Here is a 144,179-nt window from a genome sequence, read left to right as displayed (position 1 = left end):
AACACTCTCAAGACTGACCTCAGAAGTGTGGTATTCAGCATCACTCCCAACAGCCACCTGCCAAGACTCCAGGTTTCACTCTTGGTGGAGGTAGCAATCAAAGGCAAAAAATGGGGAAAATGTCAGTGTGAGGGAAATAATATTTCCAGGTACTGAAGGCCATTTTATGGCTGCTTCCTGAGCCAAACACAAACTCTGCACGAGCAATGTGAGCAGAGCCACAGCCAAAGAATTATGGAAACCTGGTGCAAGTGTAACAAAAGCAGAAAAACAGCTTCCAAACCCATAGGAGTCAGGGGGGATTTCATTCACATTATATCTTTTAGAAGATAAAAAGCTATTTCAAATCATGTTTTAATATGTTTATCAAAGGAAAGATACAAATCCAACAATAACATCCCAAATTTCTCACAGATGGAAAATGGGAATCAAAGGGTTTTGCATAGAAATCTGTTGAAGTCAGGTTTTGTTTAGACAGTAATTCCTGCAAAAAATCAAACAACTTTCCCCTCCAGTTTTAACTTGGATTGCGCTCTAGACATTGGAAGCCATCTGTGCTCACAAATCCAATGCAGATATAAAGTGATCCTGACTGACTTGAACCATAAATACATGGTTATTTCAGTATCCGTCAAAGAAAAAGATGTTGAGGTCAAATCATCCCAGGACTATTTCACCATGAAATGGCTACACCCCATGTAAGAAATTTGTAAGAGCGTGGCTGACAAAGTATATATGAACTTAAAATCTAAGGTTGAGTGAAAGACATATTTTATCTCAAAACCTATCTGTTACTGCTCAGTAGGGTGTGCAGAGGAGCAAGAGGGGTGAGTTTTACCCTCACTGGCTCAGGGAGTGGTAGTGATCAGTTAAGTAAGAGGGATGATGCCTCGGCATCTCTCAGATAGGGAAACAGCAGCTGTGTTTACTAGGAGAGATAGTCTGTCTGTCTTCTCAGAAAGAAACGAGTCTGGGGGAGAAGGTGAATCACCCTGACCCCACTAACGGGCCCAAGATCAATGCCAGCAGGCAGGGAACGAGGCGCTGGCAAACAGGGCTTGCAGCAGTGCCTGCGTGCCGAAAGGCAGACCCTGGGGAGCCCCCTGGTCCTGGCTCACTTGCAGGAGGCCTCTTCCCATCTAAACCCCACACAGAGATAAGTTTATCATATATCGTTTCATATTTTTCAATTGCACACCAATGTTTTATAAGCATTTGTATTTTAGCCATTCTGGGTGCTGTGAATATCTTATTTATGTTTAATCGGCTTGAGTTGAGAGCGATTTCAAGGCAATAAAATAGAAGAAAAGGCTGAGGCTCTGAAGTAGGGTCCTATCTTGCCAGCACACACCACAGAGTATCCAGAGGGAAGCAATGCAGAGCCCCACAGAAGCTAGAAACCAGAAGGCAGCACTGAGACAGAAGTGTCCTCTCACATCTGGTGACAGCCCCAGCAGGTTCTCTGGCCTTCACTAGGATGTTAGGGAGTCATTGAAACCCATAAGCTCCCCGAGGCATTGCTCACAATGATACTGTTTGTAAAAATCTGTATTTTCTACAAAGGGAAAACCAGAATTTGACTTCTTAATTAATACTCTAAAGAACAGTATATGAGTAGGAAACAAGCAGCTGGCACAAGGAACAGAAGCTGCAAGATGTGCAGGGGATTGAACAGAGCAGGATAAAATTAGTCAGGGGCAAAGCCCCTGCCTAGAAGAGCCTGAAGAGCCTCTCTGGATGGAGGTGAACACTGCAGTGCCTCCTTCTCCAAACTGCTGCCAGGACAGAAAGAAAATAACTGGATGAGGATATTGCAGTCTGATCTAATGCAACCAGAGAAACTTCCAGTTAAGCTGATCTCAGCACCATTGTCCTGAAAATGATCCAATGGGAACTCTTCATGAGGTATAAAAAGTAAAACAAGTGATCAAATGCAGAGGCAGATCCCAGCTCCCTTTTCTTCATTGATTCAGTCTACTAATGAAAAATAAACAGACAAAAATATTCTGAAAAATATTTCATGTACAAGGAGGCTTTAGTTTTGGCCTTCAGTTAGCTTCTTTTTTTCCTGGAGGAGCACCACAGGTACCACAGCCTAGACCTAGCACACTTAAGATGCCTTTTTCAGTCCCACATAGGTACCCATCAGAATACACCTCACTGTTTAAAGTATACATCTCAAGATGACAAGTCATCAACATTAAGCTTTCCAGCCTATTAACATGTAGTGTTTTGCCTCAGGAGATGTACCACAAGGGGAAACAAGCAGCTGGGGATTCACAAAGCTAAGCACAGCCTCACTTTGTACCACAACCTTCTGTCGCCTAAGAACAAGAGGGCGAGCTCTTTTCCGGGGACACCTCTCCACCCTGTCACACTCCCATTGCCCAACCACTGGCCTGTGCTGCGCTGAAGTGAAAACTAGCATTTTCCATGTTTCTTTTTATCCTGAATCTGGATGGGAAATGTGAATATTGAACACTTTCAGAGAATAAGCAATGCCACTAAGGGGATATTGTCCTTTGCAACAGTTAATCTGGCCAGGGTCTTGCCATGTGTGAAACAAGGAATCGGCCTTCCTGATGGCAACTTCTCTGGCTGTCCCAGGGAGATCAGATATAATGCTGAGCTGATTTGAGCCAGAAATAAGCTAAGATTGTTTAAAAAGTTCAAATATTTTAATTTAGGGAGGAAAAAAATCAAACCAAACTTTTTTTAATCTATATTTTTCCATTGAAAACAATTTCCAAAGAAACTTGCTGAATAAGAATACTGATTCTCTGGGATTCTGTGAGGGGGAAAAAAGAAACCAAGAGGGAGAGAGAGAAAAGGCACATTAGATGTGGGGCTGGAGGGGGAAGTCATGAGAGAAAAGCGTTGCAGAGAGCTGCCAGATTTGCTGAAACCTCTGCTGGCTTGCCAGATGAATCAGACCACAGAATATTGAATTAGGAAGATTTATGACTGGGGATTTGAGGAAGTTACCTGTGATACAAAATATGTTATGTGAATGAGATCTCTTCTGTTCTATTGACAGAAGCGTATAATGAGCCGGGAGCCGGGTCCCCTCTGCAATACCTTTCTGGAGACGCTCTGTTTGACTGACAGCTGAGCTGGAGCGAGTCAGCCACAGGGAAAACAAGGGCAGCACGCTCTCAGGAGCTACAGAGCAGTCTTCTGTGTGAAACTTTCTGAAACTTAGGAAGCTGAAAAGGAAAAAAAAAAAAAAAAAAAAGTCAAACAAATATAAACTTTCCTTCTCCCCTTCCATCATTAAACTGACATACGCGCACACACACACACATTCCGAGGAGCCTCAGAGTCTGTCAAGCACCTGGGAGGGCTGGAGCAAAGGTCACAGAGTCCACATTTATTTACCCAGCATCTGCTGCAAGAAATACAAAAAGGCTCCATTGGCATCTGGCAGCACGAAGCGCTAGCAGGCTACCATTTGCATAGAGGCTTCCAAAATACACTGGGGCACTAGATACTACCCCCCGTATCACACCAGCCAGCATGGTTGGGTGCTCTAAAATCCTAACCAAAAATGCCTCCTATGTGGGGCAATCCGCAGGCGACACAAAGGTGTCACAACTGCCTCTACAGCCCCTTTTCCAAACCCCTTCCCCACTCAGGGGCACGTGCCACGTCCAGAGCAGAGCACGGGGCTCCTCTGCCCCACACCGAGTAGCCCCACAGCAGGGAAAAGCACAAGGAGCCCATGGGGCTGCCACTTTTGTGCCGCATCCTGCACTTGGCAGCAAGCAGAGCAGCTTGGTCGGCAATATACTGTGGGTTTCATCACTCAAAGCCATTTACAGCAGTGTAATTATTATCTCCACCTTATACACGGGGTTTTCATTGCTAGCCACAGAGATCAGACATGGACAAAAATGTCCATCCTGCTTACACCGGCACTTGTGCCATCTTTAAATTACACAGTTGCGGAAGAGTGAGTTAGCTCCCTGAGTTCACACCTGCACGTGCAGGATGCAGAGGGCTACCTACCTGCTTTGCAATGCAAGGAGAAGCCAGCCCAGGGGCATCTGCAGATTTGTAACCCCACAGTTACATTCAAAGGGTTCATGGGATCTGACAAGACATCAGACAGCCTGCTGATACCTTTCATCTTAACTTCAACAATCTCTCCTTGCAAAATATTTATAATCATAAAACTGTTCACTCAGACACTCAAGCGTTATGGATACCACCTAGAAAGCACCTGAATATTTTATAGAAGAACAAAATTAATCCAATTTCTTCCTTGAAAAGATATCTCTGTTACAGAGCCTTTGCAAAAAAATGCTTAGCAAATATCTGTGAAATTGTCTTTTATAATATGACATATATAATGACACCATGTTTCTCTTTGGGCAAATGCATGATGTTACGATGAGCAAATACTAACAATGCACAGATGTGAACGCTGCTGCCAACATCAATGCTGTCCCCTACAAAAAAAACCCGCATGAAGTACTGTATCTTCATAAATCTCACAGATTTTATGCATTGATGCCATTGGAAAAACAACAACATATTGAATGGTGCATTTTGAGACAGGATGAGTTTAGTAAGTCTACCTAACTTAGCTTAACTTCACCGTATGCTGATCTGGAGCCCTGTATCTATCACCCGAATGGTACGGCGTGCATTACTGCCGGCGTAACAAGGCAGGCAAAAAGGAGCAAATGTGTTTTAACTGCAAAGTGAGAAATGTCTTCCTGATTTATTAATTATTATATTGCAGCCAACATATTTTGCTACAAGAAATGTCACACAATCCTCTCTTTTTTTAAAAATATGGTTTTGATTGTGTCTGTTGTTCCAGGAAAGTGTAAATACATTGTACCCTACTATTTTCTGTTTTTAAAAGGTGACCTATACTTTCCATTTCAAATGCGGTTTCTTTAATGAAAATATTGTAATGTCAGTCCATGCAAAGCAAATGCATATTAATATGCGTTTACATCTGTCTCATATTAATATTCATGCCTGAATCCACATCCTTACACAAAGCCAATTTTCTGACCATCTGTGTGATGGCTGGTGGATGCAATGAATAAATTTTATTTGTGAGGGGAGTGATAAATCATGTATCTTCAGTTTTTCACCCACAATCTCTCCTCTTAGGTGCTAAAATGTTTTCATTGTGGTTAAGAATTTTTAAGTAAACCAAAATGATTAACCCCTTAGCAGATCATGTATCTTTATTTGTCAGGTGAAAGTCCACAAAAAACATACAAGGTACGGTTATATGACTGTGAAAGCAGTACTGCAATTTTAGGAGTTTTAATTCTTTTCTTCTTGAATTATTCCTGTCTCAGAATCATACTCAGCGCGATAGTATAGGCCAAATTTCTCACACTGACGCTGAGGGGTACCTTAGTCTGCAAACATCCTGACTGTTTGCAGCGGGCTTGTCTTTGGAGTTAAATACTATTCAGAGTAAAATGATTGTAACCTGAACTTCAGTAAAAACTGTTTCACATGGCTTTATTAGTGATAAGGCTGGGTAGGTAACTGGCTGGGTACCAGCTACAAAAAAAAAAAATGATTGCTAAAGCACAAACCCTACATCAGCTTCTGAGCTTCCAGAGTGCAAACTGACTCCGACTTTCTCTGCAACACGTCTGCTCCGAAATTCCAGGACAGACTTTGACCTCAGTCACACCAATGTCCACTGGAGTAACTTTGTTGGTACTGAGAACAGCTTTTTATCACAGCCTTATTCTCAGCCAGCTCATAAAGGCAAAGTAACACAGTCCAAAAACACGACTACACAAAGCCAAGTGCAGTAACTTTCGGTTGTAGAACATAGACAAAAAAGATAAAATCCTCAGGTAAGCTTGGGACATAGGCAGCTGTAAGCCTGGAAGGTGATTAAAAAGACTGGCTTTCCAGAGCTCTCTAGCCCTGGCCACAATTTTTCAAAAAGTCTTTTTGAACTATACCATTACTCAGACCTCTAACACAGCCATTTGCTCCCACTCAGAAGCACAAGGCCCTCCACCCTGCCTAAGCACAGCTGCAATTTGAAGAGACAGTACAAGAGGTTCCCTGGCTTCCTCTCCTTTTAACACAAACAGACCACACCTAATGCACAGCAGCAGCAGCAGCAACGCCAGGTTTGTCCCTGAACGCACCACAGCCCTGGGTACATCCACTGGCTGGGGTAAAAAGTGCCATCACCAGTCACCTTAGGCATGGTTAAAGCATTCTCATGAATAGCAAGAGACTTGTGTTTGAGTCTTTTTCTAGTCTGCAATATTCAAACCATGGCTGCTACCACCCCAAGGGAATTCCCTATCCTTCAGGCTGCTAACTAGTCCTCACCTATTTCTTTTGAGTCAGCTCTTCTGAAGGACACTTGTGCACACACAATTTTCAAATTAAAACATGTTTTTGCCAATACTAGACTAAATCATTTCCTCTTATGTCTGCAGTGAAGTCACTTTAATATCAATTAACTAGAGTTACAGTGACACTGGCCTGGGATAACAAAATCTCTCCTTGTAGTTGGACTTCATACATTTTTGTAGATATAGATTATGGAACCAACAAAGAGGAGAGAGATTATTCTTTCCTCCTTCTAATGTAGGTCAAATCATGTCAGCAGCAAATAACCTACTTCTACCTTGACAAGCCAGCCGTAGGTAGTTTGAACATTATTGTGCACTGAACTGGAATCTGAAAAAGGAATTGTGAACGAGCTTCACACTTCATCAGCATAATTGGCACGAAATTACTTGTAGTTGAAATAAAAACATACAATTGCTAAAGAAGACGCTCAAATAGCACTATAGAAAATAAGCAAGGTAGTCAGTCAATCATCATTTCCAAGAAACCAGGTTTGTGAGGAAACCCTGGCTGAAAATATATTTACATCTAATATTATTTTGTCCTAGTAAATTATGTTCTGTTTACAGCCCTTCATAATGGGAAAACAGGGCATTTCGAGAGACTGTCAAATCCAGAGATTTGAATCTTTATTCCTTAATTTCTCTTCACAAGGCAAAGACAAGACAAAGCAGGACCTGGCACCTTTCATCATGATCTTGCCACTCAGGGCCAGCAGTGGTCCTGAAAGATATTGCTGTTCTCATGAGTGTCAAGGGACCTATGAGAAATGAGCCAAGTTTCATCAAAGTTCCCAGTGGAAAGCATCTGTATTACAGATACTGCTAGGAAAACTAATTGGTTTCCATGACTAATGAAATTCATATGGAAATATTGATCAAAACACTCCCTTTAGGTTTATGTTTAAAGCATGTAAATAAATATATTTACTATAAAAATATCTAATAATTTATATTGATTCCTAATAGGTTTTAAAGCATAAAAATCAAATGGAGACATGTATTTCTTACTCACCTGGAAAACCAAAACCATTTCAAACCTATTTTTCACTTCACTTATTAGCTTCTTTAATTGCTCATATCTGATGAGATACATGGAAAATCTTATTCACAAAAACAGCAAAGGTAATAAAACTCCTGATGTTCACAGGGGCTACTCACATGCCAGAAGATATGAATGTTTATTGCTTTGTTAAATGCTTTGTTAGGCTGCGGCCTGAATTATTATTGTCACTTTTAAGATTGTAACTGGCCAGTGTAAAGGCTGTATGTGTACAGAGGGTAGGGAACGAGCCATTAGAGGGAGTGAAAAATAAACATGGCTTGCCTAGTTTTCTGTAGCTTCCTGTTTCACATCCTCCACCCACTTCAACTGATGGAATGATCAGCAAGAAATTTTAGAAAGGCAGAAATCAATTCTGTAATCAGAGGGCTCCCGAAATCAAGCCTAAAGGGGAATTTTCAAACTCCCTGCAAAGCCACTGTAATCGTGCTGAAAGCAGATAAAAGCTGCTGAACTACCGTGGGACAAGCTCCTGGTACCTACACGCTCCCAGAGGTCCCAGGACCGCATTCAAATCCAAATGCCCTCTCTTTAGTTATCCTGTCATTCTTTGCTCACAGACCCCAAAGAAAACAAGCAGCAGTAGCCTTGTATGTTCTAAACTTCAAAAGATCATTTGTGTCCAAACATGAATAAAAGAATTATTCGGATAACATTTCCAAGAATGCCAACACAGGAAGGGTTTTTTCCCCTCATGCTCTGGGCAAAAGGCATATATACACTATTATCCCCTCCAAGGCCCTCTCAACAATTCCAGCACCTCTCAGCAAGACTAATTCCAAGAGAAACAGAGAAGAAGCTGGTGTTAGATCAGAAATTCAAGCCCAAGTCAGACAACTGGATTCCTTCTTTCCTGCTCCTAATGCAAAGACGGCACAGAGCAGGCGGTAAAGCCATGCTCGCACTCCAACCACTACATTTGTGTCTCATTTGGTGTCAAAGCACAGAGCAGTGCTCGTAGAAGCCACGTGCTGAATCTTCCACTGTATGGAAAGCCAGCTGAAGAGAGCTCTGCTGGCTGCTAAGCTCCTGGCTGAGCCCCCTTGGTCAGTGAGGTCAAGCACAGCCTCAGACCCTGCAACCCCACGGTCAGTGTGCGCCGGTACCGGCACGGAGAGTCCAGGTTGCAGTCACAGAAGTGAAAAAGGAGTGTGCATCAGTAAAATAGTCCCTTTCAGGGCAATTGCACTTCTTTATAGTCATTCTCCTCCCCAGTATCCTTGTGAGTTGTTATAGTCTCCCTGGAGAATGAATTTTAATTTTAAAAGAGCCTCCAGTGGATAATGTGAGAAGAAAACTCTCCCCCCAGGAGCTGCTGCACTTGCAGCAGTAATATTCACCCTCAAGGCTGATAATGTTGACAAGTTGAGCTAGGTGCTCCGTTTCAGCATGAGCTGCCCATCACCCCAACGTCACTGTCTCCTGTCCAGTGTGATCAGTATCTATGAAGCTGCCCTAGGGACTGCAAAGACAGTTGAGGAGTTTAAAAGGCAGTTAGCTGAGATAAACTGCTAATTTAATTGACTCATTCCAAGTAAACTATGTCTGTTGTGGGAAGGAGATTTTAAAGAGCAATTGGGAATTTCTGGGTTCCCACCAAGCTGGTGCTGCATGAGTACACTGAAAGACCCATCAAGGGAAAGACAGGTTGAAGGGAAAACCCTCCATTTGCTTTCATAGGCTCTGAATTCAGTCTTTGCTACTGCTTTACGTGTACAAATCTGCAATCATCCCCCTGTAAGTCTCCAGTAAAGGATGCAATACTACAAAATAAGGTTTAACTGGAAGTTTTCTGGCAAAGCAGCTGGAAAACACTGCTTCATCTACATAAAGACTTTTCATGGCATTTATCTGAGTCTCAGCAAAACTTCTTCCAGCAATTCTTTTTTAGCAGTAGGATATAATTTCTGGTCAAACTGAGAAAAAGTTTGTTGTCTTTGCACTTGTAATGGGGACACCGGGAATTGCGCAAAAAACTCCATCTTCTAGACCTGACCTGCCTGGCTCAGAAGCACTTAAAAGAGACTCAGAGATTAATTTTTCATGCCCCAGGGGTGGCCTCAGGGATTGAGAGTCTCTGCTTGCCTCACCAAAGATGTTTCAATCTCTATTTAAAAAGCTGAATATTCAGTAGTGTGAAATACTCCTTGAACTGGCACAGGAGTGACCACGCAATCCCATAGATGGGTGAAGGTGGGCTTCTCCCAGCCAGGCACAGTGCCCTAAAAACCTTTCACAGGCTCATACCCGTATCTCATTTCTTCCAGAAGAAAAAAAACTTTGAAAAGTTTTTGTTGCATCCTGCACAGAACAGCAAGCTTCTTCCATCTGCAGAGTTCTTGCAGGCCAAGGGAGACAATGAAGGAGCTCACAGACACAGGCTTCCCCTCTCAATCCCTGCTCCACCAGGACAACCCTCCTCTTGGTGTGCTTGCATCTTCTTTCCACCATGCTATTTTCATTTCTGTGCTTTTCCTTCTTGCCATTTGATGTTTCCATCAGCTCCAATCTGTAGAGGGGGAAGAGGAGGATGAGAATCACCGCTTCCCCTGGGCTACCACTGGCCAGTCCTGCTGGAGAAAGGAGTCCTCTCGTGTCCTGCACCTCTGCCACAGCTCGCTCCATCCCCAAGAGACCAGAGAGGAGTAGCATCCTCATCTGCCCTGCCCGAACTACTACCCTCAGCCTTGGTTCATGCTTTTCTCTCGGGTGCTGCCTCTCTCCTGTTTGTCACATAGGTGCAAGGAATCTGGAGGGTTTTCAGAAAGAGTGGTATCAAAACGTTACTGCAACTTAGAAATGGTTGGTGCTAAAATAAGACTATTTTCAGGAGAAATAGCAGCATGTAGGGGTGCTAAAATAAGACTATTTCCAGGAGAAATAGCAGCATGTAGGGTTGACCTTGTTATTACTGCTAAGGGAGGCAAATGTTCAGTCAGCATTGCTTCTCCAGATCAGGTAGACCGCAAACTTGTGGGCTTTTGGAAATAGGCAAAATTTAACCAACAAAAAATGTCATTTTTGATTGAGAAGAGGGTGAAAATGAATAATGCTTCTCTGTCCATGCTCAAGTTTTTAAAATACATCTCCTCCTCTATTAGAAATTCTGATTTCTCAAAATTCTCATCTTGCCTCTGACGGTTTTTCTTTCTTCCAACGTGTTACCAGTTTTCTCTTCTACATCTTCACCACAGGGAGTCTGCATGTGAAGACTCTGTGCCACCAGTCCAGTTTCTTTGACTATACTTAGTGCTATGTCCATTCTGAGACCAGTCAGAAGTTCTCAGATGGAAAGTTTCACCATCAGAAAATGTAGAAAAACAGTCCATGTAAATGCACGGACCTCAAAAGTCTTTCAAACTTGGATTCTTACCTGTATGGAGTCACCAAGCCTTTTCATACAAGTGTACCCAGCTATGGTCACACCAAGATTTCCAATTTTTTAAATAAAATATTTCTATTCTTTCTCAACAAAACTCTCCAGAACTTCAGATTCCCTCTTTGTTCTTCCCAAACCAAATTAGTTATTTCTCCAGATCCTGGAATTTCTCAAAGATGTCAAATACCCTCAACAAATCAGATCAACTAACTAAACCCTTCCCTGCTTTATCATCAGTCACGATTCTACAGCACTAAAATCACACTTGTGTCCAGTGAATTACATTTCCAAAAGCTGCATTAAATTAATGAAAACAGTTTGGAGAATCATAAGCTTTTAAAACCATTTAAACTCAGTTGGATACAGCTTGGGATGAGGATTCTCAGTTGTGCAGCTCACTACAGCTCTGCTCACTGACTGGACCAATGCCAACCTAGGAACCAGTGCAAAATCTAGCTCGTAGGTACTGCACCTCCAGATGATAATCCAGATAAAGCCAAATCAGCAAAATAAAGCTTAATTTTTAATTCACAAACAGAAAACACAAACAGTTCTCTGCACTTGGAGAAGGCCCTCAATGTTCTGAGCAACAGCCTTGAAACACATTATTTATTTTAGACATCTTTTATATCACTTCACTAGTTGCAAAATTATATTAATAAGAATCAGTTCTAGAACCAGAACACTTCATTTTTATTAGTCAGTATAAATGATCTCCTTAGTACCCTGTTTCTGACAGATCTTGGGTTTTCAGCTAACACTCACAAAAACCTGTCTCACTAGAATTCATCAATAACATCCTGAATAATCACAGGAACTCATTTATCATTAAAAAGTCATATCTCAAAATAGGCTCTATATCATCTGGCATGTTGAAATAACTGTATTATATTTAACCCCTCAATAACTCAGCTACCTAAATCATTTACAAATTATATCTTCCCTTCTAGGCTTTCATTAGACTGTCAAACACTTGTGTCACTACGTGAGCTACAAGTTCCTTGGAACAAGCAGTTTTCCTCGCAACGTTATTGCCAGCTAATGCCAGAAGCGGGATGAGTGATTTGTTTGCTTTGTGAGGCTGGCTTTCATTGTTCTGAATTCAACACTAACATCTTGCTAATCCTGCGTTTAAATCTACGGACACTAATGCGCCCCTTTTTGGATCTCCTCCCTGAAGTATCAAAGGCTTAGAAAGCCTAACAATAATTTCTCCATCTGTAGGGCTCACAAAAAACCTGAGGATTTAAATCTTCGCAGTGGATAGGTTGTAAATTATGTATTTCTCTGGACATTACTATGAGTAATTCTTTACTTGGAGTGCTATGATCCAAAGTCCAAAAAAGATTAAAGGATGAATTTCCTTCTTGATTCACTATTGCACATTTTATTCCTTTTTCTTATGTTTCTACTCTGTTTATGTACTAAAAATGTTTTATTTGTGGATCCTTACATAATTGTCCATGACCACGGCACAAGACACATTCAAATGCCTTGACGCTTCAAATATGCATCTCATTTTGTACTGTTCAGGATTACACAGACATTAACTGCACCATATTCTTTTATTCTGACAGTATGACATCAAAACAGTTAAGAGCCTACAAGTTCAAATTTTGCAGCATAATACTCACTTTCCTGTCACAAAATATACAGATGCAGGACTCGGTGATTGCTCTAGAAGGCTCTGTTTGGGACTGACTTTTGCCCAGAGCTTTTTCACTTTTCTTTCTTCCATATTCACAAAGTTAAAAGGGTTGTGGGGAGCAGGATGAAATACTGGAGATCTACACCAAAATTTTCAAAGAATCATAATATTTCTCATTGGTAGATTTTTCACCACACTGCCAATTATGATCAGAATAAAAGTTATTTTTGCTCGGGTAAGAATTTGCAGTGCAGTTGAAATGGCACAAGATTCTGCTAATGCACTCATGCAAATGTATAGTCATAGAATACAATAAAACCTCTAATTAGTTCAGATACGACATCGCTCTCTATTCCAGTTTACTAGTAAAGTTAAGGGATGGTGTGTGCTTGTTTTGAATACATTAAACACTTTGTTCTGATTAGATTCTATGCACATTTCACAGAGGAAAATACATCTGTTCCATCAGTGATATAAAATGGGTATTTCCTCAGGGGTGTGTAAAGTGTGTATAAATCTCTGCATCTGCCTGAGATTTGCATAGATGCTGGTACATAGGTCACTTGTGCACTTTGTTTTCTTTGTGATCTGGGAGTAATGCTGGTTAGCTCTCAATGCTGCAATGAGATCATAGGCATTTCTTGCTTACATGTGTAGAGCTTTATTCTGTTGTGCGTAGGGCTCTATGTTGCATTCCTGGTTTCGTCCAGTGTTTTTACATATCTGGAATGAAAAGCTTACTTTGAATGGTATTACTGGACAGTGTCTGTGCACCTAGATGAGTTTCATCTTTCATGTTAAATTAATAATTCACATATTTTGTCTGTCAAGGAATCGTAACAAGTCTGTATGCTGAAAATTCATCACAGCTCACAGAAATGCACCCTTTTGTACAGCCTATTGTCTTGTGTTAACTCACTTTTTTCTCAAGGAATTCCCCCTTCAGCAATCCCCACTGTAAGCCATTAGTTGAGCACATCTGCCCACTCTAATGACCACTCTAGTGTACACATACCTGACTGCCATCTAATTTAGACATCATCCATAGGACACTAATACTAATGTCTCCTGGGCCAGCTAAGTCCTAGATTATTGACTAGCTACAGTTATCACTTCATTTGGTCTTTGGAGGTGAACCAAGTGCACCTGAGGTCATAAATAGGTCAAATGATTATACAGCTTGCAGAGGAACCAAGTATTTTTGTTACCCTAATAAGAACCAAAAATATACTTTCTAATTTGTTTTGACAGTGAATCCAATTGCTTTGCCTTTATGCAATGTCCCCTTTGTGTAGCTACGAAAATGCAGCCAATTAGGCATAACATTCTTTTTCCATATGAGCAGCAAGTTAAATAAATTGATGCCATTTAAAATTAACACACAAAAAAAAAAAAAAAAAGAAGGAAAATTGGCAGCATCAAATATCTGATAATCAATCTTTTATTTTATAAAGAAAAGAAAAAGGAAGAAATCAGGGCTGTTATTTCTAATTAAAATAGTAAATAGAGATGTGATAAACAATGAGGGTTATGATTGCTGCCTATAAATACTTTGGGGGGAGGTAAACACACGGAGAAGAAAGAGCTATTTAAGCTAAAGGAAAATGCTGAAATGAGAACAAATGGGTATAAATTGTTCCTGAATATGTAAGACTGGATTTAGAAGAACATTTTGAGCTCTTGGAAGAGCGGATCCCTGAACAGCCCTCTAATATTAAAATGGGGTGGTGGGGGGGGGGGGGGGGGGAATAACAAACAAACATAATTGGGGTAAATTGGAGCTTGATAAAGAAATTCTATATCCTGTTTTCATCTGCAAACAAATGACTGCACGCAGTAATAGGGGATTTCCCTTTCAGTCCCAAATTTGTGGAAATTGTGTTTGCACACTAAGTCAAATGCAGATCTGCTGCAGAAAGCACAGCTCAAGAGATATTTGTGCCACTGCATATTTTTACACTGAAAGCAAAACAATCATCTAGAAAAACAAGAAATCACCTTCTTCCCAAGTCTAATAGACAAATTGGACTTAATACCATTGCTGCACTTGACCCATTGTAGAGCAGATTTAAATGTTCACGTTTATAATGGAAGCTGTCCAGTACAGCACCCTCTGGGGTAAATATTCAGTTGTAGCAAGTAAATGTGAGAGAATGGATTTTCTTCTTCTGTGGACACTTACATATATATTTGTCTTTACAACACAATCTCCATTCCAGAGCAAAAAATGAGGTAGTAAGGACCACATTAGGATTCAGCCTGGATTTCAACAGCTGTAGATTTATGAGAGAAGATAAAATATGTGCGTAAGAAGCAATTTATTTTTGTAGAAAAAAAGGGAGTGGTTGAACACATGAACAAATGCATGTGCGTTCTCATGTAAATCATCAAATCTACACAACAGCTGAGTGGGCTTGATCCTATACATCTCAAACCCCAATTGCCTTCAATGTGAGATTGGCATTTCCAAGCAATGTTTACAAATGGATCCAGGCCAAGATGCCTGCATTAAAATATGTAAGTGCATACAGTATTATAAGATAACATTTTGATAACAAAGCATAAAGATAAAAGAAAAAGAGTTTACCAACTCCTCTATCTCTTAATTTTTGTTTGTTTCAGGGTGAGAAGCAAATACATGGTTTTCTTCAACCAAGTTCTTACAAAAACTTGTGTTATAGCAAAAAGGTCAATGCTACAAAGTGATGTGTTTCCCTTTACAAGTGTGTTACTTTCATCCGATGTTATCAACTATTGTGCTGAACATTGTGTAAAATCCTGGCAAAGTATAGTCATTTACACACATTTCTTTGTTAGCTGTTTTTCATTGCATGAAGAGTCATCAGCGATCTGCCCCTCGCCTGCCTTTGAGGCTGGGTGAAAGTTGGTGGCTGCTGAAGTATCTGCACGAGGGGGGATGAAGAAGGCAGCTGCCTGTTCCTCTGGTCCTCGGGAGAGGCAGATAAGAGGTGTTGAGACATGCAGGAGCCACTCCAAATATGCAAACCTCCCTTGTTCTCATCACACACAGCAAGTATTACAATAAACAGGGAATGATTAGGCTTAAAAAAAAAAAAAAAAAAAAAAAAAAAAAAAGAGAGAGGAAAAAAGAAGGAAAAGAAGAGAAGTAATATTGTTACAAATAGCAGCATCATCCCCAGAGTACCACTCCAGAGAACTGCTGTTCTGGGAATGGCTTTGCTATTATTACTAAAAACTGAGCAGTCTCACTAGATGTGGCTAACAGTTTTTAAACTGTCAACGTGTTTCATATGCAGTATCTCTGTTTCCCAATTCCACTTCCTCATTAACAAAGCTAGAAACAAAAAATTAAATGACTGCAGTAATTAGTTCTCCCTCAGAATTTTTTTTTTTTTCCTTTTAATTACACTGGCTCCCCTTCCCCTGCATGTATACATCCAAAAATTTCACCGGCTTGGGGGGGTGGAGATTTATGCAAGTCCTGGATGAAGGATCAGGACCAATGTCGGAGCAAGCACCGACTCACTCTTTCTCCTACACAACAGGAGCACTGGAGACTCAAGCGTGTTCCTTGAACACAGCAACACTGACTGACTGGAGCTAACACAGTGGTTCAGCATCCCTAGCCATTTGTACTGGGTTTGGCTGGGATAATTTTCTTCATAGTAGCTGATATGGAGCTACGTTTTGGACTTGTGATGAAAACGCTGTTGATAACACCGGGGTGTTTTAGCTATTGCTAAACAGTGCTTACACAGAGTCAAGGGCTTTTTCTCACATACCCCACCAGCGAGGAGGCTGGGGGTGCACAAGGAGTTGGGAGGGGACACAGTCAGGACAGCTGACCCCAACTGACCAAAGGGATATTCCGTACCGTATGACATTGTGCTCCTACAATAAAACTGGGGGGGGTGGAGGTTGGTGGGGGCTGCTGCCACTTGGGGCACCATTTGGTTGGTTGGTGGTGAGAAACTGTTTTCTTCGGCATCGCTTGTCTCTCTTGGGGGGTTCTTTGCCTCTCTCTCTTTGTTGTTTTTTGTTGGGTTTTTTTGTTGTTTTGTTTTTTGCTTTGTTTGTTTTTTTGTTGTTTTTTTTTTTTTTTTTTTATTATTACACTGTCTTTTTCTCAATCCACAGGTTCTCTCACTTTTACCCTTCTAATTCTCCCCCACATCCCACTGGGTGGGGGAGTGAGCAAGCACCTGCGTGGTGCTTTGCTGTCTACTGGGGTTAAACCATACCACCATTCCCAGGGCTTTGCTCCTTGCCAGTACCCTGCTTCCTCCCCCCAGCCACACTCTGCTGCTGCTGAGGACAACGGCCATGGCGATGGAAACCCATGCAGGGGATACATTGGCACCTCCATCAGCTCCTGCCTTCCCGTCCAGCTGCACCAGCAGGTGTGCATGGGACAGCCACACACTTGCTGGCATATGTTTTGCACGCAGACTCCAGATTTGTTAAGGCTTTTGTTAACACCAAGATGAAATAAGGATAATGCCCCTTCATCAGTATTTTCTCCAATCTTACCTTCCTTTCTTGCTCCTCAATCACAAAGATGCTTGCTCTTCAGACACTGCTTTGTCACTCGGCATTTTACAGGGGAAGAAAGAGAGAGGGAGGAAATTATTATTTTACAATTACCGTTACAATACAGTAAGCACGTGCAAGGTGAAAGGCTGAGCAGCGACAGCAGTACAGCTGCAGCTGCCGCCTGCACCTCACATCCCCTGTTCAGCCTGCACTCATGCAGCCTGTTGGTTTGACTTCCAAAAAAATCCCATTTAAATAACTAGGTACAAAACCAAAAAGCTCATTTGCCAGAAGAAAAGCTCATTTTCACTGTACATGCGAGATATCATTTGATTCCACCAACTTGACAGGTTTGTTGGATTGCATGGACACCCATGCGACAAACCGGCCATCTCTCTCTCACTAACACACACACACAATGTGCGCCTGCAAATCCTCATCTCCCCTTTCTGGAATAAATGTACAGCATTAAAATATAGGCATCTCCCAGAATTTTTAGAAAGGCCTCAAGTCCAAAAACTGAACTAATGAGATGGTTCCTGGGTAGAAGTGTCTTGGGTGCTATTTCATGGTTAGTCTGATTCTTGAAAGGGACAACAGGAATCCCAGTGTGCACTAACTGGATAAATTATCTTAAGAAGAATGATGTCTGTACACTCAAAACTGGATTTCACACAAACTACTTTCACCGAGGCTGGCCAGCCACTGGACAGTTTGATGGCTGTTTAATTGATTGAGCCACTTTTCATCTGGTAACTAAATAAGGAATAGTTCCACATGACATTATTAATTCTCTGAACATCCTATTAATTTCTCTACTTTGCTGTCCTGCAAGTGCTCAGCCCTCCTCTCAATAAATAAATGTGTGGAGAGCAGACAAATTACCATTGTTTGTGCAGACTGCCAGAGGATCCGGGGACCATAGCAGAAGTGCTCTCTGCCATCTTCATCTGCATGTGAGGGCATTTCTTCCCACCTCAGTCTGCACAAGGGTGTACCCAAAAGCAGCCCCCCTTCAAGAGCAGATGCAAGACAAGGCTTTTGCTCTGTCCCCAGTCGCCGCTGGGAGAGGACAGACAGCCCTGTTTCAGACCGTGCCTCCGGTTCTGCCGTCTTCCCCTGCCCCTGCTCCTGCCTGCCAGGGCCTCTCGCCTCGGGAAAAGGGAGAGGGAAGGAGAGGGGTCACAAAGGACATCTTCAGGGAACAAGAAGACAGCCCTGTGAGCATGCCCCAGCCTGAGCTGAGCCCTCCTTCCCGTCCCGTGCCAGGGCAGTCACCCGTCATTCACTTCCACTTACAGTCACTGTACATGTCTTCTGCTGCCCTGCCTCCAGGTATGGTTAGCCAACTTCTCCGTCTCTGGGCAAAAGATGTGACAGAAAGCATTATATTTCAATAGAGAAGACTCTTGATTGAGTTTATTGTGAAACTTTTACAAGTTTTTGGAGGAAAAGTCATGCAGACGAAAGAACTGACCTCTTATAACATGGAATATCCTCAATTTACCATTGGCTTTGGAAACATCTTTCTAGGGAAATTACAGATCTGAGCTTAAAAAATGCATATCTTTCAAGAAAAACATGTTTTATTTTATTTTCTGTTTACACTCCAGTTTTATTTAAACAGTCTTACAATAATACTGTTTCTTTGAAATGCTAGGTACATCTCAGCTCAGCAGTGCAAAATAATTTAAAGAAACATTATTATGCATATATTGATAAAAACTTTTAATAGTATCTAGTTTAATCAACAGCAAAACCTAAATCTAAGTTCCAAATATTATTAGATGCATAATTCTGCACCTGTCATGCTCTAAGCTTCAGCTTGGTATGCAGAATCAGGATTGCACTATCAGGATTTTCTGAGACTTGAAAAAGAAACATTTTTGTCTTCAACTTTTGATATCATAAGGCAGGCAAGTGATTTTAAAAATGCACTAGATTTTCATCTTCCTTGGACTAGTGAAAACCTAGAGTAACCTGAAGTGAGTTTCATCATCCAGGACTTTCAGAGCAGCTGGGAGCAGAACGTGCCTAGTTCTGTATATTACCTTGTCTCATCACTGAAGATTTTTTATAATTTCTGTACTTGTCTGCTTTGCAAACATATATTTTTCTCTTTGTTTACAAAAGAAATTTGAGTAACACAATTGTTGTTTGCCCATTGAGATTCAAGCATTATCACTGATGGTATCTGCACTCCACCAGAAGTAACATGTTCATTCAAGGACAAAGAAGCAGAAAAATATTTTTGTTTTTCCCCACAAACTAATAAATATACTTAAAAATAAGAGAAGATGTCTGGGAACTAAAAACCTGGCTTCCTCTCCTGATGTGAGAACTACAAAGTTCTCCAACTGGGATTAATGAGAGGTCTGGGCTGGAAACCGCAGTGATGACAACAGGTTAGTGAACAATAAGATTATGAAGTAGGAAAGTAACTCTTCTGGTGTATTTCTCAAGCTGCACACACCACACCTAGTAAACTAAATGAGAGTGCTTCAGGAGATGTTGCCTTTCTAATCACAAGAACACCAGGTATCTTCACAGTATCTCACACTCCATATTTGTTCATCATCATTACACCTTCACCATGAAATTTAACTTTCCTCTGTCCCACCAAGCAGTCTCCTGAATTTATCTATATTTTTCACTTCACATCACTTGCCCTTCTCAATAACCCAGTCCCCAAAGCCCAACTAGCAGCCTGTGGTTCCAGTCCAGTCCATAGGTGTTTTCCATCCAACCTGCTGTATCTCTCCTAGACAAGGAGGATCAGGAAGCACTGTCCAAACAGCAAGAATGCTCCCCCTGCAACTGCCAAAGAATGATGGAGAGACCTAGGGTGTACAAGCATTTGTCTTTTCTGTCTCCATGTTTCCTACTGGGTCACATAATGTTTTGGGAGGCAAAAGATTTCTGTGGTGTCTAGACTATCCTAAAGCATGGTGATATCCAAAGAGACAGATTTGTGTACAGAAACAGATCCATAACCTCCTAATTCCCTTCATGGTTTTTGATAACAACACCTCGCCATATACTTTAGTTGTTTGTAGAAAATAAATGAATATAAATGATGTTCCTGCACAACAAAGTTCCCTTTTTGGCTGCATTTAAGTTAGTTATTGCAGTTGCATTCTACTTTGGACAACCGAGTCACTAACTTAAAATTCTTTTGTTTGCTTGCCTATGGACTGTAACGAAAAAAGGTAGCTCAAAGAGAGACCAAATTCTGGTTTTAGTAACAGAATTCTGAAATAAGTCAAGATTAGAATGTGACCTGTGGTTCATTTTTTATTTTATTTAAATAGCACCCTATTGTAATTCCATTCAACCATACTGATGTAGAATAGTCACCTTTCCTTCCCTTTGTTTTGTCTTTCCTCTTCCAAACCCTCATCCATGATAACTCCACCTTCTAGCTGATGTCTTAATAAAACACAACTCTGTCATTCCAAACATATTTCCCATTCCAAGTAGATGCTTTTAGTTTCAGTGATTTTACTAACAAGAGTCTGTCATCTGCATAAAACTGGCTGTAAAATATTTTTCTTCCTTGTTTTCCTTTTAGTCACAGTTAGCATTTGGAAAAGTTGGACAATCCTAAAAAATTTTGATAGCCAAATACCCCTCCTATGTCACTGCTTGAATACTGATCTCTTTAAGCTCTCATATACAGCCTCTCTACCTATTCTGCACTTAAGCAAAGTCAGCTATGATTCCCAACAATCACACCACAACAAACCCCATTATCTTAATCAAAACCCTGCTCTTCTGTAACTTTTAGAAGTCTCTGAAGCCCTTCAAAAAGCCAGATCAACATTTCATTTGCTTCATTTTGCAGTAAAAATGCTAGACTCACATCTTGAATTGTTCATGCCCCTTCCCCTTTAATTTTTTCTCTTCCTGTTTAATTTCTGCTTCCATTGTTTGCTCTCTAAGTCAAATCATATAACGAGACTCAGATTATGTGAGCAGTCACATCAGCTTTATTTTATGAGGGAAAATGGTTGTTTGTATAATAGTACCCAGCTGCTTGGCCTCATCACCTCTCTTTTACACACGACCCTTATCAGGACTCATCATGTGCACCAGAGCCACCATCTAAACCCTGTACCAACTGTAACAGCTAATAACAGAAATCACTGCAGTCACCTGTTTTGTGTTCGGTCCCAGGTGACATGAAATGGGTGAATTGTACATTGCTCCTATTAACGGAAGGAGGGATCTGTTAACTAGCTCTTGTTCTGATCTACAATGTTGAAATCTCCCAGGTCTAGGTCTGGATTGGTAGCACTACAGGTTTTGCCAAAAAGTTGTACTGTGTTTAGCTTCATTCTTTTAACTCTTGGTCACTGACACCTTTCCAATTATTAGACTCTTCTGCAACACTATGCCACTCAGTAAGCTGTCTCCTCCCAGTTTTTTCCTTACCAAGACAATTTTCAGCCTATCATCATTATACATCTATCTCTCTGAGTAAACCTACTTCTGTCAACCCAGCTGTGAATTTTGAAAGCAGTACTCACAGAAAAAATTATATAGCAGCAACCTTTTTAAACTTAAATATTTCTCAATATGTACAATAGCTAACAATACATCAGTCCCATCTGCACTGTGCAGATGCCTAGACCACTCAACACTTACTTTCCAGCCAAACTGCAGGGTTTTATATTTCTGGCTTATTCATTTTCTCTCTCACCTTTGTAATGCTTCACTTCTGCTCTCCTATAGATGATCCTTTTTTTATATCTCTTGTAGATATAACCTTTGTGCAGTTGCTAAGTTTGTTTTTCAAAATCACCCTAATCTGCAATTGATACCTGATCTTTTTCATAGCAAAACTTACTCAAAAATGTTTTCAATTCCCCAGCTTCAGAATTACAATAAAAACCCCTGTAATGTCTGTTTTCTTCCATGCTGTTACCTGAAAGAGTTCACGTTTAAAATTACATTAAATTCACTCATCCTTAATGTCATGCAAGTTTCTTTAAATTTTTCCTGGGTTCTTGTCTGCAGAAAAAATCTACAGAGTGGCACAATTTATTAATCTCTGCTTCCTGATTCAGCAATAGCAGTAAGGGTCCAGATTCTTACTTCCTACATCAAAATAAATGAATAGACTTACTCTCAGTTACACCACTTTAACACAAATCACAAAGTCTGACCTGAGTATGTAGCATCTCAGGAGATTCTATAACACAAAAAATCAAAAGATGAGCTGGCTTTCCTCCAAGAGGGAAGCTAAGCGCCAAAAGAACAGGCAATATTACCAGCATTAACATGTTTATAGCTTTTTATAGTCTCAGCTGTGCCCAGGATCTGTTTGGTATAGCTAAAGAAAAGCTGCTTCACAGAAATCAGTTTTGACCCTTTGACTCTGGACCTGCTTCTACCCCACTCTCAGTTCCAATTCTGTTAAAAGACACTTAGGGCTACTCAGATTTTATATTTGCTGTCCTAAGACTTGAGGAAACATCTGCTAGCCAAGGGCAACCCCAGCATAGCAGAGCCTCCTCATTCACGGACCCCGCATAATCATCTCTCTGGGAGAGGAGGGAGGTTGGCCTGAAATCGGGTATGGTGAGACTATGCCTCTAAAACAAACACCATCTCAGGTGAGGGCCACATTCTGTGCTGCTGGGGCAAAGCAAGGTACCCAGACTCTGGTGAAGGAACCCATGCCAAGCTCTCCTCTGGCAGTACAGGTAGTCCATCAGGTGGATCACAGAGGAAAGCTGAAATCACTCACCAATATTGGGAACTACAGAACACATTCACCCCTCAAAGACTTTCACAGACCATGAGGGTGTCCATAGTTTTCACCATTCAACTGAGTTCCACATACCAGAGATAACGAACTGTGGTCTGGCCTGCCTGAGCCATGCAGTAAGAGCCATTGGACTAATACCTTTTCATTGCATTTGCCTGAAGATGAAAATCAACAGATGTGTTTTACTCAAGCAGACATTGGAAGCAAAGAACCCTAGGTAAAATTAATTAGAAGCTAGACTGATCCAATTCCTAAGCAGAAGAGGCTGCAGGTCTCTAGAGCACAGCCACTGATGGCTATCACATTAAGCCACACCACACTTTCTTAAAATTATGTGAGTTAAGCCATTTATTAATTTGTTTTAATTAGTTCTCTATCATCATGCAAAAAAAAAATACTATTATACTTATATCCTCTTTTATTCAAAACCTGTGTTCACAAAAGCAAGCAGAGACTTTTGAAGACTCTGTAATGGTTTGAAAAATGAAATGTTAAAATTATCTGAAGTTTGAACTGGGATAAACTCTGAATTTGAAATTCCTAATTATGTCATTAAATAAGTTAAGACCATTCAAGAAGACCTATTATCACCTACTGCGCACACAGCATAAAACTGGCTTCCAGCTGAAAAGCAAAACCATCAAATTCAGATAGAAAAGAACTGCCCTGCGAGAGGGGCACAGCCTTCCTCTACAGTGTGGGCAAAGGCAGAGAAAGGTTCCCCACAGTAGTCCATAAATATGCTTTTAATCACAGACATCATGTTGGCAATAAGGCTTGAGAAGATAAACCAGTCTGTCTGCCATCCAGTCCTTCCTTTTTCCTGGGCATCCCAGCAGGAGTCCTAATTAGACAACTCTGGTTAGCCTGTGCAGGAAATGACATAAGATGATCTAATGTTTCATGGCTATGTGACAATAACTTTCAGTCATCCAGAATCTGGATTTGAACAGATCTGCAAACAAAGTGCTCTATACTCCTTGATTCTCTAAAGCACCTACTCCTCCAGCTGATTTTAACACAGTGTGGGCTTTCACCACCTATATTCAGTTTAACTCCTATTATATTCAGTGGAAGTAAACAGGCTCTTCAAGAGGGGGATTTCTGAGGAATAACATTTGATTTACACCAGTTTACAGAAAGAAGCATTTAGGCTTTGAATGCTATATTCCAGGACTAAGTTTTAACTATTCAGCAAAAGCTCTAACAAAAGGTAGACTACCTTTGGTGACTTGGTACCCTGCATTGTTACTCAGTGAAGTCAGTGGGGAAATTCTGCATCCATTAAAGGCAATAAATTTTCCCTGCAGTGCAGACAGCCTTTCACTCGGTGAGCTTTGAAACAGTCCATGGTTAGAAAGTTATCCAGCCCAAAATCTGAAAACTAGGGTTCAGACCCGGCACAGAAGCCGTGTACCAATTATTACTGCACACAATTCAATAAAATTGCAGGAGAACACACCTTTGTAAATATTTTTCCAGAGAATAATAGAAAATTCTTACAAGCGATTACAAGCCTTTTCATGCTTAAATGGTATAAATCTGAAGTAACTCCACTGGAATTCATGAAGCTCCAGGCTTGTAAAAATCTGTATCAGTGATCAGAGACTCCAATTTATTCATTTTTTGGCACATCTACCAAGTTTTCTTTATGTATCTGACTAGACTTCTAGGTGTAATTTAACCAAGAGAATAAGCATTATTTGAATTTGTAGACTAAATGATTGCATGTCCTGGGAAATACTTCTAGCAGGTGCACTTTCATCTAAAGCAGATTTAGCTGGGGCATCATTGCTAAGATTGTTGGCACCTGGATCTTTATTGTATAACAATCTAATAAGAGTTATGGCAAAAGAACGAATCGGAGCAGACAACATGTATTAGACTCTGGGTATGTGTAAACCCAACATATCCAGCTGCATTCTAGGCATTAAAGAGTTATATATACCCACTGGAAGTGTACCACAGTTCTGGCAGAAGTTCAAGAATCTCTGAACTTATATAACTCCCAGAAGACTTGTTTAATAACCAAAGTGGGGGGAAAAAAAAGGTTAGCATATCAGTAATTTTTTGTTCTTATATAACAAGGCCTTTTTTAAGCAATAAAACTGAACTTTCACTATCTAAGCCATCAATTACCTTTCAAAGATGAAACTTGCAGAAAACCCATACTGAAACAATCCCACGAAGAAATTGGTCTAAAAGGCAAACCAGGAAGTTAATGAGTTAAAGAAAAATACATAGAAATATATAGATAATATACAGATATACTATCAAATGTATTCAAGAAGGGACAGAACCCCAGGAGTAATCAGAGACTGTAAAACTGATATCAAACAGAAAACAACTAAATACAAGAGAGTGCAATAATTAATTTGTGCATCCAATAAGTTAACAATTACTTTATTGGTATAAACTGTCCATTCATAGTACATCAAGTGAAATGAACACATTCTGTGTTGAAAACTCATGCCACTTTCAATATCCTCTTTGTTTCACAAAAGTTAGTAGACCTGATGAGGCACAGGTTCTGATATGACTTACTCTGTTTTGATTTTTCATTTTTCCACAGACTCAAGTGGTTTTGAGAGCAGAATCAGCCCTTGTTGTTAAAGAGGTAAATCTGCATAGTGGGCACTTCACACTTGAGATAGAGAGAGATTAATTTTACAAGAGACAGATTAATTTCACAAAATACATCCACAACTATACAAAGCCAAACACTGTTTTGTAGTAGATTTCACCAATCTCTTACTCAAACATTCTGGGAGTCTCGGGGGCCTGGCAATGATCACCTGTAGGCACCCATGTGGATTCAGCTCCTTTAAGCTCAAAGTGTTCATTGCTCCTTTCTTCTGGACACCTTTTAACTTTCTTCACGGTTCTTTCTTTGAAGCTCACTTCAGCAGTTGCTTTTCCTCTTTCAGCTGTTACATTATCTTTCTAAGGACCTTTTTTCCCGAGATTTACTGTTCTGTTCCCTGTGTCACATAACAGCATGTGCCAGCACCTGTGCTTGACTTTGCAAGAGAAAAATGATCAAGAAAAAGTTATTGTGCTCACTATAACCCGTGTCAGCCACCACCTGTTTGTCCCACCTTCCTTGAAGGCCCTCTTGTAATAAATGAGACCATTACCAGTATCAAGGCCTGGCATGGGACGTGTCTGTTCCATTTAAGGCTTACTGGGTGTTGGCCAGTAATGGAGCCAACACTTCTTTTGGCCAAGATAGAGGCCTTGTCTTTGACTAAGACAAGAGTCACCTATCTAGTCTTGGTCCATGCAACAGGCTGTCACTTCAGTGCTCTGCTTGCCTCGACTAGTAATGAGCCATTTTTACATCACCAGACACATTATTATCATTATTAGCACTATCAGCACTGTTAGTTGGCCCACAATGAGATCCTACAATGATGCATTTAAGATTCCAGCAGCTGTGGGTGACCACTCAAAGAAAACCCCACCAGTGATATTCTTCCTTTTTCCAGTTGATTGCAGTATCTGTCACTGTGATGTACAATTATCAAGGCCATTCTGCCTGCTTCCATAGCATTTGTAATAGTTATTGAAAATTTGCTTGTTCTAATATTTCTTTTACATGAGACAATTTAATATCAGTTGCATTTGGGGTTATATTTTGATATCAGGTACAGTATTTAATGAGTAATCAACTAGAAAGCACAGGTGGTTTACACAAAAAAAGACAGCATCCAATAACAGCTACACTGGAGTCAGTAAACACAGTTTGATTGGAAATGTCATTAATTAAATCATATTCACACATTGTTCTGAAACACACACATCCTTTTCATACATAAGCTAATGCTGTTTTCTTATACTTCTGCAGAGTGATCTTAAAATGACACACCAGGCAATCACTTAACTGAGGACTTGATCCCAGATAAAAGTGAATAGGTTCCATCAAGTCTGTACTTGCCACTGTTTATCCATAGCTGAATCCAACCCAACCCTTCTGATCTCAGTGGGGAAGACAGTCTCAGTGCATCTGCTGCAAGTGCTGTATGTAACCAAGAACAAGAAAGCTTTTTTTTTTTTTTTTTAACTTTCTAATACTTTCAGTAGCACTTGATCTTTCTATTAGTGTTTTTTTCAGACAGGCAACACATCTCCTGCCAACCACTGTTCCAGTACTATAGTTTGGCTATTGTTCAGTTAGGAGGACTTAGAGATCTTGTACAACACTGCAGCCTCCAACTAATTGGCAAGGGCTCCAGCATTCATGCTGCTCACTTGTCTGAGTTTCCCAGTTCCTGTTCCTCTCAATGCCATGGCCAGCAAGTAGTAGCAGCCAGACTTCATATATGAAGCAGTTGTGAAGCCAAGTCAACTATCCTGTGTCTAGGGTAGACAAAAAAGATGCGTCATGTAAACTGAGTGTTGAACATTGAACATGTTTAAGGTTTTTTTGGATTTAAATTTCATCATGTCTTTTTTTGTTTTCATTATGTCTTTATATATATATATATATTTTATATTTTAAATATGTGCTGGGCTCAGACTCCTTTGCCAGAGTGTCTCTCCAACTGGAAACTATTACCCTTCCCTCTAAACTTCTCACAGGTGCGTAAGTCTAGTCAGGTGCATCCTATACTCAGTGCTAGGTATCTACCAGCAACCAAAGGAAACCCTGAAACCACAAAATTTAAAATACTTATACTCAAACAAGGCCAGAGATGCTGTGAGGTTTATCACTTTCTCAGTCCCAGTCAGGCTCCATTTTCATCTTTCTGCAAAATAAAAGCCAAATCCTCAGCTTCATTAATATTTTTTCACTGTATATATACTTCAAAAAATTAACATTTTTTTCTAGTCTTTCTTCCCCTTTCTCACTTTTAGCTGGTGGAGCTGGCCTGCTTGGTATTTCTAAGAGGTCTCATCCTCTGAAATCTCAGCACATGTTTTTTTCCTTTAGCTCTCTGTTACTCAGTCTCCAATATTTCATTCTACCAGGTGCAACAAGCATGCTACTTTATCCATCTTTTGAACATTTGCTTCTAATGTATGTCTGGCTACCTGGTGGTGTGTAGCTGACACTGTCTTTAACATGCCTTGAATCCATCTGTCTGTTGGACCATATGGTTGTAATTTATTTGGCAGCCATGCTCCTAATCACAAATGGAGCATCCTCAAGTCTCTTCTATTCCAGGAGATGCAGCAGTTCCTCATTTCAGCATTAGGATTATTTGGAGATTCATTTCTCAGGCTTTCCCTTGCTGCTTTACAACTTCTCTCAGAGCCATCTTCAGCATTCAGCAGCCCTCTCTGGGGACATCCAGCAATGCGATGCCTTTGTGCAAGCTCTAATGCCAGATGCAATAATTTATAATTTTCCTGTTTCATACAGGCCCAAGTCATAGCCAGTTTCTGTCAGAGAAACATCTGTCTTATTGGCGCCCGAGCAGCTGGCTCTCTTGCTGCAAGTTGGAAATACTTCTGTCAATTGGTGAAACTATCATAAGTTTGGGATAAGAAGGGTCCATTTCACAACCTGCTCCATGGTCTAGAAATCCTCTAGTGAGTTTATTACTTTTGTATGTGGGCTGCTGGTCATATAAGTTATACTCCTCCTATCAACCATCTCTACATCTTCTCTTATCTTAGACCATCATGACTCTGTAATCTTGCCAAGGTTTTGTTTATTCATAAATTTCCCTGAGGATGAGCTCGTGCTATCAACTCAATTTGTGCATGTTCAGGCACTGTCTAGCTTTTATACAAGTCTATAGACTTGCGACATCCTACCACTTTCCATCTCAAATTTTCCCCTTCTTCCACTAAAAAAGAGAGGGTTAGATCTGGTGCTTGAAATACTATCTTGTCTAAGCGTTACGTCCTTCCTACTTGAGATGATGGATCAGGCCATCTATTAAAGACTCTATGGCCTTTCATGCTGAAGCTAAAGGAGGTGTACTCTCTACTGTCTGCATGCCCTTTTCCTCCAGATCAAGAGCTGTTTCCTCACTACACAATCTGAAACAGGATCCTGGTACTAGCTGATCCACCAGTGTGCCTTTTAATGCTGCTGTCTGTCAGCCTGAGCATAAAGTGACAGCAACTGTCACTGGATCATTTTGCTAGTACTTACACATCACATACCCCGTGTGAGGTGTTCCCCCATCACAGCAATCTGACCCACCTACAAATCAACCAACATGCCCTCTATTTTTTTAGCTCTGTCACTTTAACAGTGCTATCCAAAAAGAGTGGTTTCTGAGGTCTTGGTTCAGGTAGGAAGCCCTCATGGTCTTCCATTGCTTTTTCTTCATCTATTACACAATCGAAGACAGAGACAGAGGCAGATCCTCACCTCTTACTGTGACCCCTTTGTTCAGCTGAGGCAGTGACCACTTGCTTAGCCTAGGGTTTGATGCATGACCCTTATCAGCCTTTCCTGACAACAGATGCATCACCAGGTATGCCACAAGCGTGCCTCCTGACATGCCATAGGTGACCAGATGGGAGGGATATACATTTGAAGCATGAATTGCTAACTTCCAGTTATTTCCAATCTCTTGTATAGTGCTACATGTGGAGATAACTGCTACTATTTAAAACAAAGTTATCTTAGCACTTGCACCTTCCTTGCATTCAGAGAAGGAAATTGTGATCCTTCAAACTTCTAGTCCTAGAAGGTTATCTCTCTCAGTTCACTTAAGCTTCAAGCCCACCCAGAAATGCCAGATCTGTTGCTAAAGTGATAAATGTGGGTAGTGGGCAGTCAACAGCTGAGATAAAAAAGTCTAACCCTAACAGACAAGCTTTACCGGAACATACACAACTATGCAGAGCCAAGCAGTGAAATGTAGCCTCTGTTAATAAAATCTCACCAGTCTGTTGGCCAGATGTCCTGTGAGTCTTGAGAATCTGGAGATGGTCTACAGCAGAGATCACGCAGATCCAACTCCTTTAAGTTCAAAGCATTCACAAGTTCAAAGCATTCACAAGTTCTCTGTTCTGGTCACCTTTTACAATTTTTTTACAGTTCTTTGTTTAAATTTGGTAATGCCTCTGCTTACCTCAGCAGACACTTTTCCTCCCTCAGCTGTTGCATTCCTTTCTTTATCTTTCCAAGGAAGCTTTTTTTGGCTTATCTCCTGTTTTGCTTAGGGAGTCTTAGATAACACAATGGCAACAGCTACTCTTCTTCATTAGGAAAGGAGGAGGAAGGTTCAACCATAAATTAATAATGTTAGCTGTTGCTTATGCCAGCTACAGGTTACTTGGCCTACAGACTACTGACTTAAATTACACACTAATTTAAATTTAGCTTTTAATTGTTTAAATCTAGTCACACTAACTCATCGCTACTAATTCTTTACTTCATCTGTACTTCAGTAGGTATCAATAGCTTTTAAAATCCAAGCAAATTGTGGCTATGAATTCTGTTTATCTGTTTTTCTGTTGAAGAATTTAAAGGATTCCTGCTCTACAGATACAAGATTTTCCTTTACATAAGCATCATTCATGTTCTGTCATATTATGTCATCTATATACTTTATTTCTAGCTTGCATTTTAATCTAGTTCCTCTAATACAAGTTTTATTGACTTTTCTAGGATCATCCCCAAATTTGATACTATTCTCTTCCTTTGTGTGGTGGTTTTAATCAGTGGCAGTTTCAATTTGAGTCATGTGTTAGTGCTGGAAGCTTTAACCAATATCCTCATTGCTGGGTATCTTTGCAGTTCCTGGTTGCTCTCTCACACAGTCCTGGAGGTTCTTTACCTCTTCCTTCAAAAAATTGTTCCTTGACACTATTCCATCTTTATTTGACACAAGTAAGATCAATGTAGTAAACTTCCTGACATCGTTTGAAGGAAGGACCTATTCCTAAAAAAATTATTCAGGTTTTTGGCAGCCTGTTCAGCTGTCATAAACATTTGTTTAATTCTTTGAAAGCTGGTAAAAGCCATCACTTCCTTTATAGGTTTGCTGTTCCTAATAAACTTAAAGGTTTCTTGTTGTTTGTGCTAATGCCTATGTAGAGTGATTCACCATATCCCATTTAATTTGGGAAAAAATTTAGTCTTTAGTTAGTATGTACTCCAGACAACACAAGGAAACAATTCAAATATGTAAACACATGTTCAAAAACATGGAGAACAAGAACATGACTAAGAACAGACAGCATAGATTTACCACAGGCAAATTCTGCCTAGCATGTTAGCTCTGTATGATGAAATGATTGGTACAGTGGGCAAGGAGAAAGCAAGCAGTAGGAAAATTTATATGTTGACTTTAGCGAGGCCTTTTTCATGGTCTTCTATGGCCAGGTTGGTGAGATAAGTGGATAAATGTGTAAGTGGATGATGGACAGAAAATTGTCTGGACTGCCAGACTCTAAGGGTTGTGACCAGTGGCACAAAGCCCAACTGGCAGCTGGTTACTCGTGGCATCCCTTGATTGATACTGGGGCCAATACTGTTTGATGTATTTATTAAAGACCTAGAAGACACTCTCAGTAAATTCACAGATGAGATAAAACTCAGTGGAGCAGTTGATATTCTGTAGGTAGAGCTGCTATGCAGAGAGACTTCAACAGGTTTGAGAAAAGGGCTGGCAGGAATCTTACGAAGTTCAAAGAAGCCAACTGAAAAACTTGCCAATCCTATGCAACAGTACAAGCTGAGGGAAAAAAAAAAAAAAGGGGGGGGGGGGGGGAGGGAAATCAGCTTTGCCATAAAGGACCTAAGTGTTTTGGTGGGCAGTACATTGAACACCATCAGTAGCATGGCCTTGCAGCAAAGGTGGTCAATACGTGCTAGTCTGTTCTAGCAGGAGTATAGCCAGCATGTTGAAACAAGTGGTTCTTCCTCTGTTTGGCACTAATGACATCACATCTGAAGGACTGTGTCCAGTAGGGGTTCTCAGTGCAAGAAAAACATGGATATACTGAAGCAAGGCCAGTAAGGAGCCATCAAAATGTTCGAGGCTGGAGCATAAGATGTATGAGGAGAGGACGAGAAACCTGGCTTTATTCTGCCTGGAGAAAAGAAGGCTCAGTGGAGCATCCTACTGCTATCTTCAGCTAGCTAACTGGAGGATACAGAGGAGATGGAGCCACTCTCTCCTCAGACGTGAATGGAGATGCAACCAAAAGCAACAGACACAAGGTGGAACATGCAAAATTTCCATTAAAGATTAGGAACACCTCCTCTACTACAAGGGTGGTCAAATTCCGGACCAGGTTGCTCCAAGGGGTTATGGATCCTCCATCTTTGGAGTTGATCAAAACCTGACTGGACATGGCTCTGAGTAAACTGATCTAACTGGGTCTCCTTCAAGCCTTCATGCCAACCTCTATCTGTAAATATTATACAACCACCCTGATAAGTCCCAGGCTGTTTCCACTTTGTCTGAGATTTTCCTTTGCAATCTAAAGCTCCCAAATTACTCACATTCCTGTAACATGAAATATTTTGCAATGGCAACTGTGCTAGAAAGGAACTGGAAGGTCTGAGATGGTGCACCCCATTAATACAATTCAACAGCTTCTGAGAAGAAGGTGACTTCTCTGAGTCAGAAGATGGGTGCTTCTCAGCAGCTCTTTGTTATATATAGCACCTACATATATGGTACCTAAACTAAAGATGACTCAGGTATGTCTTCTCCAAAGCAATCATATTTCTTAGCTGATATTTATGTTTAGCCTGCATCCTCTCCCATTACATGTGATCAGTAGCAGGAGAGTAGTGGGACAGTGACATAGTTTTAGGAGTTCTTCCCACTGTTCATATCTCATTCAGATCTCTTGTTTTTTGAAACTTTCCTCTCAGGCACCCCATAATGATTCCTGTGTGACTCTGAATTTCCACTTTGGTAACTGAGAATAACACTGACTCTTGTCTTACATCCATTCTCCCTCTGTATTTATGTTCACTTTTAAGAGAAGACAGACACCATGTAGTTCCTATTATTTACACAAGTTGGGCTGGTCTTTTTGCCCCAGAATAAGCTATATTAGTACAATTCTTGTTAATTCAGCTATGCTTTTGAATGGAAAAAAGGAGATTTGACATTTATACTCACACTCATAGGCTGTCTAAAACAACAACAACAAAAAATAGCTCTTCACTTCCTCAATGGTTCCCTTAAAGTTTGCATTACAATTAGCAAATCAATTGTCTCCTGGCATGAAGAAGGAACAGAACTTACCCAAATAAAGTAAACAAGTAGTTTTCTCTGCAGTGGAGCTAATGACCCCTGTAGAGGGGGATTTATATCTCAAGGGGGAAACCTTCCATGGGGATTCTTTTATGTCTTTTAAACACAGTAGCCTTTGCTTTGGTGAGGTCCCTAAAAGGGCTTCTTTCTTCTACAAGGATTTCTACTTTTTTAGAGAAGGTACAAGAACATAGTGACTGTAAGACTTCTATCTCTGTATTAAATTTAGTAGAAATCAGTCACTAGATTGAAAAACTAATTGGGCAGACAAGCATTAAGGCACTAAGGCACAGGTATTCATATGCCTTCACAAACATAATATACACATATCTGTATGCATGTTACCATATAAGTCTCATTTCTTTAAGCAAGCAAAATAAAAATACCTTCACAGAAACACAAAAAAAAAGAATAATACTCATCCTCAGTGCTTTTATTAGAGAAGATTATTTTCAACAAAACAATAATTTAGGAGCAATTACTAATATTTCATATGAGCAAACTACCCATCACCTACTAACAGAGACAGCACACAACTATGCTATAAAACACCAGGAAACAACAAGAAGAAAAGCAAGGTAAATCACCACCTTTTATTTATGCTCTTCGTACTTTTCCAATTATGAAAATCCATTTAAAGATGACGATCCCAGTAGGATTGCAAAGAGTCTGCGTCAGCATTTTCAGCTCTTCTAGCCCTCCCCAACAAACACACGCAGTTGCTGCTCTCAACTACTCAACATTCACTGCAATCACCCCCACTTCCAGCTCCCCACCTAGCTGGAGAGGACTCCAGGCAGTAGTATTCTCCTCTGCCCCCATGACCTAGGACAATATGGGATAGGCCACGGCACCACCTGTGCCTGCTATCAGACTCATACTTCAAGCTGCACCCGTGAGGCAAGCATTAAAAATAGTTGGCAACACTGACAGCTCTAAGTCAAAAATTCATGGGAGGCTCTTTAAGCTTGCTCGGCTGTGTTCTCACTCAGTAATTTCCAATCTTTTCTGTGCCTGTGCAAATAAGCAGCCCATCATGCCCACCACCACTGCATCTTCCCCACCGCCTGCTCGCTGCCCTGACCCTTTTGCTGCTGGTGCCTTGGGACCGTCCACCTCAGTCAGCGGAGACCACAGGTGGTGACATCCATATGAACCAGACCCACTGCTGGCACAGGGCTGAAAGGTCAGCTTCTGTGTGTAAAATTTAAAAAGCTGAAGGTCTTGAAGCACGTTTCAGCAGTAAAACTTAAACTGATGTAAAAACTGATACAGGATAATACACTGCAAATGTGTATTGTAAACGCTGTCATAACCACTTAAATCTAGCTTGCATCTTCTTTGTTTGTAACGATATCTGTCAAACCGAACCAAAATTTAGTCAATATAAAAGGATATTCGCAGATAGATTTACACAGATTATCTAACAGTGTGACTTAAAAATGGCTTGGTTAAACTCATGCAGGTTTTGAGGCTAGAACAGGCATAAATTGCTAGTATGATCTTTCCAACTGGCAGAGTAGGAAAATTATATATTCTAAAGAATACTAATCATCTAAAAGAATTCTAAAATTATTCTAAGTGAAAATTATCATCTCTTTGGGAGATGAAAGTTATAGAGGCAAGCTTCATTAAAATGCATAATTAGGTACAGGAAATACAAAAGACTGATCATAAAGCAGCACAAACTAAAGCCCTGAACTACTGAAGGTATTCCTGAAGGATTATCCCAGAGTCTTAAAAAGGTGATTTGGATTTGATCAAGAGATTTTAAACTAGTGAAGAAAATTAGTAAAATTTAGGCTGCAGTTATGCCAGTGGGAGCTTGGTAACTTAAATGTTGTAAGAACTTTGTTCTACATTTATAATATATAGTGAAATTTGCACACTGGCATTCAGGATTAAATCAGTATATATGCAACTTTAACTTATATTTATCTGCTTCTCTGTAACTTCATAGCATGAAGGGTGTTCTTCCTCCAACCTTCCCCCAATCCATCAGCTCCTTCCTACTCAAGTCAACACCAAAAGTTCAATTCCATTATTTTTCCTTCAAGAAGTCTAGGGCAAGAGAGGTAATGAAAAGAAGCTGCACTGTTGTATATGTATCTCGGCACATACGCATGTTGCCATGTTATCCTCTTTCTTCTCATGCCTTCCTTGTTATCTAGCTTTCTAGCATATGATACATCTGTGTCATCACAAATGTAGATCTTAGGAGAAGGACTTGTTTCCTAAGGTGACTACCATATTCTAAATGCTTCTAAAAATATGAAGGATAACATTGTACGGCCATACCTGGCTACTTTACCTTAAAACTTTATCACCTATAGGCAACAGTGTAAGCCTGGAAAGTTAGCAGGGAGCTTAGTGAGTAAAAGGAATGATAATTAAAACAGCAATTTCCATCGGTTTCTCAGAAATTAATTAGATTGACACACAATATAACACTTTGTCAGGCAATTAAAGTAAGTACAGTCATTAGTTAAGCTGTTTACAAAGCTGTAACTCCATTCTGTGTTCAGCTAAAAGCATCTTTGACCATCAGGCTAAGACTAAGCTTGCTGAAGTTAGTTCAGACAACAGCAGTTCCAGAGAGAGACTGCAATTAAAGGAGCAGATATCATTTCCCAGGCTAAATGAAATACTAGAAAGGTACTTGGGACAGGCTAGGATACAAACTTTTATTATTCATAACAGATTAGTATTTATTTCCATCTGCAGTTTTTTCCTACTAGACTAACAGAGGTGCAGTTAAACAGAGCATGGTCTATAGACAGTTTAGCCAATCCTGTAGAGTTTTTCACTGGTAATATCACCGCCTATTACATTTTGTGGGTTGTAGAATGACTTTCATAAAATATCTATTTGACTAGTTTGAATTTATTCATTTCATCTCCCAAATTAACTTCTGCAGGATATTTCAGTAAGGAAAGGCTTTTTTTTAAGCAGCTAAACTCAAAGTCCTTGTTGTTGTCTGCATCACAGAAGTTAAAGTCACTGCATACCTCTTAGAGTCCCCAGTACTGCAATATGAGTGCAATATAGGTCAGATCCTACCTCAAGTTATCCACAAGGTAATCTTCCCTCACGCCTATGGTGTAGATGCCAGGAGCCGGGACGGTCTGCACATATATGAAGCAAGCTTGCTGAAATAAGAAGGTGAGAATTGATGATGAAGCCTTCTATTTAAACTCTTTTACAGGACCTTCCTGCAAGATCTCCACACCCCTACACCCCCATCAACTGAAAAGGAACAGATCCAAGCTTATCCTTTTTTCTTTGAAACACAGATCTCAAAAAGACATTCAGAGTTCAGCATGTGATATCATCCTCTCTGTACCACCTCAGTAACACAGCAGCTTTTCACTTTCCCTGGGCTACATATACATATCCTACTCAAAAATAGGCCTTGTTAAGTGCCATTTTGCCATCAGCTTCTCACAGTCCCACTCACCCACACGCACCTCAGCTGGGGCCAAGGTCACATCCAGGTAGGACCACAGCAGCATCACACAGTCAGTTGGTGGTCCTGGCACTTGCGGTATTCTCATAAAACGATGCACTGTCTCTGCCACAGCCTGTAAACCCTCGCAAAGCACATGCAAATCTGTGCCAAGCTCTGAAAGTACACGTTTGGATGTTACAGACTGCCTTTTCACAGTGTGCTACACTGGTTAGAGAGATGCTGTATTTGATTTGATTTTTTTTTTTTCCTTATCCTCAGCCAAGAGATGCTTACTCTCTCCTTTGTTTAATATTCTGTCTTAATGAGACTATTTTTATTTTACACTGAAAGTGAGCAATTTTATCCTGCTGCAGAGTTGTCCTTTTCTTTTACATACATATATTAGGTCTAATTTGCAAGTATATATAAAAATTCCTTGGGGATGAAATCAGTCTTATCTTAAACTACACAGTACACTCCACATATAATATTTTTCTAAGAATTGGTGTGTACTTCCCTACCCATCATTTATTAATAGGCTTACCATCTGTATTCATCTTTAAATTCCACCAATTAATAGACTCAAGCCTGGAAACATTGTGGGTACAGCTTTCATAATGTGCAAAATCTGATAAGCAATTCATTTTATACTGAGGAATTTAACCCAATACCAAAGAGATTGTTAGAACAGATTTGTTGCAAAGACTTAAAATAAATTGATTTAGTTGGATGAGGCAACTTTCACAGGCATTCATTTAAACGCTAAACTTCACTAGCTGCACAGAGTTAACAAATGTGCTACAAAGCTCTTCAACTCCCACACAAGCTGACTCACACAAGATAACAAACCTATTAGTTCTTGAAAGAATTCTATTTTTCTTTATTGTTCCAATGACTTCTCCAGTTTTGAGGGGCAAAATTTCAGAAGTGTACGCTACAGAGAAAGTGATGTTTGGAGATGGATGGGTGACCAGTTTATAAATCAAGGAAAAGAGTCCTGGTGACCAGTGGCTTATGTCACCATTCCGGCTGCAAAATTCATCTGAAACTCAGTAATTTATCCAACTGCATCCTTTATTTTTCCCACTAGGTAGCAGCCCATTCCAAAGCAAGCACAACCATTGCCACTCAGTTCCTTTTTTTCACGCCATCCCTGCATCCCTCTCATCTCATCTTTTTTTTTGTTGCTGTCATTTCAAAACTTGTGCAGCATGTCCTCAGTTAATTTACCCACACTACTCATTTGTGGGTCTAAATGTCATTTTCTGTGACTCATGTGTTTTCTTCTAATACTTTTTATCTCAGTTGCTCCACAGTGAAATACTTTTTTTTTTTTTTTTTTTTCCTGCTGGATCAATACAGACCTGTCAAACACAAATCTGAAGTTCATGAGTTGTAAATGTCAAATATAGAGCAGATATATCTTTGGTTTAATTTTGATTTGTTTCTATTTGTATTGGTATTCTCAGTGAGAGCCCATACAGTTATTTCTAGGAACATTATTTCTTTGCTTTGCATAATACATCTGAATGTATCACTACTAAAAACAGTGACTTGCAAAGCAGGTAACACAAATGCAGACTTGTGTTCTCCTTTTTTGTCTAACTTGGGTCCAAATACAAGTAAGTAACAAAATCAAAATAATCCCTGGGTCTTCTGGTCTTTTAGGCTGTGTCCAAGCTGGGGCACCTTGGAACACTTCCAGCCTCCTCGGGCTGGAATATGCACTCCAGAAATTTGAACCTGAGCAAGAGCAGGCACACACAGCAGCTCCTTCACCCTGACACACCTTGTTTCCCCTGGAGTGAAAGCCAGCATATATGAGTCAGATCTACCCATGGCCTGAACCTTCAGGGGACTATGACTGCAGGGGTGCTGCTGTACCACATGCACCAATTAGTTTATACTTAGCATTAGAAAAATAAACGAAATTGTTATCTGTATGAGATGGATTAAGTCTTGTACAGGTAGATCCATGAGAAAGTCAGGAATGCCAAATAGTAGTCCAGAACAAAAATGCTTATAAGAGAAAGCCTGCTGTTTTTGTGAAAGAAATTACAAAAAAACTGCTCAAGTAGAGGTTTGTGGGAAACCATCAGAGAGGATGTGAAAGGGGAATCAACAAAGAGCTGGGCAGAGGAACCCAGGTGGCACCTGATGAGAAGCAGATGCAGGAATTCCCTAATGAGTCAGTCAGGTACAGAAAGAGCTGATGGTATGTCTGAAATGTGAAAAGAGGAAAGGGATAGCAGAAAGAAAAGATTGAGTTTGGATTAAGATTAAATTTGATCTGAGAATGTAGTGTGAATTGCTCAAGTCTGGATGTGGTTATGGGGAAATTGCAGAAAGGGAGGGAGGGTATTAAGCAGGTTTTTGGATCCATCCGGTCATCAACAATGGGAATTCTTGGACCAGTCTTGAAGAGGCTGAAGAGAAACAAACAAAACTCTGTGCTGATCTGTACATTGATATGTAGAAATAAGATTAACTGCAACTACCACTTGATCTATTGATTAGATGCCACCAAATGATGAACTGCAAGCTAATGGCAAGCTATTACCCAATTCAGTATAGGAGCAGTGGAGTAAATCAATACATTATTTTGCTGGTTTGGGGGGGAGGAAAACCTGCAAGTTGCTACATTATTTTAGGTATGTGCAATACAGATATGCACCTTAGGAACTACATTTTGCTCTTAGATTTCACAGTACAACTAAATGTTTTTTCTCTGCTGACTTCAGTGGACTGACTGGACCATCATTATAACAGCATTAATCCCAGAAGTATCAGCAGCTTCATTGTTCAAGCTACACAATGGATTTCTGCCTGAGAAGTGAAAAGAGGAAAGTCTGTACAGGGGATGTAGATAATACCTGGAACTTTTCCATCACTGGAACAGCCAGCTTAAGTCAACTGTGGAATTCTCATTAAAATTCTGGAGCATGTGGCTTTCATCCTGTCCCTTATGCAGAGATTAGAACTTGCTGCCCTTTAAACTTAATTAATTTTTACAATGTTTATGGTATTATTTCTAGAAGGTGGAAGAAGAATATTTTTGCAATTGTCACTTTGAGTATTTGGGAAGTTATAGCACTCTCAAGTTGAAAACCCAAATTGCAACATCAGCAATATCAGTGACCAAATGTCATATACTTTTCAGTGGTGGGAATAAGTATGATATTTATTGTCTCTCTAGATTTAAAAACTCGTTGAGATGACAAATATGAAAAGGAAAACATCAGTTCAAAATACTATGGCTTCAAAGTAACATATTTCAGTGCAACAAACAATGGAAAAACATGGACAAACTGCAGCAAGGCCAGTGAAGGGCCATCAATATGGCTGGGGGCTAGAGAACAAGGTGTATGAGGAGAAGATGAGAAACCTGGCTTTGTTCTACCTATAGAAAAGAAGGATCGGTGGGGCATCTTACTGTTCTCTTCAGCTATCTGATGGAAGAGTACAGAGAAGATGGAGCCACCCTCTTCTCAGAGGTGAACAGTGATGCGATCAGAGGCAACAGACACAAACTAGAATATACAATATTCCCATTAAAGATTAGAAAAATCTCTTCCACTACAAGAGCTGTCAAATACTGCACTGGGTTGCCCTCAGAGGTTATGGGTCCTCCATCTTGGAGTTGTTCAAAAATTGACTGGATCTGATCTAATTGGACCTGATGTCCATAAATTTGTCTAATCTATTTTGAACCTTCTGATACTGTCTCCACAGACTTCTGTAGCACATAAATCCATCAGTTTCCTGTCTCTGAAGTAAAAAACATATTGTTTCACCTGTTTTAAACCAGCCTCCTATTGGCTGCACTAAGCTCCCTCCATTTCTACTACTGAGAAATTTGCTAAAAAGCAGTTCTGCATTCAGTTTATGTGGCATCTCCACAGTTTTCTAAAGCTTAATCATATCCCCACAGCTTTCTTGTCTCCTGTTTGAAGAGTCTTTCTCCATAAGGCAACTACTCCACCCTTTTAATCATCTTAGCTGTCTTCTTTGTACCTTCTCCACTCTGTCCTTGATATGCAGAGACTAGAATGGCATTCAAAACCCAAGATGTGGATGCTACAAGGTATTATATAGTGATAAAACAACATCCCCCACCTTATTCTGAATAACCCTTCTGATGATTCCCAACATTCTGTCAACTGTTTTTTGCTGCTGCACACCAATCCAATAAATAAATAAACTTACTGGGTTTAGTCATTAAACAAAAAAATATTAATCCCATCATGCTATGAATTAGTCTTTCTGAGCTATACTGTGAGCTTATTGATTTACCTCAGCCTCATACCATCAAATAATGTCATGGTTTGAATAAGTTCACAAGTTCCTCATGACAATGAACGTGTCTTCTTTTTTACTGTGAAGAGCCCATAATAACCCTGAGCATCCTTCAGGCCTGACATAGCAGGAATGAGAACAGCAGCTATAGTATGAGGTGTGAATTGCTGCACTCTGAGGTTAATAACAAGATTTTTTTGTTACCAGTTAGTTTATTAATACCAGAAGGGGAGAAAAGAATTAGGAATTTTTAACTGATTATATGGTTGATCCTAATCAAAGGTGTCAACCCTGGAGGTGATTCTGGTATGACAAATCATACCATTTAGGATGAATCGGATAATGCAAAAAGAGGATTGACACTATTGCCAATGATAAATCCTGATTTAGAATGCTATGCATCAGTGTGGTATCCATTTTCACAAAAACTGGAAAAAAATCTGGGGTGACCTAAAAGAACAATTGGGAAAGAAGATAAAAAGAGTCAAAGAGCTCAGATTATTAGCCCAGCAAAACGAAGTCTCAGCTGAGATACAGTTACTCTCTAGAGATATAAAAGGAGTAACATCAGGGCTGGAAAGAGCTATATAAATCAAAGAAAAACATCAACAGAAATGGCCATGAATAAATTTACATCAGAAATTGAAGACCAGAACCAGAATAAAAGGTATAGTGGGTTGCTAAAGGAGTATTCAATGCACAGTGACTTATTAAAAATTACCCCCTCTCTTCAAGACTGTGCAGAATTACTTGAATGGTTCCTTAGCAGCAACCACTTTCCACAGCCAAGGACAGCCTAGCACGTTGACCCAGTTCTCTGTCACAAGCTTAACAACCAAACAGAAGCTTCTCCTGGGGGTACTGGTCTCATAAAGAGGACTCATGAAACATCATATCTCTAAAATTCCAGAAACTAGATAGTGAGGGAAAAAAAGTCTCCCATGAAAGATTACAAGAAGGTACAAAAGGTTCAAAACAAGATGGGTATTTTTAGCTTATGGACTATGGATTTTGTCAATCTGCCAGGTTGATGCTGTTTGTATCTGCCCTGAGCTTGCTCATCTCTATCTCTAAAAGTGATGCTGTGGTAGAAAAATTCTCTTCAGCAACAGACCTGTTCGGTCTCAGCTGGAGAACTTTGTTTAACTGCTTTCAAATAACTGTTGAGAGAGTTCAGAGAGAAGGCACGCACACATACATGCAGAAAACCAGTTTTGGAAAGTATCCTCTTGTGAAAGGACAGGAGCGGTAAGCCTGCCTACCCTGGGGAGAGAATCTGACATCTGCTCACAGACACAGATGACCAGGACATCATGAAGAGAAAGGCTTTCATGCAGGGAGATGACTGAAGTTCTTCCTTCTAATTGGAAAATTAGATGATGAACTGCAGAATTGGTTTTCTCAGGAAGAGGAGAGGCTGTTTACAGAGGAAGAATTGAGGACCTGGTTCTAGCACTTATCAAACTAGAGACTCTATACATGCCAAAAATAAAGGTGAAGTCCTGCTTTCCATTTATTTATTTTCATATTGCCGCAAAGTTCATTTTTCACTCAAACATTTCACAGGTCAAGTACAGAGAGGAACATAAAGTTTGCATTAATACTCCCCTCATGATGCAGCACTTATTCTGGAAACCAAGGAGGACCTTTAAATGTAAAGTTTGTTTTTTACAGCTCCTGATGATGTTACAAGAAGAAACACTCTGGAGCTTCTGGAAGAAACCAGCAGTTTGTTTGATTCATTTTTCTCTTCTTTTTAAAAGTAATTGCAGCAAAATTATTTCCACTGCAAAATTGTTTCATAATTTTTTCAGCACTCTGACTGGGCTTTTTAGTACATATAGCAGTCCTAACGAAAAGGTGGGGAGGCAAATTTTGGCCTAGCATATCAGATAAAGCCTACAAAGTGGGAATATAACAAGATCAATCCACTTTGGAAAGCCCCATCTCCAAATTTTCATTTATTCAGTATTGCTCTATTCCTCCACTTCGATAAAAGATTCTAGACAGTATGAGAAGTCATGATTATACATCAGCTAAATGCTTAAAATTACTCTCTCCCCATGGCCTGAGTGGGAAATGGTGATCACTCTACTAAGAAACTTGACAAAAATCCTTCTTATTGAGAATGTGCAGAGGTTCCCATGAATCAGATAATTCTGCCTTTTCAAAATTTGCCAACATCTGGCAGAAAGTCAAAGTGTTATGAACTGGATGAGGGCAAGCCCTCCCAGGGAAAGAAGATAAAAGCTTGAGGACACACGTACATGCCCTACAGGGAAGCTTTCAGATCAAGATCCCTTCTGGCTCATTTCTGGTGTCAGCTCAGTGTAAGTTAATGATCACTTTGATTTTTCAAAAGAAGCCAAAATTTCTCTCAAATGATTACTAAAGCTGCACACAGCATACTATTAACCACATAAAGACCTGATTCTGCCACTAGTAGCAACCAGGCTTGCAGCTCTACCTGCATCTCATAAAATCCCTGGGAATTTCCTGCAAACTTAGAAGTCTACTAGAGAGACTGCATCTCACAGGATCTGGGTGCCTCAGTAGGATCACTGATATCTCAGGGAGCCACGCTCAGGTATGGGGTCTCTAGTCATACCCTCCCACTGCTGCAAAACTGTGACCGAGACTAGTCATACAGCAGAAACTCAGTGAAAAGCAAAATCTCGACTTCCAACTTCAAAGTTATACTTCGCCCGGTTGCCTTCAAAAGAATTCTCAGGAGTTGGATGTATTTCCCTGACTGCTTTCAGCTGCAATGTCAACCATCACCCTTCTTTTGCTATCCAGTGTGCCTTCCCTGTACTACACTCAGCTGGTGCAAAGCCGGCTCACTGCTAGGTCTTGCCTTCCACTTGTGCCCACCCGGACAACTTATAACTAGTAAGGTCAATATTCACAGGTGTGCCTTTCCTCTGAAAAGACATGTATGCACAAACCCAATGCTCAGCAGGTGTAAATCTCTCAGGCCTAGCGAGGGACCTCGAAGGAACCAAGAGGAGCCCCAACAAGCTGCTGGAGACAGCTCTCCCGCTGCACTCCCCAGCCAGCTGGGCCTGCAGCATTGTGCCTACCAGCCTGCAAAGGCAAAGCCCATGGGAGGCTTCTCAATGATCCTTCTCAGAAATCTGATGACTGATTGGGTCCAGAGCAGAAGAAAAAAGGCAGTATCAAGTGACTCCTTGGCAGAAGGGCAATTGGCAGGATCCTATCAGTAGTTTCCCAGCCTCACACAGAATATGGCTCGCCAAGGAGCAAGCTGCCTCCTGGAGCTCTCAGATTCCTCCAGACCTTTACATCCAACCAAGGCTTTTTAAGTTCTCTTCTCCATCCAAGCCCCTTGCTCTTTTAAAGACAAGGTCATCAGCATCTCACTGCACCTCCTCTGTGGTCACTGAAGTTGCTTTCCATTCACAAAGACAAATATCAGTAAGTGGTCATATAGCTGCAGTTTGAAAATAAAATACAATGCCCCACAACAAACTAAATGTATTGATGAAACAGGCAGTTATTTTCATTCAAAACCTGAGTGAAAATATCAAGCTTCTACTCAGAGAGAACAAAAGAAAAAATCCTGTCAATTTCCATTTGCATTTGTCATGGTTTGACCCTGGTCGGCAGCCAACCACCACGCAGCCACTCTCTCCCCCTTCTCTTCCAGCAATAAGAAGGGACAGAGAGCCAGGCTTAGGGTTAGAGATAGGACTGGGATGGGGAAAAAAAATCCCCCTTTATGGGCACGAGCAAAAGGCAGACTCCTTAGGGGAAGAAAAAAAGAACATACATTTATTACAGACACTAACAACACATAACAGAGTAGGACAGTGAGAAGCATTGCCACATCTTGAGAACACCTTCCCCCCACCCCTCCCTTCTTCCCGGGCTCAGCTCTGCTCCCGATATCTCTACCTCCTCCCCCAGTGGCGCAGGGGCAGGGAATGGGGGTGCAGTCAGCGCTGCCGCTTTCTCCATCTTCAGTGGGGGGAGCTTCTAGAACTTGTTCCCCCTGCCCCATCGTGGTCCCCCTCTCACAGGAGACAGTCTTACACAAACTTTCTCCGACATGAGTCCCTCCCATGGGCCGCAGCGTTCCCCACACTGCTCCGTCATGGGTCACTAACTTCCTCCGGCTGGATTCCCTCCCACGGCTGCAGCCCTTCCCGAGCTGCTCCGGCGTGGGACTCCCCCGCATGCTGCAATCCCCCCAGATCTGAATTACAGCAGCAGGGAAACCTTTTCCCATGAGACCCCGGCCTTCTTCGGGCACAGAACCTTGATCAACAAGGCGGAAGCCACCGGCCATAAATCAATGTCTGCTCCACTGTAAATCTTCATGGGTGGCAGGGGGGGCCGCCCTGCCATCTCCCCACAGGATACAGGAGGGTCTCTGCTCTGGCACACCTCCCCCCTCCTTTCTTCCTCCATTCCTCCACCGACCTTGGTGTTCATGCAGCTGCAGCAACTCCTCCTCACAAGTCCGACTGCCCATCACCATGTCCCTTCTTAAATAGGTTATCGCAGAGGTGCAGCTGATTGGCTCAGTTTCCAAACAGAAGTGGAGCTGACTTGGAGCTGGGGGAGCTTCGAGAAGCTTCTCACAGGGGGCCGCCCCGATAGCCCCGTCCCCTGCCACCAAAAAAACCCCACCACTCACTCAACCCAGGACAGCATTTTCTCTATCAGAAGAGTGGATCCAGTGCATCAAGTGTCATTTATTATAATTTAATTATTCAGGGAATTGTCTTATTTAGTTTTATTTGGTGTTACCTCAATAAAAGTTACTGAATTTTTAAAAAATTAAAATCAAGAACTTGTGAGCTCAGATGGTCAAAAACAGAAAGAGTGTTATCTCAGTTAAAAAATAAGGAACAATGCTTTACTTTAAATAGCATTTTATAAAATGATGATTTACTTTTAGCATATCATGCACTTTCCAATTAAGTATGCATACCTGTTACTATCAAATATAAAGTTAAATTAACACAAGTGTCAAATTATTATTTAAATTATACTTAACAGTTGTAATATAGTTCACTCCGGTTTTCTAATCCATTCTTAGAACTCCTTACATAGACAACCAAAATTAACTTAATTGAAGCTCAGCTTTAGCAGAATCAGTCTTTAGCAGATTTCTGTAAACTGGCCAAGTATGTTTGCACTAGGAACATATCCTCCTGCTGCCATACTAGAGATAAGAAGGGACTCCCTGACTCCCAAAACAAGCACAAACACTCAACTGAATCTCCTAGAACTATTTTTCCAACCGTGCTCCTAATTTACTAAAATATCAGCATTTTTTTTCACCATCACTTCTAATTTTTTCCCTCTTTTTCCATGAATTGTGCTTTACATACAAAAGCCTATGACCAAAAGTTGTCACAAGCTTTTTGTCATAATTCACTGTTCAATTAACAAGTTATGTCTTAAGCTTCAGCACACACAAAACCAAACTTTTAATTTTTAAACTGTATCCACAGAAATCTTTTAGCACATTTTTAAAGAAATACAAGTAGTAAATCATCACTGGAAATATCCCTGTGTTTTCCATACTTTCATTTTCCTGGAAGAATATAAAATTGCAGTTGGGAAGTTCATGCCTAACAGTAATTTATACAAGATAAAAAACATTTTAAGTTTCTTTCAACTGCACAAAATACTATTAACCACCTTGTGGGGACATGCTTCATTATTTCCTCATCTTCAAGGCTGACAAAATTAAATTTTGTAATTCTTAAACTCTTGTAATTCTTAAACTCTTTGACAGATGCAGTGCGGTATACAAAAACTTAAATTATAAAACCTCAAGAATAAATAATAATGTAGCTATCAAACGTATTCATGTATTATGTAGTACATGAACTTAGTACATGAATTAGTTGAAAACAAATAACTTTCCAATTTTACATTAATCTGTGTGCACTTTAATTCAGCATTATCTGTTACAAATGATACACTATCATGATGATGCATTATCAAAGTTCAAACCTGGAGTATAACTCTTAGAGTTGGAGACACTACTAATGGGGTATTATTACTGTCTTGAAAATAATCATGCATATGGTGAATTATTCTGCTTTAAACTGCATAGTTAAAAACAATTACAGGAAACATTTTTGATATTTCCACTATTTGAGTCCAAAATAAAAAACATACCAATTTCAAAAGCCTTTGTTTTCGCAATTGAAAAAAGGATCTAATATATTGTTAATATACTGAGTATTTGCTGTACCAAGATTTATCATTTCAGCTAAGATAATCTTAGAAAACAACACTAATTAGCCATCGTCACACAAGCTCTGCAGGCAACTATAAGTACTATTGTGCATTTTATGTTGACACTTCAGGAATAACCTTGCAATTTTATTTCTATAGCTCTTAAGAAGAAGTTCCATGCATTTTATTTGAAGCCATGCTCAAACTTTTAAGACCTGCTTTTGCCTCGTATCTGGCAGTCCACTATGTTTAACTGAGAAACTTCTGCATAAGCTATAGCAAGCCTGAAGTGACATGCTCCATTACTGTCTTCACTGAACTGAGCAGCTCATTTCTCCTTTCCCTCTAGAAAGCGTAAGGGTTGAGCACTTGGTGTCACAGCAAGAAGGAGACACGTCCAAGTGCTCCCTAGCTGGTGGCCGTGCAGCCAGGATGACAAACTCTCTGGGAAGAGCATGACCTCGAGATGGACAGGCCCAGCCAAAACATCCCTTGGCACTACATTTCCAAGCCTCGTGGCAAGCAATAGCCGAACCTCTGCAGCAAACATAACTTGTTCCTATTCACGCAGCCATTAGCACACCTTTCCAGGGGTATTTTTCTTGATTGTCAGTTTCCTACCTAAGTTTAAAAAAGCAGAGAGGCCAGGGTCAATGCAATCTTTTAAAGGGCAAAAATGAACAACCATTTATCTTTTTTTTTTGTGTGAATTTTATTGCAACCTTAGCTAGAGAAACAAGGAAAACCTTTTATTACATTATTTTTAGGGTATGACATTTTCTTCGAGTTAAGTTTTTGTCAAAAGATTTTGTTTCTTTGGGCTGCCTTGATCACTGAAAACAAGGTTTAAGAAAAGGTTCCACTGCTTAGTGCTGCTTTTTAAAGGTTTGAGTCAACTTTTACATTACTCATATAACAAATCAGAGTCTGTTAAAGTAAGAAAGCTGTAGAAAAGTGACTTCTTCATTTGACAGCAGTATCTCTATGAGAATTTCAAATGAAAACTTGTAGACTGCATAAAACAAAGTTATTTTCAATTTAATTAAGCAAAAATCTCTATTTTTAATAACTTTCTGCTTGAATTGGAAGTGGGCTTTTTTAAGTTTTATATGTGTGTGTGTGCACATGAAACTCCAGCAGGTACACATGGATAATTTGTACATCACGGACAAACTGGGATGAGCTTATCGCAGTTCATGTCATAGTACAGCAAAACTGCCTCCACATGTGCTCTGAGTGAGATACTGGATGGATTTTTTAGGAAATTCAAAGCAGCAACAAAGGCTAATTTCACTTATTTCACTCCTGTCAATCTAGGAAGGGGTTTTTTTATTGGCTGGCAATGACCAGTTTTATTAAAGCAGAAAGACCGACTTCTCCTCGTTTTCAGTTTTGTGCAATAAACTGGGAACTGATCATAACCATTTCTCTGCAGGAAAATTAAGCTATCTCCTGTCCAAAGAAAAGAACCTGTGGCAAGGACCACCAGGTGAGCTACCCTGTGCACAATGCCCTGTTGTGCAGAGACACCAGCTCACATCCATCAGCCACTGCAGCCAGCACACACATCACTGGGTCAGATCTCGGAGCCAGCACCGTCCTCCGCACCCCTTGCCGCGCTCCCAGCTCCAAAGGCAGCACACAGCAAGGCTGTCTCTTGTGTCCACAGCATAGTTACGCCCTGATATAGCTATGAACCAGGAAGGTATTGATAGCTCTGAACTCAGTCTCAAATTTGCCTTGGTTATCTTGGTCCTTAACTTCCTGACCGTTTTGCGTTTGAGCTTGTGCCTGTCAAACTGGCTTACTCTTCTGTACCAAAATGAAAGCATGGCTAGTTTTAAAGGGCTGACAACAAAATCCTGTAAACTGAATGAAAGCAAGCACCCCCCATCCCCCACCCCAAAAAAAAAACCCTGACCTCCACATAATTGTTTCTTTATAGCATGAGAAAGAAAAAAGTGACAGCAATTCCCAGATTTTAAAATTACCTTTACTGATTCATGTTGATGTCGTTGCTAAAATGTGAATAAAAGATCTACTTTTTTTACTGAGATCTGTTCAAAACTTTACTGATAGCTTAACAAATAATATCTGTATAAAAAACCTCAGCTGGGTGGAGGCAAACATCTTAAACGGTCTCTTCTTAATAAGGGAAGAGTTCACAGAGCTGCCATAGGGCAGTGTATTCACCCCTGAATACACCAAACACATTTCCTGCATGGAGGTTGAAAAGTATCGGCACAGGCACTGACTCCGCTGGTTCTGCCCTGCTAAGAGAAGGGCAGATAGGGACATTTATTTTTGTTAGTAGTCAGTTATGATTTGACTAGCACAAGGAACTTATTTGTTGAATTATCTTAAAATCATCACATTTCAGAGTAGAACCACACTTTAAATATGGGAAATGTTATTTGCTGTATATGCATTATGTTGTTAAGCATAATTAAAGTTGAAAGCCACAGAACCACACTCAATGCTACTGCAAGACTATAGAACATTTCTGTGGCCAACACAATAAAGTACCATATGTTGAAGACATCAGCAGCCAAGAAGTAATACACTTAGTAGCCTAAACTACAGCATGTTGTGGGCCAGTATCTATGCAAATATTTCAGAAATGAGTAATGAATAATTGTTCCGAGAAACAACTATGCCACTGCAAACATCATCATTTCTAGATATGCAGGCTGCCAAAAACTAAACATAAACCTTAGACAATAATAACTCTTTTTATGGGTGCAAAATTCTACAGTATTTCACTGTTTGAGGCATCTCAAAGATATCATATCTAGCTAAAGTATGTCACCTCTTGACTTTTGTAGAAGCCTTGCTGTGATTTTTTTCAGGCACTAAGTCACACAGAATATTCTATGTTCCCTTTGTACACTTCAGAAGTAGACAACAAAAGCCTTTCTCCCCCCCCCCTTATGTTATGTTTTATTCATAACCATCGAAAAGAAAAATTGAAACTATGGTGAGAGTCACTCTTTAGACTTGCCTCTATTAGAAAATTGAATCAGAACTGCAAATGACACAGATACCCAGGACCAGCACTGAAAACAGAGCAAGAACTAATGCATACCTGGAAAAGGCAGTTCCAGTACAATTTAAAAAAAATGCAATTGAAATGAGACCTGACTTGTACCAGGGTTGCCACTGGAATCATTCCCTGGTGAAAGAGGTATAAGTGCTATCTCTGAGACAAAGAAAATAGCTATAGGCTTCATTAGACTCCAGAAGAGCCATGGTTTACAGCATGTACCCTCCTCCCAGCAGTTCTGGACCCCGAGCACCTTCAAAGGAACAAAGTCCCCCGGGAAAGGTCACCATTGGCAAGGGTGCTGTGAACATGACCCACAGCGGCTCTACCTCAACCAGAGGCATCTGATTTGATGTTCTGGGATGTTTCTCAGTTAAAAGAGTTTCTCAGTCTGTACTGGAACAATCCCATTTCTTGACCTGCATAGCTCTGAAATTATGGCAGTCAGAGCCTGATTCTGTTACACTGACTGTTAATTCTGATACTTTAATACTTGGAAAAAAGGATATATGAGTTATGTTCCCAACCAAGAATGAAGATTTTGCATTATCAGAATGTACCTAACTATGGCTGTTTTCAGTCTTCTACAGTCATAGGTAGCCATGAGGAATAAATCATGCATTAGAGAAGCTCTACAATTTCATCAACTTATATCTGCAGGCAAATTGTTCCCTATTATTCAGAGCACAAAACTTAAGCTCTTCCTATGCAAAAGGCCAAAGAGATGAGTCAAGACACACTCTCTAAAGAATTTGCTATCTGACCAGTTCCCATTCTTCTAGCTCTGCACAAATTTGACTAAAGTAACTTTGAGAAGAAATTTTTTATTTATTCTGAGAGAGAAGTAAGAGGAAGTCTAGCTGAAGGTATGACAGGGGCTACAAAGTTAGAACAACTTTTATAGAGATAGACCACTAACCAAGGAAAACGTAATGGTCATGAGATGTTTAGGTGATTTATCACCATTCATATTACGCTACTGGTATAAGCTTACATGTGAATATACCAGTGCTATGGTAAGGAGGGCTATAGAAAAACCTATGCATAAATAGAAGTGAATTACATTTAAAATAAAACTGTTACTTCACCATCTTTTTTTCTTTTGATTGCATTAAGCAACACTTGTGAATTTATCAGTATGATTTTTTCCAAAAGAGGGGGCACCCCCCACTGTTCTCTACCATGTGTGGGCAGAGAAAAAAAATCATTCACATTTCTTCAATTACCACAAAACAAAACACATAAAAAAACCCCAATGAGCTAATATTTAGATAAATACTATTACAATTATGTCATGTACTTTTTTACATCAGATGAATAGTAGCCTCAGAACGTTAATAAAAACCGTTAACATTTGCATCCATAGTTCACTGTTTAAAACAATGATGACTGATAACAGGTTTCCAATGTATTTTATGCATACTACTTATCCACTTAAAAAGTGGGGGGTGGGAAGACAGCGAGGAAAGCAACGGGGGCCTGATCCTGTTCCCATCAAAGAAAATGGGAACTTTGCCATTAACTACAAGATGCTGGATTGTGCCTTTCATTCTCTGGCAGAACTGTATGCGAATTTTGTAGTTTCTCTTGTGACTAAAACACAGTCATTTGCTGCCCTCTAGAAGCAGGTTTATGCATATACTTTGGTTTTCTTCAATACAGGCCTGTTCCTAGCTGTAAATTTTTAAATTTATGTAACAACAGTGCAGAGCAATGGTGAAAGTCTAGAGAGATGTGATAACTACGACGTACTGAGATTTCTGAAGTGTTCTCTGAATTTACAGTCATTTGATAACATGACTGATTATTCTGGTGAAAACATGGAATGGTGTCATGTACTGCTCTTGGGATTATCAAAGACAGTTAACTTCCAAGAAGAAATTAACTCAGATTATTTCTTTACTTTGCTTAATAAAACTGGTAATTGGAAAAAGAGGATTATGGCTGTATTTTTTAAAGCACAACCCTCACTACACTGATATAGGCCATAGAGAGAAATGAGAGATTCATCATGTTATGCTGAAAAAATCACAAAATAAATCAGCAAGTTTCAATTATGTGTAATGTTTTAATAGTTAAATTTTTCATTGTATCCAAAAGTAGTAGTAATCTCATTTATTAATAATGACTATTTTCAATGTTTTAGAATTTTTCAATTTTATTTTGGTTTTATTAGCAGGAAAGAAAAGTCTAAAAAGTGCTGGGAAGTGTCTGGTTTCCACCAGCTCTCCAATGACCTAGGAATGGCTAATGAAATTACCTTTAAATGAAAAAAAAAAAACAGTCCTGAAACCTTCTAACCTCAGCTCCAAGCAGAAGTCAGAGAATCTAGGTGTGAAAGCAATGAATAAGAGTCAAATGTCATCTACCATTCAATTACATCACATAATGCAATTAGATGACAAGTATATAGTTTTCTTAGGTATTTTTTAATTTCACTACCATCACAAGTGGATTTAGTGGGTGAAATATTAAAAAGTAGAAATATTGTTCTAGTACCTTTTCACAAACTGCCAAATGCCATTTATTTAGATCTCACACCATGCTCACTACTACAATATGTTCCCCAGAGTGACCAAGGACTTGCAGACCAAGTCCTGAACAGCTGAAAGTTCTTGACTCTCCTTATATCAGACTAATACTACCAGAACTGTCCACTTAAGGATAGCTGCACCAGGCTACCACAAATCTGATGTATTCATATTTATCAGCCATTTTACAAAACCTTGTCTTGCTTCTTTTCACAGTACTTTGACAACAAATACAAGGAGGATGGGCTTGCAACTTTAAATCTGAAGTTAGGTACTCATGAGTATCAAACTGAATGAGTCTGTTGCGCTATAGACCATTTTAGAGACAGATAGAGACCTCCAAATTAAGATTTTGGTTGGTGAAATATATTTCTGATGTCTCATTTAAATGCCAAAAGTTAGGTAAAGTGAATCTGTAGCTGTTTACACCTCCTAATAACATTAATTTATTAGGAATGCTAATGTTACACACCTTCCAAAATTAGTCTTTTTCCTTTGAAAAGTGCAAATCAAAGACTCAAGAACTCATTTCAAGTGCACTCTCCTCCTAACCAGATCTATGCTATTTTTGCTTCTAATTGACATACCTAAAATCAAAGCTTGTTTTCAACTGAGGTACATGGCAAGGTCAAGACCAAGGGCCCAAGAGTTTAAACAGTTTCTGTGAATAAAAAACAGTTGTACAGTCTTCCAAATTACAGGAAAAAAGAGTTTAACCACTTTGATTATTTGAGTCAACTGCAAGGTCGGTAAATGTGTATACTCCCACACTAAAATACAGAAAAAAGGTGGGTCACGCACATGTCAAGCCCTGAGCATACCAATCATGACCAGCTTAAGGTTAACTATTTTAAATACCCTTAAAGAATGTCAAGCCAGCAACTCAGAAAGTTTCCTTAGCTTGCTGGCTGTGGAGTTTTCAGCTAAATGAAGCATGGAGCGGATGCCACCAAGTGGTAGCTGTTATCACATACTAGGATCTCCAGCATTACCTCACTTTAGGCTGTCACTTCAGCTGCAGGAAATATTCCTGGTACAGCCGTTTGTTGGGAACAGAATACTACTACTGTAAAAAGATGAAAACAACTCACCAAGGATAAAATTTGATTGCTACTGCTAATGACAGAACTGTCACAGACTTAAATGAAACCAATATCAACTTCCTTTTGAAGCCTTATAAAATAGAATCTTCTGAGAGCAAATCCAAGGTTGCCCAGAAGACCAGATCTGCAGTTCATGGAGACAGCAAACCTGCAAGAGAGCCCCTAGGTGCACCTGGAAGAGACCCTCTGAGTATAACTGATTATTTGGGTATATCTACACTGCTAAATGTTATAGGGCCATGAGACAAACCCAAGTATTGCTTAATTGTTTTATCACTCCCTACACCTGGCAGTTCCAAATTGTTCTCTCTCAAAGTACAGGCACTGTGCTGAGAACAATTTACTCCAAGGAATGATCACAAAAATCAGTTGGTTGAAATTAGTTTGCCATGTCCGCTCTGTGATTGACTCCCTCTATTCTCTACCATCCTTCAACATTCTTGCATCAAATTTTGCCCCACAAATATCTCATAAACTACATCCCAGGACAAATATAGCCCGAGTTCCATGCTATAAAAACACTCAGGAGATCTATTTCACATCTTTGTATTATTTCAGTCATAGTGGCACCACAGGAGACCCAGAGGAGACATCCAGGCATAAAGTACGGATGCAGTCAGCCTACTGTGCTACCAGTACTGAGCTAGTAATTACAGTGAGGGCATAAGACAACCCTTGCCACTTGGTCTTGGGATATCTGGGAAGCAGTTGCTTGTATGAGAAGCAATTTAGAAACATGTCCTGCCTACAGTCTTATTCTTGAAGAGCAGTATAAACATCCTTCAGGAATCCTGCCATGACTACCAGTCTGAGTCTGGCATAGAAGACATGAAGAAACTTCCATCAAAGGTATTACACCAGGTATGTGTTGCAGACGCCTGGTCCAAACACATGAGCTCCATCCACCTCACCATGCTTCCAACATCACTCATGTCAGCTGTGAAAGATCTAGAAGAAATTCCCTGCCTGCTGAATGGGGCAACAAAGAACTCTCTACTCTCCGATCTGCTTCTCAGGCAGCAAAGTGACTTGCTACCAGCTTTGTATTTTAATAAATATGAAAAAGAATAACTCTGACTTGATTGTTCTTGTTGACTCGTACCCATTTCAGTAATAAAATATGTCTGGCAACTAACTATTTACTAATTAAAATTATGTACTATGTTAATAATATAAGTGTCTATTTAATTAATGTGTGTATTATCACAGTTATCTGAAAGCAAAGGCAGATTAGATTGCTTCTGGCACTAGCCTGAGGGAATGGCAAAACAGCCTGGCTTCACTGCCTACCTTCATCAATCAGAGCCCCAGAAAGCCAAGTGGGCTGCTGCAATGCTACTGCCACTGAAGGAACAAGGGACAGTGCTGCAGAACGTGTGGCAGGTCCACTCTCCAGAGCTTCTTTTCCTCACCATCTATACCCCACTGTCAAATAAATCTTTTGATTCTTGCTAAAGATTCCCATGGAGAGGTACAATAATAGTCTCCTTCAAAGACTCCCTTCTGCCCTGTCTTTCCAGCAACACGAGCAGATTGGCATAGGCTCTTCATCCTCAACAATGTTGACAATGTGCCTAAACAGCTCAGGAGCCTTGAGCAGGCTTCAGTAAAGCACTCTGACAGCCTAATCCAGGATTTCTACAGTGCTACCAACAATAACTGGAATACCATTTTTTGACACTAATGAGTAAGAACATTCAGAATCATCTAGACCACAGATCCAGGCAACAGATGCTTTCCAACGCCATCCCTGGCATATGAATCAGTACTCACCACACGGAACTGAGAACATGGCCTGCATCACAACAAATGCGATTACCTTAAATACAGCATCAAACATCATAAAACAGTGTCAACAGAGAACATCTTCATCTGTCAATATCTGAGCAGTAGATCTTACTGATAAACCAGAAACAGTGTGGATTAGCTAGACTGGGGAAACAACTCAAGGAGTTAGGGTTCTACTACATAAATAACAATCTAGGAGAAACAAGTCTGAAAGTGTACATGGTATACAAAAGGGGCAGTAAGACTGAGACAAAACCTTACTTTCTGACAAATCACTGAAAACAAGAGACATCAAAAAAACTTGTATAGCAGCATGTTCCAGACATATTTTGCATTTTACCTTTGAACTCAGTTTGCATAAAGAGAAGCACAGGAGCAGAAATACCCAAAGGGAAGCAAGGAAGCAAACAAAATGACTCATCTTAGTTTATACAAAACACAACAGCATGAGTGTCTGTACTGAACAAGATCAAAGATCCCACTAGCCCAGCACCCTACCTCTGACAGTGGCCAAAGCTCTTTTAAAGAACTGAGAACACAACAGGCAAATGCATAAATCATCAAGAAGCTTCTATGCTCTAACCAATACTGACAAACTGGATGACAGAAGGTTATACCAGCCTACGGGTATTAGCCTGAGGAAACAATGTTTTACTTTATTCCTAATTATGTTGTCAATTTTTTCTCTAACAAACTAACAGATTTTTAATTAAGATCTCCTGAACCTGGTATTGGAGACTTGTGCATCAGGGAAGGACGGTTCCCACAAGCTGCCTCTTGTTCTTGAGAAAAGACAGTGCTAGGAATAAGAAGTGGTCTAGTTTCTGCATTAAGTAAGGTAACTGTAGACACAAATAAATGGAAGCAGGAAGAGGGGAACTGTTGCAGCAGAAGAAAATACTTTATTTGAAGCTCAATGAACAATCCCTAATCCACTATAAACTAAACTCGTATGATAAAATTAATGTAGTTTGACATCCAAGATCTTCAGTGATTGACTTTCTATACATGTAACAGGATTTGATAGCATAGGTGGACATGAAAATGGAAAATTACGAAAAAAGTTGAAAGAGTGGAAAAAATATTCTAAAGTTACAAAACACACTAGGAGAAAAGAAGTAGTCACACGAACATATAGGCAGCTCATCAGTTACACACAGAGACTTAATCACATGAACTGTGGTGCACGGATGAACCTCTGGACCTGTATGGATCAGTTTGTAATTACTACACCACATAAATTAATATCAGTTAACTTATATGAGTGTGACTGAATATTCTGTTGGTATTTTACACATATATCTAAGACAAATTAATTGATGAAATGTGAAATTCCAACCCAGAAAAATAGCTCTGCCTCACCAATGGCTAAAATGTTGTCTAAATGCAGAAGACATTCTATCCCAATTCGTGTTCTTGAAGTTTCCACAGATTCATGCATACCCTGTTTTTTCTAGCCAGCAATGACAGGCCATTCTTCAACGCTCCTGAAAATTGCTGGAGTTTTATACTGTTGCTCAATACAACAGTAGAGAGAATTTACTCAAGTTCATTTTAGTCAGGAGGACTCCGTGTCTTATGCTCCAGAGGAATATTGGAAAACACTGTCAATGGGATATTTCAGAGCTTTCTTATCTTCAGAATTTGTCATTTATAAGATGTTATCATCTTTAGTATGTTATTCTGGAAACTTACTTAGAGGTAATGAGCAGGAAATTTGGCATTACTTTCAACATCATTCTCCGTAATTATTTCTAAATCATAGTACAAAAATATTTTTCCACTCTATGATTTATGCAGCTTGTGCTCTTGTGCACTTTCTGATGACTCAAAATTTCAACAGGCCCTCATGACATTATTTTCAGCTTTCTATGTGCAGCTGGAGCTGGTGGGCCATATATTACAGGACTATCTGCAGCATCATGTTAAGAACTTTAAGTCAAGTCACGTGCAAAATCAGCATATACAAATTAAGTTTTTTAATGTCTGTGCCAAATCCTATACATCAGTACTGAAGTAGATTTAGTTTGCAATAGCTGAAGATGAGCTGTCATTCCTCTTTTGCATCTTGTTCCAGTGACAACTGCTTCTTTGATTTTAATTGCAAGTAGCTTCTCCCTATTTTCATGGTTTTTTACCCTCTCATTGTCAGTCTCTGTTTCTCATTGGCCCATAATTTGAAGCAAGTAACTTTGTACTTCTTATGATGCTTATACAGCACCTCATACAACACCATTCTGCTGTCTATTAAGAATTTCTGGGTATTCTGGTACTTGCTTTGCTTGAGCTTTCTGCTTAATCTAAGTAGAAGAATAGGTGTTTTCAACTTTCAGAGCTCTTAACACTACAGAAATGGGTTACAATTTGTGAGCTAGATTACAGGGCCTCATGAAAAGACAAGACCACTGCAGGAGACCAGGTTATAATCAAAAGAACATGTCAAGGACAATGATTTGTAATTAAACAGTTAAGAGCAGGATGCTATATGAGCACAAAAAGAGGGAAGAAAAAAAAAAAAAAAAAAAACACAAAACACCAAAACATTTAACAGCCTTGCTTTGGTATGCCAATTGTTTTGTTTGTAGAATGAAGTTCTCAGACTTAATTGGAGCTAGGCAGAGGAAGAAAGACTAAAATGGAATGGTATGTTTCAGAGAGTGTGCAAGGTAAACAATATGTAGACAGGATGAAATAGATAATTGATGGGATATCTGGTGGATTTGGGAGGGGGAAAAACATCTGTCCATAGATGGATCATACTGCACCCCAATCACAGTGTGACGTGGTAGAGATGTGTGACAGAGCTGTAATTCAGTGGTAGTTGTGTGTAATGGGTAAGACTTAAGGGTGATAAACTCAGATCTTGCTACAGTGTGAGGAATTACAGAATTGCACATTAATAATAGTGATGTCATTAATAACTAGGTCATTTAAGTGATTTATTAGATTATTAATAGTGGGTTGACTTAATGATAAACATCATAGCCTCTCATCTCAAGCCTGTGGTCTAAAGAAGTTAAGACCTCAGGTAACAGCTGACCTCTCACCCCTTCATCCTTTGAAGGACATTTTGGGATTAGATGTATTAGTCTGCCAAATCCTTAAGGACTGCAAACCATTGGGGTGAGTTTTACCACTCATTTCATGAACTTTAATTAAGGAAAACTGGCACCATTTCATTTCAGCTTAGTTGGTGCAAACCACTAAATAGATCTTATTTGAAGAATAGTTTGCTTTAGGTGAATTAAAGCTTCATCTTAATTAAATAATCTACTTTTAACAGAAAAAAAAATGATGGAAAGTTGAAAACCAAATCTTAACTAAATCAGTTTCTATTCACGTGCTCAGGCAGGCTTATAAAACGTTCTTATGCATGCTAACACTTGCCTAAGTACTTAGCTCTCATGCATTGATGCATTTTTGAGCGGGTTTGTATTGGATACAGCATAATTTCTACCTTCCCTCCTTCAAGAGCTTTTTCTGCACTTGTGTTGCACAGCACCTGCCGGGACTTTGCCAGCAGCCACTTTCTTCAGCACCAAGCCAGGATGATGCCCACACAGCCCCTAAGTCACATTCCCAATATACTGTCTTTTTACAGAGTGGGCATTTGGACGGTAAGTGGCTTTTTTTCCCTTTTTTTTAAAAAAACCCTTCCTGGTGCTCGGCAGCATTTTTCCCCATGGCTGCCCAACCTCAGCAGCTCGCCCTCAGACGTGTGTTAGACAAGGGGGGCTGCTTCCCCTAGTACTGCTTCTCATTTGCCAAGCCTGGATATGCAAAAAAACAAACAAACAAACAAACAAACAAACAAAAAAGTAATTATTAAACAGTTTTCTGTTGTGGTTTTTTGGTGTTTTTATTTTTTTTGTTGTTGTTTGTTTGTTTATGAGACAGGCCCCAGCCTTCCTGCTTTCTGTTCCCGCACCAGCCCGCCCTTGCCGCTGCCCTTCTCCCGGGGAATCGGGAGGCCCCCGCCCCAGCTCCCCGGCGGGCCTGGGGCGGCGCGGCCGCCCCCCATCACGGCACCCGCCGCCCGCCGAGGCGAGGCCGCAGCCCGCCCCACAGGCGGGCCCGGGGAGGGCGGGCGGCGACCATGGAAACGGAGCGCACGCGGGGCGCCGCCCTCCTTCCCGCCGGGTTGCCGCGGCCGCCGCCATGATGCTGTTGGGCCGCGGGCTGGACGCCAGGTAACGGGGCGGGCGAGGAGCGAGGGAGGCCCCGGGGTGCCGCCGCTTTAGTTGCCTGTTGTGGGGCTCCGCCGCCCCGCCGGAGGGCTGGTGCGGGGGGCTGGCTGCGTCTCGCCTGGCCTTGCCGGGCGGTGGAAGGGGGGGAGGCCCCGACTCAGTCAGGGTACGCAGGGAGCGGCGCGGGGGTTTTGGGGGCGACGCGGGCCCGGTCTTCCTGAGGGCAGCCAGCCTCCCTCGGGGCGGAGGGGCCTCGGATTTCCTCAGGTAAACTTTTCTAGGCTTGGTGTGCTCTGCAGAGGTGACGTAAAGACTTGCCGGTTTAATCGGGCCTCGCTCGGTAGTTTTGTGGGTGCCTCTAAGCGGTCACAAATAATTAGGAGGGGAAAAAAAAAAAAAAAACCACCTTTTCACACCCCCATCTAAGGAAATGTAGTGTTTCATGTCCTAGAATTAAAAATTATTTGCATAGGAGCGCTGTGAGATCAAAATTGTAAAGTGGGTGAGGAAACGTGCTTAAAGCTTCCCACCTAGGGGAGGAACAGTTTCTGACATTAAGATCTTTCAATAAAATGGGAAAGATGTACCTTTTACTCAAGATTTTATCACTATTAATTTTGAAAGATGAGACTCTGCCTTTCTCACTCACTGGGTGAAACCTTGCCTATTCAAATAGTTCTGTGCTCAAGCATGTCCTGGAAGACTGAACAACTTACTTGGAATTTTTTTTTCTTTGATCAAAATCTCTTGAACAGTCCTCTAGACTGCTTTCCATGAAGCAACACAACTAGGTTTTTGCCTGTAGCAGAACTTTGGCCTGAAATATTTTTCCTGAAGAGTTTCTGAAGAAAGGTGTTCTTAATTTGAATTGATTGCATAGTCTTAAAGTATTTAATTCCTTCCAAATTTTCTGATTTTCATGTGTCCTGGTATTAAGTCAGTATTTAAATATTGATTAGCATTTGGAGTTGGAATAGCTTAAGGATATGATGGAAGATTTAATTTCTGTCCCTCACCGAAACAGTGGTACAAGTGAATTCTATTGCTGAGAATTCCAGGACTTCATGTGAATCACCTCATGTTAGACCATGGAGACTTCTTAGGACCCAGTATCTGGCAGTTGCTGTTAATTAAATGGTCCCATAGTTGATACAATCAAGTCAACAACAACTGGCATGAATTCACTGACACTGATTTGGTTTAGTAATATCACTGAAGCATAACTAAAGCAAGACCATCAAATGATGTAAAAATAGGAAAGCAAAATATCAAGTGAAATATGAAATAAAATATGATTTGTCTAGATCATTATTAATTAAACATACAGGCATTTGGTTCAAATAAAAAAATTAATTTAAAATAATTTGTTGGTGCTATGAATGTCTTTTCGGTGCTTTTAGAGTTTTCACCATTGTACTTGTGTCCATTCACTTTTATTCCCTAATTTTCAGGGATGTTTATCCTCTGTAGTGTTGACCAGGAGCAGTTTGGTACCTGTTCATAATTTAAAGATTATTTAATACTTTTATAGATTTGCCCTCTACTGCCTAATATCTCCAGCCATTGACTTGCCTGTTTAGATCACAGACTCTTGCAGGAAGCTGTATGACCCAGTCTTGTTTGAGACCTGCAGGTGTTACCACTGTGTTAGTAATTAATACGAACAGGAATATTGAGTTTTTGCTTAACCACAGGAGGAAAACTTCCAAGCTCATTTTTTGTGATTTGGTTTTTCCTCTATTGGATCTTTATTTTTAAGTATAAATCTTGCTTTTTTTTCTTTGTTATTCAGTCATAAATAAGCGCGTATTACATCAGACTGTTACATTATCTTTATAAGAATGGATTTTTGTTTAGCACTGAAATTAGGTGTCCAAATCATGTATAAAGCATTAACAGTATAATTATATAGTTTTTCTTCTGTATGTGTTGTAAACATTTGTCCCCTTTTTGTTTTTCATTTATTTTTCTTTGGTATCCAGGGACAATCAGACTAGACAAATACAAGATGCTGTTTCAAACGTGGAAAAACATTTTGGTGAATTGTGCCAAATATTTGCTGGATATGTACGTAAAACTGCCAGACTACGAGACAAAGCAGATCTTCTAGTAAATGAAATATATGCATATGCAGCCACAGAGACACCAAACTTAAAAGTTGGACTGAAAAACTTTGCAGATGAATTTTCCAGACTTCAGGATTATCGCCAGGCAGAGGTACAAAATGAAAGCTGTACATGTTGTGTTTGCCATCTGAACTTTTCAGTTACTTATCTGTGATTTAAAAGGGAAAAGTTATACTCTGCAGTCACCAGAGAAACATAGGAGAAAATACTTTTAAACATACTGGTGTTAGAGCAGCGTAGGCTGCCAAAGCATTCATCGTTTACTCTGCTAATAACTAGTGAAAACCACCTGTGATTCGTCCTGTTGAAGTCATTGAAATTGTCCATATGAGCACTCACAGAATATGAGACACAGCAAGTCTTAGGCTTTGTATTATGTGTTATGGTTAATTAAGTGTTCTTTTAGTTTTGTGACTTGAGTTGTCTAACAGCAGCTGAGGTAAAATCAGCCATTTTCCTTTTGCCGAGTCTGCTATCACAAGCAGTATGGAAGAGAATACTAACTGGAATCCTTCACTGGGCACTGACAGCATCTTTGAGGTGCTGTTGGGAACCACTGTACATTTTGTAAGTCTGTAGTTCAACAGTACAAACATGATTTGGACCATGTGTGATGATACAATCACATTTCAGCTAGACAAGGGAGAATATAAAGGTTCTTATGCCACTGACACGTCTGTATATGGGGCCAGTCAAACTGTAACTTACGATCCAGAATTAGTGCTGAGATTTAAGAAAAGATAAATTCATTCACATGGATTCAAACTAGTTTTTGGAGTACATACCTATTCTTTCAGTATGGCATAGAAAATTCACATTTACAGTTTTGAAAAGCTAAGAACCATTATAATTTTAAAGAGAGACTAAAGTAGTTGACATTCTTAATGTTTTCAGATAGGACCCTTTTTTTTAAAATAAAGAAGCATTGCAAGTCATCTTTCTATATTAACAAAGTGGAAAAAAAAACTTTTTAAAAGAAGTTAATCTATGAGGTATCTACTGAATAGAGGTTTGGAGAAAAAAAAAAAAAAGAAATATGAATGGATCTTTAGCAATGTATTTAGGGCCAGATTTTTCAGTAGTAGTAAGAAATCCAAGGGTGTGGATAGTGCGATATTTTTTTTTTTTTCCCTCCCCCCCCCCCCAATAAGGTCTGATGCATGTGGCTCCAGCTGAAACACATGTAGGTCCTTATGCTTCAATTGATGCAATAGCAATTTATCCTTCTGTTAACAGGGTAAATTTATATTATAGCCAAAGGCGTACATGAAGTCAAACTTCATGACCTCTCTGTCCATTTTCACCTTTGAACTATGAATCTGTGATTTCGAGGCACCTATGTAACAACTTGAGTTCTGTTTCTTTCCATTTTTAAATGTGTTTTTAAAATCTGACATTTGGCCTGCATCCTTCTACCATGCCCACACCCAAACTGCCACTGCCCTTTGAAGGAGAAAAGGCAGAAGCAGCAAAGGGTAATAGAAGCTTTTAGCCTTTAAATCAGGATATCCTTTGCGCATGAAAACAAATAGATAATCTCAGCTTTATTTCTTTTGAGTGTCAGGTTAATTAACAGTTTTCCTATATGTTGACTTTGTGGGCAAGAAAAAATTAGCTTATAAGGGTTGTCAGTTTCTGTTCTTCAGCTGCAGTGCTAGATACATAAATGCTGAGATGTGAGATACTTCCACAACATGTGGAAAGGTAGGTAAGCAAGATGGGCAGGTTATTTGGTATGTCTGTATCATGTGTTTCATTTAGAGGCTTACTGCACTACTCCATTCTATTGTATTGGTAGCTTAAGTGAAATTGCTTGACAGTGCACTGGTAGAGTGTAGTGAAGGAGAAATGTTTGCTCAGTTGGCATAGATTTTGACTGAATGGTGATTGCCAGTTTAGAGGTGAGTGTAATGTCTGTCCCTCCCTGTTAAAGTATACACTTTGTCCTAATTTGGATGTAACAGCAATGGACCAGATGACTTACTGGGCCAAAGACAGTCAGCTTATGCTGGGGCCACTTGGACAGAATTGTCAATTTTGACAAGCAGAGACGTTTTATCCTGTTCCCTGTCTGACCATATGTAGCTGTTTTTCTGACTAGAACTGAAACAAAAATTCAGGCACTCATCTGTGAGAGCATTCATGCGTTTTACACAACCTGTGTTGGTATTTTTAATATTTTCAGTACCTAAGATGCTGTTTCCATTATTTTTAATAACTAAAGTGTTGCATTTTTTACAGTGTGTTTGATAGGAAAAATGGCTTACTCCATAATGTATCAACAAGTGTAGAGCAAATACACTGTTCTTTAACTTTAGATAGAAAGCTACAGATCTCCAAGATGTGGTGTTTTGATGTATTTGGTACTCAGTTGTTAGAATCTCCATGTTTCATTTATCCTGATGCATTGCCAATGAAGAAAAAGGAATTCCAGTAGAAATCAGCTTGAGCTCCTCAAAATACAAATGATTTACTGGTCAATTGAATTGACTCTGGGTTTTGCACTATTTTTAACCCCCCCATCCCACTATATTTTCAGCATATATGAACTAAATTCCTAACAAGATGAGTCACTAATAAATGAATTGTTTCCTGTTTCTGCACGCCATAGATGTGGATGATTTTAGTGACCTTGTGATTTCTTTTGTAGGTTGACAGACTTGAAGCCAAGGTTGTTGAACCTCTGAAAAGTTATGGGACCATAGTGAAACTTAAAAGGGTAGGTTAAATATCTGTTTTCTCGCAAGCTGCATTTTGGTGTTCTGGCCACTCAGTTGAACACCTCTGCTTTACAGAGGGGAGTAGTTCTGACTGTGGTATTGCAGTAATCAGTCTAACTAAATTATATAGTAATACATCTGAATTGAAGCTGTATATATGTTGGAGGAAAAAGCTTGGATGTGAAGACAAGGATATTCAGACTCTTGAAGCACAAGCTGAAAAAAGCATTGTGGATAGTGTGAAACTTTCTGGATAGTGCACATTTGGGACATTTTTCTTTGTACTTAGAGTTTCAAAAGGTGAATTACATGTAATACTTTTTGCTCTTAGTCATCTATATGATGCCTTTCACAGCTTTTCTAACTTGGAATTGCATTCTGCATTGAAGTTCATAATGTAGAAGATACTTTTTGAAACTGATAAATAGGTAGTGGCCTGAATCCTGCTCTGTCCTGCAAAGTCATCAGGATGACCTGAAGATACACAAAAAACTGAGGTCTCTTCACTATATTCTGGAAACAGGGGTTTGAAATATTCCCACAAAATATCTGTAAATTTCTTTCCTCCAGGAGGGATAACCTTGAGCAAGTAAATTGTAACAAGGAGATACTAGTTTATAGGATGAAAGTAGTTCCTTGTAATACTTGTATATTACATGGGGGATACCTTTATCCTGTAAACTTAAACTACCATTTGGCTTATGTTTTTGTTCTTGTATCTCTTCTATACCGTGAAGAACAGAGTACAGTGTTTGGAACTAACTGCAGAGCTATCTCATTGGGCTGTTAGAGAAACAATTATGAAGGAAATGCATCCTGCACTTGGAAGGTACTACGTGTGGTAGTCCTTAGCAGAGTTGCAGACTATAGAACTTGTATCCTAGAATTTGGTATCTTAATAGTCACTCTGAAACCCAGTTTGTAAGACCTAGAACTGAGTGAGTGTTCTACAGGATAAAAATGTTGAGGGTGAAAGACAAGTTTCATGTGTTTGTGGCGATGGCGTTCTGGGGAAACACAGAGCACTACAGCAGTGCTTGGGGATTCCGAAGCATTGAAGGTACTGTCTTGAGGTGTGTTGCCCCTGATAGCCAGTAAATGCTGAGGACAGAAGCTACCGAAGCCAGGTCATCATTTGCAATAGTGAATGGCATTTCCTGTTGTCTTAGACTTTCAGAATGTGAGAAAGCATTACATAATGTTTATATTAGCTACAGTGGGGAGTACAAGAGCATTCTTAAACTGTAGATGGGATTAACTATTTTATCTACATACCTTTGAACGAAGAGTGGCTTCACTAAAGATGTAGGCCACTAAATGATTTTATGTTGGTTTTTTTTTTCCCCCTGCCTGTTACCATAAACCTTGGTTAAAATTTCAACTGTCTGGTTTTCAGTTATCATCTCTAAAAACTGACATTTTTAGGGAAAAGGGAAGTTTTGTCACTCATCTACAACTAGCACCCTGTGCTAGCTTTAAGACTGCTTTACCTGTAACTACATTAGCTGATTAAACCAGGCAGAACATGTCATTATAGCACATTTTATAAAGGGTATGTTCTCACTGCTACTCATTGGATCTGTGCCAGGGTGTACACAAACTATTTTTGTGCTGTATTTAAAAAGAACTGTTGCTATTTCTGTGGGGTAAGACATCAATGTCCTGTGATACTAAATGCTTTGAAGAGGCCCAGGTCAATCAGAATAGTGTTGTCCTTTAACTGCTAATGCAATAAAATTGTTTTAATCACAAGTCCTGGTTTACTATGCTGAGTAGCTCTCTGGGGCAGGATTTGGCAGCTTCAGTGGAAGCTAGTATAATATTCTTGTCCTGTAACGCAGATTAAATGTAGGATTTGGGGATTTCTTTCTGTTTCATTGTTCTATAAATCAATTTTCACTTTTCTGATTTTTGGCAACTCTGTTCCTGGTTCCTTTTCTTCATATAAAACAGGACATCATAAAACCAAGGTGATCCACCTGCAGAAGAAAGGATTGGTTTGCTTTAATAACTTCAGTGACTAAAGCAGGTAACAGTACAGTGATGAGGATCTGCCAGTTCACTGTCTGGTGGATGGACTGTAGCTGTACTTCTGTATGGTTTGAAATTACATGGCTGACCAGAGTTCTTATGTGTGACTTGAATTCATAGTTTGAAGCCAGATGGACTATGAATAATTTTATATTTTCTGTACCTATTCTTTATCTCATAGGCTATTACATTCCATTCAATTTCTCCCTGGGTATAATTAAAGCATATTTTCCAAAAACATATCAAATTTTGGCCTGAAGACACTGGAGGGGAATGTAGGACTGTTTGTGGTAGTGGTTAGTTGATGTTTATGGTGTTTTGTTTTAGATGAAAGACTTTACCTGATCTTTGGTTCTTGTTATGTGTTCCACTGAGATTAAAGAGCTCTATGATGCCTTTTTTTTTCCTGAGTGAATATATTTAGATGCTAGTAAAACCAATTTTTCATTCTGCCATTTTCCCAGCTTCTGAATATTTTTAATGTTTTTTTTTTCTGCACCCTCTTCATTTTTTCCAACATCCTAGACAAAATATGTACATAACTGTCCCCTATCTCTGTACATCCAAAACTTGTATATAGCTCCACTGCTGTAGCCACAGGAGCACCAAATCCTTGTCAGGCTTTGGCTAGCAGAGAAGTGTGGTTGATGGCTGGTGTTGCTACAGAGAACAGAGGTAGAGAAGGGAACACTGCAGTCCCTGCAGGTATTTCCAAAGTTACTATGTATTGGAAAGAAAATACTGAATTTTATAATAGTATCTCTATTAGTTCCCTTAGCCTTCTCAAGTATACTTTGCATGAAAGTCAGAACCCTTTCAGCCGCAGCATTAGATCTGATTGACTGTTTTAAATGGGCCTAGAAAGTCAGTGCTGTTAACAGGGCCCAGTCATTAAATAACACTAGACATGCAGCTGTGTGACCATTAGATACAATACTGCTTTGTTCTATGGCAAAAAATAAGTATGTTTTTCTCTCCTCTTTCTGTACCTTTAATTTAAAATTTAAAATGTAAAGCAATACAAATTTTTTTCTATTACTGCTTTTCTTGCAGCCACATGGTTTTCCTAAAGGATAAAGCCCTTACCACCCGTCTTTCAGATGGCCTTAAAGGTGGTGTAAATTCCCTTTTGAAAGAACAGCAGCAAAATTAGTTTTGATGGGCTAAAGATGCAGTTGGTTTTATTATCAGAAATCAGCTCAGAAGCAAAATGATGGACATATACACAAGGACATACAAACAGAGTGTAAGGATAGAAACAAGGAAGAAGTTCTGTGTTTTGATCCTGACCTCATGTACAGACTCATTATTGAAGAAACAGCACTCTGAAGCCTGGCACTCTTGTGCTTGTCATTGACTAGTGATCTGGTCACAGGATCACAGAACTTTGAGGCACACATTCTTGGCTGCATGTCCTTCTGGGTGAAGGAGAGCTACAACCATGTTAAAATTCTGAAATCCAAGGAAGGAGCACAGACAGCTTCCCAAGATGATAATTTTTAATAGCTTTAATCCACTTGCTCTGGAGTGGTAGATAAATGGGAACTGGTGTTTGTAGAGGAAATGCTGGTTTGTATAGGAAATGCATGCCCAGCTCCAGCCTCAGATTTTGTTAGACTGATTTCTTTGGGCTGTATTTCTGTTTCTTCTAAGCTACTATTCTTTTAAATTAGAGCCATCAAAATTAATGTAATTTCCAGTACCAGAGTCAATGGAGTGATAAGTAACTGACAGTTTTAGATTCCATGTATGCCAAACTATTTGCAAAACACAGATTTATAGCATGAACAAGAATCTGAGAGTGGTTTGTAAACATTCTTAAATTGTCACAGATCTTCCTAGAAGTACATTGTAATTCTCCTTTGGATATGAGGAACAAAAGTATTTATCAACAGTTTCTGCATTTTCTGGATCAGTAAGTTTCATCTTCTCCAGCTAAATCATTACTAGGATGTATTTTGTTCCAAATGTATTTAAACACCTTCCTAACAGCACGTATAAATATGCAGTTTAACCCTTTCGGCTCTGGATTTTGTGGCATCTTAAGCTCTGTGTAACTGTTTTGTGTTCTTCATAACTTCTGATTGGTACTGACTGCTGCCTGTTTTGTGTTTTTTTGACTGATCTATTTGATGCCACTTTTTATTTCTAAATGACACCTTTATTCCATTGCTAAGCCCAGAATGGGCTGTCTTCTTACTGCTTTGGTGATCTCAGCTTCTGACCATCTACCATACCTTTCATGAAAACCTGTAAATATGCTTTTCTTTTTTTTTTCCCCCATATTTTGAATTACAGTGTGTGCTAGAGAGTTGTGCAAGGTGCTAAACTGTCTTGGTCCCCATTGATTTCTCTTTCAGGAGATGATTTAACAGGACAAAATCAGTAAAATCTGATTTTGTTTAAAGTAGAAATTTTGTTCATGTTTTCTAGGCAATGTATGTATGAAGAACAGTGACTTTGTATTATCCTAGATCTATTTCAAACATGTCTAAAACATTTTATTTCCAGGATGATCTTAAAGCAACTTTAACAGCAAAGAACCGAGAAGCCAAGCAATTAACTCAGCTGGAAAAGACACGTCAGCGGAATCCTTCAGATCGACACATTATTGTATCCTGCATTTCTAGTAGCTAGAAGAAATATTTTTAAAATTGCTCAGGAATTGAACTATTGTGTATAGAAAGTAGTAAGAGAAGAATGCTCTTTGCCTATGTTGTTAAATCTTTTCTCTAAACTTTATGATGAGTTACATCTCATAATAGCTGCTTTGTTAGTCACTCCCTTTTTGATTGAAAAGAAAGTGCAAAGTATTTGATACGTTTGTGCAAGAGACGTAGGGATATATTGCATCTAGGAATTTGGAGGTTTTTGAAAAGAAGTGTAATCAAACAACTCCTTTTTTACTTCTGTGAATTTTTTATTTTACTGTTTTTCTCCCTGTCATTTTGGTAGTTGTTGTGCTTCCTGGTTCCTAGGTGGGGTATGAGTTTCCTACATCTGTGAGATGAAGTGTGAAAGGAGAAGTTGTCATTCTGTTAGTAGAATACTCAACCAGATAACTCTTCCTTTCCAAAGACCAGTAAGCCTTCCCAGTATACTATTCTGTACCACAGGAGGAAAAATTAATCCTCCATGGAATTTCCATTAAAATCACAATGAAGTTTCAAATTCTGAAGCAGTCAGAATCTAGGAAATGCCAAAATAAAGGGGATCAGGGCAATCGTACTTCAGTCTCTTTATGCCTGTGTATTATGATACAGCATTTAAGTTCATGATGATGTGCTGTTTATTTTTTTATTATACTCTAGTGTTGGACTCAGGAGTAAAGCAGTCCTATTCTTTGTAGGATTTCATCAACTTTATTTCAGAAAGTAGGATCCTTCTGTAGTGACTGGGGCATGGGACTGCAGAAAGAGCAAAAGTTTTTGTGATGGTCAAATGCCACTCAGGAGAATTACATTTTATTTTTGTCTCTGCCAAAGAATTACCATTTATTATTAATCAAATCAGTTAAATCAAGTGACTAATGACTAATATTCCTCATGTAATAGACACACATATGTCAGACATGGGGTTAGAACTTGAGCTCTGATGCAGAGTTCTGTTCCGTTAGAATTAAGGGAGTAAATGGTAGTGGTATGCTATTCTCCCCAAAGGGAGACTGGTCCCTTTTTTCTCTCTCTCGTGCTGTTCCCTGTTGATTTCATGGGTATATGGCTGGCACCTAGCTTGTTCTTGTCTCTTTGCTACTCCCAAATACCCTTCTGTGGCTTAGCTTCTTGCAACACCTGTGTTTTCTATACTTAACACTTTGTCTGAAGAGTTATTAAATCTCAGTACAGTCTGGTTTTGCATATGGCCAAAGGCACCAAACACTATGTACTTGCATTTTAAAGTGATCAACACAAAATGCATGAAAAGTATTTGGGAGCAGGAGTATGTTTGTTTGCTTTTGAGGCTGTATGTAGGTCAGCTTTTAAGTGTGAGAGAGGCTTCACCATGTTCATTTGCATAGCTGTTAGGCTTAAGCAGTGGTTCCTTTATTCTTGAGCAACTGTGATGTTTCAGCAGCAACAACTTTGGCCACAGGTAGCAAAGCAAAGGATTTGTACTCAGTCCCAAATTTCAAGTCTGTCTTATAAAACGTGAGGTAGTACAGCTTTGAAAAGAAAACCTTACTGGATTTTTTAAAATACAGAAATTTAAAAATAATTTTTTTTTTTTATCTGAAATAGTCTGCCCAAATTATCTGATTGGTTTTTTTGGTTTGTTTTTTTTTTTTTTTTTTTTTTTTAATAATAAATAAATAAATAACCAAACCCTCAGTCCAAGACAGCTATCCTGAAATATTTTGGCCTGGATACTTGAATTCTAGCAGAGCTATAACAAGCTGTAAGTAATGTCTTATAGCAGGAAGCTTCAGACAACATAATAGCACCCTCCAAGTATACGGAAGTTTTGAAATAGCCGAGGTAAATACTTCACAATATATTAAATGTAGACGTGAAAACAGATACTTTTATGAATATTCCTTGTTATTTTGCCATTTTTTCCTTTACTAGTGTTTCCAGTCACAGGTGAGTGTTTCAGAGGATAAAATACCAAACTGCTGTTGTGCAAACTTTGAAGGTTCTGCGAGTTTAGACATTTCACTCTACAGCAAACAAAATTCCTTTCCCAAAGCATCTGCGCACAAAATCTGGCCAGTCTATTTAAGATGGATTAAGAAGATATATTTGATTATCGTAGAAATAACATAATGTATTTGTATGTGTAATGATTGCTTATGCATGACAGCTGCCTTCATCTACAGAGAGTGACTTATTGTAATAATTGAGAATATAGAAAATGTCTTTTCTTACTCTCTTTCCCGCCTGTGTTTTGGGCAAAATCAAGAAAGGGAGATAACCATGTGACTTATGTACTACTAAAGACCATTACAAATTTTGTTTGTCCAGTAATGGCAGAACTGTGTCTATGTATTTAAGCTGCTTTTTGTAAGGAGATTGTTTCAAAATTATAATCCTGTAACATAAGGTTACCAGATTTTAATCAAAGAAGCGACAGAGCATGCCTTATGCCTTAGGTTTCCATATACATACAACACTAAAAACCAGATAATGGGAACTGGGCCTGTAGTGTCTATTTCCATTTTTAAAAAAAGAGTTCCTCTCAAGTTGCAGTGTTGTAGAAATGGGAAGAATCCTGAGTCTTGATTGTAGGATACAATTACTTGATCCATATGCTATTTCCAAATCCAAGGACAGAGTATGTTCCTGATTATACTTACTGACAGAGCCTGTAAGTAAATACTATCTTGACTAGTCTTATGATGTTTGATCAGTAATGTATGAAAAATAAAGTAAGTTTAGACCCAAATTTTGCAGTCCTCAAGGACGAGCTCTTACATCTTTACATCATTACTTTGTAACAGTACAGTTCTCAGACTTTACTTAACCAGAATAGCTTCAGTACCTTTATTTAAATATTGTAGTGTGCATTTTTATACAGTTTATAGGTCTATCTAATTCAAATATGTAACTAAAATGCTTTTTATAGTAAGAAAGTAAGAAAAACTATGTATTTGTGCATTAGGGGTTGGCTGCTGTGTCCCTTTCCCAGTGCCTTGTTGAAGATGTTTTTTATAAAATATTTTAATCATATAAAATACTGAAAACATGAAGTACCTGAAATGCATTTGGATCTAAAAACATTAATTCCAGCCTGCTGATTGTGATACTTATGGGAGAAGTGTGTTCATTCCACCTGCTGCTCTATTGTCTATTTAAATAATTATAAAAGCTTAGTATAATATGGTTCAGTACATGACATTGGAAGAGATTTGTTCTAAACCCAGCAGGTTGATCTGAACCTTAAAATAAAGGGTGATCTTTTCTGCTCATTCATCACTCCGATCTTTGCACTCTTGCCCTCTCCTTTACAGCAGGAAAAAAAAAAACCTTAACTTTTCTGAAAGGTAAACCCGTGTGCTGGGTTAATTCCCTGAACCCAGTCACTCTGTCGTCAGCGGAGTGTCAGGGCTGGCTCAGTGGAATTGGCAGATGATCATTAAAGAAAATTGATGAGGGCAGTGAGACTTTCCTGACTGGCTGTAGCTTGTAATTTTTCATGTTTCAGATCAAAGTCACAATAGTGTAGAAGGCGTCTTTATTTGTCTGTTAAAATACAAACAAATTTACAAATACAGTAACACAGATGTGTAGTATTTTGAAGACCCAGCCTTAAATGTTTTAATGGCAAGTAGAGCAAATGTCTTTGTATCAAATACAGGACTAATTTCACCTTTGTGTTAATTCACCAGGCTGAAAGTGAATTGCAGAGAGCTTCACTGGATGCAACTCGAACAACTCGACAATTAGAGGAAACCATTGATAATTTTGAGAAACAGAAAATAAAGGACATCAAAGTATGTATGCTCACATTTCAGTATATGACACTGCATTTCCTCTTGCATAATAAACTTACTACACTCATTCTTTGTAACGTTTAGTATTAAGCCTATATAACTACAAATCTTGTGGTATTCATATTTCATAATCCAAATATCATTACCTTTGCAATTAAAAAAATCAGTTAATTATTCTTAGTTTACTGAATTCAGAATTTTCCTGTATCCAGTTGTTTAGCATCTGCACCGTCCAACAGTTGCTGTAGTCTACTTCACTGGTAGCTGCATTTGTTAGTGGAATGATATATGTGGATTAATATCAGCAAAATTAACAGAAATAGCATTAAGTAAATAATATATTTGTTAAAAGTTTTACTGATGCAGAAAGCAGAAAATGTTCAGTGGCTGCCAGTAATCAAAGCTTTAATTTCTCTCTTAATGTCAAACATGAAGTGGCTTAAGTCCCAAAGACTACTGTGACTGAAAACCACTTGCATTATGTGATCTCAATTTTAATTATAAAATTGCTGAAGTGAGATACTTTTTTATTGGGTGAAAAAAAAAGACAGACTAAATAGGAAAGAATGAAAGACAGTTGAAAAACCTAACCAAAGCAACGAGTACTTGATGGTAGAGTAATATGAAAAAGATTGTGTGAGTTCTGAACATGTCATCATTTTGATTTTTATATAAAAAGAATATCTTATTATATAAAATATATATATCTGTAAATTATAGCTATGTATAGAAATTAGAGATAATTTATCCCCAACCTGTTAAAAAAGATTGCCATCACTAAAGCAAAAATCCACTGACTACGTCTTACCAGTACATAGCAGGGAATATTAAGTGAGTTTTCAGCATGACATTTTATTTATTCTTAATGAGCCTCATCTTCACTTTTCAAACTTTTGCTTAGAATTTAGTATGAAATTACAACTGCATAAGTGACAGCCCAGCCAGCATTTCTGTTTAATTTCTAAAATTCAGGCCTGACCCCTTAAAAGTACTAGGTATCATGCAGTTATTTGTATTAAAGAAATGCCAAGTACAAAATTCAGTAATTTCTTGTACTTGAACTGTACTGCATTAAAAAACCTTTTTCTTTGCGTTTAGAACATATTTTCTGAATTTATAACTATTGAAATGTTATTTCATGGGAAAGCCTTAGAGATATATACTGCTGCCTACCAAAATATCCAAAATATTGATGAAAATGAAGATTTAGAGGTAAGTGATTAAGCCTTGCCTTTCAATTTACTTCCTACATAACAGTTCTCAGACTTCAAGTCTATACATGTGCCAGGCAGAAAATGCAACATATGTTTCAAGTTCCCAGAACAAACCTTAAGTATACTGAGCCCCTTTTTGCACCAGCAAGAGCATGCAGATGTATAAACTCAGAGGTTTTAAAAACAGAAAACTGCAGTGGCAATCTGATCTTTCCCACAAAATACAGATAAGAGAATTTTCCTAAATTAACTGCCACTCCAAGCTCTGCTAATCATAGTTCTTAAAGAACACCTCTGCAGTGAATCTTGCTGTAAAGATGCACAGTAAAATACAAATCTTGCACTGCCCTGATAAGATGTTCTAAAGACTAATTACTTCAGTAAAAATCTTTCTATTCTGATTTTTGTTTGCTTGTTTTTGTCTTTCAGTCATTGTTTTTTATTAGGCTGTTCTAGCATTAAGAGACACTTGTTAGCAAATTGCTTTTTTTGCTTTGTGACAGTTACAGCTTCCTTTCAAGTCACCCTTTCTGTTCTCTTTGAGTTACAGTCTCTCTTTCCCAAGACATGTTTTTCAGTCTTTTATTCATTCTTGCAGTTCTTCTGGATGTTGGGCCTTTAAACTTACTAGCATTGAAATGTACACTGTGTATATGTGTTCAGCTTGTCAAGAAAGTTGGATCATTTTTGGTCTTTTTTTGTAAATCTCTGTCCTAATTTAATTTTTTCTATTACATAGCTCAGGACCAAAGATGACAGTATTCAGTTAGTGCAAGACATACACAATCATGATTCTTCAGTGACAGTCACATTTGAGACTACTTGGTATTTTTACTTAAACTATATCATCTCGATTCTGTACTATTCTAGTTTCACAATTAAAATGTCACGTAGGACCAATTCAAAAATATCCTTTAAGTCAATGCTTTGTCTTTCACAAGCAAATTTCCAATCTCATTTTAAATTTCTTGTTAATTGAACAATATTTACTCTCCATAAAAACACTGACTAGCCATAATACTACCAGGTTTCTTGACTTTATTAATAACGCCTTGCACAAAGAGCTTTATAATTTTACTTATCAGGCTGTTAGTCTTCTAATTTACCTGTTTTGACTATTAGAAAGAACTTCTAAATATAATGTATGTTACAGTTTCCCCTGTGTTCTAAGGGTTTTCCCAGATTTTTCTTGAGCTGCCCGTCTCCTTAACATTTCAGATGAAAGTTCACTGATGCACCTCTGACTAGCAGCAAGGATTTGCTTCTGAAGGGGCTAAGAGTTCACCTCTCCAAGAAAGCCTGAAGGGAGTTGCTGGGGTTCACACCTCTAGGCTAGCGTGAAACTCAGCTACATAGGTTGGTGGGAAACCATTGCAGTTTTCCACTTGTAAATCACCTCAGATCTCTGAAGATGGTTTACTTTGACCACATTAAGTGTGTTGATATGTCTCAGGTTGAGCAAGGATTTTGTTAACAGCCCAAAGTGATCAATCCAAACTACTGCTGATACACATCTTTAGAGCAGGTTTCATTGTCCGATGCTGCATTTCCGTTAGCTTCAGTCTTGGTGACTGTTAGTTTGCAAACTGTTATCGTGGCACCCAAGTCACAACTTTGTTTATTTTAACAGGTTTTTCGGAGCTCACTTTATCCACCAGACTATCAGTCTCGCTTAGACATAGTTCGCGCAAATTCAAAGTCCCCCCTGCAAAGAACTGGCTCCTTGAAGTCTTCATTGAGGACAGTACAGGTAAGAAAGAAAAATTAAATGCTAGATCACTGTATTAAAAGAATGTCTAAAGTAGAGCCTTAGCTGATGTACATGTACATAGGTCCAGTACTTTGCTCAGTTCAGTACAGTTGTAAAGAGAATTCCAAGAGCATAAAGATCATATGAAGCTTTTAATAATGCAGCTTCTAAATATAATTTTTATTTCAGGAAAAAACAAAGTCAGCTTTTAAAGCTGTGTTATTTTTGAAAAATGCCATTTCCAGTGGTACTATTTCTTTTACCAAAAAACTGTGGCATCTTGCAGAGAAAAGATCTAGGAGCTTACTGGAAACAGAAGTGACTTTCTTTAAATAACACTTGCATATTCTTAAGTCTCTGTATCCAGATCCTAGGGTGTGGATTCTCTACCAGATCCTAACTCAGACTAGTGATACCTCCTAGCAGCAGAGAAAACCCATGACCAACAACCCTCTTCTTTTATACTCTGAAAATTCAGAGCAGGTGAGGAAAAGGAGGATGATAAAAATAAGTGAACCAGATGGAGAAAGTGCCACTGCTTTTGAGCCATCTACCTTGCAGAAATCTTTGACACTTTTTTGCAGCAGTAAACTTGCAGACATTGCAAAATGGCTAAATTAGTTTTTCTTTATTGCAGCCTTAATCCTGTAACTAAGATGATTCTTACTTGTGTTTTGTTTAAAGACAAAGATATGGTCAAATTTAAAATGTATGCATCCCACTTTTCTTCTGAACAATGCTTTGATATTGTAATACTAAAAAATTTTCTTGACTGCATACACATTACCCTTCTTTCCTCTCAACACAGAAAGGATCAATTATTACAGTTGAGTTATTCTGTTGTTGAAAGTACAAGTCGTTCCATCTGAAAAGATAAAAGAACCCACTGATTCAGTGCATGAAGACCAACCTTGACTTTGAATAAGTTGCCTGTCCTCTCTAGCAATAAGCAAATTCCATGTTTAAGTTATTTCAGAAAATCTTTACCCATTCATTTTTTTGAAGAGCACAATAAGTTGTCAAAAATCTGTTGCCATCTTCCTTGAGAACTTCCTACAGTGCTGTAAGACTGTATCAAGGGTATAGAAGCATCTGCACTTACACTGATGTGCCACATACAGCTATGTTTTGGACTGTTTTTTAAAAACATATAAAAAAAAATCAACACCCAAAACAACAGAAAACTGAATGTATATACACTGATTTCTCTCAGGGATGGAGTGGAACTCCATTTTCACTAACTTGCAAATTTACCTTATTCTTCTCCTAGATATCTCTTTTAGCTGTAACTTCAGATGTTAATATTCTCCAAAGCTCTCACTGGAATATCTGAAAAGAACAGGAAGTCATCTAGACCTTGAGGGAAACTGCAGTACATTTCAAAAGAATGTCATCTTACTGGGCTATGTGGTGTATTTGCAGAGGATCACATGGCAGAAAGAAGGGGTGGAATACCCTACTAATGCAGTGGTTATAGGGCACTAAAGCAGCAGGTCTCCTGTTCTGCACACACCCAATGCTACCCTTTCTGATTCTGCAAATACTATGTTGCATCCAGGATCAGTACCTTGAATTACACTAAGGGCTCTAATCTCTAGAACCCACCAAACATCTCACTAGCAAAGAACGCTGCATTCAGAAAAATTTTCAGATGACTTGTTTTACCTTTCTTTGGTCCTTTCGCTCTCAAAGTTTTAACAAGTCTGGTTTTATGCTACATAATAATAATTTACTGACCATAATGGAGTACTTTGGAATTTTCAGTGTAAAGCTGTATAACTAATACAGTAAGCAGCTCACAGAATCACAGAGACGTGGACTATGGTGGGGGTGAGGGGGGGCGATGACACAAACACTAACCTGTAGGTGGGGGGCAGGCTGGGAAGTCACTGCATACTAGATGGGATAAACTGTACCAGTAACACAATACTTGTCTTTCAGAGGACTTAACACATACATCCTTGAATTTATTTCTGTTTCTGTGGACTACCTTCCTGTATTATTTCCATATTAAAAGTCTGAAGTACTTCTTGAGCTTGATTTGTTTTTTCACAAAGAGCTACCTCCTCTTAAAGTTCTGGTGCCTTACCGTGATGTCACGTTGCTTTGTCAAGCCACATGATAATCCAAGTGTGTCCTGTCACTTTATCCTGGAGTGAGTATTCTGGAAAGAATACTGTATGATAAATTATCAAAAGCAGGAATTGGCAAAGACCACTTATCTTTTTGTGTCCATTTTAATGCTTCTGTCCCTCAACTCTTTCTGCTCTTGGCTTTCACAGTTGTTTATTACTCACATTCAGACTAGCTGAAGCAACTGAGATGCCGCCTTTTCCACCCCACCCACCAGACTCCCTTCAGCAGACAATACTGTAAAACCACAAGGAGCAGAGCACTGGGCAATCTTGTTAGAAAGAACTAGTGTCTCAAGCTGCACTAACAGTACAACAATAAGACCTGCATTTTTTTCATTTCTATGCAATTAATATGATCAGAAGAAAAAACTTCTATGTACCAGGAAAGCTGTTTTTCATAAGATGGCTCATCATTATGAAAAAAAACTCTTCAGGGTTTTAGGGCACTTTTTAAACTTGACTATTGCAGATAGTTTTAGACAAGTTCTGAAAAGGTGATTTAAGTTTTCACAACAATCCTTTGTAAATCCCTTCGTTTTGTACTTTACTTAGCAATTTATCTTCAGCATTTCATTTTACTAATTCAGGTTGGTGTGCTGCATTTTAGATAGAACTATAGCAGAAGAGAATTACTTTCTCCAGGTATTTTTAATCAAACTATCTAAGTTTTATCTACATGCACTTAATACAGCCAGCTGTTTTGCACCTGCCCTCTAAGACAGCAAAGTATCATTTTAACAATGGATGAAAATGTCTGCATCCAGGTGTTCCAACACTGCCTGCTGTGTCGGGCACAAGGAGAGAATTGCCATGCTTTCTGTAGTAGCATATGCAGTGAAGCATGCAACTTAACAGCTTAATCGAGAACAGTTATCACCTACTTGCAAACTCAGATAACTCTTTTTCACATAAAATTATGATAAGAAAGTATCAGATTCCATGAAATCTTTTAATTTTTTTTTTTTTAGCATTAAGTAATCAAACCTTAAATTTTCAAGTAGTAGTTATGGCAAAATAGCATGTATTTAAACTACCTAATTTCCTTTCTCACTTGCCTCACTCTCATACAGTTTGGTTCTTAGGTTAGCCATCTTACCACCACCTCAATGCCACCAGAAATATTTCATTTACTATTTAGTTAATTACAGCATGGTCAGAGGTACCCAAGTAGGGAGCAGAAAAAAGCTCTAAAGCCAAAACAGCACCTCTTATTTCAGGAAAAGGGAAGGGGGATCTTTTATTCTGAACCATAATTGACGTTCTGCTTAAGAATTTCAGATGCTCTTAAACTAGAAAAAACTTGGAAAATTCGTCTGTCAATTGAAATGAAGCTACCTTAAGAGGCTCAATCTGCAACCGTCCTTAATCTCCAATTACAAATCAGTGTCATTGTCTTTTTCTTCTTTCACAGAATGAGAGATTGCTGGCTTTGGCATTTAGACTCAAGTTAACCCAGCTTGATCCAATGATTACTCCATTTTCTGTTATGTTCAGAGATTTGTAAGCAGGCGTTTGCTTCAAGCTAAATTATGTACTTTGTGAGCATCAACAAGACTAAGGATTTTTCTGCTTTCATTAGTTCAATGATTGCAGTTTGCTTTATGCACACACAACAAAATTTTGTTACATACATAGATCTATGAATTATGAAATCTCAGAAGTCAATTTAATAACCATTTAAGGACTTTTAAAATGGGGGTTGTTTAAAAAAAAATAAAAGGCAAGTTTTGTCTTCAATACTAGTTTTATTATATTACTGAATGTGAGAAAACTCAAAAAAAATAGCCAAAATTAGAGCTGCAGATGCCCTTAGAGAACTGCTGAACCTAAAATCATTTTTCAAAAGCATTCCAGATGACTTGGATAACTATCTTTTTAGTTTCATGTTCCTTTTCATGTGGAAAAAGAAAAAAAATACATATATTCTACTTTAAATTGTAAATGTTGCATCTTCTGTGAAGAATCTATCTTCAATAGAAATTAGATTGAGTCCTCATTAGAAAAAAGTATAGATGGCAGAATCTGTCAGATGAGATAAAAGCTTGGCAGCTGGCACTGGCTTTGAACATTTGATGAACCAAAAAAGGACTACAGTATCATTCTGAAGGGCAAGCGCTGATGGGCAGGGAAAGAAGTTCATGTATGAATGAATACTAAAGTTTGTCTAGTTTACTCTCAAAAACAGCCTAGAGCAGCATAGTGTTGAATTTTTCATTTAACTGGTTTTATGTCTCTAGGATTATGCCTTAATACTCTTCTTCAGCCTGCTGTCTCAACAGCAAACCCAGAAAACTGACTTACATCCTGTTGATTTTTAACATTAGTTTGATCAATGGAGTTTTCCCTAACCCATAATAATTCTCAAGACTATGAGGATTTTTTAGCTTTTAAAAATCATTACTGTATTTATATTCTGTGTCATCTTTCTGTTGGCATTGTACATGTTACTGTAAGTTGAAGGGCTGAGGGATAAGCCACTTTCTCCTGCCCCTAAATGAAAAACCTACAAGTACTTAGTCTGGAAATGCCAATAGAGAATTGTTTTTCTTTCAGGAGAACAAACACTTGATCTACTTTTGTTGGATTTTTGTTTTATCAGATTTCCAGTGCTATACTAAGAAAAGATGAAGAAGAAGAAGAAGAGGAAGATGAAGATGAAGAAGAGGAAGAGGAGGAGGAATTAGATGCTACTAAGGAAGTGAGATAACAAAACTGTTTTAAGAGTCTCTTTTTTTTTCATTGGGGGGGAAAGAATATTTCCCTTTACGTAAAGGTTTTTGTATGTTAATCAAAAACTTCACTATGGCTGTATTTTTAAAATTCCAACAGGATCAAGAATTGGCACTAATACTGGAGTGCCAGACAACAAATGACCAGTTTCAAAGAACAGAACAATATCTGCTGAAAAAGGACAATTTCAATAGCTAGAAAATGAAATATTTAAATAGAATCCTGTATTATATTTGCATAGTTGTTGTATTGCAGTCACATTTGCTTAAACTTGATGAAGTGTCCAAAAACTGCACTAAGCTGACAAGCAGTTATGAACATAAGGGTTTGCTTGTTACTTTGCCAATATATTACCCTATTCTTTAGCTACACACCTCAGATTTACTAAATCCTCTAGCTATACCTGTCACAACTGGTTTTATACATTCTAAAGTAACTGTAGTACTCAAAAAACTGATTACAGCAACAATCCTGTTAGATTCCATTTTGTTACCCACCTTGGATGGCAGAAGGCAGGGTGAGGTGTATTGTGTTCTCATTCTTGTTTTCCTCAGGCTTGACTAAGATGACTTTTGATTCCTTTACGCAGAGTGAATATTCACAGATAAGGACCTAGCCCAATATCTACTTTTAATGCTGCTTTGCTTTTAAATAAAAGTGCCTTCATAATAGTTGATATTTTATAGCTGACATTTATTATATTAGTTGACGTGCTATATATAGTTCAAATTTCATGTGTTTAACTGGTTGATTCAGTTACCAATTCCATCAAGCAAACAAGAAATTACATATTTTGAGTGTAATTTAACCTGTTTGAAGACAGTGGTTATGCATGTTCATTTTTGAACAGCATACAATTGTCTGCCAGAGAGCTGCTACCATACTGTTTATCTCCAGCTTTACTATCTACTAAAGAAAGAAGGCATGTATAAATCTAGAATTTAAACTTGTAGCTGGGAAAACAATCTTACATTATAACCAAATATTCTTTCAGTTACAGAAATAAACCAGGAAGTGCATTTTTAATACTGATGCTGCCTTTGTCCACTGATGCAAAGCATGCAATACATACTTATTTGACAGGTGAAAAAAACAGCTTTTGCCAAAAATCAGTGTGATGAAAATGTAAGTTAAAATGTCACAACATAGGAATCTGTTTTAAATCCAGAAACTAGTTTTACACCAGAATTGCATACTATTGACATTAACTACTGTTGACAAAGAGTAGAGTACTAATGACCAAAACTTAAACAGTGCCTAGGTAACTAATTCCCATCTATTTTCGTGAGTAGGGCACTTCAACAAGTATTTCTATTTATTGAATATTTCTACTACAACATGAGAATTATGACGATCACCACTTCAGTATTTCATACTCAGTGAAGTCATGTAGTCCATCTCCAAAACTTCATGACTATACCAGGCCTTCATATAATACACATATATGCACAGTGATTATTTCTGTACTGTGCCTTGAGAAAGGAATTATGAATAAAAAAGGAAGCAGTGCTTAGATAAATTACCACCAGATTAGTAGTGAGGGTACAGAAAGGGGTTTTTTACCTCAACAGCTTCAAATTCTGTCTCCTGCCCTACCTCATACAGAAGTTGACTTTAGGAATTACAGAAAAACTTACAGAAAGGGAGAAATACGGTGTTGGGCAACTTTGTCCTGCATATATAGTGTCATATAGTGTCTTAAGTTTGCATATTGGACAGAAATTCTGTGACCTCAAAGCTATAGCTAAAAAAGTCACTGATTAGAGTATTGACTGGCTATATTTTATATCCAGACCACAAACTACAGCATTTCATTTGTTCTTTTACTATATAGATAGTACTTAGAGGTACTTAAAGGAAGAGCAATTAATTCAAGCCATATTATTACAGACTGTCTCTGATTTGTTCTTTATACTGAAAGTACAGTGCCTCCAAACCATTAAACATCAAAAGTTACAAAACCCTAGTATCAGGAAATGCTGTCGCCACACCATGCACCTGTACCACCTATTCTGGCAGAATCAGAGTAATATGCCTATATATACTCTTAGACATCCGAGTTGGAGGGAAAAAAACAAAACACCAACCAAAATATACTAGCAACATATCAGCTACAAACTGAGAATCAACTGTCTTACTCAGCACCTTATTATTTAACTGATGAACTGGCATTCCTTCCCAATTTCCATATGCTTCAGATCCCGTGTGTACTTTGAAGTACAGCTTTTGTCTTCACAGACCTTTAAAAAAAACACCACTTTTTTGGCCTATCAATCAGACATTTCAGATTAACATAGAGTAGTTATTAACTCTGATTTGGCTTTAAGACAAATTAGCTATAGGTCAAACAGAAAACATTTTGAAATGCCTTATTATGACCTCAGCCATTGTAAGTTTTATGACTTTTTATGTATTCAATAGAAGGGGAAAGTTTACCATCCCAAAAATTAATGGTATCTTATAAAAATTACTGTTAATTTTGAGAACTGATAATGATTTTTCTAAAAAATAATCTCACACTTAACCAGCCAGAAACCCACTAAAATACCCTATCTTTCCAGCCTCCAAATCCTTTTTTCATTATAAGAATTCATGTCTGTTTACAACACTACTCTAGAAGCATGTTAAAAAGTTTACCAATTTATTTTCAGTGTTTGAATTCTCCTGTTGTGTAGTCACTAGAAAAACTTTAAAACCAACAAATCCTCTAACACTGATTAACTGGAGAAGTTAGTTGCATTCACATTTACAACACAGCTAGTAATGCAGAGGCAAGAATTAGTAGTAAATATGATGTTACATTACAAAAATAATCACAATGAAGTTTTCAACAGCATGATCAGTTCAGACAAGTTTATTTTGAGGATTCTCAGAACACATCTTTATTTTCCTTGCAAAGTCTTCCAGCTCCTTGATCTCTGTTATAGCAGCTATGAAATAAAACACCAATTTGTTGGGTTTTATTTTAATTCCATTTAAATTCAGAATGCTTCTGAAGCTAATTCCTACCAGACAGCAAAAAAAAGGTATGCAAGTTTAAGAATTTGAAAATTTGGCCACATTTCTTTGCTCAGAGGAATCTACATATACAGACTTAAGATTATCATTCCCATTCAGAATGCTTTTCTCCTATCACTTAAAAGAGGGTAAATAATACGCAGAAGAAATAAAGCTACACTAGCCTTTGAAAAATTAAGAGACCAGAACAAATTTCTCTTGTTTATTTCTACTTAAAAAGTTCACATGGAAGTTTAATAACAATGAGAACTTTACATAAACTATGTAGTTAAGGTTTGACCTCCAGTGAGGGCAATTAGTCACTGGACTGGGCTGCCCGGGAGGCTGTGGAGTGTCTATCCTTGGCACTATTAAAAATCCAGGGGACAAGGCTCTGAATAACCTGTTCTAGTGACACTGCTTTGAGAAGTGGGTTGGACTAGACACCTCCAGGTCCCTTCTAACTTCAACTACTCTATGATTTTTTGGTATTGCCTGAGCAAAAGTTAAAACAAGTTTTCATCACAGAATTGCAACTTTGTTGTCTTAGTCTGAGAGGGGATTAAAACTTCCTAGAGATTCTTGAGTACTCCAGTTGCAATGCCAACAAAGACTTTATCCACATAACCAAAAGCTTCCTACCAAGCCTGAATGTTGAAGATGCAGTTTTTCCTCAAAACAGGCTAGCTTTTATTTCTTCCTGCAAGTTAAATACGCTGGTACCAAACCAGTCAAAGCATTCTAAATACTGACATAAGCATTTATTTTCTCACTTAAGAAAGTAAGATAGTTGGTTGTCAGCTTGGTTGCTAGTGACAGGTGTTTGTTCAAACTAATCAGTGATTGACCTGGAATGCTCCACACATCATTAACAAGTTAATATCCATATTACGAACATGTGGCCATAAAACAAAGGCCACTCCGAAAGCTCAGACTGAAGTCAGAATTCTTGATCTAATTCCAGCATTCATCTTCTGCTTCAAGGTACTACAGTGAGTGAAGAAAACAAGAAAGCCTATCCAACTGATTAATACAGATTTTGCAGTCTTGTAAACTACCTATTTATTGCTGTGTTGACAAACCATAATGGTTCACTGTTTCCAGAGGAAGAAGCCAGCACCATTCTCACCAAGATCCATGTATGCTGAGCGTTAATAGCCGAGATCATTAACTATGTAAGTTTTAAATATAAGACACACATTTAACGGCAATTTCCTTTTTATTTAAAAAAAGATGCAAAGCAAGCTAATGTGAACAGAAGCTTTCTTCTTCTTTTAATAGGAATGCCTACAAACACATGAAACCCAACAAAACCTGAACAGTTTACACAAAAAAAAAAAAAATCATTAATTTTTTAATTTTACTAAGCTAACCTCAGTAAGAAGTGTTATTTACTAATGCAGGTAGCACTGAAGTTCTTCTATTTGAACCGTTTGTGTGGTCAAATCAACCAGCACTTACATTTGTATTTGATGCAAAGTCATGGGACATGGAATTAAAGCAAACTAAAAAAAAAAATAATAGTAATAAAAAAAAAACAACCCGAAGTATTACAACTCCATGCCTTTATACCTTGATGTAAGACATTCAGTGTCCTCCAGAATTTCTGGGCTCTTCTCTGCCACAAGAAGTAGGCACAATACAGTTCTCGTATCTTAACCATACAGACATTTCAACCAAGATCTAGGCAACTGAACTAGGTATTATTTACAACCGTTGATGGAAACTGTTTCTTCTGCATCTTCCAGTAACTTAAAAAGTGAAAATAGCTGTCAATACTGTCAAATCTAGAATGTTTTATTCTAGAGCATCTTTTCCTCCTTTACAGCAAGCTCAACTTAACTTTCCGTGGACCAATTGGCCTATCATTCAGTTCATTAATAGCAGCCATAGCTTCCTCATAGTTTGTCATAGCAACGATGGCATCACCCGAAGGTAATCCTTGTTCATTGTACTGTACAGAAACCGACTCTGGTATCACTCTGTAGCCATAAAAAAAATCCAGAATCTCATTAGGAGTAGCTTTAAAAGGTAAATTTTTCAATCTAATAGGAACAACACGTTCAGAACCGCCACTGAAATTTGGATCTGGCATAAATCTTCCTTCAGGAAAGCTTCCCATTTTATTATTCCCAAACTCCATTCTGCCAAAAGGTTCACTGTCACCACCAAAATCCATGAGGGGTGGTGGACCTCTAAAATCCTTAGGAGGGCACATGAAGTCCTCAGGGGGGTGCCTAAATTCAGAAGGATGCCTAAAGTTCCCAGGGGGACCAAATGAATGCATGGGTGGTCCTTGTGGTGGCCCAGATGGTGAACCAGCTGGACGGGAAAGCTCACCCCTGTCATACGGATGTGAATGACCCTGCATTTCATTTGGTGCAGACAATGGGACAGTTACACCAAACTTCTGCATCTGCTCTTCAGATATAAGTCTTATTAGTACCTCCGTTCCCAAAAATCTTCGGCGATTTAAATTTTCTGCTTTCATGGCTTGTTCTTCAGATTTAAACTTCACTAATGCTTCTCCCAGCCCAACTCCTTTGTCATCATAGAGCAAGTAAATGTCATCTTCATCAATATCAAATCTTGCAAAGAACTTTTGCACTTCAATTTTTGACACATCAAATGGAAAATTCCTGACATAAACACAAATCTTAGGGCCAGAATGACCTTCCCGATAACTTTTTTCTGGTATGGCCTGTCCAGGATGATCTCTGTCCTGTGATCTCTTCCTCTCACAAGAGTCAATTATTTTCAACATTGACTTTCTTGAAACTGGAAAAATGTAAACAGGACGCGTGAGAAGAACCTTTCTATGACATTCCAAAGCAGCCTGATAATCTCTCTCACTCCTTAACATCACAAAGGCATCTCTAGTCCTCCTCTGATGCTTATCCGTTAGAAGCTTTATTTGTTTGCTGCATATATCCAGATCAGGGAAAAAAGCTCTCAGATCTCTCTTCTCCACATTAATTGATAGATTTCTTAAGTGTATGTAATATTCCTGGTTGGGAGATGAACGAGATCGTGTTCTCTGTCTCCTTGGTGATCTTGAATGAGAATGTTTCCTTGAATGCATGTAGCCTGAGCTTCTTGGAGAACGATCTTCACACAAAAAGTGATCGATTTCATTTGGCATGTCCACCCTCCCACCATATTCAATCCACCGTTCCTCTGTAGATGGGCTAATTTCTATAAACCTCTGACCCATGTACTGTCTGTGACGTTTAAGTCCTTCTAAGGCATCACCAGGCGTAGCAAATTTTACCAAACAATCACCATTGTTTAAACCATTGCGATGCTTTATCAGAATCACTCCATCCACATGTATCCCAGAAAGGAAAGCACGTACTTCATCTTCAGTTGCAGAGTAAGGTATACCACGCAGAAATAAGTAAAGATCATCTGGGTTAAATGGATGCAAATCCTTTCTTGACTGATAGCTTGATTTAGGTATACCTATATCACCATGTCTTGTGCCATTGGTATGGAAACCAGCCTCCGGATGATTTGGTGGACCATAACCAGGTTTACTTATTCCTTTTGGAAAAGGCGTGACTAAATGTGGAATGTCTCCAACACCTGATGCACCAGAACCATTAGTACCTGTTCTTCTAGAACCAGACATAGTTTCTCGTCCCCCACGGTCAAATCGTTTCCGGCTCATCTCTATGGTATTCTGCATTTCTGCCTTGCTGCTGAGAAAGAGCTCTATGCGTGAGTCCTTGATAAACCCTCCTGAACAGCTCATGGCACGCCGTGCATCTTCATCTGTTGCAAATATAATAAAAGCCTCCCCAATCTCTCCTCCAATAATATGCACACCTCCATCAGGAATATTCAATCCCAAGAAGAAACGACGAATATCTGCAGGACCCGCAACAACAGGAAGCCCCTGTAAACGGATGACTACAGCCATGCTGAGCTCAACCCACAGCAAAAATCACCTGCAGACAAAAAGGTACACATGATAGCACGTCTTTAGTACTCAGCTATTACAGTATCTTAACACTTAAGAAGCTAGAGCCTTTTTAATGAATGTCCTTGTCTCAATCTAGAGAAAAGGTATCAAAACACCCACAAGTTCACAAGAACAAGATTAAAACAAGATTCACTGGAAGTTGATTAGTCAGAACAATTAGCTACTCCACCAGCACACGTGCACAAGTCTATCAATACTTCCTATCCTAAGGGCAACAAAATCCACCTAAGTCACTCCTCACCATCCACGATACCTAAAGAACACCTAAAGTCTTTCACGGCACAGTTACTGTATGCCAGAGACCTCTGCCCAGTCCTAAGGAACAAAAAAAAAATCCTGTTTGCTTTTGAACAGGACACTTGTGATCATAACACAGAAAGTACTAGATGATAAAAGGAGAAAGGAAAAAGGATAACTACGTCACTGGAAAATGAAGTAATTCACCAACAGGGATGACTGCTTTGACAGGGTGTTCTACCCAGTGATCAGTTCTGTTCAGTAACGTATGTTTTCTCAGTGTTCAAAACTGTTGTCTTTCATGTAGTCAGAGCACTAACTGCAGCAGCCACATGCACTCAGGAGAGCATATCCTACTTCCCAGCCACAAGTCTGTGAGAAAAAAAGGCCATGTATGATCTTGTCACAATACTCAGTGAGAAGCGTCAAGCTTTTGGCAGCTTACCTGTTTCTGCTTTGAAGACCTGATAAATTCTGTAAAATCAACTTAACTGTGGAAAGAAAATGAAACATAATTAATGGCTAATATCTGTACTTCGCTTTACATACTGTGCTACACTGCTGCAGCTCATCCATAGTAGTGGCTAGTATTAAAGCCAAGCATGTAATGAACCCACAATCTGGGATACTACGAAGAACTCCTTCCATGTTCCAAGATGCTATGCACTGCATCTTTGTGTTTCCATTTTAGAAGCAAAAGAAATTAAAAATTTAAGTTGACTTCTGGAAATGGTGAAAACACGATGAGATTACTTGGTCATCAATTGTGTGTGCAACACTGAACTGTTGAAATGAAACAGACTGACAGTATATCGAGGGAAAAACTCTCAATTCTTTTGAGTCCTTGAAAGATGCGTAAGTCCATCTCAAGGTTACAGGATATGTCCATTCTTCTGAAATCCACCTGCTTTCAAAGTTCACAAGAATATGCTACTCACCACTCCAGAACTGCGCTTAATGTACACAGTGAAGACGATCAAATGAAAGAGCAAAAATATCCAACACGGAGAAACTTCAGGGAGTACTTCATTTTACAAAGCAAACTTCAGTGTTTTCCCTGTATGTTTACTACCTTTCAAACATAAGAATCACTTTACTACACTGACTCAAACATACCCTGATTCTCAACAGCATCTAACATAACACTACACAGCACAGTCCTCTCAGAACAAACACAAGCTTCTGTAGCAAATTACTACATCCCTTTTAAAAAAAAAAAAAGCCCAACGCTCCAATAACAACTGTTTGAGAATATCCCTTGTACAAACCCCTTGCTCACTAACAAATGTAAAGCACTAGATCCTGATGCCAAGTTAACTATTGATAACAGTAACTATCACTCCACCTGAGCTTAGCAAAACAGGAGCACAGCCCAAATTCTGTAACTAATGGATTCTATGTCACTTCTACATCAGCGCTTTGTAAACACAACTGAAAACAACTGCCTATTTAGTAACTTCACTAAAGATCATCTGTTCTCTGTATTTTTGTGGTGGCTTGACCCTGGCCAGCAGCCAAGCCTCCACACAGCTGATCATTCACTCCTCATCCCCACCAGCGGGATGGGGAAGAACACATGAAGAACAAAGTCAAGAAAACTTGTGGGTCAAGATAAAGACAGCTTAATCACTGAAAAGTGAAACAAAGGAGATTGCTCACCATCTCCCACAGGCTGACTGATGTCCAGCCTGCCTCAGACTAACAACCACCTTGAAAGCTAATAAAAAAACACCCCAAAAAAAACGGAACTATCAAACAAAAGCCTTCTTCCTCTACCTCAGTTTTTGTTGCTGAGCATGGTGTTACACGGCATGGAATATCCCTCTGGTCAGTCTGGGTCAGCTGTCCCGGCTGTGTCTCCTCCCAGCTTCTTGCCTACTCCCAGCATACACACTGGGGTGGCAGAGTGGGGAAAAAAGAGAAAGCCTTGACACTGTGCAAGCGCTGTTCAGCCATAGCCAAAACACTGATGTGTTGTCAATACTTTTAGCCATAAATCCAAAACACAGAACCACACCGGCTGCTATGAAGAAGGTTAACTCCATCCCAGCCAGACCCAGTACACTTTATCTTCCCAACAGATGTGATGGCAATGCCAAAAAGCAAGGAGAATTCAAAGCAGAATTTTCTTATAGGAACTTCATGGCTTGTAAAATCAAATCCGCTGCCCTGCTACTTCATGATGTATTTAATCTGTAGTATTTCTGAATTTCACAACTCTGCATTCTTATCCCAACTTTTAAACAGCATTCAGAACAGATCTCCTCAGTACTTCTTCGGTGATAAACGGCAAGTTCTCCACGATGTACCATGGATACAACATACAACCTTCAGTGATGAAAACTAGACACAGTGATTCCAAATCAGAAGGTGATATTTAAGAAGTCCACAAACAGAAATGCAAGTTCAAATAATAAGCTTTTACTGACTGCATATTAAACAATCAAGCATTGGCAAAAAGTGTAGACAAGCCATCCAACAATTTGAAGTGAATGACCAAAAAGAGTGACTTTTGGGATGAAAGTGCCACACAAAACTAAGACCAATTAATTGAGCAAGGCCTTCAGAGAGCAAGGGTTTTGACAATAAAAATTGAAAACTTCATGCCACCAATTTAAAAGCACAGAAATGTGCACACCGTTTTAAGAAATTTTGTGATTGAACTAAGTAGAAAACAGTACTATATCTATACCTGCAGTCTCAGCAAATTCCAACCATCATTAAAACTTCACTATAAAAAAAAAAATGTAAATATTGTTGAAAACTAAGCTTGCGCTAGACTAATGTTTTTACTACAACGTTGAGATGTTACATAGTCTGCGTGCAGTGAGTATGCAAGCTAGAAAGAACATCCACAGAAATACTCTAACGATAACCTAGACAAGAATGAGAATAACTGATGGATCAAGGGACGATTTCCTATTCTATTCTTCTTCAAAATAAGCCTCAGCAGTCGAAGCAAGCTGTTGCTAATGTCAGTTTTGGCACCGCTAAAGGAAGATGCGAGAGGGCTCTGCAGCCGGGCCCGCGGCACGGCCGGCTGGAGCGCGGGGCCGCCTCCGAGCACCGCGCCGGGCACGGGCGGCGCAGCACGGGGACCGGGGGGGGGGGGGGGGGGGTGTCTGGGGAAAGCCACCCCGCGCCACACGCGCTCCGGCCCGCCACAGGCCCCTTGTGATGCGACCCCCCGGAGAAGCCACGGCACCGGGCTGAAGGGAGGCACCGGGGAGGGGGCGGAGGAGTGATAGGCAGCCAGGCAGTATAAGAAGACCGCGGCCCGGGGAACGGCCGCGCAGCGGTTCCGCGAGGGTTGGGCTGCCGAGAACCGGCTCAGGGCGCGAACCCCGCGCCCCTCGGTTACACGCAGCGCTTCAGGAAAACGGGCGCTCGCCCTCACGCCAGCCACCCACCGGACACACCACCAGGACAAGCTCCACGCCGAACCCCACTCCCCGCCGCTCCGGGTACAGCACGGCCAAGATGGCGCCCTCCGACGTACCCACCCCCCCACCCCAACTCCGCTCCGCGGCGGGGCCGGACTGCGCCTGCGCGAGCCCCGCCCCTTCGCCCCCGCAGCGGAACCCGCACGAGTCCTTCCGGCCCCCAGCGCACCACCAAGCACCGCCTTCGTTACCCATGGCTGCGCATGCGCGCCCATTTGGCGCGTAGAGTTGGGGGGGGCTGCTCTGATAGTGGGGGGTGTGTGTGCTCGGCCCAGGGTGGGTCCCCATGGCAGCCAGCTATTCCAAACCGGGGTTCGCGGAGGGGACAGAGCCCCTTGGCTCACCGCTGCTTTGGCGCGTTAAACGCGCACTTCGGTCTCTCGGTGCCGTTTGTTCCAGTGACTGCGCAGCTGAGGGAGAGGGGGAGGGAGGGAGACAGGCAAGCTCGGTGGGGCGCAGCACTGGCTGGCGCCGGAGCCTGGGGGTGCCTCAGGCACCAAGTGGGAGGTTTGCACCCAGTGCTGCTCTTCCGGCGGCTACGGACGTGGTTTCTAACCCAACTCCGGGCTGTCTCAGGTCTTGGGGTTTGGGAGGAAAGGCAGGCAGGGACAGAGCCGGGGAAGAGGAGGGAAGGTGTAAGGCTGTGAACAGGGGCGAGCCAGGCTACTTAGGTTGTGCAGGCAGGATAGTTATTCTAGCGATTACCCCACCTGCCTCTCCCTGTCTCTTATGTATTCTCCCCTGTATTTAGGCTCGTTCTGTACCTCTCTGTGCTATTTTTTTTTTACAGCCATCTATTATTTATGGTAGATTCACCTAGTAACTCTGCCTTTAAAAACTTGTTAATTCCTCAGAGGAAATCTGATGAGGAATAAAGTGTTTGGTGCGATAAGCATATAAGCTTCCAAGCAACGCTAACACAGAGAATCACGATAATTGGGCAGTTAACACAGGGGAAAGGGACAGTGAAGAATAATTAAAATCTGGGACCTGAGGTGCCCTGCAAAATTTTGGTAACGTTTGTGGGGATGTGAACAAAGGGACGCTGGCGGGTGGAGAAGGTGATGGGCAGTACCTCTGGCTGTGCATCCGCGCCGCTCGGCATGCGGTGTGTTCGCCCTGCTACCAGTTTCCTCTCAGGGAGAAATAATACACACACACGTTACCTCTGTGTTATTATATACATTGCGTAAGTTCGAGAGATGAGGCACCGGAAAGCGCAAACCAGACCTCTCTTTGGGTTGTTTCTTCCCGCTGATCTCAACCAGCCCCATGTTCTGAAGGTAAACAGAATCCTCCTAACTCCACGGGCTGCCTCCCTGCTGCCCCACGGGCCTCTCCCAGCTTCCCTTTCCCTCCGTAGCCGATATCCCAAATCCTTCCCCCGGGGGCTCGTACCAGCCCCGCCCCCGAACGCTTTGCGTCCCGGGGCGGGCCCTTCGCGGTTGCCGTACGGGAGGCGGCCGGCCCCTGCGGGCGGGCCGCGGGTGGCCATGGCGACGCCGCCGCGGCGCCGGGGCCCGGCTGCGCTGCTGCTGCTGCTACTGGCGGCGGCGGCGGCCGCGCTGCCGCCCGCCCGCGGCTTCTCCCTCCCGCTGCGGCGGCCCGCCGACTGCGGCCGCGCCCACTACTTCGATATCTCCCGCCTGGCCTGCGGGCCCTGCGGAGCCCACCAGCGACAGGGCGCCGGCGGTGAGTGGGCCGGCCCCGCCGCGCTGCGGGGGGCGGGGGGGGGGAAAGGAGGGGCTGCCCGGCGGCCGGGGCTTGGAGCGGGTGGGGGGGGCTGAATTCCGCCCCCGCCAGGCAGCGGGGGATCCGAAACCTGAGCTCAGGTTCTGGGGGTGAAACAGCAGGCCTCGGGGGGAAGTCTGAAAAGACAGCGAAAACGGGCCAGGATTCCGCGAAGGCCTAAGTGGCCGCGGCACGAGTTTGATACCTGTGCCTGAGATGACATCGCGGAGGGTTGTGTCCAGACCTCGTTATTACCATCATTCTTTCCTCGGGCATTTGTGTGGTTGTAGGTGTTCGCATTTTCATCAGTAAAGTTCCATAGGGCCACGAATTCATGTTCTCGAATGCTTCGGTAACTTGAAACTACTTGTCAAAACTTGCATGTCTGAGGTGTTGAGTATCTGAGGTCGTCAGGCTGTGCGCACACTAATCCAAGACCCATGTGGGAACTTGAAGCATACACAACACACCTTGACAGTACTAAATGAAAAATACAGATGGTAGTTCGTTTTCTTTAGGAGATACGATGGTATGATAATGGCCATCTTTTATAAATACACAATCCAAGAGAAGTGAGGTTTCAGTGTTTTGTGTATAGAAACAAATTGAAGACTTAAGACCCAACAGCATCTCTCTTCAGAACCGGTACCTCAGTCAGATGCAGTGATCTGGATGGCTCTGCTCACAGCTGCTGCAGAAAATCTGGTCACCTCTTCCACTACCATCATGGTATCTTAAAAGAGTAATACTGTCATTTACTTGCAGAGAAAAGTGCACTGTAATAATTTTCAGACCCTCTCATAATGTGTCTAGATCCATAAGTACCATTTAGGTTTGAATCTTTTTCTAATTCAGGGGCTTCAAGGAGACATAAATTCCAGGGTGAGGTCAAGGATTTATTTTTTTCCACAGCATTTAGCTGGAGCAGTGTAGGTAGCTGCCACTCAGTCTGGTGTTTGCATCTTGTCTGAATTCCGCTTGCGATTGCACAAGTCTGCCTATGTACTCCCTGGCTGGCTCATCACTGTGGATTCTGCTTTCAGGCAACGTGCCTAAAAACTTAGGTGTCATCACAGTGAATGTCACAACTCAAGTTTCCTCATTGATCTAATCCTATTGGGCTTTTTCTTCTTTATAGTTAAATATGAATGGTTGATCATTTTGACAAATCTTGTTTCTGTAAAACTGGTCTCATGACGATATATTTTAAGGTTATAAAACTTTTCACATAATTTTACATGATTTTTACATACACAGATCAATAAGCTTATATAATAATAACTATGGTTTATTGGTACATAGAATCAATTTTGGTTTGTAGTATGTGTTTAAAATTGCAGAGAGGTCCATGATAGTGAGACTGAAAAAGTTTCTGAAAAAAAGGTTGTTGAGCACTATCAGATGTGCACTGTGATGTGCCATGAAAGTACTGCTTGCTTTAATTTAATACTAAGTGTTAACTATGTTATGGTATTCACTGAAAACTTTTCAATATAAAGCTTGATCCTCATGCACAATTTTAAAAGCTTTGAGTCTAAATAGCATTACAAATGACAGTTGTATTTTCAAAACCATTGGATATAAACATATTTTCGTTTTAGGGCTGACTTCAAAGGATAAAAGCTGTAGAAATATATAATGATAGTGTTGTAGAAGAAGATGGGCTAAGAATGACACTGTGTCAAGATTTAGAGAGATTATATCTGTTATTAGACCAACTGTTACAATTTAGTTTAAAAAAGACCACAAAAACACAAGCTCTGGTTCCTGGTCCATCCAGGTATATCAATCAGCCTAGTAAAATTTTCCTAAAACACCTTTGTACAAACTGTAACATGAACATTTTTTAAAAAGCAAGGTGATTTTCATGTACATTTCACTCAGGTGTTTTATCTGTCTAATGATCTATATTGATTTCTTGAGAACAATAGCAGTTGCTCTTAGTATTCTGTGAAAAAAAGTCAGTTTTATATAGATTAAAATTGCCTTTTTTTTTTTTTTCAGGTAGTTCATGTGTATGTCAGCCAGGATACAGGATGGTTTCTAGTAATGGTGGGTCCTCCATTATTTGTGAAAAATGTCCAGAAAATATGGTAGGTATTGAACTTTCCATACTTTAGCATAAAAATAATGCTTTTTAAATTTTAAATTTCCTCCTCACTGCAAGTTATTTTTCAGTAATTTAAAATTATTTTACATAATGTCTTTGCTTGGGAATTTTTAAGACCATGCTTATCGGTAGTAATTTTTTTTCTCTTTAGAAATGTTTATTACTATTGTTTTGCAGCCATTTTTTTCATTATAAATTTGACCCCACAAAGTAAGAGCATTTAAAATGTTTAATTTTCTTCCACTGCTTTTCTTTTCTGCTTCATGTTATGTTATCCTTGTCCAGAGACCACTGTTTTATAGAATGCCAAAGATGCTTTTCAGCTCATAGGTATCTTACTTGGTTATATAAATTCAATTATTGTAATACCTAGGCTGTATCTTTGTAGTCCCTGATACTTTATCTTTTTACTTCAAAATAAGTTGGTGCTATTATGTTACTTTAATTATAAGTGTCTTTGTAGTTTGATCAGTCCTTTCTACCTTTCTGGACAAATTAAGCTATAATTTTGGGTCATATTCACAGCATTGAGGCAAAGGCACCAGACTCAACCAGCTTTTTCCCATTATAGTAAATAGAGAAATAATTCTTCTGCAGCATAAATAACTTTTCAGGGTGAAAGCCTTCCTGAATACTTCTTTCTCTCCAATAACTGTAGAAAAACTCTCAAGAGACCGCTTAGTTGCATAAGCTAGGTGTTCAGTGACTAATGGGTGATGTAGGTTATTTCCATCTTGCTACGTTAGACAAAGACATTCACAAACATCCATTGGTGTTTCAATCATTCTCCTGTTTCTTTCTCTTTCCTGCAATGGTGGAATTTGTCTTTGATCCTATGGCAAGGCTTATGCAAAGAAAAAATGGTGATAGTGCAGAAGGGAATAACGTCAGTATCACTTGAGGATGAGCAGTTACCTTTATTTTCCTCATCGGTTTTGATCTGTAGTGCAGCTACTTCATAGTATCAGATAAGTGTGGATGTGAACTGTTTGTGTGCGTGCAAAATTCCATGAAGTTATATAAGCTGCTTCATTTAAAACTCCTCCTTTCTGTTATTTCTGTATATTTATATGCAAATATGTCTATGCATTGTTATGTTTATAGATTATTTTTTTCTAGTGTGGAATCTCTATATAACTCTTATCTTCACTAAAAGCTGTTAAGTAATGGGATCAGAAAAGCTTAAGGACACGATTTTTCGGTCTGTGCCTGCATAGATATTACTTTTTCCAGCTTGTTTAACCTTTTTTAATCATCTTTAAAAGCTTCATTAATGTTATCAATGTTGATGTTGTATCTGAAGACATTTTCTAGTTAATAACATCTGGATCAGCCATTCTTCACATATACTGGATGTTGTCTATATTTTTGAAAATTATAATAGTTTTACATTTTATTTTAGAGCGGAGTTACTCAAGATGGGTGGAATTGTATTATTTGCCCTAAAGGCCTAACTTCAGAAGGAAAATGTAAATGCCTTGATAATGAAATATTAGGTAAGAAATATGTGCGAGTTATGAATCATTAGTGCTTGTTTTAGATATTTGAGTTTGGTAAGACATGCTCTACTGTTAAATAAGAAAGGAAATTTAACATAAGTTTACATTTCTAATGTAAAAATTCAACATTCCTCTTGATCTTAAACCTCATTCCTGAAAGACAACAGATAAATCTGTACTGTTGTTCATTGCAATAAAAGCCATTATGCAAACATTGAAAAAATTAATACTGGTGTATCACTTCCTTTAAGCTGGTTGGCACTGAGTGGAGGCATTAAAATTGGAATAAAACAATGTCAGTGTAGACTAGAGAAAAAAACATTAAAATGTTTTGAAGTGTGTAATGTATTGGTACTTTGCAGTACAAAATTATACATATATGAGTAGTTGGAACAGAATAGCTTGAGCAAGCCAAGCAAACTACTGTGCATTATTCCCAGTGGTTTTCATACCTCCCTGAGACACACGCCTATACCTGAGATTTCCTGCAAGATACTTTCCTATATCTGTGCCTCTTACTTGCTGTTCTCTAATAGTTGCAGAATAATTTCAGTAGGCACAAAAAAATTAGTTTTGATGTTAGCTTTACTGTCTTGTGTCAGCTATAGTACTGCTCATCTTTCATAGTAAAAAATTAAGAGCAAAGTATAATTTTCAACAAGGGTGTAAAACAAAAAAACCTCTTGGGACCTCTAGTTTTCTTTCTTTTCAAAGACATAGGATGAAAAAGACTTCCCCTGTGCCTGTAATTCTTTGAATAAGAATTATTAATGTCCACTTTGGTTACGTTTCTAACAGAGTACACTGGAGAATCACTGTTTCCCAGATCATTAATTTAAATTTTTTCTAGGAAACTGTAAAGGAGTGAATACCAATCGTCTCCCTTAAACTTTATGGGAGTTACAAAATACATGGTGAGCTTCTACGGTAAAATATTGACAGCAAAATTTACCATGCAGAAGGACAATTAGTATTGTAATTCTTTTGATTCTTTTTGTATCTATCTCTTTTTTAATATATATATAATTAGACTTGAAATCTGTTGCAAAATTATTTAATTGCTGGAAGATGCAGTTTTGAAACTTTGAATTTGTGGCATTTGCATGAATAATTTCAGATGAAAATGAAAAATATTTTTTTCCGGTAATTTATAAACTTGATGTTTTGAGTTTTAGCTTTGCAGTGAAGCCTTGCTTTGAAATTTGGTTCAGAATAAATAACAAAGGAACAGCAAAACTGGACATGAAATATTACATTTCTCATTAAAACTAAACTGCATGTGTGTAGCTATAAACAATGCACATATATGAATGTTCATTTATAGTGGATGTTATTTGCAAGTTATGCTTTTTTTTTTTTTAATAAAATCTTTGCGTTTATTTTAGATCTGCATAGGCACTATTTTTTCACACTTTGCTTAGCCTGTGTGACATACTGTGTGTCACACAATTTTACCACAGTTGCTTTTCTTTTTCACTTAGTGGAAAGAACTATCGATGGCATTCTGCTTAATGAAGCGTTGTGCATACATTGTAATGGAAGTGAACAATCCTTCTCTGCTTCAGATGCATCAGGAAATAGGTGAGTATTTTGCCTTCTGTGATGATGAATTTGAAACTGTCATGTTCTGTTTAAATAGAATATCCTTGAGAAATATGTTTTGTGTTCACTGAAGTCCTTATATGACCTATAGCTTGGTTTGTTTCTTTGTTCTAGTCCGACTAAAAATCTGGCTTTGTATCAGAAGCAGAAACAGAATTGTTATTTTGATAATTAACTATTTCATTTCTACTTCACTGACAGAAACAAATCAGTAATGTCTTTTGGATTTCATTTCAAACTAGTCAAGGTGCTGAAAGTGTTATTGGGCATACTATGTAAGCAGCTTTCACTAAATACTAAATCTCATTCTTAACTACATTTTAAGTAAATTCTTCATGTTTGTGATCTATAGGTGTGTAAGATGTGAACAAACATTCATCAATGTAAGCAAGTCTTGTGACTGCAGCAGCCCAAACATTTTAGTAAGTACAAGAACGCTTATTGTATTGAAGCTCAGAAAAAGAAATGTTGCTAAGTGTATAAATGTCCTTTTTTTTGGTTGGTTGGTTGGTTGGTTGTTTTGTTTTGTTGGTTTTTCCTTTTTTTTTTTTTTTTTTTTTACAGAGTGGGGGATTGTGTTTCAGTGCTCGTGAAAGCTTACCTCCAAAGGGAGTTGCAACTGTTCGTTTTGGGCAACTAGTAAGTGTTTATTCTGAAACGTTTTCATGCCATCTCCTTATTTACTTTCAGTAAGTCTTTTAAATTCCTGAAAAACAAAGGTAATGGTTCCTGGTCTGATCACAGTGATTGCAAGGTAATTTGCATCAAGATAGACTGTAGACATGTAGATGAGGCAGACATTGTTCTAATGGAATATGTTTAAGAAAATCCATGCCCTCTTGAAAACTGAAAAAAATGAAGTAATTTACATGAATGTAGTATCAAAACAAGTAGCATGTGGTCTGTTGTATTAATTGTATGTATTTAAAAAACATTCTTGTATCACAAAAACAGTCTGAAGAGTCCATGAAGGCCTCTGGGCTTTTTTTTCTTTGTTTTTTCTAATATGTAAAATTGATATTCATATAAAATATTTTAAAGTAGGTACAGGGATTAAAAGGACACTTTTAGCTGTCAGATGATAGAAGAAAATGGACACCTATACAATTTGAGATTGAGTATGAAATCGTTGAACTCCTTGAACTGGCTAATGAATGAAAATATGTTCTGTTGAGAAGAATGAAGGTGTTTTAGTCATTTTAGCTAATGAACTTTTATTAGTAATGAACTTTTATTAGTTATGAAATCTTCACAAAGGTTAGGACCATTTTCCAAATAGTTTTGAATTAAGCAAATGCGATGTGGCTAATAAATGTAGTTTGTTCTTAACTGAATTAATGTTAAAGTCTACTGCTTGAAAGAAAGCAAAAAGCAGTCTTCAGTTTTCCTGATAGCAAATATTGGTCTTGATTTCTGAAAATGCCATCTTCTAAATAATATTTTAATGAAAACATGCCTTTTTGGTTGCTTACAGTATGTACGAAAGCTATATTTAGTTCAAATATGACTAGTTATAAAAAGCAGGTTGTGAAATAATTAATTTGCCAAATTTGGTCCGAAGTTAAAGTTAGCACCCAGTCAACACCTTACCCTTGAAATCGTTAGTACTTCCCTTGTGCAGTAAAGAAAACTCCTTTGTCACAGAATCCATATTCAAGACTTAAATACTTCTGCTCTTGTTCTATATATTTTGTCAAATTTAGTGAAATGGAAGAAATTATTGCATTATGATTGTGTTTTGAACTGAACTGGTTTGACTGAGACAAGGACAGAAAGCTCTTGCAAAAAATAAGTGGCATCTTTTAGCTGACATAGTTTTCCTGACTGTTGTGCTATGGATAAATTGTTCTGAGCAAGGACAGTGAAACAGTTCCTTATCTACAGGGTATAACACTGACATCAGCATGGTTTCTGAAAAATCTGCAGTCCTCAGCCTCTGCCTGTTGGGTGAGTTTCATTAATGTTCGCAGTTTGCTTCTTTATACAGAAGTGATACTCTGTTTAAAACCATGGCACTTTAATTTTGGAAGTTAGCTTGCTTATTTTTAAAGAATCTTATTTTGAGATGACAGTAGATAAGAAATAAATATATATACAGAATGCTTAGAAAGAATATTGAGCTGTAGTCAATGTTAATGCGAGTCTCCAGGGTTGGAATCTTCACAAGGTAAATGGGATTAAAGAAAAAATCCTGCAGTAGTCAATAGGTATGTGAACTGTTCTTGAGTACACCCAGTAAGGGATCACTCAGAAAATTAACTTCTTACATACTCAGAATCGATTGGCAGCTGGTCTTCACCTCTTACTTGTCTTTCAGTTATTCATTTTGTTTTGTGATAGAGAAGGATAATCATAATCATAGAACCATCCCTTTTAGCTTTGCTTTTTGTATGCAAGCATTATTTACCATTATGTTGCTCTGGGTGGCAGTAACCATGGGTGGAAAAGTGGCTGTGGCAACAGAGTCATATGCCCTTGCCTCCTTTTTACCAACTCTGTTATCACACATCCTCATTTCCCTTCTGTATTCCTCTCCTCAAAATCAGATTTTAACTTCTCAAGCCCTACTTTTTCTCCCAATCTGTCATGACTCAAAGGGTTACCTGGCCTGCAGGTATATAAAGATCACAACAGTAGATTTGCAGAATTCTGTAATACACAAGCACACAGAGTCTTTATTTCCTACATTTCTTTATTACAGATCACTACAAATTGCTATTAGTAAAGTGAGTATACTTATTATTAATAAAGCAAGTATATATGTATTCCAATGGTAGCAGCAATCAATAGTAGCAGCAAGCATGTATTTCAAGACTACAAGTTACTCCAAAATTATCACTAGTAAAGCAGGAAATACACTTAAGATCAGTTACCTATATGCATGCCTATGTATATATATTATTCAAAATAGTACCAGGACAGTGCTCAGCAAACCACTGCTGGGAGTGGGGCCTTGCACTCGACAGCAGATGAAGTCTCATGTCAAAGATGATCCACTCTACAGAGTCTGGAGTCAGCCAGGTGCCCCCAGCAATGATCTGATAACTTGCCTAGGAGACCTCGTAGAAAAGTTTGTGCAGGGGGAGTTCTCTGTGTATGTGAGAGACAGACTGAATTGGACAGATTCACTCTTCATTTGGGGTAAAAAGTAAGTCATTTTTACATCGCATAGGGCAGCACCGCCTGGAGCAGCTATTACATGATGATCTTTTTATATTCTCTCACACCAGTTTTTTATTTTTCCAGACTGTTTTTCTGCTCTTTCTGCTATAGAACTAGAGTTTTTCTGCTCTAGAACAGCCGATAGCAGTTGCCGATTCCTACTTTTTCAGAACTTTTTCCCTCTTTTGCAGACTATTTTTCACCTTTCCAGGAGAGAAGTTGCTGTCACAGTTACTTGGTTTTGTGCTTATCAATGGTATCTCCAGATATCACTGGTGTTTAGTTACACAGCTGCACTTCTCAAGAATGTTTCTGTTCCCAGGCCTAGTTCCCAGGCTAGCAGTTCCCATGCTGTCAGGCATTCTGTCTGTCAGTATTTCAGCAGACTTCTGTTCAGTATTTTTCCAGATCACCTTTGTGGCTGCTCCCATCACCATCTCATACACACAGCTCTGAGATGTATTCTCCTCCTTATCCCATTCTTTTTTACAAACTGAGACTGTCCTCATCACTTACCTAAGTTTGTCCTGTTTGTCTGCCTCAGCGGGCTCAGCTCTTCAGAGGTACTGCCTGAATGTAACGTGCAACTGCCCATCTGACCCACACAAAGGCAGCAGGTGGTAGGAAGTTAATACTAGTGCAGTGATTGCTGCACACATGCCAGGCATCACTTCTGCCTATCACACCGCAGTCTGGTTACCAGCATTGAAAACTGGTATAAATACAACATAGTTTAGGAACATCAGAGTAGAGAAAGTACTAAAACTAAAAAGAAGATATTTGCAATACATACAACTATAGTTGTCAGTCTTAGGTCTTTGATGGAGTCATCTTTGTCATACAGCCTAAGTGGTGTTAAACATTTTGATTCTTACTTCATTTTCTAAATGCAGATTTTGACATTTCTGTCACATCATACAATCTAGCTGATGCAACTAAAATAAATTGAAAAAATGAGAGGATTGATTTCATGCTGCCATCTGCAGACCTGTAAAAAATATGGAACCTGAATAGCTGGGAGAAAATATTAGGCGTTGACAAAACGAAATTACTTTCAAGTAAAAATGGTTGTTTAGGAGTGGCTTATTAAAGATAACATTAATTTTATGACTGCCTCACCAAAAGGAGGGGTAAATAAATACTTACCTGTGTTCTTGTGTTTCTCCGCTGCAGTTGTACTCTAATCTAACAGCATGCCAAGCTCTTGGAAATATGTGTGTGATGAATATGAACTCACTGAGTTCTTCAAGTACTGACGCCTGTGGCTTATTTCAGTACATTTATGTCAATACAGCAAGGCTAGGCACTGTTCATTCAATAGCCTTCTGGTAAGTTGCCTTTTCTGTAACTTTCAGTCTTTAATAATGTTTTATAAAAATTATTATTCTAAATGTTCTTTGATGCAAAACATTATGTTTCTTTAGAGAAAACATTGTAATTGTTTTCAGGAGGCATAATCTTCCATGGCTATATTACGGTGATCAACCAGGATTAGCATCCCAAGTGCTTGAGGCAAATCATTTCCCTACAGTCTTCAGTTTTAAAGGAACAGCTAAGGTAGGTGTTGGGTAGTAGACATGGGGAAGCAGACATTAGGAAGAGGACATAATTGCATAAAGAGAGCTAGATTTATTACAGATGTGGCTCTACTAAAAATAATTTTTAGATAGTGTATCAACACTTAGTGTGAGATCTTACCGAAGAGGAAGGCGGTATTTATGTAACAAATCTCAAGGTAAGATGATTTTATTGACTTACACTCGCTCACGTTTGCTTTGCTCACGCTTTCATACCCCCATTCTCATAAGGCCCAGATGTGCTTTCCTGAGTGGTCTGACCAGGATCAACTGTGACTGACACAAGGAATTGGAATGCCAGCTATTAAGTCCCCATTGTGTCCCCAGGGTTCTTCTGGACTGGCAGTGATGAACTAGCAATTAGACAAATCTTCTATACCCCTTAGGAATTGCTAATTGTTTTGGCATTGTCCTTTGCTTCAGAGCCATGTTTGCTTTAATCTCTGTAAGTCTGAGGCAAAGTTGGTCTTTGTCTTTTTCCCTTGTTCGAAATATATACATCCTTTTGTCAGTTTTCCTGGTGAGATAATTGGAAAAAGAGTGGTATATGTGATCTGCGGTAACTTTGCTGCTGTTCTGGTGCCAAAGTGCAGGGTCTTTTGCTGGCAAGTTGTCTGTGCCATGGTTTTATCACAACCCATTTCTCAGCTTTATTGCTGGGAGCCATATTCTTCATTATTGCTATGTGTGTTTAACCTTTTCTTTCTACTGTTTCTGATGCTTACACACACATTTCTATCCCTACTTCATTTATACCAACCTTAATATTTCTGTTACAAATCTCTACAAGCTGAGTTGTATCAGAGATGGATTCAGTCTGTTACTCCAGCCTTTTCCTCTTCCTACAGTCAATTAGGGGAAAAAAAAAAAAAAAAAAAAAGAGGTGAACAAAAACAATCATTTCAATGTTAACAAAGCCAATTATCCATCCCTGGGAGAAATGGATAGCTTAAGTAATTTGTTCACGGGCACAGTTTTACGAAGGAATCAAACAGTAAATTGTTTTATTTTACAGATTCATTGTAAAATTAGAATAACTAGAATAGTTTATTCAAGTTAAGCTAATCACAGAAAGTAGGTATCGCTAGTGATAACCTGTTTGTCGGTTATGCTGACAAACTTATCTTAGGTTTTCTTATTGACTCAGAAATAAATTAATAGGGTTTTTTAGCCGTATTCTAAAAGGTTGTGTTTTAAATTAAACAGTGTTGCAATGCAGCACTTGTTTTAACAATTAAAATACTTGTTATTTTTCCTAACACTGAAGGTCCTGTAAGCCCTCAAGATCCCAGCCTGGTACACTTTAGAGATCTGCACAGATTTCTGATTAGTTTAGGACATGTCTACCTGTGTAGAAGCATTTGGAACTTTTTTCCACATTACCAATTAAGCTGTAGAAGAATGGTAAAGTATTTTTTTTTTTAAAAAGGAAACTACCAAAACCAAGATTAAAAACATAAAATCAAAGGGGGAAAAAATAAAGCATTGTGCTGAAAGTTTTAAGGAAGCATCAAATGATGAGACAGCAGTCCCTAAAATACGTATGTCCACTTTGTGGCAGTTTCATTGTTTCTTTATATTCTTTCATCATCAGGATGTAAAGCTGCAATTTATTGCAGCCTCATTTGATGCAGCAGGAAACTTTCTTAAGTGGCAAAGCTTGGAAGGAGGCATCTTACAGGTATGTTTAATTTTAATTGTATTTTGCTGATACCGTAATGTTCTGATTGTCTTTAGCCAAATTAAGAGAAAAGCCAAGAGTTTGGTTACCACACTAGTGACAGTTTATGAGATAACTATAGAGCTAGGTTAGGGAAAATAGCCCTTGTGATTCTTGCTCACGATGATCTCTACAAAATCAAAAGTATAAATTTAGCAACATTGCCTTCATCCATTGGACCAATATAAATTTGGAGTATTGGAAAGCTCTGAAAAACATTGCTAGTCATTTAGAACCAACCATCTCTTTCTTCCATTCATGTATGTAATTTCTTCACCCATGTATGTAATTTATTATTAGCCCTCTTGTCAAAAAAAAGTGTATTCTTTAGCTCTCAGACCACATATGTTTATAGATGATTCTATGAGTATGTCTGCATTAGATTCTGTCACCAGTTTTCTCACATTATGGGGATGCCAAGCAAATCAAAGGTTATGTCACTGTCAAGAGAGGTAGGAAAACTGATCTACCACCCCATCTTGGTATTTTTTGTTTGCTTATTTGCTTTGGTTTTAAATATAAAATATATGCTTTGGCCAGCATCTGACTGGATTTTTCATAACAGAAAGTTATAAAAATTTGATGGGAGACTTTACATAGAAATGTGGAACGCTGGCTAGAAGATTCACAGTACCCTTGGACAGTCTACCCTCAGATTTCAGTGGCACACACACACGCTACTTCAGCAGTACCGTGCTATATGGAGAACGTGTGAAAAACTCAAGTAAGCAGCAAGTAGAAAGTGCAATAGTAATTAGCCTAACAGTGAGCAGAAATCAGCAGCTGTGAAACATATTACAGAGTAGAATTTGTTTAGCAGTCCAGTGGTGATTTAGGCACTCTCAGCAATTCTGTAGGCAGGCAACAATAGGAAAACTAGCAAGAACAATTGGGAATTGTCTGCCCCCTTTTCTAGGCTATTCATGGAGCACGTCACTTCATATGCTCCAGGATCTACAGAAGAGCAGCTGACACTCAGGATTTAGATAGTGACGGCTGTTTCTTTTGGTATTGTCTGAGGATGAACCATCTTGCATCTGCCTTTCAAGTTTTAAGGAAAACTAGTGTCTGAGAAAACAGGTTGCTAAGCCAATTACTGTGCATAGAAAATTGTATGTTCTGACATAGATTTTAAGGTTTATTGAAAGGCATCAATTTCCTAAATGCAGAACTTTTAGTAGCCATCAAAAATCAGTGGGAAAGGAATAACTTTTCCATTCAAAGCCTCTTTTAATGTAATGGATTGTGCATGACATCACAGTGCTAAAGCGATTTCAATGCGTAATTGTAGCGATACCCAGAATTTCAGTTGCACACTAACAGAATTGTATTTTATGTAAATTTAGACTTGATTTTCATTGTGGGAAAACGGCTATGCCCTCCACTAAGTGCCATGCTCATTTAGTTAGAATTTGGCCCATTTTTCTGGGTTCAGATTAGAATGACTTGTTCTTTGCATAAAATGTAACAATTACATTGAAAAGGAAAAAAAAAAAGTCTGTTACTTGCCTTGGTAACTTTGATCCTGTGAGAATGCTATCTTAAGAGGAAGGGGGCAATATGAATGTGGAGTTCTTTTCTCATGGGATTCTTGGGTTTAGCAGAAGCCACTAATAAAGCTTGAGACAGCACAGTGCATTGAACATTCAGTCCCTGAAAAGATTATTCTGGTTGGATGCTGCTGTTCACAGATTTCACCTCTAGTGATGGAACTGAAAGATACTGTGCAAGTATGAATAAGCTAAAACAGTATTTTAAGAACATCAATATTAGTTCAATAAACAATTGTGTTTACTCTTTAAAATCACTCCCTCTCTTCTTAAAAAATGGAATAAAATATCTTTTGTGAGAACTGTGAATACATAAACTGCTTGGGGCACCTGTAAGTATTTCATGTGAGAAAGTTATACTTTTGAATTAACCTAATTATTATTATGTTTTATTCAGCTTTGTCCTGATACCCAAACTAAATTGAATGCAGCTTATGCATTTGGAACAACTTACCAACAAAGTGTAAGTAAGAGATAAAATGCTATTATGAATTTCAATTAAGTTGTTTTATACATCATCAGTAATTCAGTGCATATTGAAGGACCTCTGGAGTTTAGACATAAGCTGCAACATGGACTTCTCTCTTGTGAAACTGTTGCTTATTTTAATTTCTTTATTATTGAGTGAAATAAATGTATTTTTAAAAACTATTTAATCATACATCACAACACATGTTTACTACATAGGATAATAAAAATAAATTGAACTGGCATTTGTATTAGTGAGGTTGCTGACTTCTCAGTGGAAGAACACAATGCCTGAATTCTGACAGTCATATACTTTGTGTTGTAACTTCTAATTTTCCTGCCTCCCGTCTTTGGCCAGTTTTCATATGGAAAAAAGATATATGCAGTCATGCCACGCCTATATGTATGCATACAGATTTCAGTGAATTCAATAAAGAGATTGAAGGCAAGTTTTAATTGAACAGATGACACATCAGAGGAAAGAGATTCTTTAACTGTCTTAACTATGGAAAAAGCTATTGGAGTTTTCACACCTTACTAAACACCAGGAAAGGAAGAGCAGATAGAGCACTTGAGCTTGCATATACTTCAATGCTAAATTCAGTCAGCCGCAGACATGGTTCTGCCAGCAATAAAGCTTCATTAATTTTTGTCACTTACGTGTTAAATGGGGAGGCTGTAGTCTCTTTGGCAGGGGGGTGGAGAAATAACATCTTTATTTTTATAAAACTCCATATGTGTGCACAGCATCTACTACCTACATATCGATTAATATTATTTATTAACTCATCTACATTCAAAATCATTCCTCACATTATGTGTAAAAATACATAAACTCTGGCTGCTATTTGGGTGGTGTGAAAGTCTTGTAGAGTAATAGCTGTCAAAGCTTTAGTCCTTGAAAACTAAGGTGTTTACCAAATAATTTTTACAAATGTTTGTTAAATATTTTTACTCTTCCATATTGTTTAATGTTGATGAACCCCTATTTCAGTATTTTCAGACAGAATGGAAGCTTATTTTTACTTAGAACCATTGAACTAATCAAGTATAGTTATTCTTTCTTTGTGCTTTTTAAAATCTTACATAGTCGATCTGTAGAACCCATTGTTAAGTATTAACAGCAGTTAATATTACTGTGTTTAAATACAACCACCAGTAAATATTAACTTCCTGAGTATTTTTTAATGCAATTCTTTTTGATGGATTGTATACATCACTTTTTTTTTCCTACAGCTTTGGAGAAAACATGATTGACATGTTACATGAGTATTTAAAGACTGCACATTTGCTGACATAAGCAGAAAAATACCTACTTTCACATTTAATTTCTTCACACAATCACAGAATGGTTGATGTAGGCAGGGGCCTCAGCAGGTCATCTTGTCCAACCCCCTGCTCAAGTGGGGTCACCTAGAGCAGGTTGCCCAGGACCGTGTTCAGACAATTCTTGAGTATCTCCAAGCATGGAGATGCCACAACCTCTCTGGGCAACCTGTGCCAGTGCTCAGTCACTCTCACAGTGAAAAAGTGTTTCCTAATGCTCAAATGGAACCTCCTGTTTCAGTTTGTGCCCACTGCCTCTCGTCCTGTCACTGAGCACCACTGGAAAGAGCCTGGCTCTGTCTTGCACACCCACTTCAGATACTTCTACACATTGATAAGATCCCCTCAGCCTTCTTAGCTCCAGGCAAAACAGTCCTAGCTCCCTCAGCCTTTCCTCATAGGAGAGATGCTCCAGTCCCTTCATCATCTTAGTGGCCTGCACTGGATTACGTCAAGTAGCTCCATTTCTCTCTTGCCTCGATGAGCCCAGAACCAGGCAAGGTACTCCATGACTTCAGCATTTATGTTTCCTGCTGTTTCAAATTTTATGTCTGTGAAATTTTATAGGATATTTTTTCCTAATCTGTTGAAAAATGTTAGCAGAGCTTCATTCTCCGCATTAGTAATTCTAGTCAATTGCAGTAATTTTCCAGAGGTTTGTATAAAATTGTTAGTATTTTGTAATTGCTTGCAAGTAGCTGGAATGCCTTGTCTTTTGTGAAGAAGTGGGACAGATTCCACAATAATTTTGTAGGGAAAGAATCCACAACTTGATAAAATCATTAAATGGCTAAAGTGATCTTCTTATTTTAACATTTTCTTGTAGTGCAAAATTTCAGTTTCCAAGATTTTATTGGATTTTGCTAATCCAATCTTTTATGACCTATTCCTTGAATATAATGGTGACAGTGGACAACAATATCTTTGGGCTGTGCCAGTTTTAAACTTGAATCTTCAATACAGTGAAATGTTTGTTAATCAAGGTAAGACTGTCATAGTAGCGTTTCTGTGAGTTTAAATAATTTGAATAACTTCAAATAGAAACAAATTTGTATTAATTACTGTTAATGAGTTGTTTTTAAAGATACCCCAACACATCATTACTTGTTTCTGTTTTAAGAATTTAATATTTTTTGAGCAAGTTCTAGTAGCATTAAGTGCAAGCTTTGGTTGCATACACTGGACTGATCAATAATATGCACAAATAAAGTAATTAATTTAATTAGGTATTTGTTTAAGTTGAAAATAAATAATTTTACATCCTGAATATAGTTATATGTATTATAGAGTTATATGTGTCATTTCAAGTAGATTTTGTTCTTTTTGTGTTGAATTAGTTTTTTAAATATTACATGACTGTCATGTTTTTCAAAGGCAGTAATATGAACAACTGGCTTTTGACTCGTCGATTTTTTTTGGTGGATGCGCTAAGTGGAAAAGAGAATGACTTGGGAAAACTACCAAGAGTAATTCGGATTGCTAGCAAAATAACCATAAGGTGATTAATTGCATATAATATATAGTACATAGAAAATAAAGCAAATTTTGTGCAGTCTTCATTTTATTATCTTGAAGTTGTTTTATTCTGTTGTTTCTAATATGTCCTGTGCTGCTCTTTCCGTTGCGTACTTGGAAATAGCGAGAGTTTCCACAGGTTGTTCTGATAAGTGAGTGAGTGAGAAAACACAACGTGGACTGGTGGGGGTTAAAACTACTGTGATTACTTTCCAGGTAGGATGGATCAGACTGTGCACACGTAATGCACGTTAGCAGGCATTGTTCGCCTCTTAGAAGCAGGTGTCGTCTGGAAAGACCTAAAAGCTTCTCTTTTAATTCTTTTTTGATGTGTATGTTGCTGACTATACTAGGATGCTATTTCATACTCCGTATTGTTTTCTGCAGTATTTTTACAAACTGTTGTCTATTCTGTTACACAATCCAGAATATGGTTGTAATCATTTAACGGAAATTGTGAGACTACCTGTTAGGGTCATTACTGATGGTTAATCCCAGCTGGAATATGTTTTGAAAGAACCTTTTTTTTCTCCTTCTTTATGTAATGTCTTCCTCTGAGATGACTGTCTAGAAATTGAGATCTCCCTTTTCTTTCAGGTATTCTTCACAACTTATTAGTTTAAAAGGTTGCTGAGTAGCACTGAGTACTGATGCATACAAGCAATCATCCTGAAGATTAATTTAATGAACTAACTCCATTTGCTGAGAATTACATATTACTTTTTTTTTTTTTTTAAATGATTATCTTAAGATCTTAGGAGAACCCCCTCTCACCACCCCCCTTCAAAAAAAGAGGATAATTGCCTTTTGGAATTTACTTCAGTTGCAGCTATTGTAATGTGAGCAGTAGGTAAAGATTGATTCAGGTATTTTCTTACAAATAAACAATCCTTCCCAGCTTTTCCTTTTTATATATTTGTGTACACACTTTTGTACAGTCCAGTTGCTTTTAAAATGTGAATTGTCATGTCATTGGTTTTGAAACACACGTCCTATCGATCAGTTTGTTTTGTTCATTTAGTTTTTTCTTACCGGTACAAGTTTCAATAAATACTTGCCAAGCAACTCATCCATTTTCTGTATTAAAAATAATATTCTGTATTTCTGCAGTATTCGTCTGGTATCCCATACTCAGAGAGGAACCATCTACCCTCCTCTAATTACTGTTGCTTACACAGATGTGCTTGTCCAAAACCCTGAAACCCAGAGTGTGATGGTGAGATCTTTGTGCTACCTTAATTGAACCAATTTGTCAATCATATTTTTAGTTCTGTTGGAATTCCTGTTGAGTGAACATTTTTGGGGAGGGTTATAAAAATTTAATAAGCAGTTTCTAGTTCTCAGTTTTGAAGTTGAAAGTTTTCACTAAAATTTGAAGCTTTTAAAACAAAGCAGTTCAAAGTATTTTCTTTTAATTTATCTTGAGTTTTTGAACTTAAAATACTTAGAATTTTACAGTTGGTTGTATAATGCTAGATTAGGCTGCAGTTCGAATAAAATTATACACACAGAAAATAACAGGAAAAGTACTCTATGCAATGCACTGAAAACAGCAATCTATGCAAGAAATTGAATATCTTTATTTAAAGCAAGGCATTAAGAGGAGGTTGTTACGGCACAGATGTTTCAGGTCACCTCTACTTTACATTGGAAATTATATCTAAAACATCCTTTAGTGTTTTGTCTGCTGTGTATTATTTACAGCATATCTCTAAGAATTAAAGTAAAACAGTCCAAAAATCTATAGCCAAAGGGGTTGGAGATCAGTTTGAGGGATCTTTCTCTACTGAAAACCACTGAATTCTGCTGTAGCAGATGCACAAGGGGCATTTGGTACTTGCTTTTTTGCCTCTCATGACGGGTAGCAGCTCAGATGCCCCATTCCTGTGCCTTGTTTGTTTGCTAGATCACCCTGCTTTAAAAAGTGAAAATGTTGAGCTTAATACAGTAAAAAAATCATTCTGCTATTTAAAAAAAATGTATAGTATTAACATTTTCTGCTTATCATCCTTCAACAGTTCAGGCTTCCAGTACAGAGAGACATCTAGCTAGAAATTTCAGGTACTAGAACCATTCCTTGCTTTCCATATTAGCTGCATAAAAGGAAGGAAGGAAGAGACAGGGAATTAGAAAGCTAGAAAAATTAGTCAGACATTCTTCTCTGCCTAAATTATGTCTGTATTTAACCACAGAAACAGCACTGTTTTTAGAAAATAATTCATTCAAATGGCAATGTCAGGAACAATTGTTCTCAGTTTGTCTATTTTCTCTTACACTATTTCACCCTTACATCTACATCTGATATCTTTAAGTGTTGTCACTTTTGGATGTTTCTTGCATTTAACAAATTTTATGCAAGTAAAAAGATAAATTGAATTTCATTCCAAGTTCTATAAACACTGAATTTCTAGCAACTGAGAATACTTAGACTTAAATCCAAGTGAGGTGATAGAATGAGCTCTGACAGGAACAAATATCTTGGGAAGCCAAGGTGAGAGGGAAGGAGGGATTGGTTGCGGGGAGGAGGGTGTCCTTTTTTTTTAACTGAATTAAAAATAATACTCATTATTATACCCATGTTAACTTTAGCCTTGCAGTGACAAAGACTTGGGCTAGAATGTTTTAAAACCAACACAAACATTTTCTCTTCCTTGTACAAATCTTTCAGACCAAAGTCAAAATAGGTCTTTGGTTAGATATTTAAGCTAGGGGGAGCACTTTTGGTACGGCATGACAATTTCTATTTCATTCAAGCTGGAAAAAAAAATGGTGTCTGACCTATGTAAGAGCTCACTTCATGATTTTGCATATTGGTGTAATTACATTAAAGTTACTGTTAATCAACACTGACAAAAGGGAAAGTATCAAACCTTTGGTGTCTCCTTTCAGAAGGAGAAAAAACTATGCACATTTGAAGGGTTTATAATTAGGTACAGCTAGTAACTTGCAGATAGCAGGTGTCCATCCCCAGCATTACTCTTGGTAAAATCTGCACTAAGCATTGCAGAGCACATGCTAGTACTAAGCCTGGCACTGTAGCATACCAGATCAGATGTATACAGTAAAAGAAGATATATGTTGTACTTGTATAGTAGCCCTGGATGGGAATTCCTGCCAACTAGAAGTGTGAAAATGCCACTGTCTATAATGGTTGTTGTAGTGTTTCAGAATTTCTATGCATATTTACTTTGTTTATCTTAATATTCAGGTATCCTTCTCAGTCAATTATGAGATGAATCAATCAGAGGCTCAGATTCAGACTGATGTAAGTCGTATTTCCCTTTAATTTGTCAATATAATGATTTACTTCTATTTTATGGGTTTAAAAAATATCTGCAAATAATTTTTCATTCTCTTCAGATCACGCTGGGTGTGTTGGGTGGGCTTGCAGTGTTATGGTCCCTTCTCAAGACTGCAGGCTGGAAGAGGCGTACAGGAAGTTCTATAATTGACTTGCAGGTATAAACAGCTGACAACCTAAAAAGGGACATGTCTTCCTGTCTTAGAGGAGACCTTTGCTGTTATTCCCTGTGATAAAACTATTCTGTTTCTTAAGGTGACTGAAATATTTTCTAGCTTTTCTAGAACTGTGACCTGGAGTTAGGCTTACTTGAGGAAGTAGGGGTTTTGCATTTTTTGGATTCTGATGTCATTTAGGAAATACTTTTGCTGAAAATAAAGGTATTTGCAGAACTATTCTGATCAGTTGAGTGGACTTAGTTTTCAGACTGATTCTTCTTTGAACAAAGACTAGCATGTAGGAGTTTCAGATACTGAATATACCATCAATATATGACCACAGTCGAAAAATGTTGTTCGAGGCTACTTTTCAGTACTAGAGTTTCCTGTAGTGTGAGCTGTGTTATATGAATGCACATATGCATTACTTAATTAGTTTCACAGATCTCTATAGTGTGTTTTTATAATTGCAGACAGTTTTGAAGTTCTTACTGTTTTATGCTGGAGACCTTGCCAACGTTTTCTTTATCATCACAGTGGGCACAGGGATTTATTGGCTTGTGTTCTTCAAAGTAAGTGTTTTTTCCAGGTTTCTGTGTTATGAAAACCTAGTAATATTGCGTTTATTTTTACACAATAATTCATTTTCCTTTTTTTTTTTTTTTTTTTTTTTTTTTTTGCCTTTCTGGTCAGACTATTGAGGCAAGTTCTATATCATATTCTGGTTTGTGTACTTACATTTTTGTGTTTACCTGTTTCTTTTCCTTAGGATTCATTGTATTTGCAGTCTGCTTATTAGTCACTTAAACTATTTTATAAATTCAAAATGACTGCACATTAGATACTGACCTTTTCCTGAAAAACTTTATTCACTCTTAAGCACTTAATATGTTGTTACATATGTCATCCATACTATTTCAATGTAACTTCTCAATTATAGGCTCAGCAGTTTGTCTCTGTCCTTTTACCACTTCCGTCTCAAGAAGAAGGTTTTGTTACATACATAGCATGTGCGTTTAGTTTAAAGGTAAATATTTTTTTTCCTCCGGCATTAAAGACATTTCAGCATATGCTTCTGTATATTTTTACTAGGTTTATTAAACATCTTGTATAGTTTGTTTTATTAGTGTATAGACATAAACAATTATTTTATTCTAAGAATTAAGTAATTTTTCCATAGAAATGTATTTTATGGAGTCTTTACAGGGAAACAAATGCCTAAGGAAGATGATCTATGGAAAATTATTCTTTCAAGGGTAAAAGTGTAAAGAAACCCACATAAAAGAGCACCATATCAAGAAAGCAAGTGCTTTCCTTTAAAGCACAATATAAATGCTGTTAGTTCTTGATTAAAAATAAGACATTACAATAATTGTGTTCAAATACACTTGTAGAATTCAGAGATCAGTATTCTGTCTTCATGGGACATACAAGTATTTTATTAATTATGGGTGTTATATTGAATTTGAATTCATAATACAGGTTAATATGTTATGTGAAAATACTTAGTCAATTTTTTAGAATTTGTTATTTTGTTCTATTTTATTCATAATTTTGGACATCATCATATGACTTACCATTATTCCAAACTTTTAAATTAAAAAAAAAAAAAAATATCAAAAGTTGGTAACAAAGTTGTAATCTCAAGTATAGTCAAGTACATGACTTGTTATGTTTAATGAATGACATATGCAATGGCTGTTTATTCATCTTTGTCTATATGCCACTGCTGTCCTTACTTGTTATATTTCTCCTTTTTCCTTCTTAGGCTCTTCAATTCTTACAATTGCTGGTTTCACAACTTACTATAGATATTTTCTTTATTGACTGGGAAAGACCTAAGGGCAAAGTTCTTAAAGCAGTTGAAGGTAGCTCAAACTATTCTTGTCTGTATAAACAGCTTTGGTTAAATTCAAATATTACTCTCAAGTATTAAATTTCAGAGCTTTATTGTATGTATTCTTTTTAGGTGAAGGTGTTATTAGAAGTGCTGCTGCACCTGTGAGCATATGGAGGACATATTTTATAGCAAATGAATGGAATGAAATTCAGACAGTGAGGAAGATAAACCCCCTCTTTCAAGTCCTTGCAGTTCTTTTTTTTCTGGAGGTATTATTACTACAATTATTATTGTAATGTTACTAATTTTTTATGATTCACAACCAGAGGGTAGCATAAGGGTCTGATTTTTAATTCTTGTATTCTCTGTGGTAATAGTGGATCACCTTCAAGTTCACTTGAAAACATGTACCTTAGTAAAGTAATTATTTTAATATTTTTGAAATTTATATGTATGTATGTATAGGGCATTGCAATATTTCATTAAGGAAGACTTAAAAAAAAAAAAAAATCCCAACCTTTAATTACCTTAGAGACCTTTGTTAGGTTTGGTTGTTTTTTTCTAAGGTAATGAGTTACCCTAAATGGCTTGAGAGACTGATAAATCTGTGTACACACTCAATTCTTTATTTGCCTCCTGGATCCCTCCTGCCACTGTCTACAACTTTATTCCTGGTTTCATATTTATCTGAACGGAGCTTCCTTCCTGCTATTTTGCTGTAATAACCTTTTATAAAGCAGGAAATTAAATGTGCCAGTTCTCTTCCTGATGGCATAACACCGAACAATGGCATTATGCCTTCAGTTACAGCCTAAGGATATGTGAGAAATTGCGCTTTAGCCTTTCAAAAATATTTCTGTTTGTTTTTTTCTGTAGTTTGGTAAGTACTTTTCTTCTGGAAAGTATTCTTAGAGAGTATAGCATGCAGTTGTTTATGTGAGGTTCTTTTATGTATTCTTAATACTTTTATTAATTTTTATACTTCTGGTTTTAAATTTCCTATTTTTCTTTTAAATGAAATACAGTAAAAAGCCCCAAACTGTCCTCATTCACTACATCAGTATCTTGCTGTTGGTAAATGCAGGACAGGACCAACTTAGGTGCCATGTTACAAGGAACAAATGGGAGAAAAGAGAGCACGTATTCCCAGAACTAACAACCTCCTCAGGTTACTCTCCATAGGCTCTTGGTATTACTAGAAGGGAGAGGCTGTAGAGAGCGATTCACATCTTGCTCTACAACTCCTGCTATGAATTTCCCTCTGGAGAGTCCCTTTCTTGCCACTGGTGTTAGAGGAAGTCATGAAAGATACCTAAAGAGCCAAAAATTTTGTGAAAACCTCAGATAATCTTTATAACTTTCATTGTCATGCTGGTGTTTGGAACCTAGTTTCCCCAGAAGTATGGTGCACATGGTAGATATGGCCATCAGCTGCTCGCTACGAGGGGAAACTTCTGTATTACTCAAAACCTGTCTTCTTGGGTTAGCAATTTTGGTAAAGTGACTGTTCAGTTCTCACTAATCATGGTGACAGGCTGTACAGTAGTAAAAAATGAGCTGGGAAAAGTAATAGTTGAAGGAAGTGGAAAGTGTAGGAGTCTCCCTCCCCTCAGGCCTCATGTCTGGCAACAGAGCAGCCACTGGTTGGCACTGGTCGCCATGGCAGTGTTGACTACACGGCCAATGCAGGTAACACTGGCAGCAAAACTGAGCTTTTCAATATTGTACTGGGTCTGGCTGGAATGGAGTTAATTTTCTTACTAGCAGCCCATATAGTTCTGTGTTTTGGATTTGTGGCTAGAACAGGGCTGATGACACACCAGTGATTTGGCTGTTGCTGAACAGCACTTTCACAGCATCAAGGCCACCAGCTAAGAGGCTGGGGCTGCACAAGGAGCTGGGAGGAGAACACAACCAGGACAGCTGACCCCAACTGACCAGAGGGGTATTCTGTACCATATACCATCTTGCTCAGCAATAAAAACGGAGGGGAGGGGTTTTCTGGGGACTGACTGGGCATCAGTCTACTTGTGTGAGGCAGTGATTGCCTTTGCATCACTTGCCGTGGAGTTCTTATTTCACCTTCTTCTTCCCTTTTCTTTGCTCCTTAAACTGTCTTTATCTTGACCCACAAGTTTTCTTGCTTTTGTTTTTCCTGTTCTCCGTCCCACTGTGGTGGGGTCAACCCACCACAAGTATGTTTCTGGTGTACCTTCAGTTCTGAATGATTTTTACAAAATTTTCACCTAAGTGTTTCAAGACACAGTACTTTTCTCCTTTTTTATTTGGGAATTTTTTCTAGATTGTTTGTTTAAAATAGTTTCAGCCATAAAGACAGTGGGAATAAATATATTTCTAGTCAATAAGAACAAAAAAATCAGCTTCTTACAGTTGCAGAACAGATTAAAAAATTATTTAAACTCTGGAATGTACAGGACTAAAAAGCTGAAATTTGGCAGAAGTAATATCTCTATGCAGTCTAACATTATAATCTTTTTGAGTTTTTCAATAAAAAACAATACTGACTTTTCATGAGATTTAGCTGCGTATGTTTTTGAATTTATGTATCAACACATATACTTACAGTTTATGTTTTTAATTATGTTTCTCAGTAATAACACTGAATCACAGAGTTGGGCTTTATCATAATGAACATGCTACTATTCCTAGGTCCATTTTTCCTAATTTTTTCTTCCTACTTCCTGTTATGATGGAAATAACAAGGTCATAATTAATACTATTGATTGCCTCATGTTGTTATATTAACTTTCTTATCTCTTCAGGTGGTGGGATTTTCAAACCTGGCTTTAATGGATTCTTCTTCCAGTCTTACAAGAAGCAGTGAGAGTTACATAGCTCCTTGGAGCCGCATTTTAAGATTTGGTGTGTCTGCTGCACTCTGGCTAGCCATTGCCTTCTTACAGGTATGTAAAACACATGACATACTGAATTATCATTTTCAGTCTGGTTCTTGGAAGCTAGAATATATCACTAGGCCATCCATACTAAGTATCATAGCATTGGGTATATTCTTAACTGTTTTGCTTGATCTAGACTTTAGGCTGCTTTAGCATGTTGAACCTTAGAACTCAAAATTAATCTTCTGTGCTGTGAGACATCTAACTTTGTAGTCAGAATTTTAATCCTCAAAGATGTGAATTTATGCAACTCCTTTGTTTTGTTTAAACAACTTTGAAGCATCTCCAAGTGCAAAATGAAAAGCATGTCATTGCTATAACTTTACTTCTTAGAGGAGAGATATCAATCCCCTTTCAGAGAGTCCAATGCAATGATGGCCATTACAGAAGTCTGTAATTTGTGAGTGTTAAACTGTGAAGTTAATTGCTTAATAAAGTAAAATCTGGTGAATTAATCAAAGAAAATTTGGTTGATTTTTTTCAGATTATATTTTTTTCTGTGTTTTATGAAAGATTTGTTGAAGATAAGATAAGCCAATTTGTTGATTTGTGTTGTATGAGCAATGTAAGTATTTCTTTGTCTCATTTGTACAGTAATATTTTTAACAGAATACATGATAGTTTTAATAGTATTAAATAGTATTTATTCATTTAATTTAATCAGAGATTACTAGCTAAGAGCCAAAGTCAGTGTTTCTTTCAGCTCACTTTATTGGTGCAATGTATCAATATGCTCTTCTAGACGTGTGATTTTTAGGTTGCTTTTTGAAATTAAATTGGTTATATTTGCTCATACAGAATTAAAGAGTAAGAAATTATGACAGAAATTAGGCATGGAAGCATTTGCTGCCATTCTGTCTACTGCTTTGCATTTTACTAGTTTTCTCTTACAGACAGAGCTGTCTTGGTTTTATTTATTAAGTTTATGTTCAGTTTCTGCCCCTGCCTTGTGGTGGTCCCTCAACCACTGAACTTCATGCTTGTCCCTCTTGGACAGTTACCACCTTTTTCATGCATTTTCACATGCTCACATCTGACTACTTCAATTTCTTTAGTTTAAATATGGGCCTTGAAGCTTTGTGCTGCAGGAATTCCTTTTTAACCGAAGAAGAGTTAAGTCAGAATCGGTTGGATTAGCTCATTTGTCCAGAACTTTTTAAAAATACAGTGATGAACCCCTTTTATCAGCCTTTCCAGCCTTCGTTATTTCTCTTCCATGAAAGACCCATGTAATGCATGGGTTGTAGAGAGAGATAATTTTGGTTTTTATGTGATACATAAGTACTGTATCATACTGAATGAAATTCTATTAAGTACGGTCTCCTAGAAGCTAAACTGGAATCATGTATGTGATATGTATCACAGAAATAACTTTTGAAACAAAATAAAAGCTGATAACTTTGCTTTAATTTTTTTGGCTCAGTGGAATTAAGTAGTGATTCTTGCCGTTGATAAACTAAACTTGAAGCTAGTGTGTGTTCCTATTTAAACATAGATAAAACTAATCAGTAAAAGAGTTAGTAAATATTTTTCTGCCATATTTATTTTGGTACCTGCCTACTTTGTATTTGTAGAAGGGCTGGTCTTGCTAATCCCTACTGTGAATTCAAAAGTTCAGAAATAAAATTAAAATATTTATTTAAATTATTCTTCTCTTCTCCCATCTCTTCTAGATTTCAGTGTTTCTCTTGTCACACAGCTGCTTTGGTTATTATATCCATGGTCGCTCTGTGCATGGACATGCAGATACCAATATGGAAGAAATGAATATGAACTTAAAGAGGGAAGCAGTAAGTAAAAGTTCTAAAGTTTACACCTGCTCTAATTATTTATTTTCTAAAAAAAAAATACCACACCTTTGCATTATGGATCTGCACTTGTGCATTACATTGCACCAAGTAATGATACTTAAAAGATGCCAGCTGTTGGTGTGTAAATATATGATTCAGTTCTTTTTAATTATCTCTTCATCTTTCTTCTTCTTCACTACCTCTTCTTCTCTGTTACTTCTTCAGATTTCATAGATATAAAATTCCTGTTTTTCTAAAAAGTTTTTTCATGTATTTAAGAACCTTCTTTTTGATATTGGAGCTTTTCATAAGCTCATGACCACATTCAAAAAGATGCATACCAAAAAGCTTTCATAAAGACACAGATTTGAAAAACTCCTGATAAATATCTATTCTTCCAGTAAATTCATTTATTCCATCTCTTCTGCTGTGGTGATATAACCTATTCTTTACAGACATTAATTTTAATAAGTATTTTTTCTAGTTGGTTGTATGCTGTATCTTTGCTGCAAGATCAGGCAAATGTAAAATGTCTAATACAAGATTGAAGCACTTTGCACTAAATTTCATGACATCTTGCACCTTTGTAGGGACAAGTAGGAAGAAAATACGTTAGATGAAGGATATTGCTATTTCAGTAATAAATGGACAGAGAAAAAAATAAATGTGAAAATTAAACATTGAAACGTAGAGGAATCTTTTTAATATTTTTGACTTGTGCATTCCTGTGATTTTTTCCTAATTGTTTATTTTAATACAATTTGGGGAAAAGCAGTTTTTTCCCCATGGAAATGTCGAATTTTCTATTTTCTTGGGGGTTTTGAGATATATTAAATGTGACCTGAAAAACATGACAGAAGTCAGGAATCCAAAGCACAAAAAAAGCAGGACAAGTAGAGAATAAATGATAAACATAAAAGCAAGGGCTTCGGAGTGAATGTCAAAAGATGTGTTAGAAGGTGATGAACTGAACACAAGTGAAAAGAGGAATATGACATTGTGACAGCAGGGGTCAGGATTTCATGTCCTAGGAAAATCTTGCTATAATAGAACCAAGAGTGCAGTGGATTCAAATATTTAGAGATACTGAGTACTATGTGTAAATGAAAGAGAGGAAATCAAATCTTTTGACTTTTTGGGGTCTATGGATGACATTGATAATGTTAATTTACAATTCCTTCAATTGTACAGGAAAATCTATGTAGTCAGAGAGGTTTGTTACCGAACACAGATGGCCAGACATTTCAGATTTCCATTTCAAGAAAAATGAGACTGCACTATGACAGGATTCATGAAAACCTAACAAGAGTAAGTGAGATATTTGTATTCTGCAAATGTTATTTACAATATGTAATTTTTCTGCTGAAGTCATGGTCATGTTATGTTTCAGAAACATGGTCCTGCTAGGCTTCTGGGTTCATCTGCAAATACTTTTGAACAAAGCACAAGGGCATACAACACCATGAACAAATTTCTCAGTTCTTTTATTGATCACGTATGTATATTGACATTACTATATTAAAGAAAATATAACTATAGTAAGTAGAGACTAAAAATTGTAAATCTGAAAGACTGTAATTTCTCTTTAAGCATATGTGCTTAAAGGCTTGTTGTTAAAGGCTTTATGGCAACTGGAACAGTGCTTCATTCAAAAAAAAAAAAAAAAGGAGTACTGTCCAACAGTGCAGCCTGCTCTTGAAAATGACAAATCCTGTTTTGTTAAGTACTTATTTTTGTCTTGGAATAGACCAGTGCTTTTTTTTCATTCATAAAGGTCTAAGTAGCTGTACTTCACTTTGTAACAAGTACTTTTTCTTTCAAATCATAAAACAAGTATTGTTTTTCCTTTTCTTATAGGTTCATAAAGAAATTGATTATATTGTTAAAGATAAGTTGCTGCTTGAACGGATTCTTGGCATGGAGTTCATGGAACCAATAGAGAAAAGTCTTTTTTACAATGGTAAAAAGATTTGTGACTTTGTATTTGTACCATATTTGTAAGTATGTAGGTTTCTGTGTAAATTTCTTTCCCAGGATTTACAATCTAAACTGGACTTTATAGCAGGAGAGGTCATTAAATGACCACTTGTGAGGGAGATACTTAAAAGAAGTTCTTCAGGTTACAGAAATCTTATTTATAATTTGTTACTAGACTGCAATGTTTTTCCTTTTAGGCAACTGAAAGGATACTGTGTAGAGACATGCATGTATTTACGAAGTGCTCCTTTGACTTGTTATCTAGATCAATATCTTCTTTATAAATGAAGACCCACAATATTTAAATAGCTCCATACTGATTTTTTTATATATAGAACCAGATTTCTTATGAAACAACTTAAAGTACAGAAAGACAATTTCTTTAAAGAAGATATTGATCACAGTGAGGATGTTTTAGTGGAATACTTGATATTAATACACCACTACACCACTCATCTTTGCAGACTCCACTAAGTAATTTGGGTTCTTGAACATTTTATTTTGAAGCTTTTTAAGCATTACCAGTACCTATAGCAAAAATTAGTATTCCAGCAGGAACAAGGATGACACCAGTTCTGATTTTGGTCCCTGGAGCTATGCAAAATCAGTCAGACTTGAGTTCTCCAATGCATCATCCTGAGTCCCAAGCCCATGCTAAACTTAGCTGTAGGTATTTCCAAGTGACCAGTACATGTGTTAAGAATAGATTTAGTGAAAGTTCTTGACCGTATCTCAACCTTCAACCTAGGTTTCTAAATCAGAATCCCTAGACGACTGATGCTGTGAAACACCAAGGCTCTAAAAACCTTAACCTATTCATAATTACTTCCAGGTGACCGATACCTTCATCACGGGAACTCTCATCCAGTGTTAGGTCATCCACTTCCAAGGTTCTGAAACCCTGAGTGCTGGTCTCCTCCTGTTTACAGTTGTGATCTGAGGACTAGTATCCACACCGCAGTGAAGTATGAGCTGTGAACTTAGGCCCGATACCAGTCTGCTTCCTCAGTCCCTGAGCTGTACAGAATACATCAGAAATTATCCTTGAAGACCATAGTTCAGACCCTGATTCTACCCCTAACCATAAATATGGCCATCACCTGTGTGAAAACTAAACATTAACTAGTGATCCAAGATGATGCAAGCCCTCTTTTTGAGGCCCTCAAGTACCTGGTTCTCCAGTCTCACTGTTCCGAAACTCTAAACCTTATCAGAACTGTTTTCTATTTTATTTAAAATAAAATAACCATTGCACATCCTAAATATGTCATTATTCTTCTATAATAGCAATCCTCAAATTACATCACTGAGCTGTGCAGAACTTGCCCTGCTCTGTGACACTGGGGCTGCAAAAGCTGAGGCCTACTTTGAATCTCAAACCTTCCTATATAATCCGGAATGCAGCACATGCTTTAAACTAGCCATGGTTGTAGTCTGATATTTTTGCTGTCTAGATGTCTGAGCTACATCTAATTCATTAAAGTCTTGGGCTCTCCTTCCCTGTTATGGTGAAGCACTATCTTTAGTAATAAATGTTGCCAGATAGCCAGTATCTGCCTTAAAACTATGACTAGGCCTTTCTTCAGCCTCAGTCTGTGATTCCACACCTTGCAGTATCAGTCATTCCAAAACCCTGTTCTGAATCCCAGGTCTACTCAGCCATAAATATTGTCATGTATGCAATGTCTGAGTTAGAATTAAGTGTATAAGCATGATGTGGTGTCTCCGAATTGTGCAGTATTTAACAAAGGTTTGGTCTTTTGACTGCCATTGTTTCAAAGTTCATAATCATAAGTGTTGATGTAAATATATTGTCCAATGGCTTAGCCTGCCATGATTCCTAGAAGTTAAGATACAAATCAGGATTTCATGGCAGTAGGACATAAACAATTTGTAATGAAAATATGCTGTTTCAAATAAAACTTGGATTAGACATTCTTCTGAAAAAGTTGAAAGAGGGAAAATAATATTTTCTGTATTTCCATGTGGCACGTGGGCTTTTCTTCTTTTATTCTGTCAGCATTAAACCACTTTATAAGTGAAAAGGTTTGTATTATGTTGCTTAAATAGAATGACATAATTAGCTCTTACAATGCCATAGAATGCCATAACTAGTTCTAGCCCTGACTTTTCTTACCAGCCTTCTCATCATGGACAGATGAACTCCACAAACTTGCACTTCACAGATATAATAATTTTTCAAAAATTATTTTCTTTCTGTAGATGAAGGACACTCTTTCAGTGATGTTCTCTATTATGGCAATGAGGCAACACTGCTCATCTTTGATATCCTGTTTTTCTCCATTGTGGATCTGGCTTCCCAAAGTTTTGTTTTAGCAGCTATTCTAACATATTTGCAGCAAGAGGTACACTTAAATTTAAGAATAAAGTAATACTTTTTAAATGTGGGTTAGTATGGAAGTTTATATAGTTAACTAGATAATTAAGGCACTAAGTTAGCAGTATGTAGTGACAAAAAATTACACTGAGAGTTTATAAAATAGTTATTAGTTTGGGGTTTTTTTGTCAAATAGTCTTGTGAGAAATTAGTTTTATTCACATGCCTGTCATGAATAAAGATGCTACAAATAATTTTCAATAGAAAACACAAATATCTGTTAAAATTCATTACACATAATTATATCATAGTTCAGTGTGGAAAGATACTGGAAAATGTTTCCAAAATGCTAAAGGGAGCTAAGCACCTAGTTCACTCATGTTATTTGCAATTTAAAGTTAATATGAAGTTATTATTTTATGTTAGGTACTGAAACATACTGTTTTAAGTATTTCTGTGTTAATATATTTTTTCTAAAATGTTCTTAGATATTTAGGTTTATTCGTAATACACTTGGGCAGAAGAATTTGGCATCCAAAACCTTGGTGGATGAAAGATTTCTTATTTAATCAAGAAGATGAAAAACCTTGTTGAGGAGTTAATCGTGGAAATTATGTCCAAGATCAAAGCATCTCTGACCTGCAGATTAATTGTAGTGCACTTTTCAATAATAATAATGTAATGGTTTTGAAATGTATCATTTTTTATATTGTGTGCTATTAATCTTTATTTTTGTGTATTTACAAATATTTTTTTAATTTGTGAACACTAAGCCATAGGCCTCTAAAAGGAAAGGTATGTGAAAATAGCACAGAAGTAAGCTTACTGTTGTTACTCTTAGAATAAGATAAAAATTATTTAGTGGCTTTTGGTAAGATATGGACTGCTCAGTTTGAGGCAATAATATGAGCGTTCTGGTTGGCAGGAGAGGTTGTCAACTCTTCAGTTTCTGAAAATCCCTTAAATCTTCTTTTTTTTAAATTATTTTTTTATTTTGAAGTTTAAAGTTTAGCAAACTTATTTCCAGTTTTACACAGCACATGATTTGTTCTGAATTAAGTTAATATTTCAAGAGATCATTTAAAGATCACTTATTTACAGTGAGTCCAACTTGAAATTATAACTTTTCTTTGTTGTGTCATAGTATTGTATGCTTTTGTCTCTTCTCTCGGAGTTCATAATTGTTTTTCTTGAGTGTGGACTACACGTGACAAAGTTCCCTTGTGTTTGACATACAGTAGTGCTACGGCAATGCAGAAGAACATGTTAGTTATGATAGAGCAGAGGAGGTGGTTATAGGCACTTGGGTTTTTTTCCTGATCTTCTGTCATCTGAGGCAAGATGCCCAGGGAAATACAGTAATTCTTCTGTGCTGTTTCCACACAACTGAAATAGAAGCAATTGTTCTTATCTTTTCAGAAGTGTTTTCACAGGTGCCTCTATGTGCTTAAGTACCTCTGTCTCTCTTAATTTTCTGGCTGTATTATCTTTACATATAACACAGACAGTAATCATTTTACGTCATGTTTTCCTTACTTTTGTCTGCTTAAGTCCACAATTCTTAGTTTGTTGGTGCATGCTATGCCTCAAAAAAGGTGTGAATACAAAACTTGCAAAGGAATGAAATGTCCACTATAAATAAAAATAAGGTTTTTGCCTTTATAGTGAATGTAGTAAATAAAGTGTCCATTAGGTTCTAGATCTGTTAAAACAGCCAAAAACATATTTTCATTGAGTACCATGACTGTATGACTTCATTATTTGTGAGGTTTCTGTCATATTTTTTTTCAGTGATCTACTAAGTGCCAAAACTGTAAACTAAGCTAAGGAGCCGTCTGAAAAATGGTCTGCAGTAGGGCATTTGCAAGGCAAAGTTAGGCTCACATGACATCTGTGTATTCCATTGGTCGATATCTTTGCATAATTTAACTAAACTAAACTTTCGAGATCTTACAAGTCCTACTGAAATGTCAGTGTACAAGAGGAAATACAATCTTTCTCATGTGACCATATTTACTCAAGGTGACTGATGTGACTGAAGGGGTGTAGAAAGTTGCTGTGATCCATAGGTGAGCAAGTATGACCCTAATGAATTACCCTAATACAGGTCTTTTCTTACAGTCACTTTCCAGCAATAGTACTGTGCGTCACTGTCAGTGGTAACAGGCACAAGCTTTTTCTCTGTGTGAATTCTGATGATGTGTTCATAGTCATGAAGTTATTCTAGGGAACAGAACCACACTTCAAACATCCCTCCTCCAGAGTGGTCTGATTTATGACCAATTTAAGTCAGAATAAGTAAAACGTAGTAACCAGACCTGAGTAAACCATGTGTTGTTTTTAGTTAGGCTGGTACCAGCAGAAGTGGAGACATTTCAGCATGTGGGCTCTCGCTGTACCCTGTTCTCCATACTTTTGCTAACCAGGCACACCTTTGCATGCAAAATTCGTGCTTTGAGTTTGTTTTAGATACGCCTTTAATAATCTGCTGCTCAGAAGGGCATGTGAAAGCTTTTATGACCTTGCAAGAACTACTGTTAAAGGCAATTCTTGTTACAGATAAATGTTGAATTAATCTAAAAATGTTCTGCCAGAACAGTTCAGTCGCTTGGCCCCCTCTTTCTCCTTGGTACACACACTACCCTGTTGTGTTTTATTTTTCCACGTCATTTATCTAAAATGTTAGTATAGCTAACACAGGTACTCTACGTGATTTGGGAAATAATTACAGAAGCCAAAAGCTCCATGAATTCATCGAAGCTTTTCTTCATTCTTGCTGTCCAGTGAACATCTGAAACAAGTTGTCTGTGCTTTGTTTTCCTATTGCTTGATATTTGTTCAAGAACTAGCTCTTGGGATTGCATTTCCAATTTAATGTTTTTCCTTTTTTAAAATTAATGTGCAGCTACAATGTATTGCTCATCTGATGAGTGTCTTTCAAGTTTCTAAATGTTTTATTTCATCATACGGCATTTCAAACTCTCATTTATGTCCCTTTGAGCAATAAAAAAATTTTCAAGGATTGGAGAAGTTTTTTTGCACTTGCTAAATCAGTTGGCCCCAGCCTACAACGTGCTTTTCCTTCCGTGAACATGAGAGGTTTCAGAGTAGAGCTGCTGCTGGCTCTGCAGCAGAGCAGATCTGTCAGGACAAGCATAAAAAAGGGATTTTGCAGTCAGTGGTTTTGGATAACTGCAATGATTGGAATGAGATGGTTGGGTTTTGCTGAGTGTCTTAGGGGTTAGATAACAAAATAGTTCATTCCACAAGTAATTATAACTCGCATATGCAGATAAGGTACAGCGATTTCAAGAATATGTTTAACATTCACAGGTTTCATTTACTGGTGAGGACTTGATTGATTTGCATTTTACTACAGCATTCATTTTTGTGGTAGGAACAGGTGTGTGATTGAGGTAAATCGAAGCGCAACTGGCACGACCTTCAAAATTTCACCCTGCCCATCAGATTCCTGCAGCATGGCAGAGCGGTGATGCCATCCAAGCCAAGCTCATGGGGGTTTCTGTTTGTTTGCAGTCTGAAAGGGAGCGTAGGAGCAGTAGGTGACATGGGGAGGGTGACACTGTGCTATGTGCCTATGAAAATCATGTAAACTGGGATGGTGGAAGGAAGTAGCTCAAACCTCTCTAAACCAGTCTCCCTCAACACCACTTGCTTTCTCCTACGTCTACCACGTGTGTCTAAAAGGAAGAAGGAATGAAACCAAGATGCCTCTGAACAATCCCCTCTTTGAGCACTGTCTTCCTCCAGCTTCGCCTCCTTTATGGTCTACACACCACCTCCGCCCCAGCACTCCCAGCTCCCTCCTGTGACTCCTACCACGCCACAGCAGAGAGGTGAGAACTGCCACGGGTGGCTTGGAAAAGCCGCCGTCCCCGCTGGCCGCCAAAGGGAGCGGGACTGCGGGTGCCACCCCGCAGGCACGGCGGCCGAGCTGCCGCCAGCCCCCACGGGCGGCTCTGCTGCTGCGGTGCCCACGGGGAGCACCTGGATCCACAGACTGGGCTGGGGACCGCAGCGCCTGAGGGATGTTCCCCAGGAAACCCCACGGGAGATGCGTTTGCCTCTCTGTAAGATGAACGTTTTCCCTCTCCTCCTGGTGGAGCTTCAGTAAGCCTTGGTGGTCCAGAGCCCTGACCATCTATATCCCTCTCTGATCCAAACTGCTTTACCAACCTACTGGTGCTACTGGAGATGTGTCACCATAGTTTTCCTGGGTGACCTCCATCACAGCAGGAGCAGCTGCAAGCCTGGCAGCTGAGGAGAGGTGAAGCAGCCCTTGGGATTAATTAGGAAATATTCGTTGTTCAAAGTTCACCTGTGGAATAGCTCTGCAGCTTGGTGGCTCTGCAGAGATCAGCAGGCAGCTCTGCATTAACTAACATTGAGAATTTCCCTTTGAATGTTCAGAGTTGTTCTTTTTTTAATCTGTGAAAGCTGAGCCCACACCAGCCAATCTCCTCACAACCTGTGGTGTTCATGGTATCAAAAGCAGAGGCTATATCTAAGCAGAGAGAAGGAAATGTACTTGTCACAGCACTAAAGCATTTATGCCTAGAAAACTTGAAACAATTAAGAGACAGATATAGATAGTTTCATTCTGTGGTTGGGTTTGGTTTTGGTTTTTTTTTTTTTTGCATATGTGCCTGATATTATGGCAGTTACAGAATTTCCATTTTACAGGTCTGCATCAGCATGGCAGAAAGGCTCAAGCAGCATGGAAGAAACTGGAATAAAAAAAAACAACCTGTAACCCCATGGTCTCCACAACCTTTTCACCTTGGTTTACAACTGCAGGAAGGTAATCCCCCATCAAATCAATCACAAAGTACATCTCCAGTTCTGCCTGCAAATGCTGAACAGAGATATTTGCTTTTGGCTTTGCCTGATCCCTGGGACAAGAAGAGTTGGACCAACTGACCTCCTGAGCAAACAGCTCAGTATCTCCTGGGGCCCAGCCTGATCCCCCTTCCCATCTGCGCCCCGTCGGGGGCAGCCGAGCTGGGACGAATGGATTTTGCTCTTTCACGCGCCACGGCTTCCCCTGAATCCCTTCTACACACCGTAGAGCTTCTGGGGCACTGTGGGGGCCAGCACCTCTGTCCGCAGGGTCTTGGAGGACAGATCCAGGCATTGCCTTTGGGGCACAGCCCCAGGCTGCCGCCCCACCTGCACCAGCCTGCTCTCACCTCTTAATTTCCAGGTTCACCTGGGCCTGCAGAGCCAAACCCCCAGAAATCTTGGCAAGGGGATGCAGGAGTTAGGCTGATATCTTTACGTTTAATAACAGCTGTGCTGAAAGCTCAATATTTAGTACATTATCCTGGAAGGTCGGAGCCAACATGATGCTGAGAGAGGGACCTCTCAGCTGTTCATTTCTCCTAAAAGCGTATAGTCAGAAATTAGTTTCTGTTTGTTTCACAGTTTGAGACAGAATGCACTTTTTCCTGGGAAGGGAAAGGCTGCATTTGCCATTTTCAGCATTTTCTTTCACGTGCGTGGATATAAAGATCTGAGCTTCACCGTTGAAAACATTAAAGTTGCTCATCTGTACCTTCTATGCAGCAGTTCTCTACAAACACTGGAAAATATTACTGCATGGCCAGACATTTGATAGGACACGCAGACTGTTTTCTGTTGAGATTGCTGTGCAGAGGTAGATTGTGTCATGGGCACCCAAGCTCAGCGCAGAACTTCCTGAGACTCCAGGTTCCCTCCACAGCATCCTAAACCCACAGGCACAGGGCGACATCCCTCTCCATAGGGATAGAGACAAAGCCTGAAAAATTCCTCTGTGTAAACATGATTGCAGTTCTCAAAAAAAAAAAAAAAAAATATGAGTGCCTGGCTTGCACAGGCAGCTGCAGCTTTCATTCCTGAGTAAGGCCAATCTTGTTGCATGTTATTTCTCTCAGATGGCATCCTGTCTTTGCATTTGCAGAAAGCCCAGCAATATGCTGTTTTGAAGGCAAAATACTGAATTCCTTTGAAGGCTGGAGATGCTGTGATGGGTGTCAGGGATTTGTGGGCACAGTGATGGGAAAGAGCTGGATCTGAGACCTGTGGATCATGACAATCTTGCCTGTTGACAGAAAGAGCAAAACCCTACAGCAATGCTGTCTGGTTTGCAGCCGCAGATGTGCAGCTGTGACACCCCTGTTATACAGGTTGGTCTAAGGGAAGGGCAACTGCTGTCCACAGGGAAGTTTTGCTTCCTCACCCCAAACAGTGCAAGCAAACGGCAATTTCCTCAAGCTCTTTCCCTGTTTAGCGCTAGCACTGCTCTCCACTGGCTTATTTCTGACAGTATGAATAAATGCAGAGCAATGCTTTGATGACACATTTCTTGGAAATAATAATATTAATGGCCCATACTCACTAGATGTCAAGCCAGAAAAGACCATGAAGCAACGGAGCCTCTCTTGATGGTGCCCCCCCAGTGCTCTTGGCTCCTCCAAGCCATCCCTCCCAATTCCTCATCATTTCTCATCAAGGGCAACCACTACCAGGGAAGGGCTGGGACTCTTAAAGCTGCAATTAAGTATCAGACACATTTAAGCATTTAAATGTATCTAGATGGAGGAACAGAAAGGAGTTGGTCCCCTCTGGGGAATGGCCTTTTTTTCATGAGGCTTTTAGCTTTCTCAGCTTCCCCTTTCTCTCCAGCACTGCTTGGTTGTGGCTGCTTTACCCGGGAGAGCTTGAAATGGGTGCAGCAGGTGAAAGAAACAGTTAGAGAATTTGGGAAGCTTAAACCCATCCAGCCATTGTCATGCCACCGGTAGTTATAAAAGCTGTTCTGGAAACAACAGCATATAATTAGAGGAGGTGGATGTTTTCACATTCTGTGCCCGTGTATATGCTGGAGTGCAAAATCCTAGCTGCTTTTCGCACACCTTGTCAGCCCCTCAGCTCAGGGACGGTATCATAGGAGCCTGCAAGAAGAGCGAGCCAGCTCTGTGGGTGCGTGTGCTCAGTAATAAACACCCCCAGAAATCAGCTCACAGCTGGGAATGAGCCCTGGCCCCTAACCCTGTTTGTGCAACAGTGCTGAAATGGATCTAAACGGGCAAGCGGCTCGGAGGGCTGTCGGTAAGGAAGGAGCCGTGGCAGGTTTCGCTGCCCCGCAGGGCCAGGACGATGCTGGTGGCACCGGGTGGGGAGAGGAACAAGCGAAGGGGCCGGGCCTGGGAGGAGGCGCCGGGACAGCAGGGGCCTGGTCTGGCCCACAGGCACCGGAGCAAAGCACAGCGTTGGCTGAGGTCCCACGGCTCTTTTGGCTGTTTGTTTGCATTGCGCAGGGAATAGACGGCAGACTGTTCTCGGGTGCTCCTTCTCTGCAGCCCCTTTGCCACAAGAAGAGCGTGCAGTAAATGTGAGTGCGATCCCTGGCTGGCTGCAATCCGCCCGCCTGACGTGCGCGGAGCTGGGGTGAGAGTGAGTGAGGGACCCAAAGCCAACGCAGCAGGAACACTCACCCTGTGATGACACCTTCTCACACAGTTTTGTATTCAGACCTTACCTAAGAATCATCAGATGGATTTCCTTCTCCCAGCAAATACAGCATTTCTTGAGAAGGGTGTCTACAGTCCTGGATGTTGCCATTTTCAAGCTTTTCCCTGTGCGACAAAGGCTCAGGAGACCCACAGTTACAGAGGTGACTGGGACCTGCAGGTCTGGTTTCTGGAGACTAAACCCACTGATACTCCTGTCTGATCCCTGGGCTCCCTCTTGGGTGTGCGGCCACACGCTTGGCTACCTGTGTGTGCCCAGCCAAGGCAACCTGATGTGCTTCCCCAGGGAACTCCGGAGTCTTTCCAGTCATCCCCAGAGTGAAAGAGGGACCTTTGCTGAATCACCAGCCCTCCCATTTTGTAAGCAATCATAGAATCACAGAATGGTTTGAGTTGGAAGGGACCTTAAAGATTATCTAGTTCCAACCCCCCTGCCACGGGCAGGGACACCTTCCCCCAGCCCAGGTTGCTCAAAGCCCTGTCCAACCTGGCCTTGAACCCTTCCAGGGAGGGGGCAGCCACAGCTGCTCTGGGCACCCTGGGCCAGTGTCTCACACTCTGATTCTGACTCATGACTCTGCATCTGGTTTTACTCCTGCATGAGAAAAAAACACTTTTCTGAAAAAGTTGCTCCTTCCAAGCTCCTCTCTGCTGAATGCTGGTTACATGGGAGACCATCTGCATCAAGAGCAATCTAGGCTGAATTTTTCACTCAGGGTGAAACCAGCAAAAACTGCACACACAAAGTGAAAAGCCTCCCATGATGTTGTAAACAGCAAGAGAAAGTGTGTGCGTGTGTTGGGTTGAGGGAAAGACTGTATATCTGTGGTCCCTCATGATAAACAGTGAAACCATCTGGAGCTCCTGCTAAGAAATATGGAAACTCAGACTCCTCTCCATGGGACATCTTAACAGGCTAAAACTCCTTAGTTACAAACACTCTGAAGCAGAGTTCAAGGAAACATGTTTATTGAGAGAAGTAATTTTAATTTAAGAATAGAAGAGAGTAGAAGGTATGTGTATCTAAATAATACAACGCTGCCCGCCTGCTGGGTAGGTTTGTCACTGATGAGCCTAAAACCCATCCCTGAGACATCTCGAGGACTTGTGTCTTCCACCCCAGGTTCATGGCTTCAACCCAGGTTGCCCCTCGGGAGCAGAGACAACCTCCCAGCATGTGCCCTTGTAGCCTCAGGCCAAGCCAGGTCCTTGCTCCACAGGGTCGGCTGTTGAGGGATTTTCCGAGAAGAAGTGTCAGAAGCCCTGGGGATGGCCAGGGACAAAGCCTGATCCCATGAGACAAGCTGTCTGGTGCAAGAGAAAAGCTCATTTTCCCTACCAGAGACTCCCTGGGAGCTTCTCTCTCCTCTGCTTCCCTGCCAGTTCCTGCTGGGAGGCAGCCAGGACCAGTAAGGGCAGGTCTGAGTATCCCCAAAGCGCACCTTCCTCCCCCGAACCGCCTCTGCAAAGAAACCTGATGGTTCCCAGCAGAGTGGCCAGGCTGGCAGCTTAAAAGTTAGCTCCCCCAGCCCTTGGCTGTCTGTAAACATTAGCCCAAGAGCCAGCAGGGTCCAGTTACCCTCCCGGCCCAAGGCGTTGCTTAAGAGTTTAAAGGAAGGCTGTAAGCAAACATAAAACTGCCCCAAAGCTCACATCCCCGTCCAAAGTCTGGTGATGCTGCAGCTCTCTGTCTCCCCTGTTGCCAAGGACTGATTTTAGCTAGAGGAAAGGGGAAATTGCCTTGTTTGCTTTGGCCAGTGACGCTGGTGCCTGTAAATGTTTTTTTCCAGAAAAAACACAAAGCACATGCTGGAACCCCACTGGTGGCCTGCTGCCTCATAGCACAGGCTCTTGCACGGTTTGGTCCTAAAATATTTATTTTTAGGGTTAATTTCTGAGCAGGGGAAGGTATGCATGCTCCCAACAAACTAGGCTGTTAATCAAATGCAATTTTCCTCTGGGTTTACAGACACGTAATGAAGGGTGTACTCAAAGCCAAACCTGGAATAGAAACGTTTTAAACACCATCCTTCTTGTTTGCTCAGTCCTGGAGCAGTATTGACTTAAGAATATTGTCTTGCCGGTGACCTGCTAGAGAAGTTTAAATTTCTTTCGTAACCTGGAGAGAAAAGGCAGCCTCTCAGTGAAGCCCTTTCCTGACAGTGGCAGGAGTTTGTGCTGGGCTCACTGCAGCCCCACTCCCTGGGCAGCCAGCTGTGCCCACTAATTCTGCTGGAAGGCTGCTCCAGCCCATTGTAGGTGAAATGGGAAGGCTCCGGAAAAGCACGAAGCAAGGCAGCTGACAATTCCCCTTTTGCTTATGCCTGAGCACGTGGGTTTAAACGAGATACAGCTTCAGAGAAGTGATTTTGGAATCACAGAGCCCTGCTGGTGTTGGGCTGGCAGCTGGGTCAGGGGGCTGCACTCCCAAAACACAGCAGAGAGCTGGCAGCGGTGATTTCACCATGGCCGGCATCTTTGGGAGCCTGTAAAAAAGAGGGACAAAAGACACACTTCTATAAGCTGTGGGGGCTGAGGGAGGAAGGGTGTTTCCTGGCACCCCTTCCTCTCTCTAGCCGCTGCTCCCAGTACCGCCCCAGCAGCGCTCCCACACCCCTGCGCTGCCCACCCGCCTCCAAAATGGCCCTTTTGTCATCGAGGCAGCGCGTTAAGATCAAGCCCATTGTGCAGCGGCAGCTCTGCTGTCAGTCTGAGCTCTGCTCAGCAGGAAACTTCTCCTTGCTGCTGCAAGACAAGGAGCTGGAGAGGCTCTGTGCTGCCGGCCCGGTGCCCAAGGGACAAGGAGCGGTTGTCACGCCGCTCCTGGACACGTTGCTGAGGGTTGCTTGGCTGTCGCCCCAACCTCTCTTCCCTCCTAAGCCCCTCGGGTCCACTCTTTCATCCTCTCTAAGGACATTTCCCCACCTTCTGCACCTGCCTACCCCAAAACATTCCAGCCCTGCCTACCACCACACTGCAAGACGAGTGTTGCCCCTGCCCGCAGGTCCCGCAGCAGGACGGATGCCAGCCCTGCAGCCCCTCCGCAGGGACCGGGCTGCCACCGGGAAAGGGTACTGCCAGGCAGCTCTGGCTACCACCATCCTGTGCGGTTACTCCCACGCTTGGCTGCTGACAGAAGTCAGGTCGGACAAAGCCAGGCTTTTTCTTGGACAGAAAGCAACTACAGGACCACCTTTGGCCCACGGAAATTCTGCATCCAGTTGTAATAACAGGGTTTCGTTTTGTTCCTGGGATAGAAGGGGCTAGAGGGGAGGAGGGCAAAAACATCTGGGAACGCAGGACAAAATCCTCTTTATGAAATTTGCTGTTGTTTTTCAAACATACACAGGCTGAAGGCTGAAAGCATCAGTGTGGCAATTTCACTGCAGCACAGAGAGTTGGGGATGCCCACTGAGAATGGTGGCTGAAACACCCTAAGCTCTCCAAATACTTTACAAACTGTTATATCACCTCTTTGCCATCAGATCTCCATCAAGTACTTGGAGACCCCCGATCTAAGCTTGCTCTGCACAGCCTGCTCTTGCACAGGGACAAACTCTGACCCAAATGCTGCTTTTCCAGTGGCAACCCCAGCGCTGCCAGCTGGGTTTCAATGCTGAGGCTTCTTCAAAGCAAACAAAACCGTGACCTCCCCCAACCACCCCATCCATCGGCTGCGTATTGGGCTCTGCCACTGCTGTCTGCAGAGGGGATGATTTTGAGGCAGAAGCCAAAGGAAAAGCCTTCCACTCCTGCTTGTGACAACCTCTGTGTTGAACTCCAGTCAGGTTTTTAAGTGTCCTACAAAAGCACAAAATACATCTTAGAGGAACTTCAAAACTACATGCATGGAATAGAATCTCATTGAGGGAGAGAGGTAAACCTGAAAGATTACATGGACATATATCTGTGTGGCCAGAGAACAGCAGATTAAAAACATATATTAAGTGCTACAAAAATATCAGGTTATAAAACCTCCCCTTGCCAGGAAGTGACCTTAAATATTCACTATTTTGTTTGTTATCATGAATTTACTTATGTTTATTTGCTTCAGCCTGCTCCATGCTGTGTCTTTGGTGTGTCTTATTCTTGTGCCTGTTTTACATCCTCCTGTGCCGCCTGTAACTCCACCCCGTGCTGTCCCTGCTCTCCATACCAAGTGAGGAGGTTATAGGGACAAAACAGCAGAACTGGTGTTTCCAATGGAGAAAGTGTGGTCCTAATTAAACCCAGTCTCCTTGTAATTATCTCAAGTTAATGTTGGTTTTGTAATGTTATACCTACAATAATCGGAGCTAAAGCTGTTACATTGTACTGTTGTATGTATATGTTGTATATATGTATTGCTATATGGAACAACATGAAAACCACTCCAGGTCCATCAGCTTCTTATCACTGCCATCTACATCTTATGTGATTTACTCAGAAAGTATGAATTGAGGCAAAACAGCTAGACATTACCAAAACCCCAGCTATTTTAGATCAATTATAAGCAAAAATATATTTCTATGAAATCGTATGCTGGGGTCATACACCCACCTGCACACACATACATTTCCTGTTTACGTATTCAGTCAATTCAGTGGTTAAAATCACATTTTTCTCACCCCCAGCATAGCGAAATGTAAATAAGCAACTTGTTTTTCTGCTCTGCTCCATACATCACTGCTGAGCATCAGTCACATAAGGGTCCAAGGAGTTAGTGCTTAGCTGGCAATTTTGCTGATAATGCAGGAGGCAGAGCAGCCTGCTCGTTTACAGTCACGTCACCTCTGCTGACAGAAGTAAAATTGGGCTTTTGTCATTGTCAATAAACAAATTAGAAACTGCTCTGGAGATACACGAGCTCCAGCAGCCCTGTTACATCAACAGGCAAAGAAGGGGAGGGCCAGGCCCTTCCAGCAGCCGGCTGCCGATGTGAAGGACCTGCCTGCCCGTAGTGCCGCTCCTCTCTGGTCCTGGCCTGGCTTGAAGGCAGCTCGTGGACCCTGGACGGGTGCAGGTGGAGCAGGGCCACACTCCCTGGGCATGGGGGCTCCGAGCCTGGTGGCCTGGGTGACACTGGTCGCTGCAGCTCTGCCAGGCAGTAATAGACATCCTACAGCCGGTGGGAGTTTTTCCATCAAAATGACAGGTTTTCATCAGAAAATGCCAGTTTATCAAAATCAGCAGGCTTTGAGCCAGCAGAGCAGTTTCTAATGAACTTCTGAGGAAAAAAAAAAAAAAAAAAAAAAAAAAGAGGTTTTTCAGGACCTGCCTCATTCCTTGCTGGTTTCTTGATCTGCACAGTTGCCCAGGACTCCCACACCTGTAGCTGTGGGGAGCTCCTAATATTTCAGACTTTTTATTTTCCAGGGCTGGGAAGCCTGGAAACACCTAGCAGGAACAGGGTTTACTGCTGCTTGCAGCACAGAACAGAGCTGGGCATCCCAGAGGATACCATCTCACACCAAGGACATTAGGGTTCCCACACCCACGATCAGGGGACGAGGAGCCTGGATGCGCTGAGGAGGACTTGGATCGTGCAAAAGGAAATTCCTGGAAAAAAAAAGGAGGCTTACAGGAACACCAAACCCTAAACAACCAACCTAAACCCCAGGATTCCCCTTCAGGTCTCATAGTATCTAAACTTCATTTTCCAATTGGACATCTGTTTTGTGGTCTGTGAGGAACAAAGCCCCCACCCGTCGTCCCACCCCTGGGAAGGAGAGCGCTCAGGCTTTGTAGCTCTCCATCCTTTCATCTCACTCGTTGCAGAAACCGCAGGTTTTCCTGCAGACTTCTTATGGAAAATATATTTCTCTTGGTGCTGGCTTCACAGTAGTGAGGGCACACAATTCATCCTATTATCCAGGTGCTTATCTGTCCTGTGTTTGACGTTTATAAGAGCTATTTGACAATGATTTCCAAGGTGTCGTAATAACAGGTGTTGCTTCTCTTACGTGTGCCAGAGTGAAATTGCCTGTATGAGATCCAGAGATAGGGCAGAACAAGAGACGTACTGCTTCAGCTGCAGATACGAGTCTCTTCTTCTGGGTAGACCTTTCCTTCCACCACCCAGGGCAAGACTGGATGCCCAACTGGGCGGGTCATTTAACACTGCTGGAGGGAGCGAAGGCCGCTCTGCACAGTCCGCGGGCTTTTTGTACAAGGTGACAAGCCCGCAGCCCTCATTGCCGTACCCACACCGAGCTGTTCAGATGCCTTACCAGCGCTGACCAGCTGCAGCTCAGAGAGCCCCAGTCTGCAGGACTCACACTAAAGCTGACGTTCAGGGACATTTTGCAGAACTGCAGATACCAAGCTCTGACAGACACAATTCCCAGCCCCCAAAGGGACAAGGCACACATTATAACCTCCCTCACACCTATAACCGCCCTCTAAAGCGCTTCCATTGTTGTTTCTGATTGATTACCTGTGGTTAAGGGTCTGCTTAGTTATCAGCACCACTGAATTCCTCATAAACAACCTTATCAGTTCCTCCAAAGGTCTGGTTTAGCATCATCACCTGATGCAGAGGTGAGCAAAGGAGCGCCAGCTGCAAAGGGTAGCAGACCCCAAGCTGAAAGCAGAGGTGTCCCATAGCTCTGGCAGAATTTGAGGAAAGGCATTAAATACATCTCATTTCTTTTGCTTGTGGAAAGTAAAAGGAGTAAGTGACATGGGGTACAACAGACAAGAGAACATGAGGAAAGATGAGGGGCTCAACAGGGAGAAAATGTCTCCCCTTGTAACCTTTGAGGCTTGGTGTCTACAGCAGGGGTTATGAGATGCCTTCTGATGCCAAATATACGTCTGCCTGATGTATCACACTATATTCCCCACCATTACTTGATTACCAGACCACTTTGTTGCTTTACTGCATTAAAAGCATCTGCCAGCAAGGCTGTAGTATTGTGCCTCCAGCAGAAATGGCTAAAAATCCTCACTGTGTTCACCACGGTGCCTTTTTTCAGTCCATTAGAACTATACACAGCTCAGATGACCCTGCTGCCCTCCATAACCAGGTGGCTACCCCCTCAGAAACAGAGTGGGCACAAGAAATAAAATGTTTAGAAGAAGCTAGGATTCAATAAATGGAGAGACAAACACTGTGATTTGGGGAATGGCCCATCCTTTTCCCACCATGATGAGCACGGACTTAGTGAACTCGGAGACACGTGACTGATCAGTCCTTCACCTCTTTCATTTTGGTTGTCTGATCTTGCCATGTTTGCTGCTGGCAGAGGACGTTCTGTGCTCAGCCACTCACATTTAGGTGTCATGGGAGCCGATCACCACCGTGCACAGACAGCTGAGCGCACACCATGCCCCACTTTACCAGCTGCCCTCCAGCTTCAGCACTACTTCACTCTTGGCCTCATCAAGTTTTCACTACAGGAAAATTCGGGCACTCCTTCCACTGCTTTGGTTTTAATTAAAAACATGGTTTTAATTCCACTCATCATTGTGAAGAATTCAGATAGCTTTGAGCTAAATGTGCATTTATTCCTTTAAAATAGATTTTTTTTTTTAATCATATGACTTTTCATGTTCTAATTCCTCCATCAAGGCTTGAAAAATTACAGATTTCCTACAGTCCATATTTCAGATGGGCTCAATGATAGCTTCCTACTGGGGAATAAATATAAAGCAAAGATGAAAGAGTAAATGCATTCCTCTGTGTTCGATACAGAAGCTGACCATACTGTTTCAAGGCATGTTTCAGACAGAGCCATGAAAACTGATTTGGAAAGGAAAACTCAGCTGTAGGCTGAGAGAATTCAGTGCTAACTGCAGCAATGAAATCTCTCTCTCTCTCCTAGCTGAACTTTATCAGAAAAACAGAAACATCCTTAATATTCCTAGCACAAACCAGGCGTGGATCCAAAAATATTTTACCTCTGAGTAACTGGGGAAATGAGCTTTTCTACCATGCGTTCTACTCCAGTGACTCACCAAGTGGCTCAGTCCCCAGAGTAAGGCATCCTTGCACGGCAATCCGTCAGCAGCAATGCTCAGCCAAGCATATGCCATAGCAGTTCACAGGCTGCAAGTAAACTGGAGATTTATTTCACTACAGGTATGAAATGTATATGTCATTATGTCCACTATGTAGATGTGACGTGCATGTAGTCTCAGAGAGCTCGATTTTAATATTAGAGCACGGTAAATGTCGGTTTTCCTTAATTTGATGCAACCAGTGTTGCATCAAATATCATGTTCAAAGCAAAGCTCAGTTTATGGTGGTCTGTCCCAAATGGCCAGTGGATCTCTTCTGTAAAGTACACACATGCCTTATGCCTGTCTGGGAAAAAAATTCCAGGAAAATGTTCACAAGACAAAGGTTGGCCCTGCCCGCCTTGCATGGTGCTCCCTGGCTGCTGTGGATGCACCCTCCCACCCACTGTCTCAGGGGAATAAAGCATATTTATTCTCACTATTGTATTAAGGAAGAGACTCTGATTCTTTAACAAATCCCATGGCAACACACAACTTTAAGTTCAAAAGGCACAGCTTGATGACAGAGGGGAGCCAAGAGGAGAGGCAGACCTGCTTCCCTTGCTTCTCCCTGGGAGTCAGTCACTCCCCTCGCAGCCCTCTGATGACTCTCTGGGCAGATTCAACTCACCGAACCAGCAGTATCTAACACAATAAGCAAAAAAATAGTTCCCTATTTCTAGCTTTGGGAGTCACGTTGACCCAGGAAAGGATCTGGGCAAAGCGTGGCGGCCGGCACAAGGAGGGAGGCTGGGCCGCGGGTGAGAAATGGGGGTAGCAGGAGGCAGGAGGGCGGTGAGGATGTGTTATTGCAGCTGTGCCGCAGGGCCACGGCCCCGCTCCCCGCTCGGAGCCCGCGAGCTCCCACGGGTGAGCACGGGGCAGGCCCGGGGGTGCCGAGCCCTCGCCCGCAGCGCGGTGCCACCCGGCTCCCAGCCTGCTTCAGAGTGACCCGGCAGCCTGAAAACACTCCCGACTCCTTACCAATTATTCATGTGGCATTTCTGATGTGTTACTAAACAGCTCATGGAGACAAGTTGTTCTGACAGGCAGATACCTTGCTGTTCCTTATGTAGAGGAGAAGGCATTCACTTTTCAGTAGATATTAGATGATGTCCTTGATGGTTTCTGCTTACCAGTCGCCTTCTTAAGACCCAATCCAATCCGCGCAGAAGGCAATGTTAAGATCTGCTGACTCCAGTCATGTTGGGACCTTTTTTTTTTCTGCCTGTGTAATGCAGGTCTTTACATGCAATATATCCTTTATAAAAGGAAGTCGTGGGCGTACCTGTTTAGTTTATGGCGTATATTTTTGCAGTGAATTAAAATGCCAAACTAAATTTCAAGGACTAATCTGAAGTTATGCACAGAAGGTATACAGACTGGGTGCGGGAAGAACCATGTTGCTCACTGGTTTTGGTGAAAACAAGATAATGGAAAACGTCCCTCCTCCCACATTTGCTCAAGCATTTTTAAATGAATGAGCAAGATCTTTCGCATCATGGTTAATTACAGAGATGGAAACGTGTCTTTCATTGTACCACAGCAAGAGGAGCAAGATAAGAAACTAGAATTACAATACAGCAGAGCTAATTTCTGAACTCAGCTGTAACTATGGCAACCTTCATTCACAGTATTTAACTGAGAGTATAGAAAAACAGTGCACTCAGCAAGCCTGAATAAATAATCCACATCATTAGCTTACAAATGTTTCAAAGACATGAGCTTTTACAAAAAATAAACTTTCAAGAAGTTCATACTTGTAGAAATCATTTGACATTAACTCTGCATTCCCTGTTCATGTTGACTACAGGGACATGTCTTTCCAGAGCGGCCAGGTGTTAAGGGAGATACATTTCAAGATGACAGGCAAAGGGAAAAAAAAAGAGGTGAAATCCAAAATTAATTATTAACATAAATTCTCATACAGTGTCCTGTAATTGTGTAGTTACTGTTAAAAGCTGGCACTGTCAGCAACAGTATTTTAGTTTTTCTTGACAGTGTAAAATCAAAAGGTGATACTGGGCCAAATTCTCTGATTTAAATGCATGTTTTTCCCTCCCACCTTCGTTGGCGTCAGCAGCCTCAGCTTGCTGTTGTCACAGTCCCCAGTGCTCCTCATACATGAGCTCGAATAAGAGAGTAGTGTGGCATTAACAGAAAACAAAACAAAACAGAAGTAATGGATCAATATAGTGACATTTCCACTCCGCATCCAGTTCCTCTGATGTTCTGGGCTGCCAGGGAGGTGCTTCACTCTCCAGCTGCTCCCTGGCATGTGGCACAAGTCTGTCATTCAGCTCCACTTCACAGAGCATTTTCCTCTATCCTTCTGGTGCAGAAAGTGGCTGTAGCTGACAGAGGATAAAGCAAAAGGAAGAAAAGTAATAATTTTCAAACACCAAAACCAAACCCTTCCTCTCTATATATTTGATGTAGCTGCCTGGTTTGAGGCAACTAGTGAACGAGCTTTCACTTGCTAATTATTGGTAACCAAAAGAAGTGGAAGAATGCTCCAGATCCTGTATTTACTTCAACATTCACTATACTAATGCAACATATGGAAGCAACTGCACCACGGCTATACTTGATAAATCCTTAACCTAATCCTTAGCCACAGATTGGTTAGTGGTGCTTGGACACAAGAAAGGATGAAGTTCCAGTTCACAGGGATGGGCAGATTTCTGTCAGGACTCTTATCACTGAAGCTCTAACCAGGTCAGGGATGTGTGCCTTCCCAACAGCACTCTACACCTGATGATTTGGCCTTGGTAGCAAGGCCAAATAGGTTGGGACACGGTCACAAAACACAAGGTAGAGGTGGCAAGGCACCTGGCAGAACTATTTTCTCAGGCATGCTAAAATCCTGACAATATGAGGGTCTGGCACTGTAAGTGCTGTAAAGATGGCCTTAAGGAACGACCCTGGAAAATGATACAGCACAGGAGGAGACTCAGTGCCTCATGTTATAGTCCCTTTTCCCTTAGTCAAATTTTCCTTGTTTCATATACAAAATCCCTGTTCACAAGGGGGTTGGCATTACTGGTTACAAGCATGCTAGGAGCTATTTGAGACCCAGAGGTTTTTTCTGTTCTCGTAGGTCATCCTTAAGTATTTGAAACTAGTCTCCTTTTTTTTTTTTTTTTTTTTTTTTTTTTTTTTGAGGAAGACCTGGCAGCAAAACAACATTTTTTATCTTTTCTTTCCTGATATGACTGGAATGTTTGGGTGTGAGCCTTGCTGCAGTAAGTGTTACAGCCTAAATGCTGCGTGGCGAGTCCTGCCTGTCTGTGCCTTTGAGCACAAGCTGGGCACAGGGAGCGCACTTCTTGTGCACATGGGAGCCCCAATATATCACCGTCTGGAAGCAGTTCAGAGTTGTCAATGACACCCGTTTGCTAATCAAAACTCCACACGGCTGAAGGACACAACACACTGACCTTTACTACAGCCCTGGGAATGCTGCAGCAGCCTGAAATGACTTTCTTGAGCTGCTCCCACTGCTTGAGTCAGAGAAGACTCTTTGCCAGTGCCGGTGGGGATACTGTGCCTCTGAACAAAGCACCTTTTTAAGATGTACTTTTCAGAGAGAAGGGAGGAATTATCTCTGATTCAACAGGGCTTTCAGGTACCCTTTCCAGAGTACTACAGTGGTTTCATTCACTTATGCAGGCTTCAAATTAAAAGTTAATGAAAACTAACACACTTCTCATTTCTCTTGAGGCGCATTTTCTCTCTTATTTAGACAGCTGAGAAAAGTAAGTTGGAAGAAAATTCCTCCTTGTTTGACAAAGGGTGCAGGGACTCTGAGAACAGCCTGGCAGCACATTCCTGCATCAACGCCATTGCTGTAATGTTGAATCACTCGTGTTCATTTTCCAAGTGCATGCTATAGCCACCTCCCACACAGCAACGTGTGTGCAAGTAAAGTATCATTAGGTCTGATGGGCACCCTTTGTCTTCCCAGGAAATGACTAAATGGGATCCTCAAAAACCTGACAATTGGAGAGTAGTAGAAATTACAGACTCATGTTTGGCAGGGAGTGCCGTATTCGCAGCTGTACTGACTGCCTGCCAGGAGCCATCTGCCTACAGAACATGCCGTCTTCCAGTGGCTCGACCTGAGATAGTTCAAGAGGGTAAGAGCAGTGTTAGAGAAGCGAACGGGCTTTCTCTTTGCAGATTTCTCTTGCTGGGTTTTATAGCTCTCCTCTGGAGGAAAGCAAGCTTTTTGCCAGCTTCCAGGTGAGGGCAGATTCAAGCAGTGCTCTCCAGATTAACCTAAAGCACTGCTTTTTGACTTAGGGTGAGGCATCCCTTCATTATTAATGTGCAAGAAACACACAAACCTTTGAATCTTATCTATTTCACTCGCTGATACATGCAAATACAAAACAGAAGGTCTTGAATCTAGGAAAATCACTGGGATTTCTTCTTCCTGCTCACATACTTTAACACACACAGTTTCATAGGCACTGCTATCCCTTATTCCAGATCTCCTTTATAGCTGTTCCTGTTTGATACCACCAATAGCCTCGAGTTATGATACTGGTGGTGGGTATACTGCAATACAGCAATCCCTTTATTTAAAAAGACCTGTACAAACTTCTTGTTTTTCTGAACACAGCAAAAAGCAGGCAGGCAAACAGCAAGACCTCACCTGTACTCACATTCAAGCCTTTTCCAGGAAGACCTTTGCCCCAGTGTTCTTTTTCCTTTCAGTGTCATGTCCCTGAATTTATTTTACT

General features: G+C 39.6%; 3 protein-coding genes and 1 long non-coding RNA gene across 7 annotated transcripts; 2 read left to right on the top strand and 2 right to left on the bottom strand.

Moving 5' to 3' along the window:
• Window positions 1–18,265: 18,265 nt before the first annotated feature.
• LOC116960472 lies at window positions 18,266–25,358 on the bottom strand. Its single transcript, XR_004406422.2, has 3 exons — window positions 25,279–25,358; window positions 24,874–24,932; window positions 18,266–18,321 (listed from the first exon to the last, which is right to left on the bottom strand). It is a non-coding gene; the product is annotated as an uncharacterized LOC116960472 (long non-coding RNA).
• A 33,951-nt stretch (window positions 25,359–59,309) lies between these two features.
• Window positions 59,310–81,698, top strand: CIBAR1 (CBY1 interacting BAR domain containing 1). The gene is given in 10 exon segments (XM_032988022.2): window positions 59,310–59,472; window positions 59,475–59,539; window positions 61,519–61,753; window positions 64,313–64,381; window positions 68,925–69,026; window positions 70,988–70,993; window positions 72,739–72,843; window positions 73,942–74,055; window positions 75,688–75,807; window positions 80,542–81,698. Coding segments are annotated over 10 exon segments (951 nt in total). The 5' UTR covers window positions 59,310–59,445; the 3' UTR covers window positions 80,650–81,698.
• A 1,812-nt stretch (window positions 81,699–83,510) lies between these two features.
• Window positions 83,511–91,396, bottom strand: RBM12B (RNA binding motif protein 12B). Of its 2 annotated transcripts, XM_042785745.1 has the most exons (3): window positions 91,302–91,396; window positions 88,337–88,382; window positions 83,511–87,619 (listed from the first exon to the last, which is right to left on the bottom strand). In XM_042785745.1, exon 3 carries the CDS (start codon window positions 87,589–87,591, stop codon window positions 85,492–85,494), a length of 2,100 nt encoding a protein of 699 aa, XP_042641679.1. In that variant the 5' UTR covers window positions 87,592–87,619; window positions 88,337–88,382; window positions 91,302–91,396; the 3' UTR covers window positions 83,511–85,491. The 2 variants fall into 2 exon arrangements, with proteins under 2 accessions (XP_042641679.1, XP_042641680.1); XM_042785746.1 differs by lacking the exon at window positions 88,337–88,382 and having other exon boundaries at window positions 91,302–91,388.
• Window positions 91,397–92,820: 1,424 nt separating this feature from the next.
• On the top strand, window positions 92,821–126,938 carry TMEM67 (transmembrane protein 67). 3 transcript variants are annotated; one of them, XM_032987916.2, is made up of 29 exons: window positions 92,821–93,026; window positions 95,070–95,158; window positions 96,578–96,671; window positions 98,156–98,255; window positions 98,629–98,698; window positions 98,841–98,915; window positions 100,161–100,223; window positions 102,612–102,766; window positions 102,887–102,995; window positions 104,610–104,696; window positions 106,683–106,748; window positions 108,906–109,062; window positions 109,454–109,577; window positions 110,705–110,810; window positions 112,803–112,859; window positions 112,955–113,053; window positions 113,527–113,625; window positions 113,747–113,755; window positions 113,994–114,080; window positions 114,822–114,921; window positions 115,023–115,162; window positions 117,677–117,817; window positions 118,296–118,376; window positions 119,485–119,601; window positions 120,793–120,909; window positions 120,992–121,096; window positions 121,459–121,561; window positions 123,802–123,944; window positions 124,405–126,938. In XM_032987916.2, the coding sequence occupies exons 1-29, from the start codon at window positions 92,828–92,830 to the stop codon at window positions 124,483–124,485; spliced, it is 2,973 nt and encodes a 990-aa protein (XP_032843807.2). In that variant the 5' UTR covers window positions 92,821–92,827; the 3' UTR covers window positions 124,486–126,938. The 3 variants fall into 3 exon arrangements, with proteins under 3 accessions (XP_032843807.2, XP_032843808.2, XP_032843809.2); XM_032987917.2 differs by lacking the exon at window positions 113,747–113,755; XM_032987918.2 differs by lacking the exons at window positions 113,527–113,625; window positions 113,747–113,755.
• Window positions 126,939–144,179: the final 17,241 nt, after the last annotated feature.

This window comes from Tyto alba, unplaced genomic scaffold (genome assembly GCF_018691265.1).
Source record: "Tyto alba isolate M040663 unplaced genomic scaffold, T.alba_DEE_v4.0 Super-Scaffold_9, whole genome shotgun sequence".
In the NCBI taxonomy this organism is placed as follows: Eukaryota; Metazoa; Chordata; class Aves; order Strigiformes; family Tytonidae; genus Tyto; species Tyto alba.
This window is presented reverse-complemented; position numbering and strand designations above follow the sequence as displayed.

Excerpts from the sequence above, each read along its gene's own strand:
- RBM12B (XM_042785745.1), bottom strand. The coding sequence starts at position 87,591 with ATGGCTGTAGTCATCCGTTTACAGGGGCTTCCTGTTGTTGCGGGTCCT.
- TMEM67 (XM_032987916.2), top strand. The coding sequence starts at position 92,828 with ATGGCGACGCCGCCGCGGCGCCGGGGCCCGGCTGCGCTGCTGCTGCTG. Across the intron at positions 98,916-100,160 it reads CTGTTCGTTTTGGGCAACTA|GGTATAACACTGACATCAGC; the intron begins GTAAGTGTTTAT and ends CCTTATCTACAG. Across the intron at positions 109,578-110,704 it reads GCTAGCAAAATAACCATAAG|TATTCGTCTGGTATCCCATA; the intron begins GTGATTAATTGC and ends GTATTTCTGCAG.